The 104,257-nt window shown below is 44.3% G+C and overlaps 2 protein-coding genes across 11 annotated transcripts; one reads left to right on the plus strand and one right to left on the minus strand.

Annotated features, from left to right (window-relative positions):
* The first annotated feature begins 1,317 nt into the window (after nucleotides 1-1,317).
* On the plus strand, nucleotides 1,318-52,584 carry PHF21A (PHD finger protein 21A). Of its 8 annotated transcripts, none has more exons than XM_032949227.2 (16): nucleotides 1,318-1,659; nucleotides 1,899-1,971; nucleotides 3,773-3,805; nucleotides 4,273-4,338; nucleotides 27,188-27,250; nucleotides 29,663-29,917; nucleotides 33,956-34,048; nucleotides 34,307-34,723; nucleotides 35,204-35,281; nucleotides 36,426-36,477; nucleotides 42,441-42,520; nucleotides 43,327-43,387; nucleotides 44,752-44,930; nucleotides 46,409-46,640; nucleotides 47,057-47,160; nucleotides 47,450-52,584. In XM_032949227.2, exons 2-16 carry the CDS (start codon nucleotides 1,918-1,920, stop codon nucleotides 47,807-47,809), a joined length of 2,127 nt encoding a protein of 708 aa, XP_032805118.2. In that variant the 5' UTR covers nucleotides 1,318-1,659; nucleotides 1,899-1,917; the 3' UTR covers nucleotides 47,810-52,584. The 8 variants fall into 8 exon arrangements, with proteins under 8 accessions (XP_032805118.2, XP_032805117.2, XP_032805124.2 ...); XM_032949226.2 differs by having other exon boundaries at nucleotides 1,318-1,590; XM_032949233.2 differs by lacking the exons at nucleotides 1,318-1,659; nucleotides 44,752-44,930 and adding an exon at nucleotides 44,595-44,614 and having other exon boundaries at nucleotides 1,666-1,971.
* Nucleotides 52,290-98,154, minus strand: LOC116940021 (rho GTPase-activating protein 8-like). 3 transcript variants are annotated; one of them, XM_032949238.2, is made up of 13 exons: nucleotides 98,101-98,154; nucleotides 77,781-78,031; nucleotides 74,172-74,279; nucleotides 73,173-73,260; nucleotides 71,515-71,646; nucleotides 69,812-69,898; nucleotides 69,398-69,496; nucleotides 66,582-66,701; nucleotides 63,561-63,634; nucleotides 63,373-63,450; nucleotides 62,527-62,661; nucleotides 60,544-60,647; nucleotides 52,290-58,926 (listed from the first exon to the last, which is right to left on the minus strand). In XM_032949238.2, the coding sequence occupies exons 2-13, from the start codon at nucleotides 77,890-77,892 to the stop codon at nucleotides 58,690-58,692; spliced, it is 1,374 nt and encodes a 457-aa protein (XP_032805129.2). In that variant the 5' UTR covers nucleotides 77,893-78,031; nucleotides 98,101-98,154; the 3' UTR covers nucleotides 52,290-58,689. The 3 variants fall into 3 exon arrangements, with proteins under 3 accessions (XP_032805129.2, XP_032805128.2, XP_075921301.1); XM_032949237.2 differs by lacking the exon at nucleotides 98,101-98,154 and adding an exon at nucleotides 97,748-98,052; XM_076065186.1 differs by lacking the exon at nucleotides 98,101-98,154 and having other exon boundaries at nucleotides 77,781-80,588.
* Between the last annotated feature and the right edge of the window lie 6,103 nt (nucleotides 98,155-104,257).

The following is a 104,257-nucleotide window of genomic DNA, read 5'->3' on the forward strand; positions in this document are numbered from 1 at the left end:
TGCGGATTATATGTGTAAACACTTATAATAGCCCAATGGCAGTCTGCCTAAACACCTAGTTTTTTTTTCCCTCGGCTATAGTAAACAAAAATAACCATTTGCTGCGCATTATTAACCCTCTTTAAATTAAGCAACAACCCTGGCAGATAACATATTGTATTGCAAATACAGCACTGTACATGAGCGTGATATGTTTATTAACATTAACATCGGTGTAGCTTGTCAGCAAAAACACGACTCAAGACAAAGGCACACGCAACACACCACTAAATGATTTAGCAAAATTAATGCACAACTGGACATTGACGTCTAAGTGGAGTTATTGCTCATAACAGTACAGTACTCAGTTTAACAGTACTGTATAAACTTTGGACCGAAACTCCATTGGTGGTGGTGGAAGAGAAAACACAAGCCTCTGTCCGCTACATCGCTGTGACCTGTAAGTGCACAGCCATCGGACAGAAGCAACTCTGTAAGCTGAAGCCAATGGTCAAGCTCAGCAACCCCCCCCCCACCCCCTGGGGTGTTATGACGTCATTACGCAGGAGTCGCCAAAAAAACGACGTGGCCTCGCATCCACGATGACGTCACTTCACGACGTCACGCCGACGTGACGTCACGTGATAAACTCGGTTTCCCCCCCCCCACCGAGTAGCGTTTGCAATTTAAAAATGTATTTTTTTAATACTTCAAAATAAATAAAAACACAACGCAGCCATTTAAAACGCGTTAAAACCAACAACACAGGCAGTTACAACTACACGTGTTTTAAGTTTCCCGACGTGTTTGCGTGAGGTTCACCTAAAAGGCGTTTGCCGAAATGTTTTTTTGGCTCAAAACCGAGCACTTATTACGTAATTTTTTTTTATCAATACCGCAGTACGGGTAGCAATAGTTAAGTTATGCCCAGAGTAAATCGGGGGGGCACGGGGGGGGGGGCAAGAGACCCTGCACTACTCCCCCCCCCGCCCGCACAACGCGGAGGGAGAGGGGGGAGAGGGGCCCAGCCCACCCGGGCCACACGTGTGGACCCCCCCCCTCCTCTCTCCCCTACCCCTCATACTTCAGCCCCCCCCACCCACCGTCTCCATCACATCAACCCCCCTCCCCCATTCCCCGCCGCGCTCGCTGTTTCTGCCGCGGGAAAGGACGCGACCAAACTCTTTGCCTCGCGTTCGCGTGGCTCTCGCGAGGCAAAGGGGGCGCCGAGTTTGCCATTTTAAAGCGGGTACTTTTTGGCGAGCGCGTAGTAAAGTAGTGCGCGGGGGAGGGGGTGAGGGGTGACGGAGGGGGGGGGGCGGAGGGGGAGGAGTCGCGAGCAGGCCCTACATCCGGGTACTTTCCTTAGGCAATGCCGGCCGCACCACACCTATTCCTTAGACAAAGTGAAATAAATTCGCCGTCAATGGAGAAAACGTAGTCCGTCCCACCACCCCTCTACTCCCCACTCACATTTTTTTTTACTTGTGAACATTTGTTTCTTTTTTTTTTAAATCGCGTGGATCGCCAGTCCGGCAAGCCGTCTTGTTTACGTGTGTTGGAGGAAGAGGAGGAGGAGGAGAGGGGGGTGAAGAGGATATTTTTTTTTTGGTGAGCAGCGGTTGTTTTGGGAAGCGGGTTGAAGGAGGAGGAGGAGGGGGGGGGGCTTTGCTTTTCTGAGTAAGTTTTTTTTCCCTCTGTGTGTTGTGTTTTGTCGGTCCGCGCCGTAAAGTGTGTGATGAGTCCCGAGCAAAGCAAGCGGGCAGCAGCTGTGGCTGAGCGAGTGAAGAGAACTTAGCGCTTGTTCACTCCACTCCAGTGGGGGCCCGCACTTTTAATGTACTTTTCTCTCTTCTGCTCTGCTGCTGCTGCTGCTGCTTGTCCTCCTTTCGCGCTCTGGGCGGATCCCCCCTACAAAGTCGCCGCGAAGTCGCCGGCATGGAGCTGTCGGGTCTTCAGGAGGCGCTCAAGAAGGAAATCCAGTGCCATCAGGTAGGGGTGGGACTTGTGCTTCTTGGAGGTGGATGGAGGGGGGGTAAAGGAGGTGGTGTGGGTTTTTGGTGGTGGTTGTTGTTGTTGGGGTATTTTTTTCTCGTTATTTATTTTTGTTTTATTTCTTGTTTTTTTTACGTCCTTCCCCACCCCCCCCACCACCACCACCTCCTAACTGGTTTTGGTTATGGAGGGTTGGTTGGCCTCGTACTGTCGCTTGCGAACAATATTATAGTGTAGACGTATTTTTGTGAACACGCACAACCACCAAATTACACTTAGGGGTTGAGATGATTAGATGACTACTTAAAATAATAATTAAAATTAATTTCGATGAAATAATAGCCCACATTCACGACGTGTATTATTAATATAGTCGGATTTCTCAAAATAGTACGAAGACTGAATACGTAATTTGTTAAACTATTTAAATGATAACAGCTTAGCGGTGACCCTATGCCCCACACCCCCCTCCCCCCCAACAGTACAACTCGATGGATATTTATATTTTCTCCTCGTAACCTCACGTAGGCCAACATTTCCCTCTCATCACGGGCTTTGGACCAGTCGGGTAGAGGATGGGGAGGTTATCAGGTTAGGGGGTTAAGATAACGATAGTGGTCACCACGTCCATCGCGGTATTGCCCACACCCCCCTCTCCTCTCTTCCATCATCATCATCCTCCTCGTCGTCGTCATTTTCCCGGACAAAGTTTTTGCTGTCACCTCTCCTGCCAACACCACCACTTTTTATTTGGCCGAGCAGGGCGAGCGAGGCCTGGGCAAAGGCGCCAGGGTTAGTGGGGGGGGGGGTGGACGCGTGGCTCGGCCGTGGCCCAGGAAGTGTTAAACTTGCACAATGTGGCAGGCAGCGATGCTTAAACCCATACCCACCCACCCCGAATCCAGATACAATATACTGTAGTCGATACTCCGTTGTATTGTATACGCAATATAAACCACGATTGTTATACGCGAGGTGGAAAAAAAACATGTTCTTTTTCGATGTAGTTGATGGGCGGCGGTGATAACTGGGTGTTTCTGTTCCCTTATTTGACGATACAATTGTTAATTTTCTTCTATTTTTTTGGGGGGGGAGGGGGGTATTGTATTACAATAATCTTGGCACGTGTGGTTTGTTGTAGTTTGATGAATTTGGTGATGGTGGTTGTTGCTGCTGCTGCTGTTGGGTTTGCAACATTTATTTATAACCGGTGGTGCTGAATTGTCGCTATCATTTCCGTTGGTTGTTGTGAATTGTGGTTGTGATCGTACCAAGGTGATTTGCCGTAGCTTTGTTACGCTTTTGTTTTTTTTTTATAAACTTGACGTTAGTTGAGACCACGGCGCTTACGTGAATAGCAATGGTTAATGGTTTTGGGTGTTGTGTCGATATGCAATGTCTTCCCTCCCCTTTCGTGAGACAGCGTTTGTGTGTCTCGTGTTTTGTAATGTTTGTTGCACCACAATAGCGAGCGTCGTTGAATAATCCATACTGTAGGCCCCAGGCGCCTGAGGCCTCCTTGTTGTTAAACATGCTTCTCAAAGCGGGGCAGCACAGTCTCTCTTACCTTGTTCACGCTTAATTTCGTTTCTGCTACTTTGATGGAGGAAGGAGGACGGGGAAGAGGCTTGTAATGGATATGTAGGGTAGGGGCAAGTGATTTGGTTTTGGTTGGTGGCGTTCCAATGTTTCCTTCTCGCACTGCTTTGTTAAGAAGTACAGCGGTTACAGGCCACCATGTACACACACACTCAATACCATGTGTGTGTGCGCGCACGTGTGTGTGTGTATCTTTCAGAAACTTGTTGTGCAGATGAAGCAAGACCCCCAGGTACGATGATGACCAAACCCTTTCCATACTTGTGTGCGCACACGTGTCCACATGCGAGAAGGGCGAGTCTTTACAGAAGAAGAAGGGGGTGGAAAAAAACCCCATGGTCTCTCTCTCTCCAGCCGTAGGTGTGGCTCAGCTAATACCGATTGTTCCTGGCCCTCCTTATGGGCAGTGGTGGTGCCATTCCACCTGCCCTCCCCCCCAAGCCTTTTTCTAGGCTCTCTATCCTCAGAGTATTTGCCCGGGTATCACTTTTTTCTCGCCCAATGAGCATGTGCCCCCACCACCACCCAGCATCACGCTTTGTGTATTTATAGCAAGTGCACTTTTTTTCTTACTAAATGGGTTGCCCATGCGCTTGGCCTGTACATCATTAGAAATCAAATTTGTGTCGTAGCAGTAATGTTTATAAAACGGAGGTGATGTTTTTTCTCTCTTTTTAACGGTGTTTTTTTTACTTTCAGAATGCAGAATTGAAGAAGCAGCTGCATGAATGCCAAGCTAAAATAACTTCGCTCAGTGAAAAGCAAGTGAGTAACTGAATGTCTACCATCTCTACAGAGGCTTGCATTCATACCAGTGTTTTTTGTGGGTTCTTAAAATGACAACTTTTTGTGAAATAAAAAGAAATAATCCTCGTTCGGACAACGGGCCTCGATAAAGCATTTGCTTTATCGAGGCCCGTTATCCGAACGAAAGAGAGCAGGGGGGGGGGGTCTGTACATTTGCAGGTGCCCTTTGTTAGATTTGGAGTTGTTTTTATAAAACAAAAATAGGCAGAGATAATGTACTGGGAATGCTGCACCTGCTACTTACAGATTGCATGCAGCCCGTGAGATGAAATGCCAATCCTGGAAAAAATCAAAATGGTGCCTTAAGCATCTTTCATGGTAAATCTGGAACCGGAACATTTGATTCTTAGATGTTTGCTCTTCTGTGGGGTATATTTTTGTTGTTAAGTCTGGGAGTTTATTGTTAAACTGTGTGTTGTGATCTTCCATCTTAACGTATTGTAAACAATGATTATTTTAGTGTCTGTTAAAGCGGCTGTTTTCTGCCTGCCCGTACGTGTTATCAAAGTTAACTTTTGTTTGATATGGTGTCACTTTAATCGTGACATGAAACCTCATTTTACATGATAGGTACACGAATGTTGCGTGTTGTTTAAGTCAAAGAAATCTATTATCTTTTTTGATATTCAGTGATGATAACAAAATATGACACCAACACATTAGTTCGCATTGCAAATAATATATGTGTAAACAATCGTACGTTGTATAAATCGGGCATTGTTCCGTTGTGAATTTTGTCACAGAGCGAAAGGTAAGGATTAACTGAGAAAGATCATGGATGGTAATGGAGAGAAAATGGAAACTTTATGGGAGCTGTGCATTCGCTGGAACTAAAACTGACCAGCTGCGCAAACACAAGTACTCTTTACTTGATGGGTTTTTGCGTGATTTAAAAATGGTTTATATTGATATTGAAGTTATTTTAATAGGAACTTTACTGGAGAAAAAAACAGACCAGTTTGAAGTAAACTATGATATATATTTTTTGAATACTGTACAAGAACATGCCCACTTGCACGAGACAACACAATGCTCTTTGACGTATGGCCATTGCTGTTGTCAGCTTACAGAAATAAAGAAAATGGTATTTGTAGCAAAAAAAAATCTATTAAATCTAAAGTTGGAACAAGAGTAGATCACACATGTTTAAAAATGCATAAGTGCACAGCACTTCTGGATAAGCTGTATGGAGATCAGGGCAAAACGGGTCAGAACTGCACTTTTCACATTTAAATTTGACAGCCTTTTAATTTTTGAGACGGTACCTCCAAGTTGTTTGGGTTTTTAGAACTGCACCACTGTGCGTTATTGCAACATTGCGTTGGTACGGTGCCCGTTGTACCTGATTGTCACGAAGCAACGTTTGAAGGGTATGGGCCTGGGCAAAAGTCTGGCTGTTATTGTTCACATCCTCTGCTTGCGTGACATACGGTTCTTTCTCGCAACTCCGATTTGGTAATTGAATGCACTGCCATTCACTGCGTTATTTTGGTGTGCATGGCAAAACATTTGCAAATCTAACACGTAAAATGCTCAGATTTGTTCACACTTTGTTTCGAATGTTATCCGTGTATTGGGGAAGTAATATTCAGATCCTTTGAATGGTTGCCGCCAGTACTGCATTAACTATATTTCATCAAAAAAATCATTTTATGGGTCTGAAACTGAAGAAAAAAATCAGATTTTTATAATGTTAATGTTTTTGAATACAGTTAAATGTACCAGCTTCTGCAAATTTAGACAGGATGTTTACAGATGAGACACCAACCTTAACACTTGAGTTAAACAAAATGGGCCTAAATGTTGAATTTCACATTAAATAACAGGCACGTCCCTTTTTTAAAGCAGGTGACTGATAGAATATTTTAAATGTAATACAGTGCCATACATGCTTAAACAGGAGCTGCTGTCGTGGATTGAGCCAATTTCTCTTTAAACACCGCAAGTATAAATTGTTGCGGTATTAATTTATAACGGGTTGTTTGCTGTTCTGGCGGAATTACACGTTTTGGGTTATTTTAGATATGTGCAGGCATATTTTCTCCTTGAGTGGTAACAAAGATGTTCCACAATGGAATTTATGCTTTGTGATATTCGTGGCCACACTGATTTTTTTCCAGCAGAAATTGATTATTTAAGTATGTTGCCTGATACAAAAAAAAATGTTTTTCAAACAGCTTAATTCTACAATGGCTTCACATATCAAAAAAAAGTGTGAAAATGTACAGCTCCCTTTTTTTTGTCCCCCCCGTAAAAAAATATATAATTCTTATCCATAGGTACGGTTGGTTCAAGTAGATTATGGGGGGAGCCGACAAAAAGAGAACGCAGTGTGAATGTGATGGGTACACGCTTAAACTACTCTGTCGCAGCACATATTTGAGAACAAAGTGTTTTGCCTGGACATGCGTATCTCGCCACCACTGTATAAAAATAAAGGCAAGTCGGCTTGGCTTTTCATTACAGTGCATCGATGGGGGTATTGCAGCTCGGTGTGAATTTTCAGTAGCGCGTTGGAAGGTTTATGCATCTCTCTGCAATGGTCAGGGGGTTCCCTCCCACTGAGCAATTGGATGGCGAGTGGAGAGAGGAGGAGGGGGGGGGAGGTTGAATTTTTTTGTATATCCATGCGGTTCTTTAACAGGGCCCTCGTGTGTGTGTGGTTTTTTTCCCCACTTCCACCCAAAACAAATTCCCCGTCGTGCTTTGCAGTAGTTTTTTTTTGCGCAGCGCAAGCTCGAGGTGCGAGACCGTCGCAAGATAAAAAGTGACTTTGGTTTCAAAGTCTCTCTCGTGCACTGTACTGATGTGCGATGATTTATGCAGCATTTTGGATGCTGAACGTACAGGATAGGGGGGGGGGGAATCTTTCTCTGGATTCCGCCTTGGTGCTATTTGCTTAGTTACCGTTTTATTTCTCAGCTTTTTTTTTTTACAAAAATATATTTGTTGCGTTTTAGTAGTGCAAGACTTACAGGTGCCTCGCCGTCAGTTCATTTAAATAAAACACTTTTTGACAATGGTGGTTGTGAAGACTACGCAAAATGGCTGACTGCCATGTATTAGTGATGGGCTTTTTTGTGAAGGCTTCACCCCCCAAAAAAAACACGCCCAGTGGCATTTAAAACTTTTTTATTAGTTGCTGCTTTTTGATGAGCGACGTTTATTTTGGATAGTTACATTCATCGGCTTCGTGTGCTTACTTTCGCGGACTTGGTTGCGTGATATTTTCTTCCAGTGGACGGGCGAGTAAAAAAAACATTTTTTTTTTTTAGAGCGCAGTGCTGTATTTTTTGGTGTTTTATTTTCACACTTCACTCGGATCAAAGGGATGGCATTCCTCGAGTGCAGTGAATTAAGTAGAGCCGCGTCATTTTTGTTTTCTGCTTAATTATACAATCCGCTGTCACTGCGAGCGGTGTGAGTTTATGGTATACATATTTTTTTTGCCCGTAATGATCCCATCCTTTTAAATCTCTGTACACGTTCACCACGTGTGCGCCCCCCGCGTTATAAAGAAAAGCGTTGCCACAGCCTCCCTTTTTTTGTTATTGTTGTTGTACACCGTCGTGTGAAAGAATGTTCAGCTGCTTCGCGTTGCAACCACCGTGTTCCCCGTTGGTGGTGGTGGCGGCTGCTGCGCTGGTTCGGAATGAATCGATAGCGATTGGCTTTCAGAACGTATAAACGGGGGGGGGGGGGCACAGAGAGAGGGGGGCCAACTGCGTGGCAATAGTGGCATAAGCAGAGAGCCCACGCGCTCTCCTCCACACGTGCCTCCTCGTCGGGTTTACTGTAACACCACCACCACAGTTAGAGTGTGCGCACACGTACACTCACACGTAACACACTGGTGCATACATTGGAACTTTACAGCTCTGTGGGGCCACGTCGGCTTCCGTAGCAGGATTTTGATGCTAGGGGGAGGATGATGAGTTGGGTTTGGGTGGCTTTGTGCGCTTGGGCAGTTGTGTGCCTTCGTGTGTGTATATATATATTTTGTGGTAAGGGGAAACAAAAAAACAAATATAAACACCAAACTTTCCGGTCAATTGTAGTTGGTGGTCAGTCTCGGCTAACGATTAAGTTCTTGTGAATGTGAAAACGATGCGATGGGGGGGTGGGTGGTGGGGGAGTGTTCGTGAATAATTTATAACATTAACATTTTGTGGATCGACGTTGTTTATGATGAAGAACCCGTGGTGGCTACTCGACGCCCATAATTCCCGCATTTTCTACATCCGTTTTCCCTTCTTTGCCGGGATTTCTCAACGAAACTTTATACCAAACGTTTTGGCTGTTAGACGAACATCCTTTGCTTTTGCTGTGTCGCTCCCAAACCATCTTCCTCTCCCCGTACCAAACGAATTACCTCGGCCTGCAGCGTCCCAACACGAACTGCTGACTCATCAGCGGGTCCTTTACATTCGGAACGTGGCAAGGTCTACGCGGGGTGTTTTATTTTTCTTCCCCGAATGTCACAGATGTTGTATGGAAAGTAGAGCACTCATTTGGGAAGAGGTCTGGCGATCAAACCATTGGCGCATCCCCATAACACATGGAGCATGACAGTCGAGAAGGGCCTTTGTTGGGGGAGGGTGGTAGGGTAGGGTTGGTGGGGGGGGGACGGTGGTGGTGGTGCTTGGGGTGGATGGGTGTGAGGTTGCAGTGGGGATTGGGGGGTGGATATCGTAGGGGTTGGGGTTAGGGCTGGGGGTGGTGTAGGGAGTTAGTGGCAGTGGCTCAGTCGGCCTGCGAGCCGCACAGCGATCAGATGGCGATTTCCATTGCGAGCCACGTGACCCCAAATTTAACCACCCCCCCCTCCACCACTCTAGTCAAATCATCAAGCATTTGCATTTTCCACTTATGCTATTATTGCTTCAGGCTTTTTAACCTTTGTAGAAAATTACCTATCCTTTCCAGAGCCTCCAAATGCTTGCTAAAGTTATTGATGTGTATATAGGATTCCCCATCATATTTGAATCGATGGACTTAGAAAAAAATAACCATTGGTATGGATATAAAATTCTCATTTAGTGTTACACGTTTGGTACTTTTTGTTTTGTGAGTGTACAACGCCAGTAATGAATACAGGTTGCATTGCCAAAATCCCCACGAAGGGGTTTGGTGGGTTTTCTGGGATGTTTTTTTTTTGAGAAATAGGGTTTCTCTTTCCCGTTTTTTTAATAGTCTCGGGCAGTCTTAAACTCAAATCCTTTCCATTGTTTGTGCTCAAGCCTCCATTTCGGCGACTGCCAGTGATAAATGAATTCCAGTGACGGCAACATCAAATGTGCAAGACAGAAGCGAGAGTGGAGGGAGGGGGGGGTAAGCAGAGAGAGAGAGAGAAGCTACTCTGATGGAGGAGTCCTGCGTTCAGAACTGGCAGCTGTCAGAATTTTGCACTTTATAAAAATGCATTTACACCCTTCGTGGCATTAAATAGTTTCTTGGATGGTTTTTTTGCAATACCAAAACAATATTACGAGGAGCACTAATTATCGTGCTGTGTTTCTAATTCCACATTGCCTGCGTGCAGATTTTAACATTTTGCGCCATTAATTATTATCTGTTATTTAACCAGTTTTATTTTGTCGTGCAGTGTTTATGCAGTAAGGTCATATCGTTCGTACTGTACTGCTGATGCGGGTTCTCAGGTGGGAAATATTTACAGACTAGTGCAGTACAGAAACAATTTCAATCCAGTAATCCTTATAGACACTGTTGATAGGAGGGCTCGTTTTAAATCCAGTTCCCGAGCTAAAATCCTCGCTGCATTGCTAATGGAACATGCTTGAGCACATGTTTGTGTGTGTCAGTTTTTTTCTTGTTAACTTGATTGACATTTTGAATTGCACACGAAGTTAATATTTTTTTTATTTTTGAGGATTATTTTTGTCCTTCACTGATTCTTTGCATATGTGACCAGCCCATTGCACATCATCCTTTGTTGAGCATTGGAAACCGGTATGGCAACATTATACAAGTGCCTCGGCAGTGTATTACCATGAAGAGCTCTACACATCTTGGAAGCAATTATTGTGGTACATCTCGGCATAATAGCAGGGTAAAGAACAGGCTACTTTGTGAAATGGAGGCACGCAGTTTTGTAATTTTTTATTGTATTGTGCCTAAGCCGCATATGTATATTTGCGTAACTTTTTGGTAAAAATTTCAACAGCAAACAACCCCCAATAAGTACCCCCCCCCCAAAAAAAAAAAAACCCAGCACCAGTGCCTATTTCCCCAGTGTGCTGTTTGGTTCCATAATGAACTCTACAGATTAATTCTCGCCCCGCCTGACTTGAGATTGCATTTGGGTGCACAGCTGTAGCCGAGACACGGGGAGTGCCGACCAAAATTTATAGAGTTGGTTTGTTAACGCTACAGTGCATTCTTTGAGGGTCCTTTCCGTGTTAATCATTGTCATTCTGAAGGCATTGCCCCAACGCAACAGGGGCTGAGCAAATGCGTGGTAAGAAGATATTAATCACGTTTTAATTGTAATAATACTTTGCCCGTGCACGGGGAATGAGTCAGCCTTTCGTTTTCATTTATTGGCAAAATTGCTTGGCCTATTTTTTTTAATTGCACCTTGCATGTTCTTGTACGTACATATTTTTACAATCAAACCTGGATGTAAAGGTCGGTAAAATTATATTAAGTGTACCACGAGGTTTTTGTGGATGTGAACGTGACATGTTTAAAGCAATTTTTTTTATCCAGGGTAAAGATTATCCCTTTCAATTTGTGCTCCAGTATTAAAGATAAAGCTTAATAAATTGGTTTTGCGCACAGTTATTGCATTACCTTTTATGGATGGCTCGTATCCAAAACAGCACAGATTTAAAATACACGACACCGACTTGTGTGTTTCCCAGTACGATCCTGTGAGCAGTCACAATTTGACAATTCTCAGATGTTGGTTTTCATTTTCCAAATGATCACTGCTCGGAGAGGTGAGTTGAGAAAGGGAATTTCAAGGTTTTGCAGGCGCCAATAACGCACGTTAGAAGTGTAACGTGGGCAGCTCGTAAGTCGTATTATCTCATTGTTTTAATTGGGAAGAAACCAATTGAATGAGGAAACGTCAAAATCCTGGCTCGGGGCTGTCAAGTTACGGTCCATTCCCCTCGACTTTAATTAGTGATGTTGATGCTCTATGGAAGCCTCACCCTCTGCTCCCCAATTTCCCCCTCTTGGTTTAAAGGGGGTGAAAAGAAATTGCCATCGGAAACATTACCATGCTTCAAGCCTAAGTGGTAACTTTTAATTTCCATCGGAAATCTCACAGTTCTGACAGCCAAAAGTGGCGACTTTAAATGTTTCATTTGTTTCACAAAGATTCTGTTATGTTTACTATAATTGGCTGGTGATGTAAACATAATGTAATTGGTGTGTATTTTTTTTATTGTTTTTAACGACCTTTTGCTGGGCTGCTAATGTTGGTTTTGAATTCACTGTCCCTGGAATTGACTCCTTGTGAAAAGAATAACACATTTGTCCCGTTTCAGTTTACGTAGCCAAACAGTCGGGAAGTCCAGGTCGACTCTCGTCCTAAGTCACCACTCACAAAGACCACAGACTTATTTGCAAATATTTTCAACAGGATCCCAGTTAGCTGTTTTTATGGAAGTGTTGGTATCCTGCGCAGGTTGCGTGCCCTACATTTCAGTTTTTTTCTATATATACACACACACGTGTGTACCTATTGTACTATATTTTGCTACATGTGCTGGGAGGTTCTGCAGAAACTGAATGTTAACGAACTGAGTATTCTCAATATTCAGTTCCTGAACAATTAGAATTATACATTTTAAGTTCGTGAAGAAGCTTCCAGCATATGTAGCCAGTCGTCGGACATCATCCCCAACAACACGCATTGCAGCTCAAACCCCCAATCTGAGAACTATATTGCACAATCCATGAAAACCTCTGCGGTAGTATACATCGCAAGCTCCAAAGTAGTAAGCCCCACAACGTCAACATAATTATTCTTTATCAAAAACAAGAGGTAAAACAATGACAGTTTAATGTAAACCCGCTAAATATTACTGTACTTCTGGTTGCGTAGGTTGATAGCCAGTGAAAATGCAAGTTGATGAATATAGAGCTGTAAATTAAGTGTAAGTTGATAGCTGCCGAGGTTAGTGGACTTTACAGTGTTCCTGATGCGGCGGTTTCATATCATTTTTCACGCTCGCCGTAATCTAAATTGTCGTACGTTTATATATTTGAACCATGTGTTTTTTAAATGAGGGGTAAAAAAATGCCATCTATCTCCCGGGTTTGCTGGTAGCTTCATATACACGGATATATATTTATATATTGCACACGTGTACCATCACAGTAGGGGTGACTTGGTAAAATGGAAAGTGTTTACAGCAAGTGGCGATGAGCCTAACAGGCTTACGGATAAATCGTTAAATCCCTTCTGGAGCAGCAAACTTGTTGAAATGGTCTCCAGACTAACGGACCATGCACATATACCCTTTGGGTTTTTTTGGTAATTTTTTACTGTAAAACTTGTGTGCCATGGAGATAGCTATTTTAAAATGTTTGAAAAAAATATTTTTTTCAAATATTTTTGTGGTTTGCAAGAGACTTGGGAAAATCTATCGGTTAATGTCTGAGACATTGATTTTGTTTTATTCAATTTCTCAGTACTGTATCGTACCAGTATTCCCTTGCAATTGTCTGCGCTGGAATTTTTTTGGGAATTTGTCTTATTTTGTTTGATTTAAAGCCCGTACTGCTTTGAAATGTGAAGGTGAAATTGCCGTATTTTCTCCATCTGGCAGTGGCAAATCCTAGCGTTCCTGCCAATTGCTCACTCATCATTTGGGGCCCAGCGTGACTAAATGTCGCCTACAAACCCACCCAGACTCTCTTTTAAATGTGATGTAAAATTGAACACTGTATTTTGGCAGGCATGTCCAGAGGACTTATCATGTTGTGGAATCGGTAACTGCTTTGAAAGAGTAGGGAAAAACGTTGTAGTGAACCTTATAGTTTTAAGCAAGGTAAGTATGAATAAAAACAGCTTCTTAATTACTGAACTTGGACTCTTTGATTCTACAAAATTGGCAATAAAAATGTAACATTTCAACCCAGCAATATAGGCCACGCTCCATTTGTCGCACTGATATGTCCAGTAATTGTAGTGTGCTCCATCACACCTTGTTGGGGCAGCCCACAGGGCCCTCTTGGCAAAACCAGACCCTTCCAGTGCTGACATTTTGCAAGAGTGGGGCGGTGTCTTTAACAGTGATGGGAGGGATGCTGCGTGTTAAGGCGGAATGGGGTGGGTGTAGGGATTTCAGGGTGGGGTGTTGGAGTTGGAAGGTGGAGGCACTGGGGTGTGGGTAGAGATGGGAATGTATGGAGTCATTTTAGTAATCCTACGTGTGCCAGAATATTTTTCATTCTTTTTTTTCCCTGCTCCCAAAAATGTACGAAGGCAGATCTTGTCCAATACCAGCCACCGACACTCTTTTAGATGACGATAACACATTCATTCCTACTCCTTTACATGTACCGCTTTGTTATGAAGTGGGATATTAATATATCTTAGCAGGGAAAAAGATTAGTGTGAAATCTTAGCGTCTAAAAAGCAGCATCTTATTAACACTGTATGGACGACATATGCTTTACTTGACTACTTCTTGTATGATACATACACGTTAATCCATAGGCGTGTATATAGTTTACATATAAATAGGTCATTGAGTGGTCAGAGCATAGTGTGGAAGACTGCAGGATCCTCATTTGGGGAGCCCTGATTGAATTTTTCTTCCTGGCAAGTTGATGGCCGAGGTGGTTTGAGAATGAACGTAGGAACTGAATGGATAGCTGTTTCTGTAGCAGTATTACTGTATATGCGCTCTGCGGGGGAGGGTTGTGTAATCGGCGAATATGCACCCAGATTTCGTATTCGAGAGCAAGACGTCTTCTACGTTCCGTATCAACTGTGCTGTTGAAATTCTGGTTCGGAATGTTCAACGGAAACCTCTCCACGGGAGTTCTTCTGCATTGTGTCATTTTCATCTTTTAAGTACACAAAAAATATATTTATAATACGGCGGGGTCTATCTCAATATGAAAATAATAGATTTCTGGTTATCGGTTCTATTTCTCAGCTAGTCGGTAGTACGCAAATATACGTTTGAGAAAAATAAGTCTCGCATCTGTTTTTTTGCGTGTGACGCTGGAAGGGAGATGTTGGGCAGGGCTTGATGTCACCAATGCCATTAGCCACATCAGTCTGACGATGGATGAGGGTTTTTTTTTGCCTTCTCGTAGAGGTGGTGGTGCCATTTCTTAAAGGTGCCTGAGTAATCAGCCACAACAAATTGAGTTTGATTGCAATGTTCTAAATAATTAATTGACTAATTATAACAGCTCTAATATATACATATAACCAGTCTAGTGGTCAGTACTGACACAGTTTGTACAGTTTTGATCCTTGATGCTTTGATTCTAAATTCGCCCCCCTCCCTCCCAGTAGTTTCACTTAACAAATGCACCATCTGCTGCAAAATGGACGTCAAAACCCCTCTGACATAATTTGCGAGAGAGGACCTTTGTGTATGCAAGTATCCCAAAATTCCCCTCGAAAATGTTCGCAACTATATATACAAAAAAAATTGATGGACCTTTCATATTAAAGTTGTGCGGGTATCCAATATACGAAAAGAGAAGTTTGGTCAACATGCTCGCGCGTGAATAGCGATTGATTTAAAAAGGAAATGTATTGATTTCAATAGACTCTGCAGAGGAAGAGTTTTGAGGTCTATATAACGCATCAACACACACATTTTGTGGCAAACTTTGAGATTGTGCCCCTTTCCATGGGATCGAATGTGGCTTTAAGGTAAATTATTAGTCTATTGTCCGTGGCGAGACTAAGCGCTACGATTGAAGTATGTTCATTTGCACATTGAACAATATTGCTTTATGGTGGGTGGGTGGTTGAAGTGGGTTTGCCTGGTAACCATTGTACAATTTTCGTAGTAAAAAAAGCCAAAGTGTCAAGGCGTTTGTTGTAATAACCTGGTCACGTCAGATGGCACTGGAAGCACAGATCGTTGTTAGCCGCTTTGCTCGCACGTTGGAAGTGTTTTGATTTGTTGTGTTCTGACGAATCATTCGAATGTTTTTTTTTATTAGAGAGTCTCTCAAGGTCGTAATTATTAAAACAAGGCAATTGTAAAGAAAGTGCATATCATTTTTTTAGTTTTACAAATCTTTGGTATGTGTCTGAAATATTAAAATGGCTATTTCCCTGGATAAATAACACAAAAAATACATTTAAAAAAACGAATCGTGAGATGTACAGTGCATCTTAGTTTTGCCAGAGCTGAAGGCCTTTTGTGACCTGTCGAAATATTTGCCAGTTCATCAGTTACAACTGGTTTAATAAATAAGCATTGGCTGTAAGCGCATAAGCATTCTCCATGTGGTTGGTCCGCGGATTTTTTTTTAATACCCCTTTTGTGGCTACTTATTTACCGCGTAATACTTGAAGCTTAAGAGGCGTCTGCTTCATCACCGTTATATCACCAACATGGAGGCGTGCATACAGTGTGTATTCCACATACGCCCGCCTTGATTTAGTTGCGCTTTGTGCTGTTTCTTCCTACACAACGTGCATGCAGCGCTTTACGAGAAAATAATTGATGTTATTAAATTTATGGGGTACCGAACATCAAGTCAAGAGGTAAGGCCGCGCATTTTCTTGTTACTTATTCTCCCCAAAAAGGGGCAATACTTTATTCAAATAGTTGGGGGGTGGGGAGCTTAGCATGCTACGCCGTGAATTTTAATTGTGACCCGAGTGAAAACATTTACATTGAATTTCCCACTGCAGCTGATTGCTACAGTATATATATAGAAAAATACATTTCAAGTGATGTCTAAAAATATGAATAGGCACAATCTTTTGCAAGTGGATTGGCAGGACCTATATCGTATTGTATTTTGAAAGGGTATGTTTATGGAATTGTTCTGCATTTTTACTCTGTGCTTAGTGATGCAAGTTTGCCTTTTGAAAAAAGTGTTGAGTTTTATTTTTAAATGTTAAGTCGTACAACTTTTTTTTACTGAGAATTTTGCTTGATTGCATGCTGATTGTACCGAGCGGCTTTTTTTTAATCAGAACAACGAGTCCCCGTTCCGAAAGTCCTTTCGGAAACGTTGGATCGCTCGCTACATTTGCAGCCCTGCGCTTAATAAATGTCAGTGGGTTTTACTGATGAAGGTTGCGTCGGGTGTCCTAACACACCCCCCCCCCACCGTGATCTTGAACTGGCCACCGTTTTTAAATCCGTGTGACCACGTGTCATTTGCATGCAGGTGTATGTGTGTGTGTGTGGGGGGGGCATTTTGAGAGACGTAAAAAAATTTGAAAGGGGGGGGGGCGGCGGCGGCAATTGGCAGGTGCCCATGACGTTAGCCCAGCCTGCATAAGCAACTATTGCTCGTGTGCCTAATTGCGTGCCCGGGGGGCGGGGGGGGGGAGACCTGGAGGCTGAGATTTGTTCTCGTGCTCAAGGCGTCCCGGGCATGTTTGTGGGTGAGCGTTTGTAACTGAACTGGTTTACGGTAGTTACTGCTTATTTATGTGAACGTTGTAGTCGTGTATGTTCGACCAAACCACAAACCATATTACCGAATAAAAGAGCCTTTGCTTTGCATGGACTCTGCATTAAACATGCTCTACACGGGAATTATAATTGCAATGTGTTGTTATTCTGAGCCATTTGCGCCCATAGCCGTGGGTTAATCCACAAGCCTGTTATTTGTTGTGGTGTTGTTTATTCATGCCTCATGCCTTTGCCCAACCACCGTGCTGCAGTGTGCCATTAAACGGGGTTCATTTCTGCGTGAGCTCACGCAAGTTTAGCGTTTCAAAGGGAATGAAAACGTATAATGAGAAAATGGGCTGATTCAAAATCCAATCGTGGAACATGATTTGCCTGAAATCAATAAGTACTTATCTGAGAGTTCACAATCTTTCCCCCCCCCCACGCAATTTTCTACAAGACAGTGGTGTATTTGGTCTACGCAAATGTTTCTTTAAATATATACGGGTGCCGAAAACCATTGGTAATATTGCGGATGAATTGTGCGTGAAGGGACAATTAGCATTCTCGTTGGAGCCAAAAAAAATGAAAGCCGAAGTTCTACTGGTGGCAACGCCTGAATCCTCCTGGGCCGATGCCAAGCAACAGTGTCACCGTCGTCACCGTCGAAAAGTTTGTAACTTAAACCTTAGATGGAGGCTAGAGATCGTTTTCTATTGGCTGCTGGGAGTCCCGAGAGCCGCAGTCGCATCTGACACTTTGTCTTGCCACCGTGCCCCTGACGTACGTCTTGGCTTGGTGGCTGGGCTGGCTTTTGTGTTTATTGCCGCTGGCCACACTGCAGGATGTTTTGATACAAAATGTATGCACCTCTCCGTATACGCTGTCGCAATTGCACGGATACAGATCTTTAATCCGTCGGCGCGTGTGGTTTTGTTTGCGCGGTGCGCATCAACGTGCATTTTATTTACGTGCAAACGGAGGAGAGGGAGGGGGTTGAACGCATGCTTTTAATAAACTAAAAATGGGTTTGATTGTAAAAATTTACTTTTTCGGTCCAATTAATAGATGGAGAGGGGATGGGGAAGGGGGGGTAGTGAAAACCAAAATGTATATGACCACCATTAACTGGCGTTGACTTCACAGCTATTTTTTCCCTTTTAAGTAATTGATGAGCTTGCAGCTGTGACCCCCCCCCCCCTCAAACTCCCCCTTCCAAACGTGGCCACCACCACCACCCCCCACCCTTCATTTGTTGATCTGCTTAAAAGGATTTTTTTAAAGGCCTCCTTGGCTTCATTAATACGGAGCTTGCTCTAACAAACGGGCTTGCCATCTTTCTGTGTCCTTTCGTGCCGGGGCCCTTTAGGTTTTTGGATTGATGTAAAGAATCCCAGATAAGCAAAGCACACTGTCCCCCCCCCCCCCACACTCTGCTGAGAGATTCTTTAAATTGTATCTGTTTTGTAGTGTGTTTAAAAAACAAACTAATGACCAAAAAACACTGTTTACTATACACAAGTACGTGCGCTTCGGTTTAATGTTGCTTCATTTATCAAGATAACAGACCTTGGATATTTATTTTTTATGTTATTTTTGTTGCAAGGGCAACCTAGTTTACCCTTACGGTAGAGGACAGTTATCGATTTTTTTTGTACAATTTAGTTGTGGGGTCATTTTAAAATTTTGATTTGGGCGATGACGTCAACAAACATCGACCTCGCGCTGCATTGCAGAGTTATAAAATTATGAAATATAAAAGATGTCAAGTGTACAGTACTATATCCAAATATACAAAGACAAAGATGCCCCGTATAGCCTGTGACAGACTGTTGGGGCAAGCGCTGTTAGCGAGCACCTATGAAGGCCGGCACGGCACGCGAGGGGGTGGGTGGCCAACACCACGCCCGGCCGCCTTTGTCTCCCTCGCACCAGGTACTAATTTGAGGCTGAGTCGACCTAGGAGAGACCCAGGACCGGTTCGGGTAATTGTCACTGGTGCTGGCCATGAGCGGGAATCGAACCCGGGTGGCCAGGTTCGTAGCCCACCGCTCCCCACAAATCTATAGACACACACACACAGCGGGTACAGTATACAAGGTATAGGAAGGATTTCGTGGCATCACGCTGCGATGTATGCTTGCGTACAAATGCGTTGTTTCACGTCCAATATCCATTGCTTAGTTGATTATTATTTTCATCATATAAAGCAAGAAAATGGCATTAACTCAGTCCAGTGGCAACATTACTTTTGATTGACGATGACGAGTGTTCGGACCCCGAGCGCATGAAAAGATACAGCGTTTGAAGTCTCCTGCGTGGTGCTGATAATAACAAAGCAGTTATTTCCCCAGTGACGGAGCAATGGGGGCTTTATTCTCAGCCTTTAGCGAAGAATTGATGATAAATTACACAACCGCGGAAGCGCTCAACTACATAAAAATACCATTTGCAGTTAAACATACATTGGCCTACACTTAATAAGGGTTTCTCTTTTTGTATTCAAAATCGACCCTGATGAAAACCATTGTTTGCAGCAGAATATTTAGTAAGGACACCTTTTTTTAAAAAAATATATATATAACGTTATAGCCATATGGGGGAATGCTTCTAACAAAGCCAGTCTTCCCTGGCAGATGATAATTGCCTTGAAGTTGGAAGAGACCAATTTAACTTAAAAAGGGGGGGATGGGGTGCAAATTCAGAATAAATTGGAACGTACCATCTTAAGCAGTGCAATACAGTGGCTTAACGTGTACCATTTGCCATATTATTTTTTGTATGCGCGATCCAGTTGTAAGTTTGTATTCTGGAAACCAATATGAACCCACACACAGATGTAGCCGGAGTGAAAGCGAGACCCAGAGACTGTTAACGTTTAAATAGTGAAAGAGATTTTATTATTAGAGGAGTCCCAAAAGCCAAGTGTCTTATTTTTTTTGTTCTCCTTTTTAGTTTCATTGACTGTCGAGCAGATTTCACAAAGGAGGGGGGGGGGGGAAGAGCAGATTGGCACTGGAAGATGGAGCCTGGTAGTGGTGCACTGGCAAATCGAATGAAGCTCCCCCAAGTACACTACAAGCTGTTTACTGGAATACACAAAAAAGCTCTAATCATTTTCATCTCTTGAATGTGATTGATTTTCAAATGCATGTAAATACACCAGCAGCTTTGTAAATTATTAAAACACTGCCTAAACTAAGCAGATCAAATGTCTTTTCTGCGAGACCGTGGATTCGTTATTATGTACGTGCGCATTGTCTCTGCACGCGCAAGTATCGTGTGTGTGTTTTTTTTTCAGTATTCATTTTCTCTTGTAATCACACTTTTCTTTTTAATGCATTTTCGAACCAGATAGGAGCCCCCTCATTGTCATTTTCTCACCACTTGCACAATAATCATTAATGTAGACCCACCCGGTACTGTATATATTTAGGCAATCGCATTTTCTGCGCAGTTTTTTTTTGCCCTTCCGAACGCCTCTCCGAAAACACAAAAAAACAAATTGCGTTCATTGTATTCATAGCCTGCCTGTCCTGGCGCATGCGAGGATTTTTAATTGATCCGTGTTTACTATTAACCACGCATGTAGCTTTGTGTGTAACAATACAAGAACACACATGGAATCCCATGTTGGTGCCTTTTTTTCTAAAGTTTCCATGGTAACCATGATTTCGTCAAATGAACGTGAAGGTCGCGACCATGCTGAAAAAGGTTTCTTTGGAATCCATTGTTGAAATCTATTGCACATATTGAACCATTTATTTAGAATGTTTCTAAGCACGATGAGAGAGGGTTTTCTTTTTTTTCGTGATAAGTATAGTCATTTCAAGGTCTGGCCTAAATACATTGATTGTTGGACATCGTAGTCAAATGTATTTTTTGTCGTCCCCCCCTCTCTCTCTCTGCGCCACTTACTGCAAAAGTAATTTTGATGAACATAATTTGACAAATAAATGTTTCACACTGTGCTCTATTGGGGAGGGGGTGCGTGCGGGGTGGGGGATATTCAAATATTTATAGCGGCAACTGTAATAGTACGGGCACGAAATAAAATGCCGAATATCATTTTCGTCTATCCGATTTTTTTTTAAATGTAATCGCTTCCACTCTTGGTACGCCGGCACGTGGCACGTACTAAGTAGCGTCAGAAATTGTCCATCGGGCGCGGCGGTGGGGTGGCGCGGGGGGTTGCGATTTCGGTAATGTGCGGACCTTAAACGGGGAGAGATGGTTGTAGGGCAAAGCTCCTCTCGCCCTTTTAATGTAGCGTCCTGCTGGCTTTTTTTGGCTGGCATCCTGCTGCCGTCCATTCAGCCATACACACGGGATGCTGTTTTGTATGCTGCTGCCTCCCGCAGTAACTTTCCTGCGCCGTAAGCCTACGCGGAGTTTGTGGAGGAAACGTAGCCGTATTTAGGTAGTGGCTTTTTCTCTCTCTCTCTCTCTCGGATGTGTTTCAACGTTTAAAATATATATTTGTCATAAGTGTGATTTATTTTCTCATCTTGCAGCACAAAAATCATCGGTAGTGTGAAATGGTATAGGTGTATGTAGACATGGATTTAATATACCCTGACCTTGATTCAACCATTCACATTGGCCGTGACCTCAGTTTAACGGGCAAACTGTACACAATGTACCTTACAAAATACTGGCATGTTACACATGCAAATTGAGTTATATTATTTCTAAAACATTACGGTGAAAAGCAATCACAAAATAATCGTTATTTTTCAATGGAGCACTTTAGCGTCCGTTTTTGCCCTGCACACACAACACACGGACACTGCCGGCATTTCGCAAGGCAAGCATCAGACTCGCACCTTTTACGCTTGAAAAGCACTCGTCTAAACCGCCCGAGCCTTTGTCCTGCCGTGTATAATACTGCATTTTTTTGTATTTACTTGCACATCGGCATTGTTTAGTGGCGAAGGAAGGGACATAACTCTGAGAAAGCAAAACATGTAATTTTGTCCCGGTGACGAAGGTCTAATGGCTACAATGCTCATCAACTTCTATTTTTCTTACTCGGAATACGGTGATTTAAATTTCATGATACGAATGCATTTTGTGAAGCATGGTGTGGGTGACATTTTGATTATGCATGTAAAGATTATTGCTTTCTAAACAATTCAGAAAAATCACAGCCACTGCTGCCTGTTGGGTTTTTTACTTGGCTTTGAGGATGCAGGGAGTTTGGTGGCTTAGTGGTGGTATACAATATGGTGTCTTGCATTGTAAAGAATGACTCGAGGATTTGTATTAATATATTTAACTCTGGGCAGAATGCACAGAACGTTCAGCTCTGGTACTCCAGCCGTAACAAACTTAACTTTGCCATTATAGAAAGCGATTCATTTGTTGAAATGGCTTTAATCACATTTTTCAGGAGAAGATATTGTGGGCGCTCTTCACTGTTAAAGTAATATGTTCATAGAAACGTACTACACTTGGAATATTTTGTGCACAGTTCCATTGAAAATAACAAAGGTAGACCTATTTTAAAAAAGTAATGCAAGAGCCGATTCGGGTGAATAGATTTGTTTATATTTTTATATAATTGTTTCCACAATCGATTATGATCGATTTCAAAATTCATAGACTTGATAATCAAATCCAGCACAATTTTAGATGCCATCGAACCGATTGGCACGCGAATACTCAAACAATGTGGAGCGTTCTGCTTAGTCATGTGACAACCCGTTACGTACAAAATAAATGCAAAACATCTTTCAGGCCTTTGCCATTCCACTGCTGGTTGAAGGACTCGCCATGCTGTGTCAAGTAATGGGCTATTGCTTGTATATAATTCACCACGCTGGTCAGTGTGGATTGGTGATGGTTGGTTAACCGATGATCGAATTTATTTGGCCGCATTTTGCATGAGATCATCGATGACTCGATTAAAATTAACAACCCCTGGATGCAGTATATCAAAACCTTTGCATACGAGGGGATGAATTATAAACAAGCACCTAGACGTGACTGGGCAAAGTGTACCACATTACCAAAATGTCGTAATTCCTTTTTGGGCGTGACTTGTCTGGCATTTACCACTGGAACATCCAGTTTTGTTTTTCACCCTCTCTGCTTTGTAATGAATTAATGGCGCCACAAAAAAAAAATATATATTTGGAAGACAAGAGTGGTCATCGGCCGAGTGAGATTTGATTCACACGCTGTTTAAAATCCCTGTCGACTGCAATAAAGGAAAGAGCGATTCCCTGCGTGAGCCAAAGTTCTATTTGTTTTCCCTTCCTGCTTAAGCATTGAACCCCAAATTGTGCACAACAGCTTTTGGAGCCGTTCGCTGCCTGAACTTCAACACCGTCAGCAGTGAAACGTGGCATGTCACGGCGTTGATGAATTTCCAAGTCACGTGCTACATCAAACCCCCGCGTCCGTTAGGTGACAACTGCTTCCATGCTAATGCATCGCACTGTATGAATGTAATGTTTGTTTGGGAGAACGCTTTACACCGTCACTGCTCCGAAAGTGTGTTCTTCTGCGTCGTTGTTCATATGGCAAATGGTAGCCAATTAAGTGTGCCGTTTGTGTCACTGATTATTCGGTACCTGTGTGTTTGTGCGTACGAGAACCCAAGGGGGAATGCAGTGGTTCCCGTCAGTAACGGCAAACTATAAAGCTCTGCTACGTGAAATATGAAAGAAAAATTGGGTTGGAAGAGCAGCCTTACAACTTTGATCTACAGGTAGGACAGTATGGTTAACTCTTGCCTTTTGGGAGCTGTCGGATGAAGAATTAAAATCTATTTTTATCAGTGTCAAGTGCAAAAACCCGTCGCGCGCGTGGGTGTGATTGGCAACACTTGCATACCGATGACATTTGTTGGATTTTCCTTCGTCAAAAGAAAAACACATCTTTTTTAAAAATTTTAATATACGTACAGAGTCCAGAAAATTAACGATAGTAGTTGGCATTACACACAACCTGCGGTTGTTGTCATTTAAGCAAAGGTGAAAAGAGAATTTGCATAATGACCTCAACGGTACCAAGCTGGACTTGAACGCAATTAAAAATGTGCAAGTGATGAGACGGGGCCGCCACTGGAGTGTGAAAGTGGCGCAACAAAAAAAAACACATCACATTTAGTGCACACGTTCCGAATTGTTTCAGCGTTTGGGCTTATTACGGATTCAGCTCGGGAGGGTGGCTCGACTTGCTGATTCCAGTAATAAGCTCGCGCAGAAAAAGGATTTTTTTTAAAAAAAAAATGTTCTCTGCTCGTATCGCTCTCTTCCAGGAGTCGTTGCCAAGGTAACTTGTTGGTGTGGGTTGATTGGTGGATACACTTCCCATGCCAAGAGACAAAGTGTGTAGGCGGGGGTGGGATGGGGGAGGTTGCTGGGATTGTACAGAGTGGTGGGTGGTGCAGAAGTGGGGTGGGGTGGGGGGGGGAGTAAAGGGGTGGGTGTTGAATGAAGATTTTTTTTTTATCAGCTCTCAGCAAAAGTCCAGGCTGAGACGAAGCTGCTTTGATGTGTACATGAAACCTTTAGACCGCACGTTTTATACTTAATCAAATAGTGTTTTTTTTTCATTCTCGTCTTTTGTTTGATTATCAGAACAAAGCAATAAAAGGGAAATGTTCTGTTTAACATTGAAATGCAAATAATTAAATGTATTAAAGACTTACAAGGTAAAGTAAATTACATATTTTTTTTCTTCTAAAAACGCTGCGCATAACAAAATATAAATGGGTTTTCATAGTATCTGTAAGTGCTTAAAATGTACGATTTTGCTGTTGCAGTCAGTAGTGTGTACATACTAAAAAAATATATTGAAATGAAAATTGTTAATACGTTTAAAAGTTTAAAGCTGCGAGTGATAAATATGATTTGACAATGTCTTGCATATATTTATACGGAGCAGAGGATGGGATTTTGCTTCGGGCTCCGTTTTATTTTAAAATGGTCTCGTCTTATACCCAGAATTCCTTGCATTCCTCGATTGTGGTGTTCTGGCAAGCCCTGAAAATATTAAAGGTTTTGATGGAGCTTTGCCGAACAAATTGGAAATAACAATGATTTAATTGGAAATTTGTTTAGGCGTACACTTCTCCAATTTCCTATAAGGCTTGCATCTTTTCTTCATTTAATTTTGTAACCATTGTCCTGTTGACTCGTGGCAAAAAGGGGGTGGTAGGGAGGAAGAGAAAGACTGGTGGGTGGGGGTCGAGTTTGCGTAATGGTTGAGTCCATGTTCTAGGGCTGAGTCACCATTCTCGCATTCAAATGAATGGACTAGCCCAGGCAGCTGGGAGCCAGCTCACGTGACCCCTGCCCGCCCAGCAGCATCCTGCTCATTGATCTGATCTCTGACTGATGACCTTTCCTTATAAATAACAAATGGAGGGAACCTTTAAATATAACAAAGATTGAATCATTAAACTATAATATTCGAAGAAATTTGCATAGAAATAAATCCCACACGTATATAGTCCTTCCGTGGTTAATTATGTATTTTATTGATTCCATTGATTTATCTGGGGCAGTAGCTCGTAACCAGAGCATGCTATTAAAAAAAAGAAAACGTTGCGTTATTGGATGGTGCTGTGTGTTCCCGAAAAAAGTGCACTGCGTTCTTAGCCTTCCAAAAGGAAACTTTTGCAGTCGCGTAGTTTCCGCAGAAACTAACACGGCTGAAAAGCGAGCAGATGATACTCTGTGTTATGCGCAAGTTTGTTCGATTGTTCTTTAGCTCCAATTAAAAAAAAGGCTGTGTAAGTGAAAAATATATAGTTGGCCATATTTTCAAAATGACATGTGCATGTATTTTTTTTTTAGGACCAAAAAGGAACATGATGACATAGAAATTGTGATATGGAAGAATGGGGGCAGGGGAGGAGGGCCTGTCCTTACAAATTAGGAAACTAATCACGTCTAAATCCCCTGCAACAATCGACCATCTGCCGAGGCCTTGTAACGTTCGCAAACGGCGTTTCTCAGTGTGCTCACTACAAAAAAAACTTCTCCTCTGTGTCTTCCCTTTCCTCTTGTCAGTTATAGCCTGGAGCAGGAATCTCTAGTCGCGAGTAGGAGATTGGTAATTTCCAGCAGAAACACGGTGATGCTCTGCCATCCCGCTGATAAATGGAGGATTCGTAAGCACGCCAGTGTCAGGTTTTATGCCAGTTTCTACACTGCAGCACAGAGATAATGCAGGACTTTGAGCCATTCTTAAGTTGTCATGGCAACTGTACATCTCATCCCGATGCCTTCCAAATCTATTTTTTTGTTTACTTTATTTTTAGTTTTAAACTGTGGCAATATATTGTGCACTGCAAATGGTCCGAAAGATGTGCTTTTAATAATAACCTTCCTGCTTCGCTTTAAATTGTAAACTCCGAAAATTATGTTGTCGCTGTGATGTGATTGCGACAGTTTATTTAAACCTGAAGCTGCTCGACTGTCGGTTGTTTTTTGTCCTCTTTCTGTAAATGTCAGAGCGGCTTATAATGTATTTCGGTTAACGGTGGCCGCTTAATACATTTAAAGAACCATCGCGAGTTTAGTTAGTTTTAAAAGCAGATAACGAAGCAATTAGTTAATGTTTTTGGTCACTTCAAAAGCTTTTAACGGTAAGGGGGTTGGTTCTCACTAATGTCGAATTGCATCATCGTCCACTTCAACCTACATCATGAGAAACCGTTATCATTTAATTAAAAAAACCCACCCAAAATATTTCCTTGTGGGGCGTAAAGTGCTTAATTAGCCCAAAGGTCATGCGTTCTGAACTCCAATCAAGTCCCATAAGTTCTTCTTGCTGTGAAGACCATATGCTTTGAGAATACATGGGGGTTTCGTGTCACGTTTAACATGGGGAGGGTCTTTTTTTTAATCAGTCGTGGATTGTCGCTCCGCTCTCCCAGCATCGCCTTGATGGCTCGTCTTGATTTGTATTATCCCGGGCTGGCCCCCTTTTATCTCGCGTGCACTTCGTTTACGCCTCTCTTTATGAAGTTGCACTTAGTAGCAGCCTGCTGAGCCGAGTTCGTTATCGACAAATTGGATTTCGGGCTGCCAATCCACTCCTCAGCAGCAGGTGCAGACTTGGCAGTATGTGTCCTCTGTTACTCAATTATTTGTACATTTACTGCTGAAATATTACACTGACTTATAGGTGTGTGACATTAACCCTTGCCTTCACTTTTTTTTCATTCCCTTTTTTGCGTGTTTTTTTTTGTATTTGAGCAGAAAAAGGTTGTGGAGCAGCTGAGAAAAGACTTGCTTATCAAGCAGCAGTCTGCAAGTACCCAGGTGAGCTTCACAGTCTATGCTTCATATCCATTTGCAGTATTACACATTTAAAGGCTTATAACGAATAATTGCATTTTTACTTATTTGAAGTGTGTGTTTTTGCGCGCGTTTTTTTCTTCACATTTGCCTGCTTCGTCTTTCCAATTTGCAAACAAAGCATGAAATGTTTCGTTGGCATAAACATCGATAGCTGCGTGCGGAACGTTGGTGTGAGCTTGTGGTCGTGATGAGCAGTGGTGCTGTGGAGAATTTTTTAAAAACATGTTCCCGTTCTTCAGGCAAGCTGTTGCTCTCTCAAATTGACTGTGATAATAAAACACTTAGAAATAAAAATATATATTATACCGGACTTGCGTTTGTTGATGTAGCCAGCGCTTCATTAGTATGTACACTGCAGTCCGCGAGATACATTTTGGTTTTGCTGGAAGTCCTTAAATCCTGCCTCCTATATATTTTACTTATATAATTTTCACATGAAAGGCTATTTCGGTGGAACAATGTCGGTGGTTGCTATGCAGGTATGGTGCTTAATTCAGGGCACATATTTAACAGTGCCCAAAGTGGAGAGCAAGTCGAAAAGGCTTAAATAAGAAACCAACGATTAATTTGATACCATATGGCTATTGACGCAATTTCAAATATTATGAAATCTAAAACATTCTGAAACCAAGGACATTTTAGTTAACTCGGTATGTAGTAAAATTAGCAACAGATATAAACAGTGCACGCCTTGCGAATGCCAATGTCAGCACATTTATCTGAAATGCTGCTGCACACGCCTTGTTTACACGGAGCCCAATGTCAAGCAGAAGGAAATTGTTGCGTTTCACGGTTCCGCTGAATGATGCGCCATCATGGGCGGTGCTTGAACCAACCTTGATCTCGGGACATGTGCACACTGCTTCAGAGCAACCCGACGCTCCCCAACAGAGCCCATGATTTGTATGTTTCTCTCGGAACCTCGTACTTTGCCGTTTCACTGAATCGTGCCAGTGAGTTTTTTTGGCAGACGAGAAAAACTGTGAAGTTACATAGGATAAGATGTGTGTGACAAAGGCCGGTTTGAATAGCCCAGAGAGGTGGGGGGGGGGTGAGCAATGATTATTTGCATGCAGAGTGAATGTCATTAAAATAATGTAACAAAAAAATGCGAGGCTCTATTTTAAGTCTTTGTGTACCCGTGGTGGACCCATGAGCTAGTGTACGTACATATGTACCAGGCACACTTAATCCTCTAGCATTGCAATACTGTAATCATTTCATTATAACGCACATCTAGAGATAGTTGATATTTACGGCTTATGTGTTTCTTTTGGAAGCTCGGTTCTTTTCATGCCAAGCTGGCGGTTAAACATCCTGAAAGAAGTTTCATTTGCGTTGTTCCTGAGGGAAAGAATAACGGAAAGGAGTGTGCAAGCATTCAGAAGGCTGCTCTCTGGTGGCCGTAAACGTCTATGCAGAGCCCTTTTGATAATTATTTTTCCTTTGCCTCATGCGAAACGGCCATTGCTGCCTTTCACTGATTGGCAGCAGGTCTTGCTGACATTTAGCTCGCAGCACATTGTGCCTTTGTGCACGCATCCTTAATAGAGAGCTCTGCCGAGAGACGCGCTGTTCCTGCTGCTCAAGACACTTTATTCAGGGCGTAGCGGGGTCCAGTCGGCTGCCCTCCCGCTCACTTGTACGTTGGTGTGCCGTACTGCAGAGTGCACAGCCGAACACTCGGCCGCTTCTGGTGGGGGCACTGCATCGGTGTGGGGGGGTGGAATACTAGATAGGCGTGGGTGTCCCTATGCAGCCGCTCAAAGCCAAGTGCTAAACCCTGGCCCTGTGTGCATGTAGAGGAAGTAGTAACTTGTCAGCTTCCTGGATCTTATCCGCATTTGTTATCATAGTTCCAGTCACACACACAATTTACTGGAGAGAACTGATGGGCAGGAAGTAATTCCTTGAGTAAATAAGAAATGTATTCAAGCTTATTGGGGCGGAATAGCATTTAATTTTGCACGACACTTTTTTTATCTAAATTATGTTTCTCATAGAAATGTTGCTTATTGTCATGCGCCATGGTAGGTTGTTATGGTTCATTCTCGACTCTGTGGATTAATTGTGCTTGAAAGATAAGTCTTTCAGCAATGCTCGTTGAATTATAAGCTGCTCCTCACTTGCCGAGGGTCGGTGAATCGGTTCTCACGTGACCGCAAATGCCTCTACATTGCCACCTCTGTTCCATATAGGAAAAAAATATGGCTTTTCCACTCTAATACGTTTTGTATTTCATTTGTTTCTGTTTTATATGGGCTACCTCTTTACCCCAAGAAATTAAGAGTTGACACTAAGCATGATTACGTATTTGAAATTATTTTTGAGTGATCCTTTTTCAGCTAAAAACTGCACTACCTGTCGTTGCAGAAAAGTGCTTCGACGCCGCCCGTGCTTGCCGCCAAACCGATATCGCTGGTCAAGTCGACCATTCAGGCCGCGCCACTCGCCGTGGTGACGCAAAAAGCCGCCGTCGCCATGGTGACGTCATTGAGTAACGGGCAGAAGCTGGCGCTGACGTCCTCTGACCTGCCGACGGCCAACCCCATCAACCTGCAGACGACAGCGAGCAAGCTGCTGCAGGAGAATGTGGCGAGGATCCCTCCCAAGGCCTCGCAGCCGCAGGCGAGTGACACCGACTTGGGAATCGGCATGTTCATTCGTACTGGAGGAATTCCGATGAGCTTGTGAAGCTCTTTTTCTCAGATGTCCAGTCGTGCCTGGCCCGGAAATGGATGTGGCTTTGTAAACAAATAAGTAATATTTTAAAAAAAAACTTTTTTTTTTTTTAAAAAAAAGTTTTCATGAAATGTACCCTACTAGTAATGGAAGAGCTCCACCACCCCGTCAAGCGGCCCTGAAGCTTGCCATAACGTAAGGGACCGTGATGATTTACAGCCAACGTGAGTTGACAGTGGACAATTAGACCCAAGCCGAAACATAATATATAACAAATAAAGTTCAAAAAAATATATTTTTTTATGATAGAATATAGTATTGCCATCAGTATGACATAAGTATACCAATTTTGCAGTCTACCACATTGGGAAGTGGGTTAAAATTGAGTTACAAGATTTGAGGATACAACGACAACAACAGAGTGAGTTAATAGAAAGCGTGTAAAAAGGAAGAAAAATCATGAATCCGGTAACATTTTCCAACGTGAAACATGAATTGGTGATGATGATATTGGTAATAGTAAAAGTGGGGCTACCATTTGAGAGCAGCACGAGGTGATGATTTCACACCGACGTGTGTCGTTGCACGATGACGTCACGCATTGTGACGTCATGCATTGTGACGTCACGCATTGTGAAGCCATCGGGAGAGGTGGCGAGCACATGCTCTGTGACATCTTTGCCTTGGTCAGCAACGTTTATTTTGTAAGCGCTGGATTTAATCATCACGTTTTGGGCTCATAGGGCAAGTGCCAAATAGAAACATAACTTTATGCTCAGGTTTTGTGTATATTGGATCATCTTAAGATCTATCGTGACCTCCGCCTAAATACAGTCGAACAAAACTTTAAAACCTGAGTTGGAAAGTGTGAAAAATACACGGCATGGTGTTTTGTTTAAACCATACGGGTTTCCCAGAGTACACATTCACTGCACGTTATAATGCTTGCTCTGCCTCTTTATTCGAGTACAGAGAGAGAGGTGGCAAGGTGGCTTGAACGTTACCGCGCCAAGCTGGCACTGCCGTGATCCTGGATTACAATCCTGTGATTAATCCAGGTTCTCAATTTGTAGCGAGTTTTTATGGACTCAACCCGGCCACGAATGACGAACACACAAAAAAATACATTACATTTATATTCATATTCTTTGGGTCTTTCGGTAAAGCCACGTAGATAGAAACAATAATAAAAAGATCACGTTTTGATCGCAATGCAAGCAATCGTCATCAGGTGAAAAAATAGCGAGAGAGCTGCTGAGGCAGGATGTTACAAAGGTTTGAGTTTGGTGTAGCCCAAGGGTCATAAGCGAAGTGGGCGGGGCTAGTGAAGAAATTTGCATGTCAGTGTTAGAGAGCTGGGCAACCTCCACGACGAAGCTGCGGAGGTGGCCATTGTATTGTGAGAGATTAGCATGTCAATGTAATATCGTAGAGCCACCGCCACATCAAGGAAAACGAGCAACGGTGACTGTGTTAGTGAGACATTTAACTTGTAACACCAGAGAGTCGAAAATAACTACTAAACATCACAGCCAGTTATGACTTAACCTGGCTAATAATGTCCTTCCAATGACTGCTCAGTTTGTACCCATCTTCTCAGTTTAAATTGTCTGTGTTTATATATCTGGATGGCTTCATGAACGAATCTTTGCTGATAGCCAGTGGGTTTGCAGAGTACCTTCGTCTTGGAAAAATATATTTCGTGGGTGCCCACAGCGTTAAGACAATGATCAGCCACGGCTGCGGTATTGGTCCTACCGTCTTTCAGATCTGCCTTTTGTTCACGAACCCGGTCCGAGACATGTCGCTTAGTTTCCCCAATGTAACTGCTGCCGTTGACACAGATTAGTTTGTAGACGCCGGGGTATTGCACACATTATATTTGTCTCCGCACTTAATTTGACTAAATCCTTTCCATGAAAATTTTAAATATCCATTTGACAGAGAGTGATGAACTTTACGCCTTGTATTCGGGTGGGTGGGAAAGTCCTCTCCCCATACTGTGTGGGAACCAGAGGTCGAATCAAGTAATGGGCTCTTTGATGTCCACTTTCGTGAGCCATTGTATAACAAGATGGGTTGCACTGCTCTGCGACAGATCTGAATGGAATCTTCGTCTCGTAACATGACACTGATCTCACAATACGCATAAAATGGGGTGAAGGGCACATCACCGTCTTGCGGCTTCGACAACTGTTTATATGCTTGGAGCATGTTTTAAATGTGCCTCATGTTTTACTGCTTGGGGAATCTTTTTATACAGTACGGTTTATTTTATTATTTATTACATAAAACTGTATTGGGATAAAATAGGCAGTGGTATTTCGGAGAACAAAACTAGCACACAAAAGGTCATACCTTACAAGCAGCGGTAATGAATGTCGTAGCAAATAAAAACGGGGGTGGGTGGGAGTGGAAATGAGCATATAAATTTGTGCACTATTACACGTAATGTTGAGTTTGTGTGTGCGTTTACCAGTGTAGCGGTTAGCACGTTGGACTACGAACCCAGCGACCTGAGATCGATTCCCGCTAACGGCCAACACCAGTGATAATAATTAACTGAACTGGTCCTGAGCCTCCCCTAGGTTGACTCAGCCTCAAATTAGTACCTGGTGTGGTGTGTAAATATCTCCACTGGGGAGACAAAGGCGATCCGGTGTGGTGTTTGTGCCCTTGTGTGCTGTCCCGAACAGCGCTTGCTCTAACAATCTATTCAAGTGCTATATGGGGGGGGGTGGGCTCTTTGTTTACCAGTTACACTTTCTAGCAGTCCTGGATAAATCAACTTGAAATTCTGAGGATTATGCATTTGTAAGGACACACTAAGATACGCGTAAATATTAAGGTAAGCTAAGGTTTATAGCCAATGATGATCTAGTTTCCTGTTTACTTATTTAATAATACAGTATTTTCATCTACAGTGACTTTTTTGTGTGGTGGAAGGCTAGTTTAATTTTAATGGCTTATTTTCCTGTGTAATGTACTGTTCTAATGGTTGCAAACTCGTGAGTTCAAATTCCAGTCAGAGTTTACAGGCAATAATCCCTTTGGGAGTCAGTAAAAAATGAGTGCAACCTGGTTAGCTCTGCTTACTGTGAAGCTTTGCACTTTGGAAGGCCTGGTCATCTCTGCCACAGGAATGTGGCTTTGCCACAACTAATTACAGGGCCCACCAATGGTGGTGTACACCACTCAAAGCTCGAGGGAGCATGGGTTCCCTCTGACTCGTTCCTCTGGGCGTGTGTAAGAATGGAGTGAGCACATTTCAAATCATCATTGTAACTCTAGGCAGTATAAACCAGTGGGCAATTGGGAAATGCAGGAGTTGAACGGCAAACCAAAGTTATTTTTCCCAGCTAGTTTTGTGCCAATCTCACGGTTTCTGTCACAACGAGAAATAACATTTGTGTGGCACATGAATTTTAAGAGGCTCTCTGGGCATAGGCTACTGCTTAGAGTGTAAGGCAGAGCTGCAAAGGTCCCAAAGCCATATCCCGAAACTCGGAAGCTGTAATTGGTTTCTCGTAGGCTAAACGCTGAATTATTTTTGGTGTAGTGCAAGCAAGAAGTATGAACTCCCACACCTTCTCTAACAGTTTTCTTTTTACCCATTTATCGTAAAGAACTTTCAGTTAGTAAAACTTCAACCTGAATAATGAAGTTTAATAAAAAAATATTTCGATGATTTACAATATTTTAATGTGATTTTCATGGTAAGATTCAACTTATTCTGTTAAAGTTGTCCCACAATTATAGAAGTTGTAAATTGATTCTGGGTAGTCTTAAACAATCCTGAGGTCTCGTCATGAAATTAGTTTGAAGCAATGGATCTTAAAGTAGACAATTCAAATTATGTTTTATGTCAGATATCTTTGAAGTAGTTAAAATTAACTGACTGATATTAATTCATGGTCCAGAATGAAATCCATATTGGCGTTGGTGGTATGCCTTGATCTTTTCACTGTTGTGTGTCTTTTACAGCAGGCTCTATCTCTGGCGTCCTCTCCTATCAAGGTGCCCCAGCTGTCCTCGGTCCACAGACTGACTGGACGTAACCCGGCCACCTTAACACAGGTAGCCACTGCGTGGCCGCATTCTCCACTGCAGCCTATACTAAGCCTATACTAATAATAGATTTACAACACACACTGGGTTATGCAGTAATAACAGTGCAATTTATTTACGCGGGGCAACTTCGCTCGTGCTCACGACTACTGCATAAGACTCGTCGCTCCGCTCATGGAGTTGGGGTTTTTTTTCCCCCCCCCCCACGAATAAAAAAACAACAATGAGAACAGCGCTCGTGAACGACTTGTTCGTTCCTGCGCACAGGTGCGCCCGAAGCCAAACTCGGCGGCCGTGTCGCCGGTGCAGGGCGGCGGCCCCCAGGCGTCGCTGGTGCCGCTGCACAAGGCGCACGCGTTGCTGGCGGTGCGGGGTGCGTGCGGGGTGCAGCACGTGCGCATCGTCAACGGGCAGCAGTACAAGCCGCGCTCGCCACCTCCCACGCAGCACGCGTCGCTCGCCGCTTCCACCGCGCTCGCTGCCGCACCCTCCGCCTCCGTCACCGCCGCCCCCCCGTCGTCCGCGGCTATGCCGCCGTCGTCCTCTGCGGCCGCGTCCTCGGCGGCGTCGGCCGCCGCGGCGGCGGCGGCGGCGGCGTCGGCGGCGTCGTCCTCGTCTCCCGTGGGCGGCGTCACCGTGGTGGCTTCGGGCACGCAGCCGAGCAAGGATGGCACCGCCAGACAGGTGGGCTCGGAGGAACAAATGGTGGCGAGCGTGCAAGGGTTGTACGCGGGAAGAGGATGTGCGGCGATTAACCCAACGCAAATCGATTCCTGCGTGGATGCGGACGCCGTTTGCACCGTGGCCGTTTTTGGTGGAATTGGAGGTAGAATTAGGCCATTGGGAGACACGTCAGGTTTTTATTTTTAGCAGGCGGGCCTTGTCGGTGCCTAGCAAATCTGCGGGGTTGTTCTTCTGTTGTTAAATGTTGTCGTAACATTTAAATGAACCCTTACCTTTTTAGAGCTGAAGTTGAATGACAGCGTGAATGTTACGTTGATCCACGATGCAGTTGGCATTTAGAGCATCTTGATAGAGCATCTTGATAGCAGAGGACGTATCGAGAGTGAGAGAGAGTTTTTGAATTGTTTTATTTTTGTTCATGGTAGACTTGTTTCTTGCAACTGTCATTTTAACTGTTTTTCGCACGGTCCTGTCGTGCAGACTTCACAAACTGTCTACCGAGCAAACCTGTCGACACGGATACTTTCGCCCAGGCCCCAGGTGGAGGCAAACCCACAGGTGAGTGAGCTTGAGTCGTATAAAAGCACACGGGGCGCACGCATCAAAGTAGATGCGAAACAGACGCAGCGCAAGTGCTGAACGTTCACTTAGTTTCAGTCTCATTTATTAGGATTTACCACGTGAGCCATTCGGCTCTTGATTTGGGTTCAACCGCAACAAACAATAAAATTACAAGATACACCTAAAATTCATTGTACACAAATCTAAACATCACATGCGTAAACAATAACATCCTACAGAAAAAGCACAACCCGTCCATGCTGCGTACAAAAAGTGCAATAAATTCCATTTCGATGTTTGATCCCAATAACAATCATAATACTTGTGTTTGGGCTCTGAGGAATGAATGTTTGGTGATTAATTGGATTAAAATGTATTCTTATACTTCATGCATTGATTTCCGCATGTATTGAATCGATTATTTCCGATTTATGAAGGCTGCATGTGATTGGGCTGTGGAAGCCCTCCCTGCAGCCAGTGTGAAGTATGATTGCCCCACAGTGCCAAAAAAAATGTCATCCCAAATAATGACAATTCAGTGATCCTTAGAGAAGATTCATTGTCATGCCCCAGTTGGTTAATCATTCGTAGAAATATGTAAACTTCATTTACAATTACGGAATTTGAAAAATATTAATTTGCATGTGTAATTTTTTGTGTGCATATGAATCCTTAACATTTATAAATAGACATCAGGATATGAGTGAGGGCTGGCATTTTTTTTTATGTGCGTGCACATTTTATTTAAAAATTAAATAATAAAATAGCCTGAGCCAACACTGTACTTCTCTTATTATGAATTGGGAATTAATTCACCTATTATTCTGTTAAACCTTCGTTACATTGTATTCTACAAAATTACTAACCATTGTGAAATAGGTCCAAAAGTAACCTTCTGAGTGCCTGTTTTTTTATCTTATAAATAATCTACCAACCAAATGTGCATAAATGCATAATTTGTATCGCCTTGTTATTAAAACATCACAGATCCGGGTTTTAATACAAACAACTGCACAATTAAGGAAAGCAGGCTTTCATACCAGCTCTACCTTATATGCTGCTGCCATCTTTAAGTGGTTATAAGTGCTCATTATTCCCGCTTGCGCGGACCCCACGCGGACGTATCCATTTGCCTTTACAGAAGGTTGCATTCCTTGGATCCTTGGGCCTTGTGACTCATGAGCAAATGGAAGGTATGTTATTTCTCGCCGATAGTTCTTGCTGGTTCCCCACGTGTCTTGAGTTGTTCCTTAACCCTGTTGAAGGTCGTGAGTGGCCTTATAAACTGCTGTGAAATTATGTTTGCTGATATTCAACAAAAAGACCCGTGGTATGCCGGGAGGTTATTAGAGTCATTCTGTTGAGTGAAAAGGCAATTGCCACATGTCAATAAGGTATTAGCTATTTCCTCAATGTTGTTAGTAATTTTCACATGTGAAAAATTGTGCTCATGTCGTCCATTTTAGATTTTCGACAAGTTAAATTGTGCAGGTTTTCTTAATGAATTAAAAGCATACATGAGTTCGTTTCGGGAAAAGTATCCAACGTCTCTCTGAACATAGAGGTTTCTTCTGCTATCTTGCTATTTATTTATTACCAAATAGCTCTATCCAGAGTTGGAATACACACAATGGATCAAGCTGCATTTTGTCGCTACTATCTAGTATTTCTCAAATTTTTCAGGTGATGTTTATTGTGTGCTTGTCGGCTCTGAGTTGATGTGTTGCCATAGTTTGCTGGCTCTGAGAATATGAGCTCCCCTCCTTTTAGAGCATCAGCCTATCAAGAGTTGCAGAGTAAATATCGATTGAACTTCATCTGCCATGGCATTTACTACCGAGCTCTCAACTGTGGCCCTCATGGGGGCGGTATGCCTGAGACTCGAGTAAGCCTGATGAAGGCCGCTTGTGTTGCGATCGAAACGTCGTGGGTTTTTCTGCTTTTATTGGTTTTCAATTTATTTTTTATTATTAAAAATGTTAATTTTATTTTATTATTCCGATTTTATTTTAAAAAATTCTACTCGCATGACTTTACCGAAAGAGCCAAGAATATGAATTCCTGCAGTCACGAAAGTTTTAAGTCAAAATTCAGCCAAGGGGTTGTTGGATTGCCTCGTGATCAGTGCTATCACCACTGACCCAGTCTGCTTTGGGACTATAGTTTGATTCCTACCACAGACATGACATGATATTGCCAAAATACACTGCTGTAGAGTGCTTTTTAAAGACCTCATCTTTCAGACCTTTGTGTGATCATTATAGCTAATGAGCTTTTTGCTCGTCCAAGGACGGGTGTATTTCAGTGAATCTCAAATATTCAAGCGAAAAGCAGACCGCGACGTGATATATTCATTGCATCAATTCGTGTGCAATTTGTAAAGCTGCGGTGACACAGACCTATTTCATTTAAAAGTTATAATCCCTTGTTCATCATGACATTCTTTTTACTTCTATGTCTCAATAGCGTTACGGAGATCGCGTGACGTGAGGGTTCTGCCTTTGTAGTGAGGGCTGTAAGTTGATGCTGAGGAGGGGGGAGGAGGTGCCTCGTCCCCCCATGTGAAGTGACATCACCCGCTAATTAATATTAATGAAGGGGGGGGGTGTCCATTTGGAAGACGTCACCTCTTCATGGTTATTAATGTGGGGGGCTGTTCGATGTGGAGTGACGTCACCTGTGTCGGCGCAGCTTTCATGTGCCAAAAAATAAGCTACGTCTTAACCTGTGGGAGCAATAAGTCTGACGCGTGTTTGACGTGTCTTAAATCAAAACTGTTTCTTTATTTTTTTAGTTGCACAAAAACGAGCGATTTCAAAAGTTATATCTTCGCCTGTCCACGTACTGTATCACGTTGTCACACGGTCGAAGACTGTGTCCACTCTCTCCCGCCTGGCTCTTCTCCTGGCTTCCCGTTTATACTGTCAGACCAGAAGGGACGTCATGGGTTCAACCAACGGAGCGTCTAGCCAAAGGGGGGATGTAAACAGTTGGAATATTCCAAGTCGAGTATGCCCAGTCTGTCAACAAATGTATGACAGATGTACATCAAATGTATACACAAAAATAATACATTAACTTTCTGTCTTATGGCTCTTCCAACCTGCTCATGATTATTAATGAGGGGGGGGGGGGTTGCTACACGTGGAGTGACGTCACCCGCTCATGATTATTAATGAGGGGGGCTGGCCGACGTGAAGAGACGTCACACGTGGGACACACAGACATTCTTGGCTCATTAGTCGTAAATGTTCAACATAAATAATTTAGATTCTTAGTTCTTTCGGTAAAGTCACATTGAAGGGAAACAATAAAATAATAAAATATATATAAAACAATAAAAATTCTCACGACGTTTCGACCATAACACAAACGGTCGTCATCAGGTGTGTCGGTTTGCATAAATGTAATTATTTTTAAACGGTTTATTTATTTATTAAAACGTTAGCGCCACGCGCAGCGATTTGGCAGTTTATTTAGAAGGACTAGTCATCTATGTTCTGAAAAGAGGAGGGGGGAGACGAAAAATTAATGTATGCTGTCTGAAAGCCACTGTAAGCGTGAACAATCAATTAAGACCTGAAATGGTTTATCAAATCTTTCCAATGATTGCTAAGCCAGAATCCATCTTCTCGGTTGAAATTGTCTCTGTGCTTGTATATGTGGATAGCCTCATGAACGAATCTGTTATGGTAGCCAGATGGCTTACAAAGAACCTCTGTCTTGGAAAAGTCAATGTCATGTGAGCCTACTGAATTATAACAATGATCTGCCACGGCCGAGGTGTTGGTCCTACCGTGTTTAAGGTCTGCTTTGTGTTCACGAATGCGGTCCGAGACATGGCGTTTGGTTTCTCCAATGTAACTACTACCACAGAGGCAACTTAGTTTGTAGACGCCAGGGTATTGTATGTCCGGAATCACATCTTTTACAGACGGAACCAGATCACGGATTTTATGTAATGTGTTGAAACGGACCTGGATCTTGTGTTTATTCAAGATTTTGGAGATCTTTTTTGTGATCCCCGCAATGTAGGGTAAAGTGATGGTTTTGAAAGGCTCCTCAAGAGGGTCCTTCTTCATGGTTTGAGTGATAGCTTTGCGGATTGTATAGTCGGAGTAACCATTAGCCTTAAGAGCTTGGTGTACGTGCTTGAGTTCACTGCCTATGTGTTCCTGGTCGGATATGCATTGGGCTCTATGATACAGAGTCTTGATGAGAGAATTCTTCTGTGATGGATGGTGGTGGGAATCCGGTTTCAGATAAGCATCCGTATGGGTAGCTTTCCTGTAGACAGAGTGGCTCATTGCACCATCAGGTCTCTTTTTAATTAGGACATCCAAAAAAGGTAGCTTGCCATCTTTTTCGACTTCCATGGTAAATCTGATGGCTGGGTGTATGGAATTGATGTGGTCGAAGAATTGGTCTAGAGCAGGCCGGCCATGTGGCCAGATGACAAAAGTGTCATCCACGTACTTCTTCCATAAGGTTGGGCGCAGAGTGGCAGTCTGGATGGCATCAGTCTCAAATTTCTCCATGAAAATGTTAGCTATAACCGGAGATAGGGGGGAGCCCATTGGGGTGCCCTCAGTTTGTTTGTAGAAAGTTCCATTCCAAGTGAAGTATGTATTGGTTAAACAGTGTCTCACCAGGGGGGGTACCTCAGTGTTTAGTCCTTGATGAACCAAGTCTTCAATGATTGCGATGGTGTCAGGTAGAGGAACCTTGGGGAATAAGGAAACTACATCAAAACTGACAAGCAGGTCGTCTGGGGACAGGGAAATACCCTTGATTGTCAATAGCAGGTGAGTAGAATTTTGTACCGCAGAGGTGGTTTTTTCCAGTGAAAGGACGCAGGATTTCAGACAAAAAACGAGCTAGTTTGTAGGTGGGGGAGTTGATAGTAGAGACGATGGGACGAAGGGGTGTATCTACTTTATGTATTTTTGGTAAGCCGTATAATCTTGGTGGCCTGGCAGCAGAAGGTTTCAACGAAAACTGTTTAGATTGATCAATTAATGCGGTTGAATCAGAAATTATTTTGTTGGTTTGTGTGACAAGGTTGTTGGCGGGATCTCTTTTTATTTTTGTATAACTACCATCGTCGAGTAATTCTTTAATTTTGTTGTTGTATTCTATTTTATCCATGATGACAGTAGAATTGCCCTTGTCAGCTGAGAGGACTACAATATCATCCCTCTTTTTTAATTTATATAATTCAAAACGCTCATCAGTGAACTCAAGCACGTACACCAAGCTCTTAAGGCTAATGGTTACTCCGACTATACAATCCGCAAAGCTATCACTCAAACCATGAAGAAGGACCCTCTTGAGGAGCCTTTCAAAACCATCACTTTACCCTACATTGCGGGGATCACAAAAAAGATCTCCAAAATCTTGAATAAACACAAGATCCAGGTCCGTTTCAACACATTACATAAAATCCGTGCTCTGGTTCCGTCTGTAAAATATGTTATTCCGGACATACAATACCCTGGTGTCTACAAACTAAGTTGCCTCTGTGGTAGTAGTTACATTGGAGAAACCAAACGCCATGTCTCGGACCGCATTCGTGAACACAAAGCAGACCTTAAACACGGTAGGACCAACACCTCGGCCGTGGCAGATCATTGTTCTAATTCAGTAGGCTCACTTGACATTGACTTTTCCAAGACAGAGGTTCTTTGTAAGCCATCTGGCTACCATGAGAGATTCGTTCATGAGGCTATCCACATATACAAGCACAGAGACAATTTCAACCGAGAAGATGGATTCTGGCTTAGCAATCATTGGAAAGATTTGATAAACCATTTCAGGTCTTAATTGATTGTTGACGCTTACAGTGGCTTTCAGACAGCATACATTAAATTTTTCGTCTCCCCCCTCCTCTTTTCAGAACATAGATGGACTCGTCCTTCTAAATAAACTGCCAAATCGCTGCGCGTGGGGCTAACGTTTTAATAAATAAATAAATACGCCGTTTGAGAGTAAATTAATTTATGCGAACCGACACACCTGATGACGACCGTTTGTGTTATGGTCGAAACGTCGTGAGAATTTTTCTTTTATATATATTTTATTATTTTATTGTTTCCCTTCAACGTGACTTTACCGAAAGAACTAAGAATATGAATTACTGCAGTCACGAAAGCTTTAAATCAAAATAAATAATTTCATTATAGGTGTGTAATAAAGCGCAGGACAATCCATTATTATACTATACTTACTTCCACATCTCTCCTTCCTTCACCAACCCTCATTGACCAGTGTGAAGTATGACCTGCTCAATATGCGGGGGGGGGGGGGGGGCTTCATCTAGCAGTGGATTGAGAAGCATTTATAAAACACGTGTAATATAGCGTCTTTGGACAGTTGCACATATTTGCTTCGCAAATGATATATTTGTGTCATATATGACTCTTGGCTTCAAATTGAATTCAAAAGGAAATGCCAAGAAAATATATTTTGGCAATGCAGTATAGGGAGAATATTGTGCTGGTAGTTGGAAGGCATGTGAATCAGACCACGCATTAATTCCTGTACAGTATGTGTGTGTGTGTGTTGTATCGTGCGCACTTGTGGAGTGGAGGAATTTATGGACACCAGCGCAAAAGCGGGCTTCTCTGTAATGCCGTGCAATAATAAAATGGGGATAAACCTCGGGTCTTTAAAAACGGAGAGCGGGGTGTCGCGGACTGCGTGTCGTTGGCAAATTATTTATCTGTGAAACACGGGAACAGATGTAATTAAAACTCGCACCAGAAGGGAGCAGCCAATGTAAATAGGTTCCAGCCCCCTTCACTCCAAAGCCACATCTCACCTCCACGACATTACATTTGTGTAAACATGGAGCAACTGTCAAGGGTATGGATGGAGAAAAAAAAGAATATTCTGTCATGTTATTCACTGCACATGTAGCAGGTAACGATAAAAGCCTGGTTATGGATTTTTTTTTCACTCACAGTTTAAATTAGGTGCTTATACGAGACACCAGGGAACGGCGAGTTGCAGGAATTAATTCGAATTTACACTTTGGCCATCGGCGCATTTTCTTACAGCGGCAATTTTTTTCTTTTCGGTTTTTATGTGTTTTTTTTTTAGTTTTTTCCCTCCCGTAAGTGGTAAAATTGTAACGCGCGGTTTGTGTCTTGTGCAGAGATCCAGAGCAGACGCCAGGAGAGGAAACGGCGCACAACGGCAAACCCCGTTTACAGCGGGGCGATGTACGAGCCAGAGGTACGGCGGCCGCTTTCATAAGGGGAGAAACAGCTCCCGAGAGGGGTGGGGGAGGAGGGGGGTGGAATTGTCTAGTTCCCTTTTTATTTTCCTTTTGTCAGTTGTGTGTGTGTGCGCGTGCACGAGTTTGTGAGCGAGCATCGTGGTCTGCGGTGCTGGTTAGCGGTGCTGAATTATGATCCCATGTACCTCCTGTGGTTGTAAGTCCTCGCTGTGCAGAGGTCGGTGTCACTTGCTACCTGAAAGCCCCACCTGTGCCCCCCTCCCTTCGGCAAAACTGCACAACGCTGGATGTTGCCATAGCCCCACCACTCACATCATGTGCTGTGCTGGCTTGTAATAGGTGATTGCTAACAGCACTCACCGCAGTGATGTGGAGGCTTCTTCAGAGGGTCCTGTTTTGTTTTGTCTGTAAAAATAATGTTGTGAACCATGGAACCTTTCAGCTTATTATCTTCCTTATTCTTGACTATCTCATGTGTATATGCAAGAAGCAACATGTTTTACTGTGCGGTACATTGCCGTCGGTATGCGCAGTTTGAAGAGTGTACAAATTATGTGCGTCATTTTAGAGTTGCACGTTGAATATTTAGTGCGCGATTGAGCGTGCATATGTATTTACGTGTCACATTGATTTTATTAATAAATCAAGATGTATACATACTGTTACTTAAATGTTTAATGATGTGCATCGATGTATATTAAATTAATGAAAATTTTCACATGCTATTTTGATAGCATTAAAGCGGTATTAATTTTGAGAGGTTGTTAATGTCTGCGCATTTTGCATTTGGTCCTAATTACAGAGAAAACGCAGTGCGGTGACCTACCTGAATAATCCTGTGCAAACCGGCACAAGAAAAAGAGGTATTTCTTGATCACATTTGTATAAATGTCATACATTCCAACCTACATTACTTAATTAACGTTATTAAAACTGTGATTAGAAATTGTTGTTGTTATTACCACGTTTCTTTCACTTTGGCACAGCCTTTTAATGTGTGCGTTTTAGTTTTCAAATGTTTACTGTAATCAGAAAAAAATGTATTGTAATGTAAATATGATAGTAATACACATGTTAAGATGTAAATGTATAATTTTATGAATGTATATTTCTTCTTAAGTACATAATTTCTGTTATTCATTTGTTTTTGCTTCTGTAAATGCGGCTGGTTAATTCGTGTGAAAGGCCAGTAGATAGATAAAAACACATTTTATATTGATGTATAGTGTTACACAAGTTATTTCATTACCCATAATGCTACACTGCAGCACTTAGTGACTTCTACACTTAGTGGTATCACTGATCGTATTGTTTTTAACACTCTTTTTCCACTTTTGATTTTTCTCTTTTTGTATTTTAGTCTTTTCAAGTCCAGTGACAGTTGCATTCTAGATGTTATATTATCAAGGATTGCGATGTGCAGCCAAAACCTGAAATAGATTCGTTATGTATTAAAAAAAAGTGAGGATTTAGTCACATTTTAAAAGATGAGCCACAAAGTGGATGTTGCATTCATGGTACAAAAGGAGATTTTAAAATGTTCACGTTAAATTGAGTTTTAAAAGGCTGTTATTACATTGTCATAAGTGTTGTGCGGTCTTTGGCATTTGTTCAAAATCTTCAAGTATTGACTGGTTCTGTTCTAGTTTTCTCACAAATCAGTTGCATTTTGAATAATTAGATTTTACGATATCTTCCCTCTGCAGTATCTTTTCTTTAAACTTCAAAAAAATGCTTTAATTAGATTACCCAAGAAAGGCTATTTAAAATTATATTCACTCTTATTCAAACCCAAGTGCCTCTTACATTTAGAGGAATTTGTCTTAATAACCTCAGCAATGTTGTAAATCCATTGCAAATTCTGAGCAAGCATTCTGATATCTCAACCCTCCGCGGAGAGTATTTAGCAGCATCGCGCTGAGAGGTAGCACTCACATTAACAGCCTTTCTTGACGTGAATCTGACTAATGCACTAACATTTGTTCCTGCTAACTGCCTTTTTCCTGCTTCATCCACTCAAGCACATTCTAACCTCAAGCTTTTCTCGCTGTCATTTACACGCTTGCCCAGATGAGGAATTCTTGTGGAAGGTATGTTTGTTGGTGTGTTCAAAATGCAAGCAAACAAACCCCCCCACAAATATTATGCTGTTGCCCCCCCCCATCCCCGCCCCGCCCGCCCTGCCTCCCCCACCAACCCCGGTCAACCACCCCTGCCACGTGGAAAGGTCGGCCTCCAAAGTACGCTAGCGTATTGGCCGGGCTGGTGGGGCCACCCGTGCAGGCCCTGCCGTCGCCGAGTCAACCGGCCGCGCCGTTGGAGCAGGACAAGGCGGAGGGGGGTGGTGCCCCCCCTCCGTGCAGCCCGTCAGACGGGCCGGCCGCTAGCCCAGCCACGGTCTCCGACGTGAGTTTTGCTCGTTGGTTGCACGGCGCCGCAGGGAGACGAGACGAGAGGGGGTGGGGGGGGTTGGCCCGACCGAGGGAAGGCCCCGCCGCTCTTTCCTCTCTCTCTGGCCTCTAGATCGTGACGTTCCCCGCTGCGCTGCACCGACCCCCCGCCCCCCTCTCGGATGTGTTTTAATGGAGGGCTCGGAGTCCCTGGGGTCACCATGCGAATTTGTTTCTCCCTCTCTTTCGTTTCACGAGTACAGTTTGTAAGCGTGGCTGCCGTTGTGAATGTATGGTTGATTCTGCCGGGTTAAGACTCGTAAATTATGAATAATATCTGCAGGCACGTCTTCATAACACGAAACACCTTCGCCTTTAACACTTGTTGTTAGCCATCCTTTTATTATTACCGTTGTCAAATTTTGAATTTGAATAAGGTGGAAAAGTGGCCTAATTTTAATTCAAGTTCTCATGTAGGTCATGATAAAAAAAAATACTTGAATTTGTCCACAAAATGTGCAGATGAATTATTGCTCTTGGATTCATCATTTGTTTTTCTCATTCTGTTTCGATTCTACAGTTCTGTTTGCTCCATTATTAGCCGTAAATGTTAGAAAAGCATTCCATATGCGTAATTCACATAAATTATAATAAAGTAATTCTCAAGCACATCGTTTTATCCACGTTGTATTGTGAACGTTATAATAATCCGGTGTTAATTTGAATCGGCACATTGGTGCATGCCTACTTCTTACTCTCCGGAATACCTACAGAAGAAGGGCCACACTTGAGTACTCATTTCTTTAGAACTGCTTTTTGTGTTTAGTTTGTTGCCCCTCCCCTGCACCTCCGATTAGCACTTTTGGCCACGTACGGTGCCAGAGAAGTTCAACATACATACTTAACTGCTTAACTTTGATATTCTTGGTTCTTTTGGTAAAGTCACGTAGAAGGGAAACAATAAAAATAATATTAAAAAATACAAATATAAAAATAAAATTCTCACGACGTTTCGACTGCAACACAAGCAATCATCATCAGGTGTGTTTCCCTTCTACGTGACTTTACCGAAAGAACCAAGAATATGAATCCCTGCAGTCATGAAAGCTTTAAATCAAAATACTTAACTTTGAACTGTTTTTATTGAACCAGGTAACGCCCACTGAGCTATGAAGCTCAAATGAAAGGTCACCGAAGTGGCATATCAGTGTGGAAATTTATAGTTGCAAAACACTCTAAATGCATGTTTCTAAATATGGAGGGAAACCCGGAGAAAAATCCATGTGACCACGGGGAGAAGCATGCAAACTCCAACTATACAAGCGTCAGGGTCGGGATCGAACCCACGACCTCCTGTATACCAGGCGAGGCAGTTAACATCTCGCCACCGCGGCACAAGTACGTACTTACACACTTTGGCACGTGGTACAATGCCCGATTCACCCCGTCGCTGAAAATCCCCCCCTCCACCCCACCCCATCTGTGCCGCCATAGGGGGACATCCACGAGGACTTCTGCTCCGTGTGCAAGCGGAGCGGTCAGCTGCTAATGTGCGACACGTGCTCACGCGTCTACCACCTCGAGTGCCTGGAGCCACCACTCAAGGCCATCCCCAAGGGCATGTGGATCTGCCCCAAGTGTCAGGAGCAGGTGCTGAGGAAGGAGGACGCGCTGCCCTGGCCGGGAACCCTGGCCATTGTCCACTCGTACATTGCGCACAAAGCAGGTGATTTGCCGCTGTCGAGATTCGATACGCCGTGCTGTTTCGTTAGTCACGTTGTTGTTGTTGTTTGAACTGCATTTCATTTCCTTGTGTTTTTTTTGCAAATTTTTTTTTTACTGTGCCGCTTACCATCCACCTGCAGCTGTGATTTAGTGAAACCGAAAGGTCCGTTTGTTGTAGATTCACAAACTTCATAATTAGTAGTGTTGACTTTATTTCACAACATCACTTGCACACTACTCTTTTATTACAACAGGTGTCTGCCTTATTTGTAGAAATGTCTTTGGTGCCTCTTTGTAAAATACACGGCTGGAAGAATTACCTCCGTCACGCCGTTTCGGTCATGGAGGTTGCTTGACTGTCCTTCAGTAAGCCGAGTTGAAAATATGTGTCGATTGTAACTTTTGTTTTGCAAACAGCTAAGGAAGAAGAGAAGAGGAAGCTTCAGAAAAGGAGCAATGAGCTGCGTCAGGAAAGAGACCAGCTGGAGCAGAAAGCGAAGATGCTAAGCACTGCCATTCTGGTAACGTCTCTGTCTGCTGATAGACCGTACGCAGTCTCATAGTGTCACGGTGTGTGCTTTTATCGCGTGTAAGTTGCCTTTCTCCAGAAAAGCGCATTCATACTACATTTGTTCGCACAAGTAGACATGAACCGATCCCGCACCTGAAATAATTTAACATTCTGAGCACAGCACAACACGCTGTTGTACCAAGCGATCTCCATTTAAGGCACGATGATTGCCAGCAATTTGTGGGGGGAAACGGCGCGGTGCTTATTTTTCCCCGCATTTTGGGTTTTTATTTTTGCAGAAGTGCATGGAGGTACGCAATAGCCTGCTGTCCAAGCAAAAGGAAGTGCAGGTGGGAATGGAGAGATATCGGAAGCTGGTGCAGCTGATTAACGGCGTGCCAGCCAAGCCGTCCAAGCCACCCGCTGCTGCCGCCCAAGCCTTGCAGGTCGTGGCATCGACGTCATCTCCCGTCATCGCGACCGCTGCCACCCCTCTTCTCATCATCACCACGCTGACCCCTGACCTTACGGCCATGGGAGCTCCCGTCGCTCGAGCCACTTCCGTCGCCGTTTCGACCTCCACCGGAATCCTGGCGCAGATCCACCCGCCGATGGCGCCTGCGGCCCAGTTGCCCCACCAGCCGCACGCCAAGCACTGAACGCTGGGCTCCTCTCTCTCTGTCTCTCGCTGCCTGCCGCTTTGAGACGATGTTGCTCGAAATGCAACGACGAGAGACGCAATGATCAAGGAACAAAATGGGAGACTGTGTGCACAATGTACGTAAAAGCGCACACGGTCTCGCATGCTGCGTGCATCGACTCGTGAGGAATAAACATAATCTCCCTCCGATAAGTCTCAAAGGAAGCTACGTTGAGAGCTAAGTATATAAAGGTCGGCGTCTCCTCGAGTATCAAGAGTGCAACGTTCTCTTAAAATGTTGTGCAAGTGTAACGCCTTTGAGCTTTAGTATGGAAAAGGGTATTTTGCATCACAAACTGAACTTTTTTGCAAATGATACAAAAACAATGCAGGCATTTGCTGGTTTCTCCTTTTCTGACTAAAACCTTTTAAGTTGCCAAGTATGATTTTTTTAATATACGGTAGTATGCAGTTACGCTCTATATTGGTATATTAAGGTATACATTAATAGATTATAAAGTAAATGATTAGGAACATTGTATGCATATTTAACAGTATCATTTGAGTGTGAATCCTTTTTTCTAACAGTTAGATTTTTCATACACATCTGTATTCTTTGTGGCAAATAAGGTTAAGTGTTGTTGGTGAATGCTTATAGATCTGTATTTAACAGTTTAGACATAAGACCTATCAGCGGCAACTGTCTTGTTGACAATGTAAATTAAAACAGTGGATCGTAAATATTTTCTATCCTGTTTTCACTGCTGCAGATATCACAATGTAGGATCAAACCCTTTCTCAATGGGTCATGAAACTGCATTAGGCCAAGGGCAGACGAAACATGCTACCTTAGTCTTCCTGCTTCACTTGTGCAGCCTCAAGGCTTTAAAGGAACCACGTTAAACCTTCTGTCACAGAAGAACAAGAGCATTTATGCTCACCTTTTTTAATACATGGTACCAAAAAATACAAACAAACAAACAAAAACCTAGCAGTTGCCAAACTAAACAAGTATAGAGTAATTTTTTAATAGCAAATGCATAAAGTAGGAAAATGTATTACTAGTTAATCAAAGTAAAGGGCAAACGGTGAAATGACTTTTGTGTTGTATTTGGAGTAAGTGGAGTGGAGAGAATGCCATAAGTTAAACGTTTAAGTAACTTGTTGGAGGGTATTACCTGCATCTCTGCCGGTTTTATTTTTTCGCGACTCGTTTCTCAGATAATGCTGGTAACAAAAACAAAAAAAATGAATGTACATTTTTTTATGTTTATAATGTCTTTTTATTTTCAGTTTTTTTGATATACACATTTTGTGTCGGGCAGCGCTGGAACTAAATAATGCAGCTGTGTCAGTCTCTTTTGCGTGAAAACTTGGACAACTTCTGCCAGACAATGTTGCGAGAGTGATCTATGAATTGGTCGGATAAGCGAGGTCCTCGCAAAAATATATTTTACAACGGAATGCGTCGGGGTGTAAGATTCCGGGGTGCTCTTAGTTTAAAGAAGCAGTCGCCACTGGAAGGGTCACTACACATTATGCCAGGGTCGTTGGAGCATCACAAAACTAGAATGTGGATTCTCGGGACCACCCGTGCTATCATATGGTCCTGGTTGTGTGTTTGGTTGCTTATGTCAACACGAGTCATTTAGTCAGGCTTTGCTGGATAAACGAGCGTAATAAAACATGAGTGCTTATTCGTCACCAAGCAAATGGTTATTCCAGGTAAATATAGTATGTTGCAATACGTACGCGCATTGTAGGCTCCAGGATCGGAGGCAATGTTACTTGGAGTAAAATTACTTCCTCCACCGCACTCTTGCAACAGTGGGGAGACGTGGTTACTCTTCTTTCGGACTAAATTTAATCTTGGAAATGAAAAATATAAAATCACACGCTAAAGAATGCAAGCATCTCGTTTACATTTTTTAGTAATTTATTTTGTTTGTGTGACAAATATTTATTTAGTTTTAAATAAATGTGACCATCTAAAGTTGAGTAAATTTGCCTGTTTTCACTTTTGTTTTTCTACTGCCCGTGTGTGTCCTGAGAATCCCATGGCTTAAAATGTTGTGCCCTTGGCCAGGGGGATGGCTGGCTTAGGCTTGTGAAAATCAACACTGTGGTCTGTGCTCGTGCCCAATACAACCCTATGCAAGTTGATTTGAACTCTCAAAAGGCAGTTCCAAACTGGTCCGGGGTTCTGTTCCCCTAATGAAGTGCTTGACGCGAACTGTATATAGCCTTACCGTTAGTCTCTTCATAGCCGTTTTGTATAGTAGTTTTAGTAAAATATAAAAAAAATATTTTAAAAAACCAGCAAAAAAAGACAAGCTTTTTTGTATATAATTATATACGAAGCATGCAGGTACAAGTACATATTGTGTTTATTGCATATCTGATCTTTTAGCATGGCACTGGAGATTTTTGTTGTTAGAAAGATTGGTAAAATTTTATATTGGTGGACTTTGGAGAGGTTAAATGAATAAAAGGGGAGGCAGTTATCATTTTCAGGCTTATAACGATATTTTCCTATTGCTTTACTAGTTGGTTACTCATGACATAACAATTTTAATATCTTGCTAGCTTAAATTGTATTTATTTCTAAAATGGGTGGGTGGTGGGTGGGAAACAATCGTTACACATCTCTTTAAACTATACTTGAACGTGGAATATTTGTCCATTATTGCAGGTTACTACTTTCCTTTTAAAGAACATTTCGGTGGCCTGAAGTTTGGCGAGGCCAAATTATGGCCTTGTGATTTAGAGTTATCTGCCTTGGTTTGAAAGGTCATGTTCTAATTTCTGTGGCATTTGACCCAAAATCGTTTGGGGAATCCTTTGTGCCCTTCTGTCTGGAACCGTTGTGTGTGTGCGCGCGCGTGTGTGTGCGTGTGTGCGTGCGTGTGTGATAGAGCGAGAGTGAGCGATTGTAGGATGGACACATGGGATATATGGGCTTGGATAATATGGCCCAACATTGGACAGCCCAACTGCTTGGGTTGTTCTTCACCAGTTTGTGTGTAGGCTGAAATTATACTTATAATATATTGTCTCGGTTATTAACTAGCTTAAAAGAGGAATGACGTAGTAATAAAATATACGTTGGTAGATACTCGTCAGTTTTTTTTTGGGGGGGGGGGAAAGCTGTATTTATCAAATATGAGCAGTACCGACCACAAGTGAATAAACCAATTGGGACAACATGCCCCCACCATCGGATGAGTGCTGCTCACAAAGTCGGCTTCTTGATTTGGCGATCAGCAGAACAGTTTTTTTTAAGAGACGGTGGCAAATGTGCGGGCTCAAGACTTGTATGCATGCAGGAATACGCTACGTTAACAAAAAAACAATTAGTTAAATAGACTTTCCGGTACAGTAATGGGTTGTTACTGTGTTTGGGTACCAGTACACAGTGAGGGTAATGCAAGCAGGCGAGTGCCTTTCCGACTAAGCTTCTCTACCTCACACAAAGAAACACGAGCAACAAGAAACAGTACAGTTACCCATATTTGCTGGGGTGTTGTCTTTATGAGCTAAACAAAATATTGACGAGGGATGATGTACATTTTGAAAGTGTTTTTTATCTTTAACAAAAAAAACAACATCTTTTTTGCATGTCATTTGTTTTTTTTTGGGAGTTAAATTACGAATGAAACAACAAACCCCCCCCCCCCCCACGTTTGTAAACAAAACCAAGGAAGTTTTAACCCCACGTGAGGAAAGGTAGTTTGATATGTTGGTAAGTAGAAAGTACAAAAATAATCCTTTGTACATGATGCTCTCCTCGAACAAGACGAGTCTCTTAATAATCCGTTGCGGTGGCGACGTTTCCTGTTTAATGTTCACTTGAACTTGCCGATGTACCCAACGGAACGTTTTGTGTATTTTGAGAATCTTTGCCATTTATAAAATGTAATAATTACAACAATGATGAACCATGTGACAAATGAACGAAATGTTTTGAAATTAAAAAAAAGTCTTGCTTCTTTGCTTGGCAGAAGGAATGGTGCCACGGGCTGGATGTAGTGAATACGCAGACTTGTCTATGTTGGATCGTATGATGTTATTTTAGTGTTGTGTTTCGTAGATTGAGATAATGCTTCGAGCATCAAAGTTTTTTTTCTCTCTACCATTTTTTTCAATAAAATCTGCCACTTTTTTTCATGCACAAGACATATCAGTGGATTAGCTGGCTTCCGACAATGGAATTTATCTTATAATTAAAAACATATATTGGTTTTTCTTTTGTTAATAAGGAAGAAAATACTGCGTCGCAGTCTTTAAATGTAATTAAATTTGTACTCATTCCAACCAAGTTCCAATGAGATGTATTTATATTATAAAACAAAAACAAGCCTTTTATCTCGTGAAAGTAGCGTTAGGTTGAAAAAAGCTGTTTGGTGAAATACTGTTGGAGAATCCTTTGTCTTTATTTGTATATTTGTAATTGCTTGCCTTGAGTCACTTTGTTTACTATTAATTTGCTAATTTTTGGGGGTTTTTTTTTCTTTAAAGAATGCTTTGTTACCAGTTGCGGTGCTGACCCAGTGCTGGAGCCATCATGCAGGCCTTGTTTAGTTTAGTGTGAGTAGTGCTGGCCAAAATGTGTTTGTTTTGCTGCGTTTTAGCCATGATGTTTTTGTGAATGTGCAGCTGTAGTTGGAAGGCTTGGTGTTGATTAGCTTCGCATCCCTAGAGCCTTTTGATCAAATTGCATTCAGAATGTTATTTATTCAGATCACTGTTCTTTAATAAATTTGATCACAAAATAATAACATTTTACGCAGAGTTCCTGAGTTTGCCTTGTGTCATTATTTTTACAATGTCGGTGTTACGGCCTCTCATCCGGAGACTCATTCGGAATGTAAAGGACAACAGGAAATTTTCTTCCAAAAATCCGTTTCAGTATTATCAGAGCTCCAGACTTACAGCACCGTTTGTAGTTTTCAGAACCCGTGTAATGTCATGGATATTTGTTGCGCAGAAGTGACTACAAACAGGAGAAGGCTCCGTGCTCTTGAGCAGCCATGAAGAGGATGCCATGGAGGAGGCGACTACTGTGCACAAGACAACGCGTGACCTGCTCTGAACCTTCGTCGTCTTGAGTGCCGTAATATCTTGCACGACAAATGAGCCTTTCATTTTTTTACGTGCGTCGCCTTTTGGTACCAACACAGACCCGTAAGTGTCAACGTGGAGAACTTTTACGTGTACGAATGTACCGTGTAAGGAAGTCTACTCGTTTTTAGTGGAGCAATGGCGCGGTGGGAAGCATACTGCACGACAAACCTGGCAACCCGAGTTCAATTCCCAGCCACGGCGAATATCTGCAACAAGTGATATCTGTCTCAAACCCACACTAACAAGTGTGAAGTATGGTCAAACAACACCCTCAACCGACTGGGGGAGGCCTGAAGCAGTGCGAAATTACGTCCTTAATTTAAACAATGGCATTTCGTTAACAAAAACATTTATTGTTGTGTCGTATAATTGAGTAGCGAGTCCACTAATGGCAATAGAAAAATCGGTAAACTACTAAAGAATATTGTTCAAACTGGAGAAAAAATCACTTCACACGCAAGAGCCTGGGGTTCGCATGATGTGATCAGATGGTAGCAATGGAAGGTGAACCATGCAGACTATTTGCTGATGCTGCCTTGACTGGTGGTGAGAAAGCCCAGATACACATAACTCGACACATTAATCAATAACATTTCCTTAAATGTAAAAAAAATACATAAAAGGTGATGTTTCAGGCAATTGCCCTTAAGATGAATGCGAGTTTTTTTTTTTTAAACCTATCTATATAGACACGCTGGTTCTGCTTTGCCACCAATGCTTTGCAGTACGCGTTTGACCCAATCGCCCTACCACGACAGCATTCGATTGATCATTTGCATCCTCGTTAAAGTAATGGAATTTTATTTTTTTAAACACATACGCAGTCTCATCATCATCGTTGGACGCACCCATTGCGAGCTCAATGGTTGATTTCAAGCGAAGTGATCATCGTTGCATCCCATCCGACTTGGCGAGCTCTTGAGTGAGAGGCAACGTGTTCCTCAACCCGACCAAGTGATGACACACACACAAATCCATGAATGTCCACGTTTTTTTGTGTGTGCGTTGGGTTAGATCACGTAAATGTCAGTTTAACACGTGGACTTTAGCGAGCAATATCCATAATACAGGGTTTTTTTTGGGTTAGATCGCGTAAATATAAATGTGTCATTAAGCCCCCACTACCCAAAACAGCCAATTAGTAATTAGTGACTAGTTCAGTACACATTGGTTGTGTTGGAGACCAAACCCATATTTACAGTTTGAGTCCTGTGACTCTTTTCTCGTAACTACAACCTGCATCAGGCAACAACCATAATTGTGGATAAATCCTCCTGTTTCGGTCTTTCTTAGAGGGGGTAAATGTGATGTCTTGTGATGCAATAAAGTGCGAGCACTAGAAGGGGATGAGAGGGGGAGGGGTTAATGTCAAATAAATAACACTAAGTAAAAATACTTTTTTTAGGACACAGACCACTTTCATTGCATTACCTACGGTACTGGATTCCAGGAAATAGCAAGCGGCGTTGACGCGTATTGACGTGGGCAGGAGCTCGCCGTTGAGAGTGGGGGGGGGGAAGCAGCCACATGCAGTCACCTGCGCGTGCCATCTCATTGTGCTTGGGTTTGGTTCCAAAATGTTTTACTTGCAGCGGTGGGCTCCCTCCCTGAAGTTCACTGCGACAAAAGGCTGCAGTGCTCAGAGAGAGAGAGAGCCCTGGCAGGAGATTTACGGCTGGCAGGGGGCTGTCAGCGAGGCGCTTGCCAAGCCCCCGGGATCGGCAAGCAGCAACTTGCCTTGTGTTGCGAACCGGTCGTCGGGAAGCTTTTTTTGTTTGTTAAAAAGCGTGGTTAAAAGTATATTTACTCTCGCGTTGCCCTCATAAGTCTGTGTCTAATATCCATAAGGGGTTTCTTTTTGGGTTAGATCGTGCAAATATAAATGTGTTGTTAAACCCGCCACCGCCCAACACAGCCTAATTGGTAAGGCTTGTCACGTAAACAAAACATTTCTACGAGACGTAACGAATTGGCATGCTTTGTTAATCTTCTTTGGTTCTTTCGGTAAAGTCACGTAGAATGAGAATAAAATAATAAAATAGGACAATAAAATTCTCACGACGTTTCGGCCACAACACAAGCAGCCTTCTTCAGGTGAAAGAACAGAACTGTCGGGACGACAGAGCTTCAAATAACGCCGCTAAGATTCGCAACGTCGTGAGAATTTTATTGTCTTATTTTATTTTATTATTTTATTCTACGTGACTTTACCGAAAGAACCAAAGAAGATGATTCCTTGCAGTCACGAAAGCTTGAAATGCTTTGTTTACTTGACAAACCCTACTAATTTGCTGCCAGGTGGTGGTGGGTTTCACGACCTATTTACGTGATCTAACCCCAAAAAACCCCTATTATGCCTTCTGTGGATCGTCAGGAAGGTCTTTTAAGCATGGTAAAATATTGACTAATGATGCCCTCATAACCATGAAGTCTGTCTTTTGCACAATGCCTGGTATACAGGAGGTCGTGGGTTCGCTCCCGATCCTGAGGCATGTATATTTGCGAGTTCGCATGTCTCTCTCCCCGTGGTCACGGAGATCTTTCTCCGGGTACTCTAGTTATTCCCTCGTTTAGAATCAACGTCACGCGTTTAGAGTGTTTGGCTGCGATCAATTTCCACGTGATAAGCCACTTCGTTGAGCTATCATTTGTGGCCAGGTCCCTACCGAAAGATCTATACAGCTCAGTATATCTTACCTGGTAAAAAGAAAGGTTGCTTTGCTTTAAAGCGTGGTAAAATAGTTATTTTCTTGATGCCCTCATAACCGTTAAGTCTGTGTAAGATGATGCATGCTCATTGTGAGTGTGATTATTGTACTTATGCAATGATGCATTGCTTCTAAGATAAATGTAATCGATAACTTATTATATCAAAGCAATCATTGATTTCACGTAGAATTTGCAGTGTATGTACGTAGCGGGAAATACAGGCAGAGTACAATCCGCACAAACCAGTGTGGTAAAAAATGTCCAAACCCCCCACCCCCCGTTGACCAACACGATGTGCAGAGGCCGTTCATACAGCAGTGGATCGAGAATGGATGGAAATCACGCTCCAATTATTATTTTGTCGTCGTAAACTTTTGGGGGAGCGGTGGCACAATTTGTGTTCACGTACCTGTATTGACAAAGTGCCCATAAATTATTGCTATTTTATAGCCGTCTGCCGAATGATATCGGGCGGGGGGGGGGGTGCAATTTAAGCTACCGTATTCGTGGCATGACATTTTAAATTGCAAAAGCAAGGCCTTCCTTGTTGACGTTCACGTACATGCATTTTTTTTATTGAACGCGTGCATGTTTACACAAACGCGGAGCAGCAGCAGAGGCGACCGCTAATTTAAAGTGGCTCTTCCAATCCCTCTCAACAAAAACAGTCTCTGGCATGTTTGCAAATGCAGTGTAGGGGAGGGGGGGGGAGGGCAACTATTTATTTTAAATTTTCTATTTATTTTCTTGCACCGAGTTACCTTGTCACGTTTCACTAAACATTCACTCAACATACCCGAATATGAATTGAGAAAATTGTTGGGCGTGTTTCCCTCACCGGCCCCCTTCCCTGCCCCCCCCTCCGCTTCAGTTATTGCACGTTTATTGATGGTTGCTGTGCATCCACACGGCACCCACACGGCTCGGGCAAAAACAAAGGCAAAAGCGCAATCCGTCTATGGCAGGCGGCGACGGCGGCAATGCTCGACCGCGCATGCCAAACAGAGGCAGGGCCGCTGCCGCTCCAGGTTTCGGTGATTTTTACAATCGCGATGCCAATCGCGAGCGGCCCCGGGGGCACGAGGGCCTGCATTTCTTTTCGTAAATTGGAAGCAACCCAAACCCCCCCCCCCCCGCTGTCCATGACCGCGCACGGAACAAAAGTGAAACAAGTCATGGTGTTGTGGCAAGCGTAGTGACGTTCCAGTCTGGTTCTTGGCGTGCGGTGAATTTGCCCCACCACCACTCTGCAGCGGATTACGCCGCTCGACCATCTGATGACGTGTCACGTCTGCAGAGAACGGCCTTAAACGTCGCGGTGTGCACAAATTGTACGTGTCAAACAACAAATGTACGGCCTTTTGTGAATGTAAAATATTTTTTTAAATCGGCGTGTAAAAAAAAAAAATCACTCAAGTGTGCATTCTCACATCATTGTCATCAGCATGGCCAGCACTAAAACTAAGCAATAATACGAGCAATACAAAACAAAAAAGGAAGAAAATAAGGTTTTGTACTTCGGTTCAAAACTCGTTTTTCTAGTCCACGCCGTCAATAGCTTAGTGATCAGTGGAAGCCGGCATGGACGAAGGAAAAAATGTCGACTTTGCAGTAACGCAAGTTCACGCGTTTAAAATTGCCACTGCACTGACAAAAAAAGTCTCTGCAGTGCAGAACTGTCGTGTTTTCGGGTTGCACCATGCAATTCTCCGTTCCTGAAGCTCACAGTACGCGGCGAGAAATGTCGGACTCACCGTGCAGAACAACACGCGGCGCATCCCGTGAACCCATCGCTAGCGTCACACGGCCAAAGCATTACCGCTGTGAAAAAAAACTCCTCACGCGGTGGTAATGCATTGGCTTCTTTATCCACGCGCGTTCCGTCCTTGTGTGTACAACGGCATTTTAAGATGCCGCATTTTACCCCAGCGCGACGATGCCAGCACTCCACACTGGGTTAAGTCCACCCTGTGCTCGGCCTAGCGAGCCTCAAGCCGGGAGGGTATCATCGGTCGCGTGAGCTGGTAACATGGTTGAGGTCAAAAGGTCGAATAGTAGGAGGGCCGGCGGGGGGGGCTTATCTGGAGCTGGAGGGAGTAGCAAACAATTTACGCAGCGGCATTTCTGCAACTGTGGGTTGCGACCATAACCACCACCGCCGCCGCATCACCCCAGGGCAGTGTCCTCCCGTTGCCATTTAGAGGGAGGTTGCCACTCAAAACAGCAAGGCACGTGGTTTTTTAAATAATGAAATAAAGCAGCCGATATAATTATTGCGATGGATTGCTTGACCATGGCGAGTGAACACGATGATAATACTGCCCGTGACCGCCCCCCTCCCCCCATCGCCCCCCACAATGTGGTCAAACTAAAAAAAGGGGATGATCTCAAGTCGAAAAGGTTTGTGGACCCCACTGTTCTAGAGGAAACAACTTATACGTGCGCGAGTTTGGGGAAAAAAACAATTACCGATATTTTTTGACCCATGTACGCGGTACGTATTGTAAAAGCTATCACGTAGCCCCTGCCACCACAAGAGGCACGTCCGCTCCCTAAAATAAAATAAAATAAAAATCGTGACCCCGAGTTGCGATAACTCGTAGAATTGCGACGAATGTTGAAAACAGTTCCACCCACGATGCCTGGTGTGCGTCCACGATGAACGTAAACAAGCGCTCCGTTTCTGTGCAGCGTCTTGAGCCGCGGTCGCATGTCGACGGTGGGCTTGGGCATCGCATGAGGATGGCAAGTGGACGACGATAGCTACGGAGTGGCGACCAAAGGAGGGGAAAGCACCCAAGAGGACATCCACCATGGGCATGTCAGTGTTGGGGCGGATTGATGTATCGTGGATTGATGCTTGACGGGACCGTGATGGACGGTGGCGACTTGGGGAGGACTTCATGCCGCGGTGGGTCTAGCGTGGCCGACGGTGATGGCGACGACAACGATGACGACGCCGATCTTGCACCCCAATGTTGCGTTGTAACTATGCCCCGTACATGCATGCATTTTAAACGTCACAGTTTGGTTCAGGGCCCGCGCGCAGCAGCCCGCAACGCCGCGTCAGGACTTGCCGAGGCTGCCCGAAGGCAGCTCTCCCTCCTCCTGCTTCTTCTCTGCCGCCGCCGCCGGCGGCGAGAAGATGCACCCGTGGAACTCGAACAGGAGCTCGGCGAAGGCGATGATCGGCAGCGCTCGGTCCAGCGAGTGGCCCCCGTCGCGCGGCCACACGAGGTTGGGGCCGAACACGAAGCCCAGGTTCCGTGCGCTCGTCTTGTTGTGGATACTCTCGTCCAGCACCTGCCGTAGAGACGTAGGCTTCTTAACCCTTCGGCCGGAAACGCAGCGAACCGACTCGGCCATTCGTCTCGCCACGGTGGACCAAATAAGTACCGCATTGTGAAAAGTTAACGATGGTGTGAATGTGGATAAATTTGCTCCCAGTCATTTCTTTCTTTCTTTAGAACTGCTTTTTTGTGTTTTGGTGTGTTGTCCTTCCCCCGCACCACGTACGGTGGCGACGGAAGAAGTTCAACGTACATGTATACCGTCGTAGAAATGTGGGAATTTCTACCAACGGGATCGGGGATGTAAGAATATGTTTTGAGCACTGGACCTTGCACTGTGGCGTAGCGCGGTTGTCCTGGGTCCCGGTGTCAAGAATGAAACGACCCCCCCCCCCCGTCGTAATCCCCCCCCTCCATCATAATCCCCCCCCCCTTTCCCTCCGAGTAGCCCAGTGCCTGGGGCCCTCTGGTCCGTGGGCCTCCGTACGGCAGTTTGCACCGCCCGCACACTCGACAGCCACCTTCGAAACAAACTCCGACTTTTTCCCCGTAAACTTCACTTTGATCCGCAAATAAACGGCGCACTTCCTCAATGATCGATCAAACCAAGAGAGAGACATTGGCAGAATTTTCTTAGCTTCTTAAAACCAAACAATAAATACTTTTTTTTATTATAATGCGGGGACCGTTAACGACGACGGGGGCGGCGGCTGCTATTTTGAGCCCTGCGTTTCGTAACGCGGACTGGCTCGGAGAGGCGGTGAGGGGGCCCCTTTGTTGTGTTTATTCCTGGTGGTGTCGATCGCACAATCAAACCGTGTGAAGAGCCTTGGCGTGTACGGTACGAAGACTCGCCCTCAGAGACCAGGCCTGCCAAGCGATGCAAAAGAAGACCCCAAAACCGAGCCAGGTTTCGCCGGCGCCAGATTTTCCGCTGGGCCGGTGGCACGCTGCTTCGCACACAGCACCGTGAATTCGGTGACACGAGTTAAGATTCCCGGCCACAGCGAGCGTAAGGAGATGGCCGGTGAGCGAGCGAGAGGCCGGAGTGAATCGGTGAGCGCTAGATTATTAATCCTTTCCCATTCCGATGACGTATGTGTACGTCATTAGTTCTTCAGATTCCGTTTAGATGTACGTCATCGGAATGGAATCGAAGAAAAAATTAACTAACTTTATCGGGACGTCTTCAGGTCGGAAGATGGACCGAGGCTTCCACAAGGCCATGCCGGAGGGCGTGTTGTACAGTTTGGCACCAGCTATCGTAGAGTGTGGTCGTGTCACTACGGTCCTCTGCGGTGAGTACAATTTCTTTAAAAATAACGGTCCTACGCCTCTGGAAATAAAATTTATGCTAAGCGCTTGCGTGTTCCGAGGTTCACCGGTGAACGGGATACCCAACCCTGCAACTTGCAGACATCTCGGAACGAGAAAGGGTTAATAAACCCCAACTGCTTTACGTTGAATGAGATCAAGTAGTGCGAGGCAGGTGCTGGGTGCTCCACCCCAGATATGAACAGCACAAGGATTTCCAGCTTTGGACGAATTTGTGCATTGCATTATTACCGATAAATGTTCAGAGTTCAAGAAGGCTTTGGCACAGGAGCTGTGGTGGAGGAGGGTCCCTTACCGTGTTGAGGAAGCACATGAGGAATTTCAGAACGTTGTAGTTCAGCGCAGGTATCGTCTGCAGCATCTCCTTTATCCTCGTGATGCGCAGACTCGTCTCCACCCCTGGCAATGAGAAAAATGAAGTGTTAACGCCCGTGAATGTGTACAGCCCCCTCTCTGTCAATCTACGACTGGATGACGGCCGCCCCACGCTGTGCGGGTTTTCTGAGACCAGAAATTGGGTATGGGTGCAGAGGCATACATTTCACGAGATGGAGACGAGAGGAGGAACTACACAAGAGTGACTCGGATACGAGAGGACTCGGAGTTGTGTCATCGTGGGGAGGAGCCCTTTGTCCGGGCATACGTCTCTACAGGCTCATGATGCTGATGATGATTAAAAACTATTTTTCTGTTACCAAACAAGGCCCACTGAGCTATGTAGCTCTTCTTCAGAAGCCACCTGGCCACAATTGATAGCTCAACGAAGTGGCTTACTATCATGTGGACATTTACAGCAGCCAAATACTCATAAACGCACGTTTCTATTTGTACAGGAGAAATACCGGAGGACCCGGAGACAAATCCACGCGACCACAGGGAGAACATACAGACTTTTAAATTTACAGTAGGCGTTAAGGATGGGGATCGAACCCACAACCTCCTGTATACCAGGTCAGGGAGTTAAAATCTCGCCACGATGACGATGATGTCAATCCACTGCTAGACGAAGGCCTGCCCCATTCAATGTTGGTCACAGGGGATGTTTGACCACACTTCAATTTTTGTCATGAATTTAGATCCTCTGGCTGTCTTTCCAGTTCTATAAATAAAAACGGCTTATGGACAGCTCCTTTATTTCAGACGTACAATGCCACATGTATTATCGCTGTAACGTATGAATCCAAACTCATCGACTCTTCAAATGTGATTCGACGCAAGTATCGCGAGCGTCAGCATCGATGTTAAGTTGCAAGTGTTCCCCAGGTGCCGGGAATTTACAATTATCTGCTCGTTCGATTTTATTTTTTTCGTACGGCCAATCGCTCCGATTTTGCACTCGCAAAGAGTCCCGAGTTCGTCCGAGCCACTCGGCTGGCCGGCCATCCATCGCTTACCCAGTGCGGCGTCCCACCTGTAGGGGAGGTCTGACGCAACTCGATCCCGTGTTCACCGTGCATGCACTGCGAGTTTTCGCGTCCCCGTGAATTGATTACACATTCTAACGCCAAAGCGAAGCGACGCAGCGGCTGTTTGATGACACACGCGAGCTTCGGGTTGCCAACGCCTTAAAAGCGGGAAAAGTCGGCAGACGAAGCTGAGTCGGCAAACGTCGCTAGACAAGACCCGCAAAGGTCATCATCGATGTTACAATGTGCTTAGGTGTTACGCAGAGTAAACTTGATACGGGATCCTCAACACACACACACACACCTGGGATCTCTCCAAAAGCTGCAAGTTACCCTCGGCTGTGAAAGTCGCTGGATTTGTTGCAAGCAAAATTTTGTTGCACGGGAAACCCAAAAAAAGTCGCTGTAATCTCACGGCCAGATTGCCGAGTTTACGACATCAATCTCATCCCCCCATGGTTGTGGCAGGGCAAGGCATGAACAAACAAACACTTAGGGGCCCAAGTAGCTCAAGAGGTACTAAATTAATGAACGTTGTCTCGAATTGAGATCCTTATTTAAAAAAATGAAGCTCATCATTCCAAAACGACTATGACAAATAATTATGGTTAGTCCATTAACTCAATGACTTCACACAAAACTGTGGTACACTTAATTAGCGTCGCTTGTCTCCGGCACGTAACGTTTGTCGTCATGTGTCGCAGCCCAAGAGCAAATCGCTGCCTGGGGCCTCCTCCCAAAGTGCCGGCATCAACGCTGCCCCTCCCCGCTCCCCCCGCTGCAACCTCCCGCTCCCTCCCCCCGAGCGTGCGTTGGAAGGGACAGAAAGAGAAGGGGGGGGGGGTAGACAAAGTGAACGGGGGACTCCTCACGGTGCAGCGCGAGGATCTTGTGGTAGAGCTGTAGGGTGAGCAGCGGCTCGGGCAGCTCGCGCAGGAACGTCTTGAGGGTGACAGCGGCCACGCGAACGTCCTCCTTGTTGTACTCATCGAAGCGCACGGGCTTGCCTGCGAGGGGGGGGGGGTGGGGAGGCGTGCGAGTGGAGCATCGACGGGACACCTGAGACGATTAACAACGGACGGCTCCTTATATCGCGTGCGCGCGTAGACCGGCCTCGGACGTGGCCAGCTGTCCGACGCGAGTTTAAAGCGCACTTCCGATTAGCACGGTTGGCTACGTGCGGTGCGGAAGAAGTTTCAACATACGTACGATAAAAAAAAGGATTTTAAATCGCAGGCCGAAACGCCGCAGTGAGAGGCCATCGTGGTTTCACCGGTGCATTTTGAAAACTACCACGCTTCTGACCGAGCTTAACGTGTTTTACTTATATATTTAATCATTCTTGCCCGATACGTAGCAACCCTGCGCAAGTACAAACCAAGTCCCGTGGCGCCGACACAATTAAGAAGGACAAATGTAGGTAGTTGCGTGTGAACATGGTATCACAGTTTTCAACAACAAAATATTTGGTATTTAAGGGTAAAGGCGCAGCCCTGCGGCTGCTCGCTCACACCACTGCTGGCGGAAGGGTCTCCCCCCACTCGAGCGAGCTCTGGGCAGCCCCTCAAAAGGGTGTTTTGGCCTACTCTCCCACACTTTTGGGTGATTTATCTACATCGTAAAGGGCTGATTTTGGGTTACATCGTCCTTCGTACAAATGATCGAAATTGAACGAAGACAGAAGAGTTTATCGGGGAGTCAAGTGTTGAGCGTCGTACCGAGGTTGTACTTCTGCTGAACTTCTTTAATGAGCTGAACGTTCACGGAGCGTTGAAACAAACCCTCCGTCTTCAACCCTGGAGGGACAAAGGAGAGGATTAGGGTGTGGATTAAATGCTTTGCCTTTAAAACTGTTTAATTTATTCGGATGATTGGAAAGAGAAAAAATAATACAAAGCGTCGTCACCATTTTCTTTCAAGTAGGCCACCGTCTCTCTCATGACAAGGGGAAGGTCCTCACCGTTGCTCTTCTCTTTGAGCCTGCAAGCGAGACGGTGACATTTAACATCATCGGCGTCACCTCATCACGCAGACGATCCATTTGGAACACTCGTCGATTGCCCTGTGGCAGGAGGACGACACGGAACTCGTTCCGAGGTCCCTTCATCCGCGCACCCCACTTCCCCACACGCCCTGTTCAACATTCAAGAAGTTCCGTGCATTGCAAATAAACCACTGGGAGTAATGTTGACGGTCATAGAAATCTTCACAAAAAATTACGTGGAAAAAACATCGAATTTAGTGTTATGGGTGTTTTTTGTGAATAAATTGGTGAACGGGCGAACACCGTCAACTCACTGCACCTGAGAACCAAGTTTTTTCATGGGTGGCTGAAATCCCAACATTAGAACCCAAGTCTCAGCGGTGCCGACTCTCTGCTCTGAGCCCCGAATCACTTGACCACCTATTCGTAGGGAAATTCCTATTTAGTTTAACAGCAAATATAAACAGAACTCCACGCTGTGTCTCCACGGATTGTCCGTCGGCCTCCCGGCTTTCTGGACCAACATTATCTGGCAGCATTCGTTTAAGCGAGCAAACTCAGGACTGGTTTGTGACCGTCTGGGTCTCATCAGCAGAGCCAGGCTTATGAGACAAATGCTGATGGGTTACCGGATGTTATTGGCAGGAGCACTCCAAATAAATAAACTACGGGGCCCTACTCGAAGTAAAAAAATACGGAATACAGCGTACAAGCCACGAGTGGAGCATTCGTTCGTACAGTTTGTAACAAAGTAAATCAGCCGCCAGCGTGCGGGACGCGACTAACGCCAACGAGTTTTGCCGCCCCAAGCGGGAATCGTTGGAAGGATGCCACTGATGCGCTCCGCACGGACATAGCGGGGCGGGGGGGTGGATGATGTTGGCTCCACGCTGCGATGTGGCCCCCTTTTGAGACGGCGACTTGTCAAATGGAGCACAGCTCACCCCCCCCCCACGGCCAGGGGTAATCTCTGCTGGGACACACTCCCCACGGTCCACTGGGCTCTACCCCGACCGGTTTGTTGGGGCACTGCACACCGCACCACTTAACGGACGCCACTGCCGTCATGAAACTATTATTTTACTCCCTCGCCTGCTATGCAGGAGGTCGTGGATTCCATCCCGCCACTTCGTTGAGCTATCATTTGTGGCCAGGTCGCTTCTGAAAAAGAGCCATATAGCTCAGTAGGCCTTACCTGCTAAAATAAAAAAAAAATTTGTTTAGTTAACAGTGGTGGTGTTTTCTCTCAGTTCTCTCCTTGCTGAAGCGACCAAAATTTCTGAGAGGCTCAACTGGGACACGCCGGGTGGCGAGCTGACAATCTCCTCCATTCCATCTGCACTGCCAGCGGAGGACCCAAAGTGGGGCTGTACCTGTAACCGTCCTGTCACGTTTTACGACTGGAACAACGCAGCCCACGGGGTGTGTGTGGGCTATCTGTTTTGATCCACGTGCCCCCTCCCTCACCCGTGAGCTCTTGCCTAAGGAATGTAGTCACGTGCTGCTCGGGCTGCAGTGTGTGGGTGTCCAGGTCACCCCCACCCCCCCCCAGTGATCCAGTAAACACACAGACACCATCAACAGTGCCGCCAGATCGGTCTCCCGGTGCGGCGGCTTAAACAACGGAGCAAGTTTCTTAAATCCCCATCCACCCAGCAGTAGATAAATGGGTAGACCATAGTGAGAAATTGATCTGCAGGTCACGTGGCGGTCAGGTAAAGCGTGCGTACTCCCACCTCTTCCAAGAAATCTGCCCAACTTTGGGAAGAGTAGGCCAAATTCGCCCTCCGGAGGGGGGTCTCAAGAGCTCCCTTCAGTGGAGGCTCCAACTTGCAGCAGTGGCGCGAGCGAACAATTTGAGGGCTGAGTCTTTACGTTAAGCACGTGCATCAGATCCTCTTAGCAGGCACATATTGACATTCAGGGCATTAAGTTGGTACACAATAACGTTGAAGACGAGCACACACAATGACTCAAAGAGTAAACAGAACATTCCCATGACTTAGGGGGGCGCTAATCAGGTCAAAGCAGGCACGACTGGAGATCCTGGCTTCCAATCTAGGTGTTCAGCTGCCTGTGATTAACCTGGATTCTCAAGTGGAGTGAGAGTTGATGGTCTCAGCCTCAGTCACCGACGACTGTGGTTTAAACATTCAAACATTCCACCGCGTGAAATTTGTTTTGGCCCGTTTTCCATAAATTTCAGCGGTGAGAATAAAAAAAACGTATCGGCTTTGATCGTGCTTGCCCTCTACTGTGTGAAACAAAGGTCGACTGAAGATCATTTTAGTGGGAAGTGCTGTGATATTCTCATAGCGCATGGTCAAACAACGCCCCCATCACCGACATGGTGTTGGGCGGTCTTCATCCAGCAGTGGCTTGACAAAGAGCCCGAAGTTATCAGGAAACAAATATGAGGTGTGCAGAGATACAACGATTTACCCCCACGGCGATTCGAAGAATTGCCTCAATTCGAGACCGCGATTCATTTCAAGAACGTTTTTTAGTAACACTGTCGTGAACACATCAGCCACTCGTGTCTGTAGGCATCACGTAAATCCATGAAACGCAACGCGTCAGCGTCAGCCGCGGCCTCTCCACTTCTGGATGAAGGGCCTCTCCCCCGCAAATGCCGTCACCATATTTTAAAAAAGACAACACGCACATAAACATGGATTCCATCTAGCGCAGGGGTCGGCAACCAGAACAACAAGAGGCATTTTTTTTCGAATTCGGTACGTAACTCAATATTTCAAGAGCTGCAATGCATGTGAAAACATAAATAAATAACGTCACGAAGCGGTCCGTAAAGAGCCGCCGGTTGCCGACCCCTGGTCTAGCTCGTGCGATTTTTACCGGTGTCTTGCAATCGTAAGACTCGCTGTTAACTCACAAATCGCAGCGCGTGTGTGTGTGTGTGCGCGTGTGCGCATGCGAGCTCACACGGCCAGCGAGATCCCAAACTGCTGGGTGGGCAGGGGAGGCCGAGGTGGTGGTTTCCGCTTCACCGGCGCCGCCGCCGCGGTGCCTCCCGCCTGCGCCGCTCTCAGCTCCGCGTCGTGCCTGGCGGTATCACTTTTCCATACTTCACCGCGCCAAGATTTCTTTCGCGAGAGCAGCGTTTATAATAATCACAGCTAGGGGTTCATTTCAGCCGCGCCTTCTCTGGGTAGGCTCTGAGGTACAAGTCACGTGTCACCTGCTTCGGTCGAGCGGAAACAGGGAAAACACTTTCAGTGACAGATTAATCTCCGATTACAGAACTCCATGAATATGCCTGGTATGCAGGAGGTCGCGAGTTCGATCCCGATCCTGACGCCCGTATATTTAAAGTTTGCATGTTTTCTTTCCCGGTGGTCACGTGCGTATTTCTCCGGGTCCTGCAGTTTTTCCCTCCACATTTAGAATGAACATGCGTTTAGCTTACTTGGCTGCTATAACATTTCCACGTGACGATAAGCCACCTCGTTGGGTAATCATTTATGGCCAGGTCGCTTCTGAAAAACAGCTATATAGCTCAGTGGGCCTCTTACGTAAACAAAAAAAAGTTGTTTATCGTTTAAAATGGCGGAAAACACAACAATCACCGCAGATTGTGGTCAGGGATTTATATCTCACCGAATATTTCAGAGGTCGATGGCAGACTGGCGGAGGCTGTCACGTGACGAGTAGCCGCAACGAAAGCGAGAAGTATACTGATGTGGTGTGCAGCATGTGAAAACATTTTTACTGGGTCACTAACCCAGGCAGACCAAGCTTGTTGTTATCACATTGGATGGAGCTGTGGTACACAGTGGTTGGCGCAGGATGGTCTGAACCAATGGCGGAGCCAAGATTTTCAGGTGGGGGGGGGGGCAACCCCTCCAGCAATGAAAAATGAAAGGAGTTGTAAGTAAGTAAGGAGTTGTTAGTAAGTAAGGAGTTGTTAGTAAGTAAGGAGTTGTTAGTAAGTTAAGGAGTTGTTAGTAAGTAAGGAGTTGTTAGTAAGTAAGGAGTTGTTAGTAAGTAAGGAGTTGTTAGTAAGTAAGGAGTTGTTAGTAAGTAAGGAGTTGTTAGTAAGTAAGGAGTTGTTAGTAAGGAGTTGTTAGTGAGTGAGGACTTGTTAGTAAGTAAGGAGTTGTTAGTAAGTAAGGAGTTGTTAGTAGTAAGGAGTTGTTGGTAAGTAAGGAGTTGTTAGTAAGTAAGGAGTTGTTAGTAAGTAGGGAGTTGTTAGTAAGTAAGGAGTTGTTAGTAAGTAAGGACTTGTCCCTTGCTTTTTATTCGACGTGTGTGTGGCGATGACGCAGCCATCGATCGAGGGTCGAATTCGAACCGCGTTGTGTGATCGGCATCGCGCTCGCTGAAGGTGAATAAATGTCTTCAGGGAAGTCGTGTACTGTAGACGCAACTGCGTACAATTCTGAGTCACTTATAACTGCTTTGCCGTTACTTATTGCCAATTATGGACTCAGACTATTGCCCTTTCATCTTATAGAGTCCCTGGCACGTAGTAATATGCTACACAGTGGCAGTGGGGGTCGCAAAATGCCGATTTATTACTAATAAACCCCAATGATCTAATCGAAATTAGGTATTTAGATCAGATCATTGGGGGGGGGGGGCACGTGCCACCCCCCCCCCCCCCCCACTGGCTCTGCCAGTGGTCTGAACCCAACAACCCGAGAGGTCGATTTCCAGCAGCGGCTAACGTCAGTGGCGAGTGATATCAAAACTAGTCCTGCCACTCACCTACCGACTTCCCCAAGCCACACTTGGCTAGCGTGGTGAAGTATGGTGAAGAAAAAAACAACAACAACCCGTGACTGACAAGGCATAAGGAAAACTTTATCCGTTGGTGGCTTGAGAATAACTGGAATGTATATTCGCAATACTTATATTTTCAGACATTATATCACTTTGTCGAGCTATCATTTGTTGCCAAGTCACTTCTGAAAAGCTCAGTGGGTCTTATCTTGTAAAACAAAAATAGTTAATTAGTAGGGGAGCCTTTGGATCACCATAAAAAAATCGCAGTGTGTCCGACCACCCCTTTGTGCTTCTCTCTTCCCACCGTTCGACTTCCCTCCCGACGTGTTTCTCCACTGCCCCCCCCCTCCCCTGGTTCTAGTAACCTCACTCGATCCAAGAAACGTCTCAACCCTCTTCGATTACACCCTCAAAGGTGCCGTTCGCCGCTGCCCGCAGCCTGGCTAAGACCATTGGACCCCGTGCTCCGCTGTGATTTAGACCCCTGCAACAACAGAACACGAACTAGAACGTGTCCTCTTGCTGCGGGGGACCCTCAAAATCCTATTGGCCTGCGTTGGTTGCTTCGACCAAAGAACAAACGGAACTGTCCCACCCCCCCACCCCCAACCCCAACCCCCACCCCCTCCCCCCACCCCTCCCCCCACCCCAAACCTCCACCCCCTCCAACCACCCCGACCGGTCCTGTATCAGGATGCTGATCGTGCAGATTTCTCCGGAGAATCAAATCTCAGAACTGTGTTTTTGCTCGTGAGGTGACTGAGGGATTTTTGTGATTCCCCGCGGTGTGGCTTGCCGTCTAGGGGTCGGTATGACGCCATCACAGCTGTCAGTCCACGCCGTCCTGGGTAATGTGCCCCAATTTTACTATCCGTGCCCTCGGGGCCAGATTTGTGGTCGTGTCAGTCATCAGGAGCGATCGTCACCCCCAACTCGGGTTGCCGGAGCGCGCAAACCTCTACACCACCACCACCACCACCGCCATCTCCTCCTCCTCAACACCTCTTTCTCACCTAATCACCTCGTCCGGGATGGCAACTCGGCTGCCTCTGATGTGCTGCTGCAGCTCGGCGAGGCAGCTGATGTACACGACCTTCCGCGCGAACTTGCGGCTGTGGGCACAGAGAGTTGAGCAGGGGAGACGGAGCAAGCTCGCGCGCACGGTCACGTAACACCGACTCACGGCCAGGTAACACCGACACACGGTCATGTAACACAGACGCACGGCCGAGTATCACCGACGCACGGCCAAGTAACGTACGTTCAACTTCTTTCGTACCGTACGTAGCCAACCGCGCTAATCTGAGGTGCAAGTAGCACCAACGCTACTTGCAGAGGGGCCCCTTCCCAGAAACGCCGACTCTGCCGGAAACAAGCGGGCGACGACGCGACGTCGTTACCCAGGGCAACGCGAGAGAGCCACGAACCTTATCAAGGGCCCGAAAAAATTCCACACGGTCTTAATGAAGCTTGACGGGTGAACGATGTACAAGACCTTGAGATTCTTCTTGTACCTGGCGAGAGAACAGAACGGACACAACGAGAGGAACTGAAACAACGATGCCTTGCAGAATGAAGCCGTCAAGGAAAGGCCAAGCCACAATTCTAATAACCCTATTGATTGGTGGGGGGGGGGGGGGAAACCCTCCCTAAACAACACTGGCAATAACGAAAGGAACGTCTGGAAAAGCTTGCTGGTTAATCGATGATTGTTTTTTTAACAGAATGGGACAGGTCTAAATAAAAAAAAAGTCTCAATAGATAACAATTACAGGCACAGCTGTAATGCTTCATTAAACATTTACCATCCCACAGGGGACTTGTTTAGACTGCTTGCTGCTTTAGGAGCCTGGGCAAAGCCCCCCACCCCCTACAGCCCCTCTCACACCCCCCCCCCCTAGCCCTCCACCAGTGCAGCACCACACGAACGCACATGCAATGTGGACCAATTGCTACGAGCGAACAGAGGAGCTACTTCAGGCCGGCGCAGTGCGCAAGAGGGGATATTGTGGCTGGCTCCACTGCCTGGCTGAGGTTTGCATTCCATACCAGGTAGGTGGAACTAGGGGGAATCCCAGGCATCACAGGACACGTTCACATACCACTGGAAAAGTGGCGCTAGTCGTCGTAGCACACCGCTCGAAGATGCACACACACTTACAAGTAACAGCCACAACAGCTGCCATTGTGGGCCGTTATTTGTGGGCGGTTGTTGTGGACGAGGAGCAGTGGTGTAGACAAAGACCCCTCCCCCCCCCCATGTAGTCTTAAATTACTGGAGTGGCAAGTGCTGTTAGCGGGCACCTATGAAGACCTGGCCGCATCTGTCTCCCAGGTGCTGATGTTTAACACATCGCACCAGGCGTACTAATTAACAGGCTGAGTCGATGTAGAAGAAGTCTAGGACTGGTTGAGATATTCGCCAATCGATGTTGGCCGTGAGCGGTAATCGAACTCGGGTCGCCGGGTTCGTCACGCAGCGTGACAACCACTGCACCACCACTCCCCATATTCAAGAACACACACGGCGTCACACACACACAAAGACAAAGATCCCCCATGTAGCCTTAACAGACTGTAGGGGCAAGTGCTGTTAGCGAGCACCTATGAAGGCCGGAATGGTACACGAGGGGGTGGGTGGCCAGCACCACGCCCGACCGCCTTTGTCTCCCTAGTGGCAATGTTTACACACCGCACCAGGTACTCATTTGAGGCTGAGTCGACCTAGGGGAGGCCCGGGACCGGTTCAGATAATCATCACTGGTGTTGGCCGTGAGCGGGAATCGAACCCGGGTCGCCAGGTTCATAGCGCAGCGCGCTAACCGCTACACTATCGCTCCCCACACACACACGCGCACACACACACACACATGGCGTCACACACACACACACACGCACACACACGGCGTCACACACACACACGCACACACACACGGCGTCACACACACACACGGCGTCACACACACACACACGGCGTCACACACACACACGCACACACACGGCGTCACACACACACACACACGGCGTCACACACACACGCACACACACAGCGTCACACACACACGGCGTCACACACGGCGTCACACACGGCGTCACACACGGCGTCACACACGAGGAGAGCAGCACCTACTTGCGGTCAAACTGCTTGTAGGCGTCGCGCAGCCACGAGAGCGAGGGCTTGTTCTGGCTCGTGAGGCCGTAGTGGAAGTACACGAGTGTGTAGTCGCTCTCCACGTAGTGTTCGAGAGTGTGCTTCAGGTACCTGGACATGGAATAAATCAGCCGCACACAACAAGAGACCACGATCAAAGATCCCCTCCTATATCCTTCGGCGAGAATATTGGGGCAAGTGCTGCATCGATGAAGGCCCGGAGCGACACACGAGGGCAGGCGTGGCCAACGCCGCCTCTGGCCAACTTTGTCTCCCCAGTGCTGATGTTTAGACGCCACACAAGGTACTGTACCCATTTCAGGCCGAGTCGACCTAGGGGGAGGCCAAGGACCGGTTAAATTATTCGTCTCTGCTATCGGCCATGGGCGGGAATCAAACTCGCATCATCGGGTTTGTAGCGCAGTGCGCTAACCGCCGCACCACCGCTCCCCTCAAAGATAAACACACACACACAGCGGGAACGCACGAGATCTGAACCTCTTAACTTTAGACAGCTTTGTTCCGACGCGTCTGCAGTGAATATTCAAATGCATTCATTTTTTCGTGCATGCGCGGCCCCTTTTGTAAATCCACAGCTGGATGACTATACTTCACCACACTGGTCAGTGTGGTTTTGATGAAGTTATCTTTTTTTTGCAATGCCAACTGCGCCCCACAACGTAGCCCCGCAACAGCCTGGAGTGGTGTACTGTGCGTGGTGGTTGCCCTTCCAAGCATTATCCAGGCTCAACCCAGCTTAACTTCTGAGATCTGATGAGATCGGGTGCATTGTGGGTGATTTTGACATAGGCGTACACACAAAGTGAACACATTAAATCTGAACTTTTCACTCGGGTGGCTGTTTTGCAGGCATCCACAGTGAATATGCAAACGCCTGATTGTTATGCTCTGTATACATGTGCAGCTATCCTAGAGCCTGTTTAAAGTTGTTTATGGACTATATAGCAAACCACTGCAGTCTGCACTCTTTCAATGGAGGAGGAATAGCAAAACTACATGAACTCTCTCCCAAAGCCATCTCGACATTGGCATTTGTATGTATTTATAACTTTTTCCGCACCATACGTAGCCAACTGTGCCAATCGGAGGTGAGAGTTGCCATTAAATGCAAGAATAGTATATATAACAGGGTATAATAATGCGGGACGCGCAGTCAACACGAAGCCACTGGGCTCTGCTGCTAACAGAGCTGCAGCCCTCCCGCAGGCTGCTTTGCATTTCTGTCCGGCAGCCGCGGTCGAGGGATAAATTTATTCTGTGTCTCTCCATTCTGTGCCGAGGTCGTGCGCAGATGCGAGTGCCTCTTGGGTCGAACGGCACTTTAGGACGCGCGGCGATTGAATTTGTCACGCGCGCTCCACATTCTGCCGAAGCTTTGACGCAGCGCCCTCCGTTCTGTGGAGGGCGCGCGAGCATGGGGCGACGGGGACTGCGTGATTTGTTGAAGAAGAATAATAATAATAATAATCACGTTTAGTTTTACATAGCGTCGTCGTGAATGCACGACTGCCCGGCAGCTTGCCGTGTGACCTCCGCTACGGAGCCGGGGCGATGCCGGATCGTAGTCCGACGTGCGGGAGAAAGGGTCCCACGTTGCGCCCCGCGCTGGAACTCACTGCAGCAGCTTGTGGTGGTTGAGCTGGTGGCAGGGCGGCATGCGACAGCAGCTGAACACGACAACGCGCCGGCCGTAGCTGTCGTCACCTGATCACGGCGACACGAGATGGAAAAGGGCCCCCCCCAGTCAGCACCGATTAACAACGCCACACCCTGCTCCTCCACAGCCCGTACAGCTCGCACTCACAGCTCTCACGGCCCGTGCTCACAGCTTGCCTGTCCATCACGGAGGGCCGCAGCTGAATGTAGAGCCATGCTCCTCTTAACTATGGTGATTTGTGGAGGGGTGGGTGCAACTGATGGATCCGATCATCCACAGATAGTAGCTCCTGATACCAGTGTGGAGATATTATTTTGATGATTTACAGCCTTTTGCCAATACATTCATGAAAGGCCTCCTCCCTCCATGTTGTGCCACTTGTGGGAGATTGTTGGACCATACTTCATCTCACTGGTTAGCGTAGGTTAGCAAAGGGGAGGAGGCACAGTGCCTGGATAGCAGGAAAAAACACTCGGTTAGTATATAACAGGAGTTTCTGTGTATCAACTGGGGGTACGGATAATAGGAAGGGCGATCAAATAATTGCAATGTTCAGGATTTAAATGGCAATGTCGAGGTCTGTTAGCCACGACGAGCGGACCTCGGGAGTGGGTTCGTGTTGTTTAGAGCATTTGGCTGCTCTAAATGTCCACATGATGATAAGCCACTTCGTTGAGCTACCATTTGTGGCCAGGTAGCTTCGAAAAAAGATCCACATAGCTCAGTGGGCCTTACCTGGGGAGAGAAAAGAGAATAATTTTTTTTAACGTACAGTAGTTTTGCTCCGTAGAAGCGTCACTTTCGTCGCTTTTGTCGCTCAGCCCAAACGACAGTATGCCAGTTGAGTTTCGGGGCAACATAAAAACACGTCAATCGGTGTGGCCTACACACGGGGGGACGCTGTCGCGAGTGCGGAGCGCGATTGTGAATGTGCATGGACGCCGTAGAGCGCGCGTACCCGCCACTTCCAGGATGCCGTGACGAGCCACGTCGTAGTAGGAGTCGTTGATGTCCACGTGCGACTTTTTGCTGCTGCCGTTCTCCACCGCCCCGGAGGAGGGCTCGCCTAGGGAAGGTGGCGCCCGGGTTGAGTGTCGTGGATTTGTACCGCCCCCGCCCCCCCCAAAATTTCCACGGTGAAAGCTAAAAATATTTTATCTCCAAAAAGACAGACTTTCACCTAGATGATGAAACAGCAGCTGAAATGTGTGCAAATAAGCACGGAGAAAGAGAGCGAGCCACACGCTTGCTTGGAATGTTACGCTGAGAAACATGATGAGGAATGCACGGAGTACAGTCAGAGACGTCATCTTGGATGCCAGGGAAAGGTAAGGGGGAGCTGGAAGCCAGGATGCCTGGCAGTCGAGACTAAGGGCGGATTGGGAACCAAACACGGGATGACACTTGGGAGAGGACCACCGTGGAAATGGAGCAATGAAATCATCTGTTGTGGTACGAACGAGATGGATTTACAATTCGAGTACGACGTTTCACTGGTGATACAACTAGCTTCATCAGGTGATAGCCAGAATTTTGACTCTCCAACACACCGGTGTGCTATACTCGTAACCAATTGGCACGTTTTGTTTTCTTGACAAACCTTACGAATTGGCTGTGCTGGGTGGTTGCGTGTTTAGCGACACATTTATATTTATGCGATCAAACAAAAAACTTCCATTATGGAGATGGATTTGTTGCAAGCGGAGAGCATGAGAGTTGGTAACGGCTCGAGGAAGCCTTCATCAGGCAATGGATAGATTACGACTGTTGATGATGCTCAAAACAATGTTAACGGTTTCAATTTATTGCCATAACAAATCGGCTTTAAGGGGGGCCATGGCATTAGAACTGCTTTTAAAGCTAAACAAGAGAGGCTGTAGATTGAGACGACATGAACAGATAAGGTTGGCTGTGTAAGATGGCACACTCAGATAAACAAGGCAAGCATTCTCAATCGGACCCCACATTCTTGTCCGCTTGCTGGCCAAACAGTTTATGTCTAACTCTGGAAGTTCCAACATTGTTTTTCTTTCACTATGATTTCATCACCAGACACTCAGGCTGCCTTTGCCAAGCAATCGGGGACAAAAAAAAAAACAAATTTGTCAACTTGTCACGCATGAGCGAGCAGTTATGGAGGTTGTCAAACGCCACCTCCCAATCATTTGCCAACATATTCACCACTGAGATTAAACATAAACCACCACACAACAAGGGGGAATGAGAGTGTGAGTGTGTCTACCGATTGTTATTATGGGCAAAGATGCAGCTCAGAAATTGCTCACTCATGCCACTGCTGCCGCAAGTTCTATACTAGGGGCAGCACGGTGGCGAGATGTTAACTACCTCGCCTGATATACAGGAGGTCGTGAGTTCGATTCCGACCCTGACGCCTGTTTGTTTGGAGTTTGCATGTCTCTCTCCCCATGGCCGTGAGTTTTTTTATTATCCGGGTCCTCCGGTTTTTCCTCCACATTTAGAAACATGCGTGAGGAGTATTTGACTGCTAGACATTTCCACGTGACTTCGTTGAGCTATCATTTGTGGCCAGGTCGCTTCTGGAAAAGAGCTATCTAGCTCAGTGGACCTTACCTGGTAAAATAATATATATACTAGCGGGGAGCGGCAGTGCAGCGATTAGTGCCGTACTGCACTATGAACCCGGTGACACGATTCCCGCTCACGGCTAACATCAGTGGCCGTCATCTGAACTGGTCCTGAGTCTCTCCTCAAAAAGAGTACCTGGTGCGGTGTGTAAACTTAGCCACTAGGGAGGCACTTGTATAAAAAGTCTGTAAATCTGTAAAGGCTATAGGGGTATCTCCGTCATACGAGAGGGAGCTCTCGAGCAGGGGTGGGGAACCTTTTTTCTTCCAGGGGCCATTTGGATATTTATAACATCATTCGCGGGCCCATACAAAATTATCAATTTAAAAATTAATTAGCCCGTTATATTTGGTCAAACATTGAATTAACTCGCCCCTAATGTGATGGCTGGAACTGCTTCTCTGTGGTAAGGCGTGTGATGATGTTAGCTGGTATTGACGATGTTGCTACTCGCAACTGCTTTTCCAGGTTTGCTCCTAGATTTATTGAATTTCGAGTCCTGCCTGCGGTTGTCTTGGCAGGGCCAGAGACCAAATGATTTCGCGGTGCCTTATACGGCCCGCGGGCCGGACGTTCCCCACCCCTGCTCTAGAGGGTCCCTCTAGAGAGTATTTGGCCTACTCTTCCATGTTGGCCAGAAGTCTCGGAGGAGGTGCGCGAGGTAGCCACACGCAACCCACGGATCAACTAACTGGCCTACCCATTTCAGGAAATCGAACAGCTAATCATTAAAACCAAGGCAGCATAGATTGTTGTACTAGTCCCCGTTAATCTTCGCGTGCTCGTAAAGTTATTCATTGCTATTTTTATTTCCTCGTGTAAAAACTGTTTGCCGTGGGGATTTCCAGCGAGCCAGCCTTTTTCCCCCTTCCCACTGCAAACTCCATTTTTACAATCGAGATTGTGATATATGTACGCTTTATACACATTTATAGGGATGTATAACGTCACCAATTGTATATTGTTCCTTTCAAGGCTCGGCGTTATCGGCGAATGCGTTTCGTTTTTGTTGTCGTTGTTGTTGTTGTGCTAGAGCCGACACACTACCTACGTTACACGCGCGGCGTTTACGACGATGCAATGTTATTTATCGAATGTGCCCGGATCTTAATTAAACACGTATGCCTGAAATATGGACATGAATGGATTTTTCTTCTTCCCTCGCCCTCCGATGAATTATGATCAGCAACTGGGGTGGGGCAAACTCCCTCCAGACTGCATTGTAGTGCGGAGCAGAAACATCAATACATTGACGCTCTTAGTCGATGTAAACACGTGGATTAATTGATCATCATCGTCATCAGCCATGGTCTAACCACCATTGGATGGATGAAGGCCTTCCCCAAGCTGTCCTCCAGTATAAACAAATATTATGGTATCTCACTGTCCAGCGATGCAACTATCCATATAGCTCATAATAGATGTTTTTGGATTAGATCGCGTAAATATAAACTCTCCATCAACTTACACAGCCAGTAAGGTTTGTCAATTGTCGTGGAAACAACGCGCCAAATAGTTGACTACTTCAGCCCACCGGTGTGTTGGAGAGTAAATCCGCAACATTTACAATTCAAATGCGACGTTTCGCTGGTGATTACATACAGCATCGGGTGAAAAACCAACACGTCTCTAACGCAGTCTTAAATTAATTAATTGTGGATGCATTTTAATAACATTTCTGGCTCAGCTGTTGTACAAAGTTGGTGCCAAAGCCAGAGAGCCACCTGGAGGTGTCTGGAGTCCCAGGGCTGGATGGAGGCCTGGGGCAGAGTGGCATGTGGGGGGCGCCCCCCCCCCCTATTAATTAAGTACAGCAACAACAAAAACCCAGGGTCTGTTGTGAGCGAGCGCCCCTGGATAAAGCGTCCCCTCCCTCCTCCCTCCCCTTCCGTCTCTGAACAGATCTGGCCGAAAAGCCAAAACGGCACCAAAAGCCAAGACGGCACTCCGAGGGCCCTACCGGCTTTAATGGGGCCCTCCTCTGCCAGACGCAGGCGCCCCATCTTGGGCAGCGGCGCCTCCTCTCCAAGGTACTCCAGGGCACCCGTAGCCTCCGCTCCCGGGTCTCCCATCCCGGGTGGCCGCCTCGTTCGCCGTGGCTATGGAGCCGTGCGTGCGTGCGTGCGTCCGTCCGCCAGCGAGGAGGACGAATCCCGGAGGTGGCTGCTGTTGTTATCCCGTGCCCTGTGCGCTCCCCGACTTCCTGGCCGGCTGAAAGCGCGCGCTGTTGTCAGGTTCCTTGCCACGTAACTCGAGAAGAATGTGAAACAGAAAGCGGCCGGTGGGAGGATGCTTTGTTTTATTTGCCCCCCCCCCGCGCGCGTCTCCGATGAGCACGGTTGGCTACGTACGGCGTGAAAGAAGTTCGGCATACGGGACACTCAAAACGAGGAAGCCAAACTGCAGTGTGTGTGTACGTCTGCTGCCGCTCCATTGTAAATGGGAGAAAACAAAGCCACAGGTCAGAGTACTCTGAGAAGTGAACGGGGGTGGGGGGGACGTCCCAGTTTTTATTGTTAGACTTGGCCAACCAATTACTATTGAAAGCTAATGCTGGTTCACGGATATGTTATATTGACATATTTTCTTTTATATTCGGTGCAATAATGATTGATAATTTGCAGACCTTCCTCAATCAACTGCTGAATGGAAGCCCTCCCCCCACCCACTTTTTCTGACGATGGAAGGTTATTTGACCATACTTTCACCATGGTTCTAGGGTTTGGTGTTATAATTTATTTATGTAGTTTATTGTTAAAAAATTCGGTCACAGTCCCTATGATCACTGTTACATTGCATTTATGGCTTTTATTTTGGTGATTTCGAAAACGTTTTTTTGGTTTGGCCATGTTTTTTGTTTATTGTAGGACGGAGTTAGACTGATGGCCTTAATCTTAGTTGTCTTGTGGTTGTTGTTGTTGTTTGACTTGCATCCCACTGGGATTTTTGCACACAGCGTTGGTGTACGGTGCTATTTCAGGAATATTTTGATGTTTTTCCTGGATTTTCTGTTTGCACAGTCACATAGTCACTTTAAGATGTTTTCTTGTTCATGTTTTTGTTTTTTGTTTGTTGCGGTTGCACCCGATTCAAGAGCCGAATGGCTCACAGGGCTATACCAAATAAATGGAACTACCAGGCTGGTGTGGGAGTGGAGGTTGTCCAGGACCGGCTCAGATGTCACTCGCCACCGATGCAAGCCGTGTCTGAAATCTCTCTTAGGTCGGCCAGGTTTTTTCGCACGGTGCGCGAATCGCTGCGCCATGCACTGCTATGCCAGAGTTCGGTGTGTGCAGTACACATCCCGAATTAAAGACACTGTCACTTGTTTGGTTGCATGGATGGTAAATAACGAGGAACGTGTACAGCCCTTTGTCAATCCACCGCTTGGATGAAGGCGTCGGGGAGTGGGGGACCATTTCACCATACTTCACTACGCTGGCATGTGCGGGTTGACGGAAGCAGGAAGCCGAGACATGCGAGCACAGACGTACAGTACAACAATAGTATTTGTTGCTTTGTTGTGGGCAACAGACGGCATCATAGCCCTTAAGCAGCCTATAACACCTGTTTTTTGTTTGGTGGTTGCACATCCAGGCACTATCCAGACCCAACCCTTGGTGAAGTTCTGAGATGAATGAGATAGGGTGCATTCCAAGTGATATGGTCAGAGACAGAAAATAAAAATACGACACTGAAATATAGCAAACAGGTTTATCTGAGTCTCAAAATAGGTTTTCTACCCGACATGTTGCAACGTCACCATGTATGGTGGTGGTCACTCCCATAATCATCGCCACCACAACCTCATCACCACCACTATCATCATCGCTACCACAACCTCATCACCATCACCACTATCATCGCCACCACAACCTTACCACCATCACCACTATCATCGCCACCACAACCTTACCAGCATCACCACTACCATCATCGCCACCACAACCTTACCACCATCACCACTATCATCTTCGCCACCACAACCTCATCACCATCACCACTATCATCATCGCCACCACAACCTTACCACCATCACCACTATCATCATCGCCACCACAACCTTACCAGCATCACCACTATCATCATCGCCACCATAACCTTACCACCATCACCACTATCATCATCGCCACCACAACCTCATCACCATCACCACTATCATCATCGCCACCACAACCTTACCACCATCACCACTATAATCATCGCCACCACAACCTTACCACCATCACCACTATCATCATCGCCACCACAACCTCATCACCACCATCACCACTATCATCGCCACCACAACCTTACCACCATCACCACTATCATAATCGCCACCACAACCTTACCACCATCACCACTATCATCATCGCCACCACAACCTCATCACCACCATTATCATCACCATCACAACAACCTCATTCCCAACACAACCTCATCACCATTATTATCACCATCACCACCATTATAAACACCACCACGGCTGTCTCCACTACCTTAATCATCACTATTCCTACAACATCTAAACTGAATCAAAATGTTTTTAATCGAAGTTGAAAACTAATTTCTTTAGAATTACTGATTGTGTTTAGTCTGTTGTCCTTCCACCGCACCTTGGTTTGCTACGTACGGTGCGAAATAAGTTGCACATATACACACAATCTATGCCAGGTAAAAGTGTGCGGTATGTAAACATCGCCAATCAGTATTCGACAAATGCCATCATCTTGGTTGTCAGAACAGAGCGAGAGAACACATTCCACATTACTTTGGCAAGAACCCCTTCTACCACTACCCCCACCATCATAATCCCCACCACAATAACCTTCACAATCGTCATCACCACCACTTCTGCTTCGACCAGTTCTGCAATCATGATCACCACCGTCACCATAAGACAAAGGTCCCCTATATAGCCTTCACAGACTGTTGGGGCAAGTGCTGTTATCGAGCAGCACCTATGAAGGCCGGCACGGCATACGAGGGGGTGGGTGGCCAGCACCACGCCCGGTTGTCTTTTTCTCCCCATTGGCGATGTTTACATACCGCACAAGGTACTCATTTGAGACCGAGTTGACCTAGGGGAGGCCCAGGACCGGTTCAAATAATTAAATCGTCAATGGTGGTGGCCGCGAGCATGAATCGCACTCGGGTCACCGGGTTCGTAGCGCAGCGCCCTAACCCGCGACACTACCGCTCCCCATCACCACCACGATCACCACCATCACCATCATCATCACGACCACCACCAATACCATCAACACCACCATCACCACCATCGTAATCACAATGCTTCCCAAAAATGCATCAAGCCAAAGTGTCCCTGCATGTATCAAAAGAGCACTGGGACAAATTCCCATCTCCACTGGCAGTCCAGAGGAGCCAGAGTGCGGGCATCCCCCATCACCGTGGCAAGAGATGATTCGACCACGCAAGAGGAACTCGAAAGCGCAGTCGCCACCCCAGTGACACGACGAGTCTTGACGAGGCTGAGCGAGTGGAGAGCTAAATAAAACACGGGCAAGCCGGTTTCATGGTCCACGAGTGAACCCGGGCAATTACCCCGGGCAGTGCGCGCCCCCCCCCTCCTCTTCTGTAAAGCTGGGCGTGAATAATTGGCTCTGAATTTAACGACCCACTTCCTATTTGCATGGCTGTTCTTAAAGTCAAGTCACGGTGCGACCAGTAACCCCCCCCCTCCACCACCCTCGACATCGCTTCTATCTGTCCGCATGAGACCCAGAGAGATGCAGTTACGCTTGCGCTAACCCCTTACACGACCACGGTATTCTTCTATTCCTGCGCGAACGACAGGCAAATTGGCACACAGCGTTGGTGTACGGTGTTTTTTCAGGAATATTTTGCTGTTTCCCTCCCCCCCCTGGAGTTTCTGTTTGCACAGTAGCATAGTCACTTTAAGATGTTTTCGTGTTTTATTGTTTGTTGCGGTTGCACCCGATTCAAGAGCCGAATGGCTCACAGGGCTATACCAAAATAAGAGGGCTTCTTGAGAGAGTTGATGTAGTTCGGCTATTCCTCCTCCGTTGAAGGGGTGTATACTTATAGTGGTTTATTTGGGGGGGGGGAGGGGGAGGAAACAACCGAGATTCAAGTTCACGATGGGATCCTACGTGTCATCATCAGCCGTGAGCTATCCACTGCTGGATGAGTTATACCACGCATTTGTGCGATCTTTCGTGACTCGGCACGGTCAGCCACCCATTGCTTTAGTAAGGATGAACAGGCCTTCGTTCCTGAGACACGTAAACAGACCACAGGTTTCTTTGCTCACTTTGTTCCAAAAAAAAAGAGCGCACAAAGCGAAACCGCACGAGGAGACAGCTGCCTGCCGAGTAGCGTGCACAGTACACAAAGTATATACACAGTACACACAGTATATGTACACAGAGTACACACAGTATAAACACACACAGTACACACAGTATATATACACACAGTACACACAGTATATACAGTACACACAGTATATACACAGTACACACAGTATATATACACACAGTACACACAGTATATATACACAGTACACACAGTATATACACACAGTACACACAGTATATACACACAGTACACACAGTATATACACACAGTACACACAGTATATACACAGTACACACAGTATATACACACAGTACACACAGTATATACACACAGTACACACAGTATATACACACAGTACACACAGTATATATACACACAGTACACAACGTAAATTCACACACAGTATATACACACAGTACACACAGTATATACACACAGTACACACAGTATATACACACAGTACACACAGTATATACAGTACACACAGTATATACAGTACACACAGTATATACACACAGTACACACAGTATAAACACACAGTACACACAGTATATACACACAGTACACACAGTATATACACACAGTACACACAGTATATACACACAGTACACACAGTATATACACAGTACACACAGTATATACACACAGTACACACAGTATAAACACACACAGTACACACAGTATATACACAGTATATACACACACAGTACACACAGTATATACACACAGTACACACAGTATATACACACAGTACACACAGTATATACACACAGTACACACAGTATATACACACAGTACACACAGTATATACACACAGTACACACAGTATATACACAGTACACACAGTATATATACACAGTACACACAGTATATACACACAGTACACACAGTATATATACACACACACAGTACACACAGTATATATACACACACAGTACACACAGTATATACACACAACACACACAGTATATATATACACACACAGTACACACAGTATGTACACACAGTACACACAGTATATACACAGTACACACAGTATATACACACAGTACACAAAGTATATACACACAGTACACACAGTATATACACAGTACACACAGTATATATACAGCACACACAGTATATACACACAGTATACACAGTATATAAAATCAGACTTACACGCACCGAACTCGATCAGTTAGACAAGACACTCTACAAATCACACTTAAAATTGACAGCAACAATGTCTACATCGGATTGGGAACATGTAGACAATATGACTACCTCTTCGGCTGCCACTATGTCGAACAAATGTAGGGACAATTTGATTTCCAAATTCAATCACCTCTCCAGCAAAAAATCGGATCCACACACCGAAAAGATAGACGTCAACAAAGTCGTAATTAATCGCAGTAACAGTTCCATTTCTGATGGTCTGAAATCCGTTTTAGCTAAAGGTCTAAACTTTGCTGTCACACCGAGACACTTACCGGTTAATGATATCATTGCCCATGTCGACGTTGCACTCAAGGGCTTGAGTCACATCTCTGCAGACGTAGCAAGATCTGAAATCGCTGCAACCCTCAAAAACGCTAAGTTGCCACCTAGCAACATCAGCAAAGACGAACGTTTTGAATTATCTCAATTAAAAAAGAGGGATGATATTGTCGTTCTCTCAGCCGACAAAGGCAATGCCACTGTCATCATGGACAAAACAGAATATAACAACAAAATTCAAGAACTACTCAACGATGGCAGCTATACAAAAATAAAAAGAGATCCCACCAACAGCCTGGTCACCAAAACGAACAAAATTATCTCTGATTCAACAGCATTAATTGATGAGATCAAACAGTTCTCGTTGAAACCCTCTGCTGCCAGACCACCAAGATTATATGGCCTTCCAAAGATACACAAAGAAGATACACCCCTTCGTCCCATCGTCTCTACTATCAGCTCCCCCACCTACAAACTGGCACGTTTTCTGGCTGATATACTGCGACCTTTCACTGGAAAAACCACCTCTGCGGTACTAAATTCTACTCACCTGGTATCGACAATCAAAGACATTTCCCTGTCCCCAAACGACCTGCTTGTCAGTTTTGATGTGGTGTCCTTGTTCACCAAAGTCCCGGTACCTGACACCATCGCTATCATTGAAGACCTGGTTCATCAAGGACTGCATACTGATGTACCCCCCCTGGTGAGACATTGCTTAACCAACACATACTTCACCTGGAATGGAACTTTCTACAAACAAACTGAGGGCACCCCAATGGGCTCCCCCCTATCTCCGGTTGTAGCCAACGTATTCATGGAAAAATTTGAAACTGACGCCATCCAGACTGCCACTCTACGCCCGACCTTAAGGAAGAGGTACGTTGATGACACCTTTGTCATCTGGCCGCATGGCCAGCCTGCTCTAGACCAATTCCGCGACCACATCAATTCCATACACCCAGCCATCAGATTTACCATGGAGGTCGAAAAAGATGGCAAACTACCCTTTTTGGATGTCTTAATTAAAAGGAGACATGATGGTTCAATGAGCCACTCTGTCTACAGGAAAGCTACCCATACAGATGCTTACTTGAAACCGGATTCCCACCACCATCCATCCCAGAAGAACTGCCTCATCAAGACTCTATACCATAGAGCCCAATGCATTTCCGACCAGGAACACATTACCAGTGAACTCAAGCACGTACACCAGGCTCTCAGGGCTAATGGCTACTCCGACTACACAATCCGCAAAGCCATCACTCCAGTCATGAAGAAGGATCCTCTTGTGGAGCCACTCAAAACCATCACCTTACCCTACATTGCAGGGGTCACTAAAAAGATCTCCAAAATCCTGAATAAACACAAGATCCAGGTCCGATTCAACACAGTACACAAAATCCGTGATTTAGTTCCATCTGTAAAAGATGCTCTTCCAGACATACAGTACCCGGGCGTTTACAAACTAAAGTGCCTCTGTGGTTGTAGCTACATTGGAGAAACCAAAAGACATATCTCGGACCGCATCCGCGAACATAAAGCAGACTTGAAACACGGTAAGACGAACTCCTCTGCCGTGGCAGATCACTGTTACAATTCAGTGGGCTCACATGACATTGACTTCTCCAAGACGGAGGTTCTTTGCAAACCAACCGGCTACCATGAGAGATTCGTTCATGAGGCCATTCACATATACAAGCACAGAGACAATTTCAACCGAGAAGATGGATTCAGGCTTAGTAACCACTGGAAAGATGTGTTAAATCATTTCTGTTCTTAATTAATTGTAATTTTACGATGACCTTCAGACCGCAGCTCTTTCGCCAGCATTGCCTCTTAATACCTCTCACACCACGGTTAATGGTATGGTTTACAACATGGAGTATACTAGGGCCTCGCAGCTGTCTCTCTCCCCCTCCTCTGTTCCGACCATGGACGAACTCGTCCGTCTGAACGGGGCCCGTAGCTATCCGTGGTACGGAAATTTGAGGGCTCTTTGTTCCTCTCACACAGCTTAAAAGCCGTGATCTGAACGTGGCTCTCTCACTCCAGCGCTGTCCTACCAGACAGTCTCGCCCCCTTCACCTGATGAAGGCTGCTTGTGTTGTGGCCGAAACGTCGTGAGAATATTATTGTGTTATTTTATTTTATCAATTTATTATTTTATTCTCATTATACGTGACTTTACCGAAAGAACCAAAGAATGAGTATATGCACAGTACACACAGTATATACACGTACACAGTACACAGTATATACACGTACACAGTACACACAGTATATGCACACACAGTACACACAGTATATATACACACACAGTACACACAGTATATACACACAGTACACACAGTATACACACAGTACACACAGTATATATACACAGTATATACACGTACACAGTACACAGTATATACACACACAGTACACACAGTATATACACACAGTACACACAGTATATACACACAGTACACACAGTATACACACACAGTACACACAGTATATACACACAGTACACACAGTATATACACACAGTACACACAGTATATACACACAGTACACACAGTATACACACAGTACACACAGTATATACACACAGTACACAGTATATACACGTACACAGTACACACAGTATATACACAGTACACACAGCATATACACAGTACACACAGTATATACACAGTACACACAGTACACACAGTATATACACGTACACAGTACACAGTATATACACACGTACACAGGACACACAGTACACACAGTATATACACACACAGTACACACAGTATATACACACAGTACACACAGTATATACACACACACTACACAGTATGTATACACACAGTCCACACAGTATATACACACAGTACACACAGTATATACACAGTACACACAGTATATACACAGTACACACAGTATATACACACAGTACACAAAGTATATACACACAGTACACACAGTATATACACAGTACACACAGTATATATACAGCACACACAGTATATACACACAGTATACACAGTATATAAAATCAGACTTACACGCACCGAACTCGATCAGTTAGACAAGACACTCTACAAATCACACTTAAAATTGACAGCAACAATGTCTACATCGGATTGGGAACATGTAGACAATATGACTACCTCTTCGGCTGCCACTATGTCGAACAAATGTAGGGACAATTTGATTTCCAAATTCAATCACCTCTCCAGCAAAAAATCGGATCCACACACCGAAAAGATAGACGTCAACAAAGTCGTAATTAATCGCAGTAACAGTTCCATTTCTGATGGTCTGAAATCCGTTTTAGCTAAAGGTCTAAACTTTGCTGTCACACCGAGACACTTACCGGTTAATGATATCATTGCCCATGTCGACGTTGCACTCAAGGGCTTGAGTCACATCTCTGCAGACGTAGCAAGATCTGAAATCGCTGCAACCCTCAAAAACGCTAAGTTGCCACCTAGCAACATCAGCAAAGACGAACGTTTTGAATTATCTCAATTAAAAAAGAGGGATGATATTGTCGTTCTCTCAGCCGACAAAGGCAATGCCACTGTCATCATGGACAAAACAGAATATAACAACAAAATTCAAGAACTACTCAACGATGGCAGCTATACAAAAATAAAAAGAGATCCCACCAACAGCCTGGTCACCAAAACGAACAAAATTATCTCTGATTCAACAGCATTAATTGATGAGATCAAACAGTTCTCGTTGAAACCCTCTGCTGCCAGACCACCAAGATTATATGGCCTTCCAAAGATACACAAAGAAGATACACCCCTTCGTCCCATCGTCTCTACTATCAGCTCCCCCACCTACAAACTGGCACGTTTTCTGGCTGATATACTGCGACCTTTCACTGGAAAAACCACCTCTGCGGTACTAAATTCTACTCACCTGGTATCGACAATCAAAGACATTTCCCTGTCCCCAAACGACCTGCTTGTCAGTTTTGATGTGGTGTCCTTGTTCACCAAAGTCCCGGTACCTGACACCATCGCTATCATTGAAGACCTGGTTCATCAAGGACTGCATACTGATGTACCCCCCCTGGTGAGACATTGCTTAACCAACACATACTTCACCTGGAATGGAACTTTCTACAAACAAACTGAGGGCACCCCAATGGGCTCCCCCCTATCTCCGGTTGTAGCCAACGTATTCATGGAAAAATTTGAAACTGACGCCATCCAGACTGCCACTCTACGCCCGACCTTAAGGAAGAGGTACGTTGATGACACCTTTGTCATCTGGCCGCATGGCCAGCCTGCTCTAGACCAATTCCGCGACCACATCAATTCCATACACCCAGCCATCAGATTTACCATGGAGGTCGAAAAAGATGGCAAACTACCCTTTCTGGATGTCTTAATTAAAAGGAGACATGATGGTTCAATGAGCCACTCTGTCTACAGGAAAGCTACCCATACAGATGCTTACTTGAAACCGGATTCCCACCACCATCCATCCCAGAAGAACTGCCTCATCAAGACTCTATACCATAGAGCCCAATGCATTTCCGACCAGGAACACATTACCAGTGAACTCAAGCACGTACACCAGGCTCTCAGGGCTAATGGCTACTCCGACTACACAATCCGCAAAGCCATCACTCCAGTCATGAAGAAGGATCCTCTTGTGGAGCCACTCAAAACCATCACCTTACCCTACATTGCAGGGGTCACTAAAAAGATCTCCAAAATCCTGAATAAACACAAGATCCAGGTCCGATTCAACACAGTACACAAAATCCGTGATTTAGTTCCATCTGTAAAAGATGCTCTTCCAGACATACAGTACCCGGGCGTTTACAAACTAAAGTGCCTCTGTGGTTGTAGCTACATTGGAGAAACCAAAAGACATATCTCGGACCGCATCCGCGAACATAAAGCAGACTTGAAACACGGTAAGACGAACTCCTCTGCCGTGGCAGATCACTGTTACAATTCAGTGGGCTCACATGACATTGACTTCTCCAAGACGGAGGTTCTTTGCAAACCAACCGGCTACCATGAGAGATTCGTTCATGAGGCCATTCACATATACAAGCACAGAGACAATTTCAACCGAGAAGATGGATTCAGGCTTAGTAACCACTGGAAAGATGTGTTAAATCGTTTCTGTTCTTAATTAATTGTAATTTTACGATGACCTTCAGACCGCAGCTCTTTCGCCAGCATTGCCTCTTAATACCTCTCACACCACGGTTAATGGTATGGTTTACAACATGGAGTATACTAGGGCCTCGCAGCTGTCTCTCTCCCCCTCCTCTGTTCCGACCATGGACGAACTCGTCCGTCTGAACGGGGCCCGTAGCTATCCGTGGTACGGAAATTTGAGGGCTCTTTGTTCCTCTCACACAGCTTAAAAGCCGTGATCTGAACGTGGCTCTCTCACTCCAGCGCTGTCCTACCAGACAGTCTCGCCCCCTTCACCTGATGAAGGCCGCTTGTGTTGTGGCCGAAACGTCGTGAGAATATTATTGTGTTATTTTATTTTATCAATTTATTATTTTATTCTCATTATACGTGACTTTACCGAAAGAACCAAAGAATGAGTATATGTACAGTACACACAGTATATACACGTACACAGTACACAGTATATACACGTACACAGTACACACAGTATATGCACACACAGTACACACAGTATATATACACACACAGTACACACAGTATATACACACAGTACACACAGTATACACACAGTACACACAGTATATATACACAGTATATACACGTACACAGTACACAGTATATACACACACAGTACACACAGTATATACACACACAGTACACACAGTATATACACACAGTACACACAGTATACACACACAGTACACACAGTATATACACACAGTACACACAGTATATACACACAGTACACACAGTATACACACAGTACACACAGTATATACACACAGTACACAGTATATACACACAGTACACAGTATATACACGTACACAGTACACACAGTACACACAGTATATACACAGTACACACAGCATATACACAGTACACACAGTATATACACAGTACACACAGTACACACAGTATATACACGTACACAGTACACAGTATATACACACGTACACAGGACACACAGTACACACAGTATATACACACACAGTACACACAGTATATACACACAGTACACACAGTATATACACACACACTACACAGTATGTATACACACAGTCCACACAGTATATACACACAGTACACACAGTATATACACAGTACACACAGTATATACACACAGTACACACAGTATATACACAGTATATACACACAGTACACACAGTATATACACACAGTACACACAGTATATGCACACACAGTACACAGTATATATACACAGTCCACACAGTATATGCACACAGTATACACAGTATATACACACAGTACACACAGTATATACACACAGTACACAGTAAATATACACAATCCACACAGTATATACACACAGTACACACAATATATACACACACAGTCCACACAGTAAATACACACACAGTACACACATTATATATACACAGAGTACACACATTATATATACACACACAGTATATATATACACACACAGTACACACAGTACATACACACACAATACACACAGTATATACATAAACAGTATATATACACACAGTACACACAGTATACACACAGTATATACACACAGTATATATACACACAGTACATACAGTATATACACAGTACACACAGTATATACACACAGTATATACACAGTAGACACAGTATATACACAGTATGTACACACACAGTACACAATATATGCACATATACAGTACACACAGTATATACATACAGTACACACAGTATATACAGTACATACAGTATATACACACAGTACACACAGTATATACACACAGTAGACACAGTATATACACACAGTATATACACAGTACACACAGTATATACACACACAGTACACACAGTATATACACACAGTACACAGTATATACACACAGTACACAGTATATACACACGTACACAGTACACACAGTATATACACAGTACACACAGCATATACACAGTACACACAGTATATACACAGTACACACAGTACACACAGTATATACACACACAGTACACACAGTATATACACACAGTACACACAGTATATACACACACACTACACAGTATGTATACACACAGTCCGCACAGTATATACACACAGTACACACAGTATATACACAGTACACACAGTATATACACAGTACACACAGTATATACACAGTATATACACACAGTACACACAGTATATACACACAGTACACACAGTATATGCACACACAGTACACAGTATATATACACAGTCCACACAGTATATGCACACAGTACACACAGTATATACACACAGTACACACAGTATATACACACAGTACACAGTAAATATACACAATCCACACAGTATATACACACAGTACACACAATATATACACACACAGTCCACACAGTAAATACACACAGTACACACATTATATATACACAGAGTACACACAGTATATATATACACACACACAGTATATATATACACACACAGTACACACAGTACATACACACACAATACACACAGTATATACATAAACAGTATATATACACACACAGTACACACAGTATACACACAGTATATACACACAGTATATATATACACACAGTACATACAGTATATACACAGTACACACAGTATATACACACAGTATATACACAGTAGACACAGTATATACACAGTATGTACACACACAGTACACAATATATGCACATATACAGTACACACAGTATATACAGTACATACAGTATATACACAGTACACACAGTATATACACACAGTAGACACAGTATATACACAGTATATACACAGTACACACAGTATATACACACACAGTACACACAGTATATACACAGAGTACACAGTATATACACACAGTACACAGTATATACACACGTACACAGTACACACAGTACACACAGTATATACACAGTACACACAGCATATACACAGTACACACAGTATATACACGTACACAGTACACAGTATATACACACGTACACAGGACACACAGTACACACAGTATATGCACACACAGTACACACAGTATATACACACACAGTACACACAGTATATACACACACAGTACACACAGTATATGCACACACACTACACAGTATGTATACACACAGTCCACACAGTATATGCACACAGTACACACAGTATATACACACAGTACACACAGTATATACACACAGTACACAGTATATATACACAATCCACACAGTATATACACACAGTACACACAATATATACACACACAGTCCACACAGTAAATACACACACAGTACACACATTATATATACACAGAGTACACACAGTATATATATACACACACAGTATATATATACACACACAGTACACACAGTACATACACACACAATACACACAGTATATACATAAACAGTATATATACACACACAGTACACACAGTATACACACAGTATATACACACAGTATATATACACACAGTACATACAGTATATACACAGTACACACAGTATATACACAGTATATACACAGTAGACACAGTATATACACAGTATGTACACACACAGTACACAATATATGCACATATACAGTACACACAGTATATACATACAGTACACACAGTATATACAGTACATACAGTATATACACACAGTACACACAGTATATACACACAGTACACACAGTATATACACACAGTATATACACAGTACACACAGTATATACACACAGTACACACAGTATATACACAGTACACACAGTATATACACACACAGTACACAGTATATATACACAGTCCATACAGTATATACACACAGTACACACAGTAAATACACACACTACACACATTATATATACACAGTACATACAGTATATATACACACACAGTATATATACACACACAGTACACACAGTATATACACACACTACACACAGTATATACATACACACAGTATATACACACAGTACACACAGTATACACACAGGACACACAGTATATACACACAGTACACACAGTATGTACACACAGTATATACACAGTACACACAGTATATCTACACACAGTACACACAGTATATACACACAGTTCACACAGTATATACACACATACAGTACACACAGTATATACAGTACACACAGTATATACAGTACACACAGTATATACACAGTACACACAGTATATACAGTACACACAGTATACACAGTACACAGAGTATATACACATAGTACACACAGTATATATACACAGTACACACAGTATATACACAGTATATACACACACAGGACACACAGGATACACACAGTATACACAGTATATACACTCAGAGTACACACAGTATATACACACAGTACACACAGTATATACAGTACACACAGTATACACAGTACACAGAGTATATACACATAGTACACACAGTATATATACACACACAGTACACACAGTATATACACACAGTACACACAGTATATATTCACACACAGTACACACAATATATAAACACAGTACACACAGTACATATACACACACAGTACACACAGTATATATACACACACAGTACACACAGTATATACACACAGTACACAAGTATATACACAGTACACACAGTATATACACACAGTACACACAGTATATATACACACACAGTATATACACACACACAGTACACACAGTATATATACACACACTACACACAGTATATACATACACACAGTATATACACACAGTACACACAGTATACACACAGTACACACAGTATATACACAGTACACACAGTATGTACACACAGTATATACATAGTACACACAGTATATCTACACACAGTACACACAGTATATATACACACACAGTTCACACAGTATATACACACATACAGTACACACAGTATATACAGTACACACAGTATATACAGTACACACAGTATATACACACACAGTACACACAGTATACACAGTATATACACTCAGAGTACACACAGTATATACACACAGTATATATAGTACACACAGTATACACAGTACACAGAGTATATACACATAGTACACACAGTATATATATACACACACAGTACACACAGTATACACACAGTACACACAGTATATATACACACACAGTACACATAGTATATAAACACAGTACACACAGTACATATACACACACAGTACACACAGTATTTATGCACACAGTACACACAGTATATACACACACAGTACACACAGTATATACACACAGTATATAGACAGTACACACAGTATATATATACACACACACAGTATATACACACACAGTACACACAGTATATACACACACAATACACACAGTATATACATACACACAGTACACACAGTATATACACACAGTACACACAGTATATATACACACACAGTATATACACACACACAGTACACACAGTATATACACACACACATTACACACAGTATATACACACAGTACACACAGTATATACACACAGTACACACAGTATATACACACAGTACACACAGTATATACACAGTACACACAGTATATACACAGTATATATACAGTATATATACACACACAGTACACACAGTATATTCACACACACTACACAGTATGTATACACACAGTCCACACAGTATATACACACAGTACACACAGTATATATACACACACAGTACATACAGTATATACACACAGTACACAGTATATATACACACAGTACACACAGTATATACACAGTACACACAGTATATACATACAGTACACACAGTATATACGCACAGTACACACAGTATATATACGCACAGTACACACAGTATATACACAGTACACACAGTATACACACAGTATATACACAGTATATACACAGTACACACAGTATATACACAGTACACACAGTATATATACACACACAGTACACACATTATACACACACAGTACACACATTATATACACACAGTACACACAGTATATACACACAGTACACAGAGTATACACACAGTATATACACAGCACACACAGGATATATACAGTACACACAGTATATACACACAGTACACACAGTATATACATACAGTACACACAGTATATACGCACAGTACACACAGTATATACACACAGGACACAGTATACACACACAGTATACACAGTATATACACTCAGAGTACACACAGTATATACACACAGTACACACAGTATATATACACACAGTACACACAGTATATACACACAGTACACACAGTATATACACAGTACACACAGTATATACACACAGTACACACAGTACACACAGTATATACACACAGTATATATACATACAGTATATACACAGTTCACACAGTATATATACACACACAGTACACACAGTATATACAGTACACACAGTACACACAGTATATACACACATAGTACATACAGTATATACACACAGTACACACTGTATATACACAGTATATACAGTATATATACACACACAGTACACACAGTATATACACAGTATATACACACAGTACACACAGTACACACAGTATATACACACATACAGTACACAGTATATACATACAGTACACACAGTATATACACAGTACACACAGTATATACACAGTACACACAGTATATACACATAGTACACACAGTATATACACAGTACACACAGTATATACACAGTACACACAGTATACATACACACAGTACATACAGTATATACACACAGTACACAGTATATATACACACAGTACACACAGTATATACACAGTACACACAGTATGTACATACAGTACACACAGTATATACGCACAGTACACACAGTATATATACGCACAGTACACACAGTATATACACAGTACACACAGTATACACACAGTATATACACAGTATATACACAGTACACACAGTATATACACAGTACACACAGTATATATACACACACAGTACACACATTATACACACAGTACACACATTATATACACACAGTACACACAGTATATACACACAGTACACAGAGTATACACACAGTATATACACAGCACACACAGGATATATACACACACAGTACACACAGTATATACACACACAGTACACACAGTATATACACACAGTACACACAGTATATACACACACAGTACATACAGTTTATACACACAGTATATATACACACACAGTACACACAGTATATACACACACAGTACACAGTATATACATACAGTACACACAGTATATACACAGTACACACAGTATATACACATAGTACACACAGTATATACACATCGTACACACAGTATATACACACAGTACACACAGTATATACACACAGTACACACAGTATATACATACAGTACACACAGTATATACGCACAGTAAACACAGTATATACACACAGGACACAGTATACACACACAGTATACACAGTATATACACTCAGAGTACACACAGTATATACACACAGTACACACAATATATACAGTACACACAGTATACACAGTACACAGAGTATATACACATAGTACACACAGTATATATACACACACAGTACACACAGTATATACACACAGTATATATACACACACAGTACACACAGTATATAAACACAGTACACACAGTATATACACACAGTACACACAGTGTATACACGCAGTACACACAGTATATATACACACAGTACACAGTATATACACACAGTACACACAGCACACACATTACACAGTAAACATAGTACACACACAATGTTGTCCAACCTCTGGACAACATTGTTTGAGTGAATTCAGACCGCATATCGAGAATGTTGGTGAGAAATAGGTTCGCTGTAAATACGCGAAATCGCACAGAGCCCGCATGAAGCGAGTAAAACATATAAGGCCTTAGTCCATCAGCCTATGAGGATTTCCAGACCCAACATGATCCAGCAGTTACTCTATAGAGGTACTTCACAGAATCGTGAGATATTTTTGGCTGGGTTGGGGAGGCCTTCGTCCAGTAGTGGATAGTTCACGGCTGCGTGTGACGATTTTATTGAAGACAAACTATGGATCCGATTAGGACGTTGAATGTTTTTTTAGCAACGGTGCTGCCTAAACACCTGAACGCAAGAACCTCATGAATGCGGCTCGAGAATTTGGCAAAAGTGTTTCCTTGGGGGGGTGGGGGGTAAATTAAAATCGACATCACCGTGTAATCGTTAATTTGACTCGTTAAACAAATAACATGTTCGAGTTTGCCGACGCTATGGGCAGAAGCAGTCCCGCTTACTAATTTAAAACAAAACCCTGATATTAGCATTCATTGTAAGTTATTTCGGGGCACTGTAATGAATAAATAAATGGACCTCTCCGCATTAAAATTGTATATTGTGGTCGGTCCATCGGCCTGTGGGCTTTCAGAGGAAACAGAACCGTAGACAAAGATCCCCCGTGTAGCCTGCGACAGACTGTAGGGGCAAGTGCACCTTTGGCCTTTGTCTCCCCAGGTACTCATTTGAGGCTGAGTAGACCTTGGGGATGGCTCCGTAGTTTCATAGTTTCATTAATTAGGTATAGCCCTGTGAGCCATTCGGCTCTTGAATCGGGTGCAACCGCAACAAACAAAAAAACTAATACATGAACAAGAAAACATCTTAAAGTGACTTTGTGTGACTGTGCAAACAGAAAATCCAGGAAAAAACATCAAAATATTCCTGAAATAGCACCGCACACCAACGCTGTGTGCAAAAATTCCAGTGGGATGCCAGTCAAACAACAAGAAAACTTAGATTAAGGCCATCAGTCTAACTCCGTACTACAATAAACAAAAACATGGCCAAACCAATAAACTTTTAGAAATCACCAAAATAAAGCCATAAATGGAATGTAACAGTGATCATAGGAACTGTGACCGAATTTGTAACAATAAACTACATAAATAACATGTAACACCGGTTGAGATAATCGTCAGATAAACCGTCACCGGTGTTGGCCGTGAACGCGAATGGAACTCGGATCTCCAGGTATCGTTGCGCATCGCGCTAACCACTACCAACTAAGCGCTCCCCATCACACACACACGCATATACACACGCACGTAAGCACCGACATACCTTGTAGCCCACGCGGTATGCAATGAAGCCGCCCACGGAAGCCAAAAACAAAAACCTAACTCCCCAACACAAGCGGGCACCCAAAAGCGCACCACCAATTTACAGGGCAGGACAAATTTTAGACTTGCAAAGCTCAAACGCCACGCTCGTTAATCGCGTCGCCAGCTACCTGCCCTCTCGCTTAACGCGCACCATGCATCGACTTGCAACGCAACGACTATGAATAGCGAGCACAGCATTATTTATCTCGGCGTCCAACAACGTTCGCCACAATAATGCCAGTGCGCAATAACGTGCGCGCTTAAGATGGTTACGGGGGTGACGGGTCAGCAGCACTGGCCTGCCAAACTCACCTTGACGTGGCCTGCCTGCCGTGTTGTTTCCCTTACCTGCCCACCTACCCGACCCGGTGAATGGTCGGTCACACCTGCGCGCTCCGCCCCCACCCACCCCCCTGCGTTCACCTGTGGCCAGCCTACTTGACCAGTCGCCTATCCCACTAGAACACACCACGACCTCAACGATTGCGTACTTTCTGATTTAAAGCTTTCTGATTTAAAGCTTTCTGATTTAAAGCTTTCGTGACTGCAGGGATTCGTATTCTTGGTTCTTTCGGTAAAGTCACCACGTAGAAGGGAAACGATAAAAGAATAAAAATATAAAACAATAAAATTCTCACGACGTTTCGACTGCAACACAACGTCGTGACTTTACCGAAAGAACCAAGAATATGATTGCGTACTTTATTGCGTCGCCACCGAAGGGATTATCCGTAATAGAGAGCAGACGCCGGTGGTTTATTGTATGGTCCGCAGTTTCGGGCAATGGCCCTTCGTCACAGTGCAGTCACAGAGGCCAGAGAGAGGCGTAGGGTTTGAATGCTCATTCAGCGTTACCCACGACGCCCCCTATGTGTACGCACGTGCTGACATTGTCAAGTTCATTTGATAAACCAGCTGAGTTGAGGACTCAAAAGAGACCACGATTATTGACGCTGCTTTTGGCAGTGGCGCAAAATCGCAAGTGACAAGAGGCAAACTCAACACGTTCGTCAATTGAAAACTAATTTATTTGGAATTGCCATTTGTTGTGTTTAGTTCGCTATCCTCTCGCCCCCCCCCCACCCCTGCGCGCAGCTCCGATTAGCACGGTTGGCTACGTACGGTGCGAAAGAAGTTCAACACACACACACAAACGTCAATAACAATGTAGCCTTCAAAGGGTAAAGATGTTATCGGCGCCTATTCGGGCAATGCCCCTCATCATAGCACATGCGCTGCATTACCCTAAACCACGTGCTGTGCAGAAGGGCCATTGTCTAAAGCGTTGCCTATTATATATTGTTTCCCTTGTAAGGCAGTGTTATTGATAAACGAGTTTGTTATGTCAATTGCGAGAGTGACGCGTGGGTAAAACCATTCCTAGAGCTATATAGCTCAGTGGGGCCTTACCTGGTAAAATAAAAATACAGTAAATAATAAATAGATGAGAGTCTTCCAACTCTTGCTGGGTCGTGGAGGTTGTTTGACCATACTTCACCTTGCGGGTTAATGCGGGTTTGTAAAGGTGGGGGTACTGTATGTATGTGTACTGTATAAATGTGAATATTATAAAATATTCATTAGCGTCGTTATGGAATATACTGCAAGTGACACAATAAATACGCAATGTGCTTCCTTCACATACCTGTCCCGTCACGTGAACAGTGTATCCTATCAGCAACGCGGGCTTTTTGGCAGTGTACAATTCAATTTCAGAAATATTGTTTAATACAAGCAAACTCTTGACAGGTTTCGTTTAATTTACCGCATCCTCTTCCGATATGTCAATGTGTATTGTCTGGTGATCTCCACAACAACGAGGGACATTATTATTTCGTGTTATATATTATACTGTTTAGTTCTGCGTCAAACCCATATCGAACTGAGCCCGACTGCGGATTGCTTATACGTACACCGTATGTGTATTAACGTAGATAGAGAACTGTGTTGTGCACTTATTTGAATACATGTGTGATGAATACAGATGCACACGAAGAAGGGCCATTGACCGAAACGTCACCTATTATATATTTACTTTTCAGGACAGTGTTCTTTTAGGCACGTGCAACCACTGCCAAGGTTAGGATCACTTCTTACCACCAACACCGCCCCCACCCCCCCATCAATTGAGTGGTCAGCAGAGGGCGGTCACAGACAGGACTCAAAAGCGAGACAAGTCACGGGGCGAGATTGGTTTTTAACGATTTGTCTTTGAGGCTGAACAACAAAATGGAACAAATGGTTGGGGGGGAACTATCGTTGTTAATATCGAGCAGTCAAACGGTTGTGGCTTTCGTTGTGCCTTCGCGGTGATCAATGGCAATTGGCCGTAATAGCAGAACTCGGGTGACGATAACGGGAGGCCATTGCCAAGTCTCTCACGTTCACGTTCTCATCGAGGCTTAATGTGGTGTTTGCACGGGGCCTCTAAATTCAAGGGCCCTTGATTAGTGTTGGGTTTGTGTGCAAAGAATATAGAGAAACAGCGTGGAACGTTGTTAAAAATGTATTTATGCGAGGTGACCGGGTGGGTGGCCCAGGATCAGAGCACACTGACCTGCCACCGATGAAACAGCCTGGATTGGACTCCGGGTTGAAATCAGCTGCTCGTGTTTGAACTGGGTTCTCAAGTGCAGCTCGTCACCAATAACTGCGCCCCCCCCCCCACACTTAAAACCCACATTTAATGATCACATTAATTTTCGTATTTCAATTAACTCGGACAATTCGAATGCTGGTAGAATTTGCATTTGATTGACATGTAATGAACACTCTTCGTAGGGCATATAAAGGTTGTGCCTCTAGCTTGAATAAAGAGGCCGATTGAAGTCACACATAAGTAGTTCTAACGGTATTAACTTATGGGTGTCATCCTCTGACCCAGTGATGGACTGCTAACTGAATTCTGTATGGGAATGTCATTGTCTCTTGAAATTATAATAAATTATCACATAATTGTGCAAAATAAAATGTGGTGTCGTGGAATATTCTCGGCCAAATACGCTTTTAAAAAGCACAAATTCAAGATAAATTTTAGATTAAACCGCTGGTAGAATGTAACTTGCTGACCCACCCATACTGGACATTTGTGGAAAAAAGCGTAATAGCTCATCGGGATCCTACAGCTTAAATAAAGATTCTGATTCTGAGAATTTCTGTACCAATGTTTCCATCAGCATTTTGTTTAAGCATGCAAACACGTTCTGCGTCTCATCAACAGGGTGTGCGGCCCGTTGAATAAAATGCTACTGCGTCACCCGGTTGTTACAGGCAAGACCTGAGCTGAAGATACCCAAGAGAGTCGATGTGAAAAAAGTCGGAGGAGCGTGAAGTTTGCCACTCTGTTCAGGCGTCGCCAAACGCGAGAAGACGTGATGATAAATTTACGCCACACGCAAAATGCACAAGACTCACATGGGATGGAGGAATTCCAAAGCCAATCACGCCTACAAGGCCGATCGCTGACACTATGCATGATTGGTTTTGGATTCTCACCATCTCCCCGTGGGCCTTATTCCACTCGGCATGTGGCGTGAATTCAAATTGCCATCCCAGTTGTGCACACGGCAATGTGGCGTGTGCACGCAACAGTGCATACATTTTCAATGCAAGCAACTTACTCTACGGCTTATATAAACCTGATGTTCGATGTTGCTGCTGGGTGCTAACATGTGTTCGAACTCTGTCCAAACGACGCGGGAAAAGAAGCTGCACTGACCGGAACTAATTTAAAGCAAGCGCGTGTGTGCGCGTGCGTGCGTGCGCGCAAGGGTGCGTTTGATCCTCGGGCTGCCCTGACACCTGTTTTAAATTCTGCACGCCGCTGTGCACAACAGGCTGCTGCTTGCTGCTGCTCATGCGATGGGGATTACGCTGGGAGGGCTGGCTACTACTGTCTGAACGGCACTGCTCCGTTAAAAGCAGGGCCACCGCGCTCTTGGCGAGCCAAGCGACCCCGTGTCAACTTTACACTGGCAAATTGCCGCTACGCTAACAGCAGCCGCCCGCCGCATTCGTTGCACAACCACCGAAAGAGGAATTGGACAAACGCGCCAATGCAGGACTCTATACTCTTTGTTTTTTTTCGGTAAAGTCACGTAGGTAAAAATACCTTTAAAACAGTCTGCATCAGCAGTAGGCCATGCTTTCCCACCTGATGACGGACGCTTGTGTTGCGCCCGAAACGTCGTGATTTAATTGAGTTGTTTTCATTTATTCTATTTTTTACATACGTGACTTTACCAGAAAAAAAACAAAGAGTATGAATCCTCGCAGTCACGAAAGCTTCAAATCTAGAATTAATGCAGTACCCTGTTGGATTTTTTTGTATGGCTTAACTTTGGCTGCCCTTTTGTAACAAATGTTTTTTAAAAATATATACTGTTAAAAGCATGCGGATCAGGGAATAAAAAACATTCTAATCAGACACGTCATAACTGATTTTTCGGAAAGATTTAAATAGGCTTGGGCAGGGCACATCGTGGCTCAGATTAGCACGGTTGGCTACGTACGGCGCGAAATAAGTTCAACATACATACATACCAGTATTAAAGTATGAAAAAAAATAGTTTTACCCTTTCTTGCAATAAAACAGGTGTTAAGATGTTCAAACAACAAGTCTGCATTAACGACACGTACTTGTGGTGAACATGCAAATAAACATGCTCTGATAATATATGATGCATTTTATTGTAAACTGATTGACCTTTATCAGAGACAGCCTTTGGCGTTCTCTGGTCTGACACTGGTGTAGGCCAATTAGTTTCAAAGACAATGCCATGTATAATTATAGGAGCATGTTTTGTTTGCATGTTCACCACAAGTACTGTGTGTGGTTAATACAGTATCTTGATTCCTTGCAAAAGGTTTATATTTGGTGTTTGAACATCTTGGTTCTTTCGGTAAAGTCACGTAGAGGGGAAACAATAAAAATATAAAACAATAAAATTCTCACGACGTTTCGACTGCAACACAAGCAATCATCATCAGGTGTGAAAACCACAGCAAGAACATTTGAAAAAAGTGGTGCTAACGTTAAAATACCGCCACTTTTTTCAAATTTTCTTGCTGTGGTTTTCACACCTGATGATGATTGTTTGTGTTGCAGTCGAAACGTCGTGAGAATTTAATTGTTTCATATTTTTATTATTTTATTGTTTCCATTCTACGTGACTTTACCGAAAGAACCAAGAATTTGAATCCCTGCAGTCACGAAAGCTTTAAATCAAAATCTTAACACCTGTTTATTGCCAGAAAGGGTAAAGACCTATTCAATTTTTTTTCATACATACATACATGGCTCAAAGGGATGGTCGCGGTTGGACTGAGATTGATGATGGAATGCTTGCCGAAGGAGAAAACAAGTCTGAGAGCGATGACCATGATGGACATTGAACATAGAGATCAGGTTATATGCAGTAGCAAGATGGAATTTGTCATCAGAGGCCACGCGGGTTGGCGACAACTTGGGGAGGCCTTCATTGGTTTGACAATGACTCGTGATGCTGATTAATTCCATGAATATTGTTGACATTCAATCAATTGAGCGATGGAGGTCATCATATACACATGCGGCGAGAGCTGTAGCAGAGTGCATGATATGCACAAGTAGATCGTACCACTGCTCGCTCTGTTTAGAGTGTAACGTTTGTTTAAAGTTTGCTTTAATATTGACTGTGTCGTGCACCCCTCTGGGGGTTTACGCATCCCCCACTCTCCCCTTTAATCAAGGTTCTGCTGCAAGAGTTGCCTGGATCCCGCGAGTGTGATTAAGTAAGCCGAACACTTGAGTGTTTTAACAAAAAAACAGCCGTATTTTTTTTCTCCCTTTAAATTTTAAATCTGAACTCAATTACGGCCACGCCAGGCTCGAGCAACAATAAATAAAACACGAGGGTAGGCCACAAGTTATTGTATTTCCCCACGTCCCCTTCCGCCTACAGCACTCGGCTGTGCACCGTTATTGGTATGGGGTTGTTTGGGGGCATATGTAGTCAAACATAAACATAAAGGTGACAATTCGCATTTTATTCATATGAAATAATATGTTTCACCTATCGAGTTAATATTTTGGGATGGATTTTTGTTTACGCAAAGAATGCAATACTAATTAATGCTCTGACCGCGTGAAGTCTTTTCACGATTATCAATCTCGTCCGTTCGTGCAGATTCAGCCGTGGCCTATTGCATGGCCATAAAGACTGGTCATGGTTATCATCAATACCAGCCGTTGTCAATCCACTGCTGGAAGATTGCCTCCCCAAACCTCTAACATCCCTTTATAACCCCTGCAATGCAACGACGCACCCAGCACCTGCACAAGAGCCGATCCTCATCAGCGATCCTCATTGCTCCATCTCTGGACGTCAAGTGTGGAAACCTCAAATAGTTACAGGGTGGCCATTCTGCCATCTTGAGATTAAGAGTCCGTGTGGAGATCTAATAACTGAAAAAATTGTACATAATTGGG

Source organism: Petromyzon marinus, chromosome 7, assembly GCF_048934315.1.
Source record: "Petromyzon marinus isolate PM22_M1 ecotype Great Lakes invasive population chromosome 7, UKy_Petmar_22M1.pri1.0, whole genome shotgun sequence".
Lineage (NCBI taxonomy): Eukaryota > Metazoa > Chordata > Hyperoartia > Petromyzontiformes > Petromyzontidae > Petromyzon > Petromyzon marinus.

Bases quoted from the DNA above. Each gene is read 5' to 3' on its own strand.
- PHF21A (XM_032949227.2), top strand. From the start codon at position 1,918: ATGGAGCTGTCGGGTCTTCAGGAGGCGCTCAAGAAGGAAATCCAGTGC. The intron at 34,724-35,203 runs GTGGGCTCGGAG...CCTGTCGTGCAG, and splicing joins AGGATGGCACCGCCAGACAG to ACTTCACAAACTGTCTACCG. The intron at 36,478-42,440 runs GTATGTTATTTC...TGTCTTGTGCAG, and splicing joins GACTCATGAGCAAATGGAAG to AGATCCAGAGCAGACGCCAG.
- LOC116940021 (XM_032949238.2), bottom strand. From the start codon at position 77,892: ATGGGAGACCCGGGAGCGGAGGCTACGGGTGCCCTGGAGTACCTTGGA. The intron at 69,899-71,514 runs GTAGGTGCTGCT...TTCTCTCGCCAG, and splicing joins TACAAGCAGTTTGACCGCAA to GTACAAGAAGAATCTCAAGG. The intron at 69,497-69,811 runs GTTCGTGGCTCT...CTGTGCCCACAG, and splicing joins TTTTTCGGGCCCTTGATAAG to CCGCAAGTTCGCGCGGAAGG.